At 46.9% G+C, this 110,647-nt stretch overlaps 2 protein-coding genes across 3 annotated transcripts; one reads left to right on the forward strand and one right to left on the reverse strand.

Moving 5' to 3' along the window:
• Positions 1–4,218: 4,218 nt before the first annotated feature.
• On the forward strand, positions 4,219–7,355 carry GLOD5 (glyoxalase domain containing 5). The gene is made up of 3 exons (XM_067549777.1): positions 4,219–4,362; positions 5,714–5,868; positions 7,229–7,355. The coding sequence occupies exons 1-3, from the start codon at positions 4,219–4,221 to the stop codon at positions 7,353–7,355; spliced, it is 426 nt and encodes a 141-aa protein (XP_067405878.1).
• Positions 7,356–44,653: 37,298 nt separating this feature from the next.
• Positions 44,654–105,928, reverse strand: ARHGAP36 (Rho GTPase activating protein 36). 2 transcript variants are annotated; one of them, XM_067549779.1, is made up of 11 exons: positions 105,781–105,928; positions 91,688–91,843; positions 87,645–87,707; positions 85,676–85,932; positions 81,446–81,641; positions 78,047–78,102; positions 73,839–73,989; positions 65,100–65,248; positions 63,504–63,680; positions 50,753–50,850; positions 44,654–45,641 (listed from the first exon to the last, which is right to left on the reverse strand). In XM_067549779.1, the coding sequence occupies exons 2-11, from the start codon at positions 91,800–91,802 to the stop codon at positions 45,389–45,391; spliced, it is 1,515 nt and encodes a 504-aa protein (XP_067405880.1). In that variant the 5' UTR covers positions 91,803–91,843; positions 105,781–105,928; the 3' UTR covers positions 44,654–45,388. The 2 variants fall into 2 exon arrangements, with proteins under 2 accessions (XP_067405880.1, XP_067405879.1); XM_067549778.1 differs by having other exon boundaries at positions 44,654–45,644.
• Between the last annotated feature and the right edge of the window lie 4,719 nt (positions 105,929–110,647).

Genomic DNA, 110,647 nt, shown 5'->3' on the forward strand with positions numbered 1-110,647 from the left:
GCCCTGGGAATTTGGTAATTATACGTGTTTATTTTATCATTGTGTGCTAGGCACACTACAGTCAAAAGAAAGAACAAGGTCTCGGCCGTTCACCATTCTTCCCCAATTTAAAAGTCCTCTCTTCTAGTCATAGGAGTATAGTCTAGGATGTATTAATGAGTAAGTCTGAAGTCTTCTGTGGTGATAGATCAATAAGAGTTCTGTGGCACCTTAAAGACTAACAAATTTATTTGGACATGAGTTTTTGTGGGCAAAGCCCACTTCGTCAGATGCATGAAGTGGAAACTACAGTTAGGTAGGTATATATACACATGCAAGGATGGGCGAGTTACATCACAGTGAGAAGGGCAAGTGTTAATGAGGTAATTCAATCAGGGTGGATAAGTCCCATTCACAACAGTTGATGAGAAGGTGTGTGAATGCCAAAAGAGGGAACATTATTTTTTTGTAGTGGGCTAGCCACTCCCAGTCTCTATTCAGACCTAGTCCGATAGTGTCAAGTTTGCATATGAATTCCAGTTCTTCAGTTTCACGCTGAAGTTTGTTTTTCAAGTTTTTTTGTTGAAGTATGGCAACTTTCAAGTCTGTTACTGAGTGTCCAGGGAGATTGAAGTGCTCTCCTACTGGTTTTTGCATGTTACCATTCTTGATGTCTGATTTGTGTCCATTTATTCTTTTGCATAGAGACAGTCAGATTTGGCCAATGTACATGGCAGAGGGGCATTACTGGCACATGATGGCATATATCACATTAGTAGATATGCAGGTGAACGAGCTCCTGATGGTGTGGCTGATGTGGTTAGGACTTATGATGGTTCACTTGAGTAGATATGCGGGCAGAGTTGGCAATGGGGTTTGTCATAAGGATACATTCCTGGGTTAGTGTTTCTGTCGTATGGTGTGCAGTTGCTGGTGAGTATTTGCTTCAGTTTGGGAGGCTGTCTGTCTGTCCTGCCTCCCAAGTGACCCGACAGGTTAATGATCCCCGAGAGACAATAATGAGTCGGTTGGAAATTAAGGGTTTATTAAAACAACAGGAATATAAAAACTAGATGGGGGGGTACGGCTATTACTTTTAGAGCAAGTTTTAAACGAAAGCTAAAAGGGAGAGAGGAGAGAAAGGGTTAACGTCTTACCAGCATCAGAAAGAGCTGCAACATGACACCCAGAAGCTTGCTGAACAGCAGAAACACAGAAAGACGGCTTGTACGATTCGATACGTGCTCGGAGTCAGTCGGGAGCAGGAGAGATAGGGACAGGCCAGATGATGAGTCTGGCGGATGGTGAGCTCTCTCAACCGGAGCCTGGGGCGTGCCCCGGTTTTATACTAGGGGCTTCAGGTAGCCAAGGTTGCTCCGGATTGGAAGGGAGATATTTGAACCAGGACAAACCTTTGGCTGGGTGATGAGGCAGCTGCTCTTGGTCACCTGGTCAGTTTCAGGAGGGGTGAGGAAATGGCCTAATAAGGTCAGTTTCAGGAGGGGCGAGGAAATGGCCTAATAAGGTCAGGTCGAGGTTTTGCTGATGCACCAGGTGGTTAGGTGGGGGCGAGAGGTGGACATATCAGGTACTGTGTTGCAACACCAAGGTTTGTGAGAGTGAGGGATCATCTTCCAGGATACATTGTAGATCCTTGATGATGTGTTGGAAAGGTTTTAGCTGGGGGCTGTAGGTGATGGCCAGTGGTGTTCTGTTGTTTTCTTTGTTGAGTCTGTCATGTAGTAAGTGACTTCTGGATACCCATCTGGCTCTGTGATAGAGTAGCTCATAATGTCATTCTCTCTTGGTTTTATAAAACATCTTTCTTATGTAGCAGGTGTTGAAGAACTGAACTATCAGAGAGGGTGACAAATGCAGGACGGGAGACCAGAAGTAACTGGGTGGAAGTGCAGTGTTTGAAGTCTGATATTTGAAAAGCTAATAGATTCAGTGGTGTGAATGTCAAGTAGGAGCGCATCCCACCAGCTTTGGGTGAGGAAGAAAAAGCCCAGAGAACTGATGGGATGAGAAGTTGAGATTGGATCTCAGCCATCACCCACAACTGTGTCGCTCCAGTTTTAGGCAGGGGTAGCCCCACAGACATTGCTGGCCTGGAACTGGAGTTATGTCATGATGAAGCAGGAGCTCAGAGTGTACACAGACCAGCGTGGATCAAACAACACAGATAAGGCAGAGCCATAGAGTGGAGAATCTTGAACAAAGTTGAGGAAAGTCTAAAAGTTCTCCTCAGGTTAATAGGCAGCATGTGTTGCTGCTTGGAGAAGGAACCTGAGGGCTGGCCTACACTACAGTGTCTTGTTGCCAAAAGTCAGCGTTTGGCGACAAACCAGCGGCGGTGTGCTGTGATGCTCCACCCGCCAGCAAAACTCCCTTGCTTTGATGACAAAATAAAACCACCTCGAGGAGAGGCGTAGAGCTTCTTGCGGCAAAGTTGGAGTGGCAAAGCATCAGTGTAGACACTATGTGCTGTGATTGGGGCCCTCTTTGTGAAGATCTACGTATGAATGTTTGGGAACATCCTGAAATCTAATTGTGATAATTTACAAGTGAAGGAAAGTGCCCAATGCGTATCAGGAATGTGGTTGATGTGTAAATCATGGGGCAATGAGAGGGTAAATAAGATTTCTTTTATTTCCTTTTAGTAAAATTGGTATTAATAGAATTGGTATAGGTATAAGGATTTTATTATGTTAGTAAGTAAGCATAAGATAATGCACCAATGTAATGGGATAAGAATGTAATGATTTTTAGTAAGTATGAATGAGGAGTGAATGCAGTCTGAGTCTGCTGAGATAAGACGGCAAGGAAGTAATTGCTGAGGTAATGGTTCTCAGCCACCAAGGGCAGGAGGCAGAGAAGATGCTTTTGTTTAAAGAACTTTTACAACCCAGATGGCCGAAGATCAAGATAACCCCAGAAAACAGGGGAGTTAACAGCCAGGGAACAAGACAAAGTGTGAAACAGAAATGAAAGAATGGAAAGCTGTCACACTTGCGATATCAAACGTCATTGACGATTACATCACACAAGGAGACTATTGGACATGACAAAATCCATAGATCCGAATGGGGATGGATAAGTATAAAAATGGGGAGAAGAAACCTGGACTTTGGGCTCATTCTGCAAACCCCAAGGAGCGTCGCGACCGATACAGCCTGGCTCCATCCTCGTGTCTGAGTCACCTAGCCAGTGATTGAGCTCAAGCAACAAAGAGGTTGGTAATTATATCCCTCCTGCAGAACTGTGTGTGTGTGTTTTAGGCAATTGCTTTCTTAAAATATTTTCTGTATTCATAATAAACGCGGCATACTGCCTTGTCCCCTGAATAAGATCCTGCTGTTTATTTCATAAGTGTAACAGCATTGTCACTTGATTTGGGAGCCCTCTCAAATGGGGGTCTGGGGCAAACTGCCCCTTTTGCCTCTTCTGCCCCCAGTGGATGGCCCTGCCTGACAAGGGTGGTCCCAGCAGAGAGGCTGTCGGGGTAGCTAGTAGGAAGAGCAGGGTTTCACTCCAGCTGGAAGGGCTGAAATGGCAGTCCTGGCAGAAGGACAGAAGAAGACTGACAGAGAGTCCGGTTGAAGGCAATAAGGGATGGTATGGTATGTGGGGCATCAAAGGATGAGACATCTTATGACTGTTTGCACTGGGGTGAGAAATGGTCTATATATTTGGGATGTTTGTTATGTACTGTATTGCACAAGGTTTTTATAACACAACTAACCCAAAGGAGGGTATTATTGTATCAAGAGAGCCTGAAGTGAAGTTATTAGATTACCTGAGAGGGGAAACTGAGGCAGGCACACTTGTGGTGCCACAGTCTGCTGCAGGAGGATGCTCCAGGCAGGATTTCTTTATGACACTTTCATAAGTAGACAGGGTAACTATCAGCCATCCACGTAGCCATCACTCACTGGCTTTTTCTTCTTGGGCCAGATTCAAAGTCCATTGAAGTCAATGGAAAGTCTCATTAATTCCAGTGGGCTTCAGATCGGGCATCACAAGAGAGGTGGATCTTGAAGAGGCATTTCAAGGAGAACATATTTTTCTACACATGTGCCAGCCACAGGCCAAAAGAAGACCAAACTTTGGCTTCTGCTTCCATTGAATTAGCTCCATGTCCCTAGCCAGCCCAACTAGGAAACGACCTAGGAATTGTCCCTGCATCTCACTAACCTTCTTTCCACTTAGCTTTAGTCTCCAGTTTCTGGCTTTCAGATGATGTCCTGGCAGGAGAAGTGTGAGGGACCCCTTCTATGTCTTATCCAGCAACTGGATCATCTGGTGCTGACTGTGAAGAGCATTGAGGACACCATCAGCTTTTATTCCAGAGTCCTGGGCATGGAAGTGGTCACTTTCAAGGTAATGTGAGTGGCAAGATGGAGCTGGGATCTCAGAAGTCTTAAGTTCTAGTCCTGCTTCTGCCACTGACTGATTCCATGGCCCTGAGCAACGTGTCTCTATTTTCCCTATCTGTAGAGTGAGGATTGTAGGAACAGTCAGCCCATGGCCCATCTGACTGTATCCTGACATTAGTCAGCACCAGCTTAGTCAGAGGCAGGTACAGAAGACCCTGCAGCAGGAAATAATGGAAGAACCTGCCTCTAGAGCTGAGGTTCCCAACCTTTTCTTATTGTGTATCCCATTCCAGATCTAGCAGCTACCTGCCTACCCCTACCCTTCTCGTCACTGATACTTTGTGTTCTTCTTAACACTACCAGGCGTTAGCCACTTGTCCATATTTCACTGTTATGTACAGATATAGTTAAAGTGCAATGTATACAACTGAAAAAAAAAACTCCTAAGCCCTGCATTCAGTCAGACTGGACAGTTGCTCGGCAATGGAACGCATGCTGTATGATGATTAGAGGTGAGGGCACTGCACGTCAGCGTTTCTGTGCATCCGTGTTCTTGCTGGTACATCCTTTATATAACTTTTCTATAACAAATTCCCACCAAGTTTTAAAGCTTCGTCTGAGTAGTCTATTTTGAAAATGCAATAAATAAAGTAAAATAAAGTCCACCATTACAAAATTTCTCCCACAAACCCCCCAGAGATGTTCCGCGTACTCCCAAGAGGACATGTACTTCAGCTTGGGAACAGGGCCCTAATGCCCTTTACTTCTTGAGTAGCTTGACATTTTTTGAATTTTGAAGTTTTGACAGACACAGGGAGGACAAAAATTTTGACTTTCACAACTCTCCTCCTCCCTACCCATTTCCCAGTTCCACAGCAGCTTGCAATGTTTTGAAATTAGACATTTGAACAAAGTTGCAAATTTGGATTAAAAAATTGAAATCCTCATTTATTTTTAAATGAGCTTGAGCCACAGCTCCTGTTAGCTCTTAGGCAAGATTTCCAAAGACACAAGTAGCAGGCACCAAACTGCCATTTGGGCCTTTGAAATTCTTCCCTTCTCCTGCTCCCATGTCTGTAAAGCTATAGTAGTGCTAAGAATTCACGCCTGTGTCCCTTGTTGTTATGGAACGGAAGTTCCACTTGCTTTCCACAAGGGGATGACATTGAGCACAGAAATGGAATACTCCTCCAACCCATCAAAGGATACTTCTCCTGACCTCTCAGAGCAGTATTCCTGGTGCTCTGAAGAGGTGGCTCAGTCTCCAGCCCAGGGTTTTCCTTGAAATTCTGGCATTCAGGAGAGGTGGGTTCCTGTTTGACAGTACATTGATTCCTTCCTTTCCTTGGTGACAGGGAAACCAGAAAGTGCTACATTTTGGGAACCATGAGGCTGGGAAGGAGTTTGAACCCAAGGCTCACAGACCGGTCCCTGGTTCCATAGATGGCTGTCTCATCACAGACACCCCGCTAAAACAGCTGGTGGGACACCTGAAGGTTGGGCAAACTGTGTTTCACCCAAGTAGCCACATGTCTCATGGGCCTGATGTGACTAAATAAACTCAGGGGCTTGGTAGGGTAATGGGGCTAGCGAAAATCCCTGTCATCTTGGAGACATGGTGCCCAATTCAGCTTGTGCTTACAACAGTATAAATCAGGAGTAAATCCACTAAGGCCAATGAGGTTGTAAGGAAGAGGAGAACCAGATGCCTGGAATTCAATGTGTGACTATGAATCTCTTGGATTTGTACTACTCTATATCACAAGAAGTTGTAAGAGGAAAGAAGCCACATCAGCAGTGCTGTACAGTATGGATCACTGTCAGGGGCAGTTGACGGCCTACCCAGTTGGGCAAGTCCGCAGAGCACTTGCCACTGAACTCAAGAGATTTTCTTCATTAAGGGTCCAAAGTCCCAGGAAGTCACTCAGTCAGAGCAGAGAACACAGGAGCTTTCAATGAGATGAATTTATACCAGGACGTCTCCAGGATGACATCCTATGGAGTTGGCATTAGAAGATTTCAGATTTTCTTGCTATCCAGCATGAGATCTGTCATCTCTCACATAGCCACCCACTTTGGAAATCCAAGACCCCCAAACTCTAAGCAGTATGTGGGCACATGAGGAGAGGCAGTTAGATCTGTGCTTTCTTGAAGGTCTATTTAGGGTGACCGAATGTCCCATTTTGGCATGAAAAGTCCCTTTTTTAAGCCCTGCCCTGACTGTCCCAACTTTTTTGGCAAAAGTGGTCATTTGTCAAAAAAGTGGGATGCAGAGGAATGTGCGGGGGGTGTGGGCAGGCAGGGCTTGAGTAAGCAATGACATCAGCCCTGCATGGAGGGGAACAGGGTTTGGGCAAGTGGCTCAAGCCAGCCCTGCACAGGGTGAGGGAGGCTCAGGCGTGGGCGAGGGGGTTCTTGGGAAATATGGTCACCCGAGGTCTATTTCATTACCTGCATGACTCCATGCTTCCTACACCCCACTCCCTTCCCATGGACAGATAAACCCAGGGGCTCAGCAGAATAAGGGGTTAATGCAATAATAACAGTGAGCTCTAGAGACCTGGATTCAAAGCCGGATGTAGCTCAGCAGTGAGCCTGAATCTACGGGTTGTGTTTCTAGTGCGGAATGCTGTACAACTTCTTTCAGCCAAGAGGTGCAGCCATCGAGTGTCATGGGACAGGATCACAGGGTTCAAGAGCAGCTCCCTGCTTGGTAACACCTAGTGCTTTTCTAGGCCCTCCTCACCTTGGGAAATGCTTGGGAAATGCGCTATTAAATCAGAACAACCAGGGCCAGATAGGTGCTTAGACAAGAGCTCCACCATCTGTGTGTGTGGGGGGGAGGGAGGAGCTGGGGCCAAAAACCTTAGAAAACCATTGTTAATGCTGAAAAACAAACATACGTTCCTCACTGGTCCAATCACATCTGTCTACTTCCAAGACCCCAATGAAAACCTGATTGAAGTTTCCAACTACAGCACAGACAGCAAAGAGTGAAGCATTAACCACAGTCCTCTTCCCTCCCAACCCCGCCCTCTCAAACACTGAAGGCAAGCAAAGGAGGCCATGATTTTGTTTGTTGTTTTGCAACGCTTTATAGGATGGGGTTTGGAGGTTGCAAACTGAGAACACATCAGCTTGTGTCCTTGTCCATTCTGCCCAAGCTCCTGATATAGTGGGATCGTTCACCCACTATATCTGACCGATCAGTTCTCATCCTCAAAGGAAACCTGCACAACACATTCAAAAGACGAGCCTGAGAGTTTAAATTCATTACTCTCTGTAGCCAGGAGGCGTGGTCTCCCTTGGAGATTGACGGCGAGGGAGAGCCAAATCCCCTCTGCGGGGAAGAACCTGGAAGTACACCCCCACCTGACTGGAAACAAAAAGGCGGGACAGGACATATAAAAGGCTGGCCTTCCAGCTCAATGAGAGAGAGGCATCAGAAGGAAAAGGACGTCTTTCCCTTGGTGTCAGGCCATGGGTCTGGACCAGGCCGTTACCCTGAGGAGAGGCTGCCGGAACTGCCAACTGCCTGGGGCCCTGAGGACCTGCCAGAGCTACCTGAGCCCAGCGAAACCCCTGGACACTGTGACCTAGAGGAGCTGTCCTCTATGGACAACTCCAGAGAGTTCCCAGACCTGCCGTTGAGTGACGAGGCCAAAGGATTCTGGGCAGAGTATCTGGAGGAAACAGGGAGTGACTCGGGGGACAAGGTACTCTAGGTAAGGGGGGAAGGAAGTAGACCAGGGGAGCCAGACACCAGTCCGGCTGTGTTATGGCCTGTAGCCAAGTCAACGCGTTTCAGCTGGAGCCCCACTGACCCAGTGACAGGACAACCCGTCACTGCCAGGACCCTGGGCTGGGACGCAGTGGAGTCGGGTGAGCCTGCGTCCCCTTCTCCGCTTCCTACCCCAACCTAGAGGACCACTGAGGACTAGAGGCTGTTTCCCGCTGCCTGCCCTGCCCTGCCTAAGGGCTGGGGCTCTGAACTGCTTACTCACCCTGCTGAGGGCTAGAGACTGTCCCCATTTGCTTGGCCCACCCTGCCTAAGGGCCAGGGCTGTGAACTGGTGGCTCACCCTACTGAGGGCTAGAAACTTCCCCCCTTTTTGTTAGAACTCCCCACAGGACGCAGGCGCCGGGAGGTGTGGCCTCCCTCAGAGACTGAGGGCAAGGGAGGGCCACTGGTCCTGCCCATGTCAAGGGACCTTTACACTCTTCTAGACACTAAAAATCATGGATTGAACAGAGACACTGGATTTATGGTTTATTACCACAATCTGTAACCCACTAACCCCATCTTTTTGTCCTATGACTGCAGAGGTGTTAAAGGGCCATTCTACCTTGAATGCTACCTGCTTATGCTAAACAATCTGTTCCGCCTTGCTTGTTGCTGTGACACTGGAATTACCTTTCCCAGACCTGAAGAAGAGCTCTGTGCGGCTCAAAAGCTTGTCTCTCTCACAAACAGAAGATGTCCTAGATTGTAAGTTCTCTGGGGCAGATAACTGTCTTTTTGTTCGGTATTTGCACAGCACCTAGTACAATGGGGTCCTGATCCATGAATGGTGTTTTGAGGCACTAATGCAATGCAAATTATAAAGCACTAATAATTAATATAGGCCTGTATGTAGGAAAATCAAGTCTGAATCAACCACAAGGTGGCAGCACTGCTTAATGTGGTCTCAAAGTGACAGTAGCTGCTGAGCTAGCTGGAGACCAGAATCAAACCATCAGACAAATTATTTAGGGCCAGTAGCTCCAAAGCAGACAGGTTATGTCGACCTAATTATGTAAGCGTACACATTAGTGTTCCTCCCTTCACTGTCACATGCCTGCTAGGCCGACCTAGTAAATACACCTCGACAAGAATCATAAATAGCTACAAATATACTTGGTAGCAATTGTTTTGACCACCCCTGAAATACATCCACCTCTGCCATGGGACACAACCACATTTAACAGCGAACAGCAACGACACAGACCAGACAGTGAGGAGGAAAGTGGTTTGCATCCAATCGAAATCTCAAGAGGGGATGTTTCCTGGGCCCAGCATAATTACCCATTGGCTGCAAGCCATTGGGACTAACACTCCTATGGCTGCCATGAGATTTTTAACGGCCACAAGTGAGCAAGACTTCCAAGGAGTGTCTCTTCCAGCGCACAGAACCCTACTAGGTTGTGTCATTCCTTTACTACTTAGCAAGAATAACAGCCGCTACTGAATTGTCAATATCACGTCCTGCCTGGCAGCATCCCCAGGTGCCAGCCTGCAGCTTACTTCATTGCTGACTCTCAAGGATTATTACTCCCACACCCACAATTTAAATCAGCAACACCACTACTTCCTGCAACACCTGGCTTTTTCTTGGAGGACTCCTAGCTGAATATTGACCTGCACCAACCCTGGTTTGTTGGCGAGCTCCCAGCCAGAGGTACTTTGGCTGTCGGGGTGGAGCTATCTTGTTTCCTAGCCCTTAGCAGACTGTGTTTAGACCACTGATGTTATCTGCATATTCTGGAAACTGCAGAAATGCCAAGAGAAGTTAGGTGCCTGCGGCCTGGTTTGAGCACCACTGAGATGCATAAACCCTCTGCCAAACACTGCAGGGGACTAAACTTACTCAGTGCCTATGTTTCTGCAGTAAAAGTTCCCTGGGATCCTATGTCTCTGCCTCTGGGCACATGCATGGCTTCCTCCCTCTAGGCTTCCAGACATCCGTCTCCTGCCTAACCCCCAGAGTGATTCTCAAAGAGTGGAAGACAGGTAGTAGGCTGCCTAAGTCACACGTGGGGCCAGGCTGAGAGGTGGGCTCGGATGCCACCTAATGCTACACAAAATGGCAGTAGAAGGACAAGGAGGTTCCCACTTTATAACTGTCAGCCCAGTGGCTAGATCCCTCACCTGAGATGTGGGGGGCTGGGGTGAAATTCCCTTGTCACTGCCAGAACAGGGATATTCCACCTCACAGATGTGTGCTCAAATCGCTGGGCTAGGGGATGAGGCAGTTGCTGTGGATTCATGGAGAGTGAATGACGTGGCTCGATGGGCCCTTTTCATCTCACTTCACTAGAGTCCTGAGAACCTCACATCAGCCCTTGATCCCAGGACTCCTATTAAAACACAGCTCATTTCTCGCCCCTCTGGGTGCCCCCCTGCTATCTAAGAGCATAAGAACAGCCACACTGGCTCAAACCAATGGTCCATCTAGCCCAGTATCCTGTCTTCCAACAGTGGCCAAATGCCAGGTGCTTCAGGGGGAATGAACAGAACAGGGAATCATCAAATGATCCATCCCATCAGCCATTCCCAGCCTGGGGCAAACAGCAATCCCTGCCTATCCTGGCTAATAGCCACTGATGGATCCCTTAGGGAAGGATCTATTAATGAAGATACTCTATATCCTAGTAAGGAGGAGAGGATGGAAGAGGATAAAAGATGGGTAGGATCTGATGAGAAACAGTCAAATGAAACAAAGGCCCATTCAATTACATTCTCCTAATGGCAGACAACTAAAAAATGACAATTTTAAGTGCTTATATACAAATGCTAGAAGTCTAAATACTAAGATGGGTGAACAAGCCTGTTTGAGACAGGCTAATTGTCTCAGGGTTTGCATTGTTTATGGGTCTGACACATCTGTTATAAACCCTTTATGGCATTCGATGCTCCCCACTATCACATGCAAATTCCTGGGCGCCAAGGAGCCGTTGGTCTGCCCCATGAAAAGGTGCACTGTGGAGCAGCACTGGGGCAGAGAGCAACGGAGAGCTTTAGTTTTTTTAACAGCTCCTGTTAAATACCTTTGAGGATCTGAGCCTAACTGCTTTTCCAGGGAGCTGAAGCATTGCCTAGTGGTCAGAGCAGAGGGCTGGGAATCAGGAGATCTTGGGTCTATTCCAGACTCTGGATGACCTTGGGTAAGTCACCTCCCCTCAATGATGTGCCTCAGTTTCCCTCTTCTGTAACATGGAGTAAGATCCCTGACCTAGCTCATGGGCAGTGGGGAGGGAGGGCTGGCAGGCTTATTGCATCCTTGTTTGCAAAGAATTTTGACATCCTTTGACAGAAGGCACTGATGGAGAATGGAGTGTTGCTATCATTTCCCCAGAGCTCAGGGTGGGCTGGGAGACTAGACCCATGGACTCTTAAGCTCCCCTTGACCTCAGTAGGGTGCAGTGCTGTCTCTCGTCTGGGTCTCTCTGCACACTTCCTGGGCACAGACTCTCTGTCTGTTACCCCTTCATGGAAATGGGGCCCCATGCCCAGCTGCCCTCGCTCTTCAGGACCAGTGCTGACCCCTCCCCAGCCGACTCTTCAGCACACCGTTTCCCAGAGCTCAACCCTTGTGGGCACTCAGTTTGTAGTTATCTCTTTGGGGACACACGAAAGGGAAAGCAAACGGATGCACCAGCTTTACAAAGGTCCTAAACACAATTACTTTTGTTACATAGCTCTAAACAAAAACACCTCTATGCTTGTCCCTGCCTCAGTTTCCTGACCACACTGGAGCATTCTCTGGCCTAAAGGCAGAGTCCTCTAGAGAATCCTTCTCTTCCAGCTTCCCCACCATATCACTGAATGAGTCTCTCTCCCCTCCAGGTCAGCTACTTATGAGCTTGGCTGGCCACAGTCAGAACAGTCCCCTGGGCTACAAAAGCTTGTCTTTTCTGTTCCTCTCTTGTGTACTGGGAGTCCCTCAAGTTTACAAGTCCTATCACTAACAGCTGGTTCTTTTGCTCTGCTCCTGTGGAAATTCCACTGCTCCAAACCCCTGGCCTTCGGCAAGGAAGCTAGAGAAAACTGGCTTCCCGCAGCATTCAGCCATCCCCTTCTTCTGTCCAGCCAGGTCTATTCACCAGCTGTTAGCCTTAAGGACTGTCTCTTTCAAAGACAGGTTGTAGGCACCCACTCTCCTGCTCCACAGCACAAAAAGCTTGCGGCCGTGCACAGGAGAGGACAGTCATAAGACCTAGAGATAAGGCCAGTTCATAAAATCCAGGAATTCATCCAGTTGTGCATAGCTCAGTGCCCCAAATTCTCACACAGTCAGCAAACGTGCTGCTTTCTGACTCATCGATTTCCCCCTCACTTTTGTTTGGCTCTAATGTGTTTTGTACCCACTAAAGCTGCATATGATTTTTACAAGCCAGTCTTTGGCAGCAGCTTTGGGCCAAATCCCACCACCAGAATCATGCGCAGCTTGATGTCAACAGAGCTGCTTATTTTGGCTCTTGCCTCCTCCCTCTAGCAGGGTGACGAGCCAAATGTCACATAGAGAGGGAGAGGGCAAGGTGGGATGGGTACCTGGCCCCAGGTTAGCATTCTGCCCCCATCTCCAGCTGAAGTAGGTAGAGGGCACCAGTTGTCCAGGGACAGCTGACGTGCAGAATGGGCAGCCCCTGTTGGAGGGGGCAGAGTAAAGGCTAGCAGGACGGCATCTTAGGGCAAGGAAGTACTTGCCAACCTTCCACGGAGACAATTGTATTGTCAGCTTCTTGAGGCACGGACTGACTTTTTTATTATAGGTCTGAACAGCACCTAGCACAATGGGGCCCTGATCCCTGCTTGTGGGCTCTAGGAGCCCCCATTCCCCCCTGTCTCTCCTCCTCCTCCTCCTCACCCTCCATCTCTATTCCCCACCTCCTTCCATGGATTCATGAAGGAAAAGGGTCCCAGACCCTGAGCCCAAATGTCTACACGGTGATCTTATAGCCCCGCAGCCCGAGCCTCGCGAGCCTGAGTCAGCCGACCCGGGCCAGCCACAGGTGTGTTACTATAATGTAGACGCAACCTATAGTGCTGCCCCCTTTCCAGGTACCTTAAAGTCCAAACTAAACCCCAAAGAAACATAAAACTTCCACGCTCCTGGACTCAGCTCTCTGTTCTTTCCTGCTCCCTGACACAACCCGCCTCTCCACGGAGGCCATCTCCTCCCTGAGCTATGGACTGCAGAGCTTCTCCACAGAGCCCTCCCCGCAGGCTGGCTCCTTTTCCCCATCTTCCTTCAGGCTGCCTGCCTGGGGGTTGGTCTTCTCCCGGCCTGCCAGAGGAGACTCACCTCCCTCCTGCAGCTCTTCTCTCTCAGTGCCCTTTGATTGCCCTGCCCTCCTTCCTCTACAGGAACCCTCCAGCTGGCTCTAATCCTCCTTACCTACCTCCCTGCCAGGGGCTGCAGAGAAAGCTAACTGGGCTGTCTGGTGCCCCTTATCCCTGTCACTGCCAGTGAGGGGGTTTAGACACCCCATTGCAGTACGTCTACACTACAAGTGAAGGGCTTCCGTGTGGGCTAGCTGCCTGCTAAGGTCCCTGCATATATTCTAGGGCTGCTACTCCATGCCACCACTGTGGTTATCCATGCTAGCTAGATTACAGCTAGCACAGGCATGACTACTATGATCATATTGTGATATGGTTTCCATACTGGAAGAGAAGGTTAAAGGACTAGAGACCCAAGTATCAACCCTGCATTGCATTAAAGAAAATAAAGTCTTTCTCGATCGGAGACATGATTTGTTACTGCAGGCAAAGCATGAGGAAAAATCAGAGAAGACAGTGCAGGGGAGACTGAAGAACGGGGAAGAAAATTGGAAGCATGTGTCCTCCCAAAGAAAGAGAACCTATATGCCCACCATGCAAATAGAGGTAAGAAATAGTTTTCCGGCTGTCTGCATAGGTACTATGGCAGAGAACGATTTGGAAGACTCATCTGAGGGAATGGATCAGAAGGAGACCCTGTTGATCAGAAGGCATGGGATGCATTGTCCTAGGGATGGGGGTTCCACGACCACCACTCCCAAGAGGAAGAGAAGGGTGGTGGTGGTCTGGGACTCCCTCCTAAGACAGGGAAACTAGAGAAGTGTGCTGTTTGCCTGGAGCTAGGATTCAGGATGTGGCAGAGAGGCTGCTGAGACTTATCAAGCCCTCAGACCACTACCCCTTCCTACTTCTCCACGTGGGCACCAATGACACTGCCAAGAATGACCTTGAGCGGATTACTGCAGACTATGTGGCTCTGGAAAGAAGGATAAAGACGTTTGAGGCACAAGTGGTGTTCTCGTCCATCCTCCCTGTTGAAGGAAAAGGCCCAGGTCACGTTGCAGAAGTAAATGAGTGGTTAAGCAGGTGGTGGCGGAGAGAGGGTTTTGGATTCTTCAACCACGGTATGTTGTTCCAGGAAGAAGGATTACTAGGAAGAGACGGGATTCACCTCACGAAGAGAGGGAAGAGTATCTTCACAGACAGGCTGGCTAACCTAGTGAGGAGGGCTTTAAAATAGATTTGATGGGAGACGGGGACCTAAGCTCGTAGGTAAGTGTGGAAGTGGGACACCAAGAGGAAGCAGGAGGAGGAGGGCTTCACAGGGGAGGACTCCTGAATTGAACTGAAAAAGTCGGGCAATCAGTCAGTTATCTCAAGTGCCTATACACAAATGCAAGAAGCCTGGGAAACAAGCAGGAGGAATTGGAAGTCCTGGCACAGTCAAGAAACTATGACATGATTGGAATAACCGAGACTTGGTGGGGTAACTCACACGACTGGAGCACCGTCATGGATGGGTATAAACTTTTCAGGAAGGACAGGCAGAGGCAAAAGGGTGGAGGAGTTGCACTGTATGTAAGAGAGCACTATGATTGCTCTGAGCTCCAGTATGAAACTGGAGATAAGCCAGTTGAGAGTCTCTGGGTTAAGCTTAGAAGCAAGAACAATGAAGGTGATGTCATGGTGGGTGTCTGTTATAGACCACCAGACCAGGAGGACGAGGTAGATGAGGCTTTCTTCAGTCAACTAGGGAAAGTTTCCAGTTCACAGGACTTGTTTCTCATGGGGAACTTCAATCACCCTGACATCTGCAGGAAGAGCAGTACAGCAGAACACAAACAGTCCAGAAAGTTTTTGGAGAGTGTCGCAGATAAGTTCCTGGTGCAAGTGCTGGAGCAACCAACTAGGGGCCATGCTCCTCTTGACCTGCTGCTCACAAGCAGGGAAGATTTGGTAGGGGAAGTAAAAGTGGGTGGTAACCTGGGCAGCAGTGACCATGAGATGGTCGAGTTCAGGATCCTGACAAAAGGAAGAAAGGAGAACAGCAGGATATGGACCATGGACTTCAGAAAAGCAGACTTTGACTCCCTCAGGGAGCTGATGGGCAGGATCCCCTGGGAGGCTAATATGAGGGGGAAAGAAATCCAGGAGAACAGGCTATATTTTAAAGAAACCTTATTGAGGGTGCAGGAACAAATCATCCCGATGTGCAAAAAGAATAGCAAATATGGTAGGCACCCAGCTTGGCTTAACAAAGAAGTCTTTGGTGAGCTTAAATGCAAAAATGAGGCTTACAAGAAGTGGAAGCTTGGTCAGATGACTAGGGAGGATTATAAAAATACTGCTCGAACATGCAGGAATTGGAGTTGCAGCTAGCAAGGGATGTGAAAGGGAAGAAGAAGGGTTTCTACAGGTATGTTACCAACAAGAGGAAGATTAGGGAAAGTGTGGGCCCCTTACAGAATATGGGAGGCAACCTAGTGACAGAGGATGTGGAAAAAGCCGAGGTACTCAATGCCTTTTTTGTCTCTATCTTCACAGACAAGGTCAGCTCCCAGACAGCTGCACTGGGCAGCACAGAATGGGGAGGAAGTGAAAATCCCTCAGTGCTGAAGGAACAGGTCCAGGACTATTTAAAAAGATTGGACATACACAAGTCCATGGGGCCAGGTGCAATGCATCCTAGGGTGCTGAGGGAGTTAGCTGATGTGATTTCAGAGCCATTGGCTGTTATCTTTGAAAGCTCATGGCAATTGGGGGAGGTCCCTGATGATTGGAAAAAGGCAAATATAGTGCCCATCTTCAAGAAAGGGAAGAAAGAGGATCCACGGAACTACAGACCAGTCAGCTTCACCTCAGTCCCTGGAAAAATCATGGAGCAGGTCCTCAAGGAATCCATTTTAAGGCACTTGGGAGACAGGAAGGTGATCAGGAACCGTCAACATGGATTCAAGGGCAAGTCATGCCTGACCAACCTGATTGCCTTTTATGAAGAAATGACTGGCTCTGTGGATGTGGGGAAAATGGTGGACATGATATATCTTGACTTTAGCAAAGCTTTTGATACAGTCTCCTTATCAGCAAGTTAAAGAAGTATGGGTTGGATAAATGGACTATAAAATGGATAGAGAACTGGCAAGATCAACAGGTTCAATGGGTAGTGATCAATGGCTCTATGTCTAGCTGGCAGCTGGTCACAAGAAAAGTGCCCCAGGGGTCAGTCCTGGGGCCGGTTTTGTTCAACATCTTCATTAATGAGCTGGTGGATGGGGTAGATTGCACCCCCAGCAAGTTTGCAGATGACAGTAAGATGAGGGAGTGGTAGATACCCTGGAAGGTAAGGATAGGATACAGAGTGACCTAGACAAATTGGAGGATTTGGCCAAAAGAAATCTGATGAGGTTCAACAAGGACAAGTGCAGAGTCCTCCACTTAGGATGGAAAAATCCCATGCATGGCTACAGATGGGGACCGATGAGCTAGGCAGCAGTTCTGCAGAAAAGGACCTGGGGGTTACAGTGGATAAGAAGCTGGATATGAGTCAGTAGTGTGCCCTGGTTGCCAAGAAGGCTAATGGCATATTGGGCTGCATTAATAGGAGCATTGCCAACAGATTGAGGGAAGTGATTATTCCCCTCTATTTGGCATTGGTGAGGCCGCATTTGGAATATTGTGTCCAGTTTTCAGCCTCCCGTTACAAAAAGGGATGTGGAAAAGTTGGAGAGAGTCCAGCGGAGGGCAACAAAAATTATTAGGGGGCTGGAGCACAAGACTTATGAGGAGAGACTGAGGGAGCTAGGCTTGTTTAGTCTGCAGAAGTGAAGAATGAGGAGGTATTTGAAAGCAACCTTTAACTACCTGAAAGGGGGTTCCAGGGAGGATGGAACTAGGCTGTTCCAATGGTAGCAGATGACAGAACAAGGAGCAATGGTCTCCAGTGGCAGTGGGGGAGGTCTAGGTTGGATATTAGGAAAAAGTTTTTCACTAGGCGGGTGGTGAAGCAATGGAATGGGTTACCTAGGGAGGTGGTGGAATCTCTATCTTTAGAAGTTTTTAAGCCACAGCTTGACAAAGCCCTGGCTGGGATGATTTAGCTGAGGTTAGTCCTGCTTTGAGCAGGGGGTGGGACTAGATGACCTCCTGAGGTCCCTTCCAACTTTAATATTCTGTGATTTTATGACCTTTGCCCCCTGACCTTTGATTTTGACTTTTACCCTCACCTTTGAATTTTGACCCATCCCTTGTCCTTCGACCCTGACATTTGATAATTGACCTTTGACCCCTGACCTTGTACCTGTGACCTTTTTCCTTTGACCCCCTGACCTTTGACCTTCAACCCCTGACTTTTGACCTTCAATCTTTGACCCCCTGACTTTTGACCTTTGACATTTGACCCCCAGCCCTTTGACCCTGAACTTTCACCCTGGATCTTTGCCCCTGACCTTTGATATGTAACCCTCGACCTTTGATCTTTGAACCCTGATCTTGGACCCCTGACCTCTCCTTTGACCCCTGACTGCTGGCCTTTTGCCTTTGACTTTTGACCCCTGAACAATGAGCTTCGATCTTTCACCTTTCTCCTGTGAACCTTAAATTGTGACCTTTTATTTTTGACCTTTGACCCCTGAATTTTGACCGACTTTTGAACTTTGAACCCCTGACCTTTGATCCCTTATCTTTGACCTTTCAACCCTGACCTTTGACCACTCACTTTTTTCTTTTGACCTTTGACCCCCTGATCTTTGTCATTTGACTTATGGGCCAACATTTGACCTTTGACCCCTGAGCTTTGACCTCTGAACTTTGACTCTTGATCTTTGACCTCTGACGTTTGACTCCTGACATTTGACCTGTGACAGTATAACCTTGACCCCTCATTTTTTTAACTTTGACCGTAAGCCCCTAACCTTTGACCTCTGATCTTTCACCTTTGACCATTGACCTCTAAACCCTGATCTTTGAAATTTGACCCCTAACCTTGGACATTTCAAGTTTGACCTTTGATCTTTGACCTTCGTCCTTTGACACCTGTCCTTTCACCTTTGACCTATTACCCGACTTTTGACCTCTGACCCCCAACCTTTGACTTTTGAAACCTTACATTTGACATTTGTCCTTTAACCTTCAGCCTTTGACCACTTATCTGTGACCTTTGACTTTTAACCTTTGACCCCTGATGCTTGAGCTTTGATCTTTGACTCCTGAACACTGAACCCCGACTTCTGACCTCTACCCCTGACTTTTGATTTTTGAACTTTGAACACTGACTTTTTACCTTTGACCTCCCCCTTACCTTTGATCCCTGATTATTGACCTTTGAATCCTTACCTTAGAAATTTGAAGTTTGACCTTTGACCCATGACATTTGACTTTTAATGTTTGACCCCGACCTCTAAACCCTGATATTTGACCTGTGACCACTGATATTTGACCCCTGACTTTTGAATTTTTACCTTTGGCTTTTGACCTGCTGACCTTTGACCTTTGAGTCAAGGGTGAAAGGACGAATCTCCAAGATGATTGGTGAAAGATCAAGGGTTAAAGGTAAATCGTCAAAGGTCAGAGATCAAAGTTCAGGAGTCAAAGGTCAAAGGTGAGTGCTCAAATTGACATTTGACTTTTGAGTTTTGACCTTTGACTCTTATAATTTGACCTTTGACTCCTGACTTTTGACCACTAACCTTTGACCGTTGATCTTTAAGCCCCGATCCTTGATCCCTCACTTTTGATGTTTGTCCCTTCAGCCTTAACTCTTGACCTTTGACCCCCTAACCTTTGACCTTAGCCCTTTGACTTTTGAGATTTGACCCCTGACATTTGACCTTTCATCCCTGATCTTTGATCCCTTTGAGCCTTGACTTTGGATCTTTGACCCCTGACTTTTGACCCCCTGACCTTTTACCATTAACCATTGACCTTTGACCCCCAACAGTTGACTTTTGAACTTTGACCTTCGACCCCTGACCTCTGACTATTATCATTTGACCTTTGACCCCTAACTTTTGACCTGTGAACTTTCACATTTGACCCGTGATTTTTGACTTTTGACTCCTGACCTGTGATCTTTTACCCTTGACGTTTGATCACTAACCTTTGAAAATGTACCTGTAACTCTTGACTTTTCTCCTTTAACTCTCATCATTTGACCTGACTTTTGACCTTCGACCTTTAACCTATGACCATTGACCACTCACCTTTGACATTTGTTCCTTTACCCTTGACTCTTGAAATTTCACTTTTGACTTTGAACCCTGACCTTTAAACTTTGACACCTAACATTACTTTCGACCTTTGATCCCTGACTTTGACCTGTGAATGTTGACCTTTGATGTTTGACCCTGAATTTGACCTTTGACATTTGACTTTTGACCTCTGACCTCTGAATCTTATCCTTTGATATTTGATCCCTCATCTTTTACCTTAGACCTTTGACTTTTGACCTATGACTCCTGATCTTTGACCTTTGATGTTTGACCCCTTACCTTTGACTTTTGACTTTTATCACTTGACATTTCATCTTTCACATTTCACCTCTAACCTATGAGTCCTCACCTTTGAAATTTGAACTTAGACTCTTATGATTTGACATCTGACCTTTTTCCCCAGACGTTTGACCTCTGAACTTTGACCAAAGGTAAAGGGTCAGAGATGAAAGAGCAAAGGTCAATTGTCAGGGGTAAAAGGTCAGGGGTCAACGGTCAAAGGTCAAATCTCATAGGTCAAACATCAAGGGTCAGGGGTAAAAGGTCAGGGGTCAAAAGTGAAAAGTCAAAGGTAAACGGTCAGGGGTCAAAGATCAGGAGTCAAAAGTCCAAGGTGAGAGATTAAATGATCAAGGGTCAAAGATTCATGGTCAAAAAATCAACTGTCAGAGGGGGTCAAGGGTCAAAGTTCAAGGGTGAGAAGTCAAAGATCAACTGTCAGAGGGAGTCAAATGTTAAGGATCAAAGGTCAAAGTTCAAAGGTCAGGGGTCAAATATTAAATGTCAGGGGTCAAAGTTCAAAGGTCATATGTCAGCAGTTAAAAGTCAAATGTCACATTGTCAAAGGTCAAACCTCAGAAGTCAAAGGTCAAGGGTCAGAGGTCAAAGTTCAAGGTTAAACGGTCAAATTTCAGGGGTCAAAGGTCAACAGTCAAAGAGCAAAGTTTAGGGGGTCAAAGGTAAAGGTCAGAGTTGGGACAAAGGTCAAGGATCAAAGCTCAAATGTCAGAGGATAAAAGGTCAAAGTTAAGGGGTCAAAGATCAAAGCTTAAACGTCAAAGTCCAGAGGTGATCAAGGATCAAGGGTCAAAGGGCAAAGGTTCAGAGATGGGATCAAAGACCAAAGGTCAAAGACTGAAGTTCAAAGGTCAAGGATCAAACATCAATGTTCAGGAGACAAAGGTCAAAGTTCAGAAGGGGTCAAAGGGGGTCAAACTTCAGCAGTCAAAGGACAAGGACCAAAAGTCAAAAGTCAGGGGGTCAAAGGTCACATGTCCAAACTCAAAGGTCAGAGATGAAAGTTCAGTGGTCAAAGGTCAGAGGGGGTCAAAGATGAGAAGTCAAAGGTCAAAGGCCACGAGTCAAAGGTCAAGGATCAAAGTTCATAGGGGGTCAAAGTTCAGTTAAGGGATCAAAGGTCAGAGAGGGTCAAAGGTCAAAGTTTAGGGGGTCAAGGGTCAAAGCTCAAAGTTCAGAGATCAAAGATCAGGGGTCAGGAGTAAAAGAAGAGTTTAGGAGGTGAAAGGTCAAATGTCAAAGTTCAGAGGGGATCAAAGGTCAGGGTTCAAAGGTCAAGGGCCAAAGTGTGTCAAAGGTCAGGAGGGTCAAACCTCCAAGGTCAAGGGTCAAAGTCAAACGTCAGAAGGAATCAAACGTGATAGTTCAGGTGTCCAAGGCAAAGGATAAAAGATTAAAGGTCAGGGGTCAAAGGTCAGACAGAGGTCAAAGGTCAAATGTCAGGAGGTCAAAGGTCAGATGCGGCCAAAGGTCATGAGGTCAAAGGTCAAGGGGAAGGGTCAGAGGCTGTCAAAGGTCAAAAGGCACCAGTCAAATTTCAGGGATCGAAGGTCAAAGGTCAGAGGAAGTGGTGAAAGATCAAAGGTCCAAGGTCCCAGTTCAAGAGTGAAAGGTCAAATGTCAAAGTTCAGAGGGGGGTCAAAGATCAAAGGTAAAGGTTCAAATGTCAAAGGCCAAGGGTAAAAGGTCAAAGATCAAATGTCAGAGAGGGTAAAAGGTCAAAGTTCAGGGGGTCAAGGGTCAAAGGTCATAAAGAGATCAAAGGCCATGGGGCAAAGGTCAGGGGGTCAAAAGGGTGGGCCAAATATCAAACCTCTGGGTTCAAAGGTCAAAAGAGAGGGGGGGTCAAATGTCAGAGGGTATAAAAGATCAAAGTTCAGGCTGTCTAAGTTTAAAGGTCAAAGTCCAGAGGGGGGGGGGGTTCCAAAGATCAAAGGCAGATCAAAGGTCAACGTTCAAGGGTCAAAGGTCAGATGGGGTCAAAGGTCAAGGAGTCAAAGGACAAATGTCAAAGGGTCAAAGCTCAAAGTTCAGGGGTCAAAAGGCAAAGGTCAGTGGGTCAAAGGTCAAGGCTCAAAGGGAGGTTCAAAGATCAAACCTCAGGGTTCAAAGGTCAAATGTCAGAGGGTGTAAAAGATCAAAGTTCAGAGGTCAAAGATCAAAGGCCAAGCATCAAAGGTCAAAGTCCAGAGTGGGGAGATGAAAGATAAAAGGTCAGAGGCAGGTAAAAAGGCAAAGGTTAATGGTCAGACAGGGGTCAAAGGTCAGAGGATCAAAGTTCAGGGGTCAGAGGGGGTCAAAGATCAGAGGTCAAGGCTAAAAGATCAATTGTCAAAGGACAAAGATCTAACGTCAAAGGTCAGAGGACAAAGGTCAGAGGACAAAGGTCAGAGGACAAAGGTCAATGGAAAAATTTCAGGTGTCAAAGCTAAAAGGTCAGCCTCCGACTGTCAAAGATCAAAGGTGAAGTGTCAAAGGTCAATTTTCAGGGGTCAAAGTTCAAAGTTCTGCAGGCAAAGGTCAAGATTCAAAGGTCAAAGATCATAGTTTAAGGGTCCAAGATCAGAGGTCATGTGTAAAAGATAAAAGTTCAGGCATCCAAGGTCAAATCAAGTTCAGGGGGGAGGGGGGGTCCAACATCAAAATCATCAAAACTTTGAAGGAAATCTTTATTTTAATTACAAAAAGGTAAGCGAAACAATTCATCGATAACATGGGCAGATATTACCACAACATTATCAACGTTTTTCTTTGTAAATGTAATTACATGTCCAACAATTGCCTCTTTCCTTGGGAGGGAGACTGGAACAGTCAGTTATATTTATATTTTTCTTTGAATGCCTACGACTTCATTTCGGTGAATATAAGGATGTTTTTCAGTGGAGGAGTGACATTTAAAACACATATGAGAAGCTACAGTTCACTTAAAAACCTTAGGATTAGAATAAAAAGAAAAACAAAATATTTTTTATCGATGATATATCAATAATTTATCAGAATATTATCGACTTTCTTATTCGAAGACATGTGGATCAAAACATTGACATTTCGAGGGAATTTTTTATTCTAATATTGGAAAGGACAGCGAATTTTTTCATCGATAATACGGAGAGATTTAACCACAATGTAGTGCACGTTTTTCTTTGTAAATATAATTATTTCATCCACATAACAGAAAATTTTCTGGAAAGGTGAGTGCCTCATAGGACTAAAAGTGGATTTATCAACGTTTTTGATATGAAGAATGATATTTGAAGGCCATATGAACTGCTGCAAATTGCTAAGAATTCGGGATTGGAATAGGAAAGAAAATGTATATTTTTATAGAGTTCTGGTTAATACCCCGTTTTATCGACTTTTTTCATTGAAACCTTAATAAGTATTTTGGCTAAATTGATTACCTTTACGCTCAAAAGCCACTCAAGAAATATCCTCAGCTAATATCAATCTTTCACGTGCCCACCTGACGAGTACAAGCGGAGAGAATATCGATATCTTCAACCTAACATTGACAAATTGAAGAGATGAAACCATCAAAATTTTGAAGGAAATCTTTATTATTCCTTTTCTTTTAATCAGTTATTTGTCTATCATTTTATGTTTTCTTAATAAAAGCTTATAAAATTATCCAATGTGGCTATCAGTGTGAGCATTCCTGTTGTGCACCCTAGGGGCCTACAAAACTCTTCTGGAGCCTGATTCCAGGACAACCACCTCGTTATCTTCTGATCAATTAGTGAGCCTATATCCCCATTCAAATGACTAAACACTGAAAATCAGGCTACATCTCTATGCCCCTAGAAGTTGAGAATTACACCAAGGCCTGACCTGGCCTGGCCTTTGAGGATGGATATACAATAATACTGTGACAACTCTTTGGCATGTATTCAAGCCAATCCTACTCCATCCATAATAAATGCGCCATTAAAATCTCAGGTATATGAAGCCCCATGGATGGCTTTGCAGACTGACTTCATAGGTCCTCTGCCAAGGACCCAGAGAGGCAACCAATATCTGGTAGTGGTTGTCGATCCTTTTTCAAAGGGGGTAGAGGCATTTCCATTAAAATCCAATACTGCAAAAGCCACAGCCAGGGTCCTGGTAGAACATGATTTCTCTCGATGGGGGATCGCTACAAAGATGGAATCAAACCAGGGATCACACCTCACCCGACAGTTCTTTAAGAACTGCCTTAAATTGATGGAAGTCTCGCAGAGACTACACATCCCATATAGACCCCGGTCATCTGGGATGGTGGAATGAACTGATCGGACCATAAAGATAATGTTGAGGAAACTAGTTGATGCTGATGGGCATGACTGGGACACCCTCATGACTTTAATTCTAATGGCATCAAGGGCGACACCTGCTGCGTCTACTAATAAAACACCCTTTGAGGTGATTGTGACACTGGCTGGATTAAGGGGCCCTTGAGGTGTATTGAGGAGCTCTGATTATTCCCTTGTACACCAGTCTCGCATTGGAGGTGTCACGCTGGCTGAATGGGCGGTGGCCTTTATTATATTTTTAACATCAATACGTCAGAATCATAATAATTCATATGAGATATGCCGTGTCAAGTACTGTTAGAAAGGCTATAATGTGCTAAGTAAAATTATATGTTTATGTGTTATATGTGTAATGGAAGTTATGGACATGGTTGATATATCTGTATTTCAAATTGTGCTGTGTCTGGGCAACACCCCAGATAGGATGGCTGCAGCACTAGCCTTCTTAATGGCACATTAAGGAAATTCACAGGTACAATGGGCCCAGGGAGAGAAGCCAGGAATATACCTGATAAGTCACCAGGTCTTACTCATGTGACTCTGGACTCCATCTTATTCCTGTAAAATTCCACAAGCAGCATGAGAAAGGCCAAAGGACATAAAAGGCAGCTGCACCAAATCCATTTTGTCTTTGTCTTCAGTCTCCATCCTACCTCTGGATCAACTCATCTACAACTGAACTGAAGCTGTGAAACAAAGGACAGACTCATCCAGGTACTGGATGTACACCAGAGGGACTATACAAGCCTGCAAACTCCACAATTCTATTAAAAACCTGATATATATGGACTTTCAAATCATTGTATGTATGTGATTGCTTTAATCCTTTAACATTTCTCTTATAGTTTCTTTCTTTTTATAATAAACCTTTAGTTTTATTTACTAAAGGATTGGCTGGCAGCATGGTATTCTGGGTAAGATCCAAACTTACATTGATCTGGTGCTGTGGCTGACCCTTTGGGGTCAGGAGAAACCTTTTTGGTGAAGAGCATAGAGTTTTAAATAACTGGGCTCTTTACTGGACCTACTAGGTGACTGGGAGCCAGAAACTAAAATGCAGTAAAGGGGGCTGTGTATATTTTTATTTTGGCTTCTTGATAACCAGTGTGAGGGAATCAGAAGCACTGTTTGTGGCTGGTTGGGAAGTCTGACTTCAGTGTCACCCACCAGTGCTGGGAGAATCTGCCCTCCTTTTACAACCTGCCCTGACCTTGGCATTTTCAGGCAGCTACTCTAGGCATGGACAGGTCACACCTACTTCAACAAAAACCATAGAGAGAATATTTGGGAGACTGGAGATCAAGTAATGCTGTTAACGTACAAGGCACCAGTGCATGGACTGTGTAACCGATGGATCGGACCCTTCCGAATCATTGATAAACTCAGTTCAGCAGTGTATAAAATTAGGATAACAGGAGGCAAGCATAAGACAGACAAAATTTACCATGTTAATCAGTTAAAGTTGTATCCATCGTCCAGGTCCCAGCAGCAGCTTCTTCCTCAGGAGCTAGGTGAGCAACAGTTGAAATGGTTGCCGCTGAAGCCCAGCAGTCAACCGCCATGAAATGGACACTGGTATTCCTGATTTAATACACCCTTGTTGTCATTTTAAGACTGAGTCAAAATGAAGAATTTGGGACTAAACTGTTGCAAAAGATACAACACATCACCCAAGACCAGGAAACACAGCGACATGCACATGCTCCATTATGCAAAATGAACCTTAGAAAGGGGTGGAAGAAACTCTTATGATCGATCCAGGCCATAAGATTACCTTAGAAATGCATACCAAACCAGTGGAAAATGCTTCTATGGACTCATTCCTTTACCTTGAATGAATGGACCTTTAATAAAACCCAACTTAAAATTAACCAACTGATCACTAGAAACAATGATCAGCAAAAGGACCAATATTTAGGCAAGGAAATGTTCTGCTCCACATATGGAGAATGTGTTATAAACACTATCACAGGTACATTGCAAGCTCTAAAACTGGGGAAGGATCCAGACCTAATCAAAGATGAACAGTTACTAAGTTGGCATTCCCCTAAGTGTTTCCAAAGGCCAGAAAGGGAGCGATCCACGTGCTCGGATCTATGCCAGCATTTGTCATTGGGAACAATGAGACAGATGAGATCTGGGACACCTCACCCCAACCAGGACAGTTCATTTTCAAAAAATTATACAGTGGCACTGTCCTTATACAGTGGCACATCTCATTCCCCATTTCTTTGCCAGTGTTTGACCCAGACAAGGATGTGCACAAGCAATTGGCAGCTGTCCAGTCCATAGGTCACCAGGAAGATGACATTTATGGAGAACGTGTCAATGTGCCTCCCTTGGTTATCTATCACACTCCAACTCAGACTTGGAAAGTTCCACAAATGGCCTGTTGCTTTGAAAAAGGGCCTCAGTACATCTGTAGGTGTGATGTGTTTGAGACAGATACTGTCATGTGTGGATCACAGGAAGAATTACAAAACGAATCATCCTCGTCATGCCTAGTGAGGCTGACAAAGTGGAGAACTCCAGTGGAGAGGGCGTCCTGTGCTGGAAATGGCCAATTTTGCATGGGGACCAATCAAAGAAGGTACCACTATGGTCCCTCAGAGTGTCAGGTCACAGACCAGGTCATCAGGGAAGGGTGTGAATATATGAATCCAAAGCATCCCATAGATAGATAGGATTACAGTCTTATCTTAGAGACTCATGTGATCTATCTATCTGTAGAGCAGGGCTGTCCATCCCTGTCAAGTGCAGAGGGATGCCACACCCACTTGCTCCGGCGGGTATTGGCCTATGCTGGGGCAGGGAGACAGTCGTTGGGCCTGGGAGGGGCAGCCCCCAGGCAATAGTGCAGGGCTCCCAGCGGGGCCGCCGACCACTTCAGGCACAATCCGGGGTGATCAGGGAAGGGGGATGAGGACGCAAGCCCACCCAACTCCACTGCGTCCCAGCCCAGGTCCCTAGCTGTGGCAGAGGGGTATGCCACAGAGTCAGCGAGGTCCCAACTGCAACACTGACTCACTGTCCGGTCCCACAGTCTCTGAACCGGGTTTCCCCGCCCCTGGGCTACTTCCTGCCCCTTTCCCTCGGGTACCTGGTGGACCACGGCCCAGTCGGCCTCGTCGGGGTAGTCACCCAGGGGCAGGTTGCACAGCCCCTCAATATTGTCTGGGGGTGGTAGGCCGGGCAGCTCGACGGGGAAGTTGATGAAAGGTAGCTCCTCCAGGTCTGGGCCACTCAGGGCCCTCGCCCCGTCGTCAGCCTCTGGCAACTCTTCAAAGGCAGCTCCTCCAAGTCCGGCCCCATTGGGGTACCTCCTCGTCATTCGTGTCCGGCTATTCCTCCAGATCCTGGCCCATCTGGATCACTGGGCCCTCCAGGTGCTTGGCTCCGGGGTTACCTCTAGGCCACCCGCCACTCACTCGCCGGAACCCAGTCCCAGGCCCTGGTTCGCTCGCCCCGTGTGACCAATAACCAGAGCCCCAGACCTGGCCGCACCTGAGTGCTGGGCATGAGTCTCCATATAACCAGCCGCCCCACTCCTGAGGTGCCCACATCTTGGTACGGGGTGAGGGGTCCCCATGTAACCAACCACTCCACCCCAGAGTTGGCCACATCTCGGCAGCAGTTGAGGTATCCCCATATAACCAGCAGTCCCACCCCAGAGATGGCCGCACCAGGCTAAGGGTCCCTGTATAATCAGCTGCCCAGCCCCAGAGCTGGCCGCATCTCACTGCCAGGGGTGGGGTCCCCATGTGACCAATAACTGGCCGCACCAGAGACGGCCAAATCATGATACCAAGCAAGGGGACCCGTATAACTAGCTGCCCCGCCCCAGAGGGGAGGGGTCCTCATATAACCAGCCACTCCGCCAAAGAGGTGGGCACCTCTTGGCGCCAGGCTAGCGGTCCCTGTATAACCAGCTGCCATGCCCCAGAGCTGCCCACATCTCACTGCCAGGAGACGGGTCCCCATATTACCATTAAGTAGCCACCCCACCCCAGAGGTGGCCACATATCAGCACCGGGCGAGAGGTCCCCTTATAACCAATAACCAGCCGTCCCACTCCAGAGGTGGTTGCGCCTCAGTGCTGGGCGACGGGTCCCTGTATTACCAATAAATAGCCAGCCCGCCCCAGAGTTGGCTGCATCTTGGCACCAGGTGAGGGGGCCCATGTAACTATCTGACCCGCTCCAAAGTTGGTTGCATACCAATGCCAAACAAGTGGTCCCCATATAACCAGCCGCCCCGCCCCAGAAGCGGTCACATCTCGGTGCCGGGAGTCACGTCCCAGTATAACCAACTGACCTACCCCAGAGCTGGCTGGATCTCGGCACCAGGCGAGTTGTCCCCATATAACCATCTGCTCCACCCCAAAGACGGCCGCCTCCCAGGGCCGAGCAAGGCGTCCCCGTAAAACCAGCAGCCCTGCCCCACAGCAGACCGCATCTTGGCATCAGGTCTTTGTATAGCCAGCCGCCCCGCCCCAGATCTGGCCACATCTCAGCACTGGGAGAGGGGTCCCCATATAACCAGCAATTGTGCCCCAGAGGTGGCCGCATCTTAGCACCAGGCAGTGGTCTCTATATAACCAATAACCAGCCACCCTGCCCCTCCGCTGGGAGGGACACACCACTCCCGGTCAGAGAGATGAGTAGCCCCAGAAAATAGGGATTTTGTCTCTCTCATAGCCACAGCTAGTCACGATCCGTTATTACAAACCCAGCCCTAGCCCATGGTGAGTCTCTGCCTGGAGCCAGGTAGGCTGGGACCAGAGCCTGACACTGATCTCACTGACTGTGACGGCTGCTCAGCTCCCAGCTAGATGGGGGTAGTGGGTTCGCACAGGGCCCTCCCCTTGCTCAGGTCCCCTCTACCCAGAAACCACTCAGAGATCTCAGCTGTGTGTTCCCACCAGTACAATGTATTTACACACAGTCCAGCTGGGCAACCCTGACTCGCAGCCTCAGCCGCCAACCAAGAGGAGCTCACCCTCCTCCCTACTCTGTGGCTTCTCCCTTCCTGGATATTCAGCCCTCCACACATCCTTCCTGCGAGCCTTTCATAGCCCCTGGCTAATGGGCCGGCAGCTGCACCCTATTGGCCCACTCAGTGCAGGCTCACTCAGCCAGCTCAAATTCTCCCTCCTCAATGGGGACTCATGTGACAGAGGGCTGGCCCAGATTTCCTTTGCTATAAACTCCTATTAGAAACAAACCCCAGCTATAGGGAGGCAGCGGTCTCTACTCAGCCCTTACAAGACAATTATCTTAGCGGCCACTAAGGGAAATGCAGAGTGCAGCTGTCCGGGAGCAGCAGTGACCCCAGGTGGCCATTCAAGGTAATTCACAGAGTGCAGCTGTCCAGGAGCAGCAGTGACCTGGGGTGGACAGTTGGCATAATGCACCGACCCTCATAATAGTCACTCTGTACAGGTGAATATTGTCCCTTCCACTGGTCTTAATCCCACAGAGCCCTGTTCCTAACAAGGATGCACACGGCTCTGAACCACTCTAGAGGGGGTACAGATGAAGCATTGACCGCTGACTGACACTCAGGGATGCGGAAGTCAGAAAGCTGAGGACTGTTCACCTCTGCTTAGATGGATGTCCAGGCTGCAGAAGTTCACTTCTCCCTCCTTCTCCTCAGGCAGGGCCTCCGGGATAATTCCCCTGCAAGCAGAGCAAATAAACTTTGATTAGAAACCAAGCCCCAGCTAAAGGGAGGCAGCAGTCTCCACTTAGCCCTTACCAGACAATTATCTTAGCAGCCACTCAGGTAATGCGCAGAGGGCAACTATCCTGGAGCAGCAGTGACCCCGGGTGGCCATTCGAGGTAAAGCACAAAGTGCAGCTGTCCCGGCGCAGCGATGACCCTGGGTGGCCAGTTGGCATAATGCACCAGCTCTCATAACAGTCACTCTGCACAAGGGACTATTATCCCTTCCGCTGGCCTTAATTCCACCGAGCCCCATTCCTAACAAGGATGCTCACGGCTCTGAAGAAATCTGGAGCACCTACAGATGAGATACAGAGTGCACTGATGATTGACTCACAGCCAGTGATACTAAAGACAGAAAGCTCAGGACTGCTCATCTCTGATAAGATGGATGCCCCCTCTGCGCAGGCCCCCTTCTTCCACCTTCTCCTCTGGCTGGGCCTCCTGGACAATTCCTCTGCAAGCACAGCAAATAAGCCAAGCATGAACCATCAGTGCCCAAAGCTCAACTGGTGCATGAGATCCTGCCCTGCCTGCCTCCGTCCCTCCATTCTACATCAGCCCCAATGGATGAAAACAGATGGAGAATGCGGACAGGTTCCTTGGCTGGTCACCTCACCACCAGCCCCATAGCACCAAGCACCCAACATGATTCTCGTTCCCTCCTACATGTCACAGGCTCTGGAGACCAAGCCTCTGGGGATGCAGGCCTAGCACACCTGCTCCTGTCCTATGAAGGCAAATGGTACAAGGAGAGGCATGGAGCCAGAGAGTGTGTGTTTGCCATCACATAAGAGGAGAGGGAGAGAGAGAGAGAGAGAGAGAGAATCATAGGAGGAAGGAAAGTGATACAGCAGCTGGAGTTACCGCCCTGGATCCAACCTTCTGCCTGGCAGGACATACCACCAACAGTCAGTGCGATGAGCAGCAACTGAAAATGACGACTCTCTCTCTCATGGCCACAGCTAATAAAGAACCTTTTTTTTTTTTTTTTATTAAAAACAAACCAAGCCCCAGCTAACAGGAAATCCATGTCTGAAACAAGGTGGGCTTTGACCAGAGGCCTCACCAAACCTGACACTTATCCCACAGACAGTGATGACCGCTCAACTCGAAGTTGGAAAGGTCTTGCCTGACATCTACAGTGCTCATTGTCTCGCTGCTCTTGCAGGCTTACCATCTCACGACAAGGCTGCACTATGACACTCAACTTCTTTCCCCTTGATATTAAATAAGGAAGAACTAGAAAGTTGTCATGGGAGCCTGCAGTGCCGTGTAGGCTCTTCTTCTCGCTTCTCCCACATGCTAGGACTGTACCCTGAACCTCCCTCCCTTTACAACGTCATAGCTAGTTAAAACGCCCTTTTGCATCAGCCCCCAAAATAGTGTCTCTGCACAAGAGACTATTGTCCCTTCCTGTGGTCTTAATCCCACAGAGCCCCGTTCCCAACTAGGATGCTCATGGCCTCTGAAGAAAGCTAAAAGAGGTACAGATGAAGAATACTGTGCAATGACCGCTGACTGACAGCCAACGAGGCAGAAAGTGGAGGACTGCTCATCGCTGCCTAGATGCATGTACCGGCCTTCTTTCAGCTTCCCCTCCGCGTGGGCCTCCTGCAATCCTCTGCAAGCACAGCAAATAAGGCAAGCACGAGTCATCACTGCACAACGCTCAACTAGTTCATGAGATCCTGCCTTGCCTTCCTCCCTTTGCTTTACATCAGCCCCAATAGATAAAAGATGGAGAACACCAACAGGTCTCTTGGATGGTCAGCCCACTCCCAATCCCATAGCACCAGGCACCCAACATGATTCTCAGTCCTCCCACATGTTATAGGCTCTGGAGACCAAGCCTCTGGGGATGCAGACCTGTCCTATGAAGGCAGACAGTACAACGAGAGGCAAGGAGACAGAGAGTGTGTTGGCCAACATATCAGAGAAGACAGAGGAAGGAAAGGAACCCAGCACCAGGAGTCACACTCCTGGATCCAGCCTTCTGGTGGGAGGACACACCACTCCTGGTCAGAGAGAGATGAGCAGCCCCTGAAAATCGGGACTGTCTCCCCCTCATGGCCACAGTTAGTAACGACCCTTTTCTTACAAGCAGCAGCCAATGGAAACTCTCAGGCTGGTGGACTGTGATGACCAGAAAGCCCTCACCAAACCGGACACTTATCTCACGGAGGATGAGGGCTGATCCATTCCCAGCTGGATGGGTCTTGCCTGGCATCAACTATGCTCGTGGTCTCACTGCTCTGGCTCGCTTTCCATCTCACCACAGGGCTGGACTCTGACCCTCCACTTCTTTCCCCTTGGTACTAAACAGGGAAAAACAAGAAAGTTGTCATCGGAGCCTTCAGTGCCGCGTAGGCCCTTCTTCTCGCATCTTCCACAGCACCGTGCTCTACCCTCAATCTCCTTCCTATTATGACATCATAGCTACACTTACAAATACTGTGTTACATCAGCCCACGAAATAGTCACTCTGTTCAGGAGGCTATTGCCTCTATTCATGGTTTTAACAATAAAGATCCCAGAACCTAATGAGGATGCTCATGGCCTCTGAAGAAATCTAGAGGGGGCACAGATGAAGCACTGACCACTTCTTCCATCACTATTTTGAGGGCTGGTGCATTATGCTGAGGGGCCATCTAGTGTCACTGCTGCTCCAGGACAGACGGTCTCTGTCCATTGCCCCAAGAGGCCACTGAGACATATCTCTGGCCAGGGCTGATGCGGACACAGGCTGCTGCTCCCCTGGAGCTGGGGCTGGGTTTCTGATACAAGGTTTGCTGCTCGTTCTCTGCGTAGAGTCGAGCAGTCTCTACTCTAGTGGTCAGAGACACAGGCCAGGGGCTACTCTCGGGGCCCCCCTGCTCACGTCCTCCAAAGCAGGCCAGAGTTGGTAGAGGGGAGGACTAGGGTGCCGTGACCAGGGATTCAGGTCCACCCATCTCCACTGCATCCCAGCCCAGGGCCCTGTCAGTGACGGGGTGTCCTGTCACTGGGTCAGCGGGCCTCCGGCTGAAACACACTAACTCGAAGCGAGTGTCAGCTCAGCCGGACCGCAGTCAGCTTCCCTGGGCTACTTCCTCCCACGCTCTCCCTGGAGTACCTGAGGCCAGTTGTCTCCCTCTGGGTCGCTGCAGTAGAAGGTGTGCAGGAGTCCCACGAGTCCCTCACCATCAATCGGCAGCAGGTCCGGAAACTGTGTGGGGTCCTCTGTGGAGGGCAGTTCCTCTAAGTCCTCAGGCCCCCTGGCAGTAGGCAGCTCCAGCAGGTCCTCAGGGTCCCCGGCAGCAGGCAGCTCGGGCAGGCCCTCCTCCGGATCATAGGACCCGGAGGTCTCCCTCCACTCATATGGTTCAGGCAGCTCCTCCGGATCCTCAGGGTCCCATGCCATGGTTACTAAAGATAGGCCTCAGTGGGCAAGGTTTAGGCCTGGGACTATTACAATTTCCTGAGCTGGGTTTAGAATTCCTAATTGTAGCAATTCCCTAATAAAATTATGGACTTTATATGAGCTTGTATTGTGAAGAAGGCACTGGGCAGCACAAGACGCACATTTCTGGGGAAACGTCTGGGACTAGGAGTGTGCTGGGGCCACCCTGTAATATAATTCAAGCAGGTAAAAGCCTGGGTGTGACTGGCAGGTTTCAAGCACGCACAGACATAGCTGGGAGCGATTGACTCACTGGAGGCTGCCTGCAAGCCATCCGGACTGGAGGCTACAGCAAAAAGGCAGTGTAAAGGGCGCCCCAGGTCAGAGGCTGGAGTAACCGCATCAGTCTAGATTGTATCCCAAGTATGTCACAAGGGTCACTAGGAGGCAGCAGAGGATGAGGGATGGGGTAGCTGTACTGTATTATGGATGGATAGTGTGGGTACAGGAGGCAAGGGACTGGCGTGGTTAGACTGTAGTAGAGGGCAGGGAATGGGGATCAGGGTGGCTATGCTATGGGGCAGAATAGGGGGAAGGAGCCAGGGATAAGGTGGCTATACTGTAAAATAGGTGGGGCAGCTATACTGTATAATGGGTGCTAGAGGGTGGGGGGCTTGGGGCAGCTATACTGCATAGCCATAATAGACACTGTGGGCAGCAGAGGGCAAGGAATGGGGTGCTATATTGCATAATGGACAGTAGGAGACAGCAGAGGGCAAGGCCCAGGGCTGCTATAGGGTATAATCATGTTGGGAGAAGCTGAGGGTGAGGGACCAATGCCAAAGTGGCTAGACTGAATAATGGATGCTAGGGGCAGCAGAAGACAAGGGCACAGAGTGGCTAGACTGTATAATGGGCATTAGGGGGCAGCAGAGGGCAAGGCCCAGGGCTGCTGTGGGTAGCAGAGGGTGAAGCAGCAGGATGGCTATGCTATGTAGTGCGTGCTAGGGGCCAGCAGAGGGTGAATGTAAAGGGTTTACTCTCCACTGGGGATGTCCCCTGGTAGCTGGGTCTCATGCAGTCCATCACTTGCTTGCCCCTGCTTGCTCTCCAGGATTCGGGTTGCTGTCTCCTTGCCATGAAGTGGGTATCAAATTTCCACTGGACAGACTGCCGATAACCCATCTCAGGCAGTCTTCTGAGCAACTTCCAGGTCTGTCACACTTTCTCAGCAGTCGGTACAGGGACCCAGTCCTCCCCACTTCCAGCCCAGGCACACTATGCCCCACAACTGCACCGAGCACACAGTGCTCAAGCACTGACCCTGTTGCTGTTTCCCTGGGATCTTTTGTACTTCTCTGTATTCGGAGGATCTGCAGACCCTTCTGCTTTCATTTCCTTGTTTGATACAAGTCTCTGCCCAGATGGGCTCCATCTTCCATCAGTGCCTGTCAGTCAAGCTCCAGCCTTCCTCCAGGTGTAGCCTACCAAGTTAATTAGGCCTGTCTGAGTCATCTTAACCCCTTCAGGGCTGATGTGGGTGAACGCCCTGTCACATGCCCTCCCCCTCAAGACTGCGGCACTCGGAGGCATCTCCTCCTACCCTGCCTTTACCAGAGCTGGGCCTGTAGGCCATCTCGCTCCTGCTCTAGTTCCCTCCCCAAGAGAAGCACTTAGCACTTCTCTTCCCTGGTGTTCCAGTACTTTTTCCAGCATGGCTGTGAGGCCTGGGTTTCCACTGCAGAGTGGACACTCAAGCATAGACTCGGAAATAGGAGTTCACAAGCTTGAGTCCCTCAAAGCTGGGCTGAGTGTGCAGTATGGACATACACAGAGAGGGCATCCCTCGGAACCGCCACAGGCACATCCACCACCTTACACAACAACAGCTGCTCCACAGACCCTGTGGAAACAAAAAAGCCAAGAGGAGAGGCCCTCCTGGCTAGTGGCAGCCTGACTTTCACATGGCAAGCAGAGCTCTCGCGTGTCCTGTATTTCAGCTAAATCAGGCTCCCATTTTAGAGGAGAGGGAGACACCCTCGTGAAAAAACTCTGTTTGAGCCCACACATTCACAGCTCAACCATTTCACTTCCTGCAGGTTATATCTACATGCACTTCACAGAGCAACCACCTCATACATCTCCCGTAGGCAGCAATCAAGTATTAGCGACCTCATTTTACAAATAAGGTAACTGAGAAATGGAACACGTTCAATGCTAGCAGAGCTAAGACTAGAACCCCACTAATTAACATGGGGGAGTCAGTTTCCTTCCATATTGCCTCTCAAACAGAAACTGCAACATCTATGTTTTAGAATATGCTGCCTGTAACTGCTGCTCTTACCCCTACATCACTCTCCCTTCCAAGAGCTGGGAATACAGGCCACAATGTCTGATGCCTACTCCTGCTACAACCCCAAGACCACAGCTATCTCTGACAGCTGAGAATTAAACTGAGTCCTGAGTTCAAGGACTTTATGGATGTCTATGTGAGAGAGACTTTCCCCTGTAGTGTGTGTGTGGCTGTGTCAGTGTGGGACTTTCCCTTCTAGTGGCTTGTGTGTGTGAGAGAGACTCTCTCCTCTAGTGGCTGCTCTACAAAGAAGGTCACTGTAGCTCAGGTAGCTGAGAAGATAGCAGTGCAGCATTCAAAGGGTGCTGATGAGCTGGGGTGGTGCGCCTGTTTTCAAAAGGAGTTCATTTAATTCACAGAGAGAGAGAATAACCTTAACCATTTTACAGTGAAAAACCCTTATAATCTGTAAGTTATGGAACGGTGAACAACACACACAAGCAGTCCCAATTTCAGACATTGTTCATATGTTCCAGCGCCTCCTGTCACACACTGGCATGTCTGAAGATTGAGAAGTAGGATAGCAAAGCCTTTGATGAAACGAGGCCCACCTTTCCGGAGCTCCATTCAGCTTCATTTCCATCATTAAAAATGGGACACAGTGGCCATCTTTACTAAGGGCACCACTCTTGCCCTACTCCACACTAGTGAAGCAGTAAAACAAGGTTACTTAACAGTAACTGTTGTTCTTCGAGATGTGTTGCTCATATCCATTCCATCATAGGTGAGTGCGCGCCCCGTGCACGAGCCTCCAGAAGCTTTTCTGCCCCTAGCAACCCCCTGCGGGTCGGCTCCTGCGCCCCCTGGAGTGCCGCGCTCATGTCGCGGTATATAGGGAGCCTGCCGACCCCGTGGCCACCAGTCCCTTCTTTCTGCCGACTCCGACAGTGGGGACGGAGGGTGGGTTTGGAATGGATATGAGCAACACATCTCGAAGAACAACAGTTACTGGTAAGTAACCTTGTTTTCTCTCTTCGAGTGTTTGCTCATATGCATTCCATCATAGGTGATTATGTAGCCATACCATGGAGGCGGGTAGGAGTCACTGTTGAGTAGCCCGTCTTAGGACGGCTCTGCCTACGGCCGCGTCTTCTCTTGCCTGTTGTACAATGGCGTAATGGGAAGAGAAGGTATGGACAGATGACCAGGTTGCTGCCCTGCAAATGTCCGTCAGGGGCACCCGTTCCAGGAAGGCCGCTGACGAGGCCTGGGCTCTGGTCGAGTGTGCCGTCACTGTACTGGGAAGCGGCACCTTCGCCTGCTCATAACAGGTGCGGATACATGCAGTGATCCATGTAGAGATGCGTTGAGAAGATACAGGTAAGCCCTTCATTCTCTCAGCAACCGCGACGAACAGTTGGGTTGTCTTTCTGAAAGGCCTTGTCCGATCAATGTAAAAGGCCAGGGCTCTCCTGACATCTAAGGAGTGCCATCTCTGCTCTGCCTCCGATCCGTGCGGTTTGGGAAAGAACACGGGGAGGAAAATGTCTTGGTTACAGTGGAACTGGGACACCACCTTGGGTAGGAAGGCTGGGTGGGGTCTCAGTCACACTTTGTCTTTGTAGAAGACAGTATAAGGGGGCTCCGAGGTCAAGGCTCTCAACTCGGAGACCCGTCTGGCCGAAGTAATGGCTACTAGGAAGGCCACCTTCCAGGACAGGACTAGCAAAGGACATGAAGCCATGGGTTCAAATGGGTGTCCTGTTAGCATGGAGAGAACCAAGTTCAAGTCCCAGAGAGGTGCCGGGTCGCGAACGTGCGGGTATAATCTCTCTATCCCCTTCAGGAACCTACAGGACATAGGATGAGAGAAGATAGATCTCCCTTCCATCGGCCGGTGGAAGGCCGAGATGGCCGCCAGGTGTACCCTCAGGGAAGCCAGTGCGAGGCCCTGCATCTTTAGGTGAAGGAGGTATTCTAGGATTGCCTGTATGGGCGATGAACTAGGTAAGATCCCCCGGGACTCTGCCCAAAAGGTAAAGCGCTTCCACTTAGCCTTATACAGCACCTGAGTGGAAGGTTTCCTGCTCCCTAAGAGGACCTGCTGTACTTGTGCTGAGCAGGCTCTCTCCCCGTCAGTTAACCACAGAGCCTCCATGCCGTCAAGTGGAGGGAATCCAGGTCCGGGTGAAGAAGGCGGCCCCGGTCCTGGGAGAGGAGGTCGTAGCGGCTCGGAAGCGGTATCGGTTCGGCAATGGACATGTCCAGCAGCATAGTGAACCAGTGCTGCCGGGGCCAGGCTGGTGCAATGAGAATAACGTTCGCCTTGTCCCTCTTGATTTTCAGGAGCACTCTGGGGAGTAATGGGACGGGGGGAAACGCGTACATCAGGGGCCCCGTCCAGTGGATTAGAAAGGCATCCGAGAGGGAGCCCTGCTCTCGTCCCCGGAGTGAGCAGAACCTCTGGCACTTCTTGTTCCACGCAGAGGCGAACAGGTCCAGATGGGGAGTGCCCCACTTGTGGAAGAGAAAAGACACCACCTCCTTGTGGAGTGACCAGTCGTGGCGGGGTAAGAATGACCTGCTGAGGCGGTCCGCCTCGTCGTTCCTGACCCCGGGGAGGTGAGAGGCAGAGAGGTGAAAATCGTGCCTCACCGCAAGGTCCCATAACTGAATGGCTTCCTGGCACAGAGTGGAGGAGCGTGCCCCCCCTTGCCTGTTTATGTAAAACATGGCCGCTGTATTGTCCGTGAGGACATGTACTGCTCTGCCCGTTAGAAACCTGAGAAAGGCCTTGCAGGCGAGACGAACTGCACGTAGCTCCCTGACATTGATGTGAAGCTGAAGTTCTTGTGGCGACCATAGACCTTGTGTGCTGAGGTTGCTGCTCATGTGGGCTCCCCAACCCACCTCGGAAGCATCCGTTATCAGCGTCACCGATGGGGTTAAGTCTGTAAAGGGAACCCCCCGAAGAACCTCGCTCGGGTCTGTCCACCAGTTGAGGGATGTTAGGACCTGGGGTGGGATGGTGACCACCCTGGAGAGCGAATGTCTGGATGGGGTGTACACCGAGGTTAGCCAACCTTGAAGAGGCCTGAGTTTGAGGCGAGCTAGTCTCACCACATAAGTGCATGCCGCCATGTGACCCAACAGCTGAAGGCAGCGCCTGGCTGTCGTCGTGGGAATTCTGAATAGTTCCTGAATGATGGCGGTCATGGTCTGGAATCTGGCCAGGGGGAGGAAAGCCCTGGCTTGGACTGCATCCAGGGTGGCCCCTATGAAGTCTATCCGCTGTACTGGGGTAAGTGTGGACTTCTGCTCGTTGATGAGCAGGCCCAGCCTGGTACAGGTTGTGCAGGTCAGGGCTAGACTGTTCCGTACGTGAACCCTGGATCTTCCCCGTATTAACCAATCGTCGAGATAGGGGAAGATCTGAACGCCTCTGCGGCGGAGGTGGGCAGCTACCACCGCCATGCACTTCGTGAAGACCCTGGGGGCTGAGGAGAGGCCAAACGGTAGGGCCGAAAATTGGTAGTGGACACCTGCTACCATAAAGCGAAGAAAGCGTCTGTGCCCAGGGAGGATAGAAATATGGAAGTAAGCGTCCTGTAAATCGAGGGCAGCATACCAATCCCCTGGATCTAGAGCGGGAATGATGGAGGCTAGGGAGAGCATCCGGAACTTGAGGCGTCTGATAAATCTGTTCAGACGACGAAGGTCCAGAATAGGTCTGAGGCCTCCCTTTGCCTTGGGGATAAGGAAATAACGGGAATAGAACCCCCTGCCCCTCTCCGAAGGAGGAACTTCCTCTACCGCCCCAAGGCGGAGAAGAGAGTGAACCTCCTGGACGAGGAGTAGCTCGTGAGATGGGTCCCTGAAGAGGGACGGGGTAGGGGGAGAGTCCGGTGGGAATGCCGAGAGTTGGAGAGCATAGCCTCGTGTCACTACGCTGAGCACCCAGCGGTCCGAGGTTATTCCCTGCCACTCTCGGAGGAAGGGATGCAGTCTGTTCATAAAGGGGAGAGTGGAAGCCGGTGGGATGGCGATGGTAAAGGAGCTGCCCTCGAGCGTCCCATCAAAAGGACCGCTTGTTGTTCTTCTGCTGCTGGCCTTGCTGGGAACCCCCTGCAGGGCCTTGGCGGTCGCGGCGGTTCGACTGCCTAAAGGGGGCACGGCCTCGCCTAGATGGTGTGGGTCGAGGAGGTAATCTAAAGGCAGGCTGTTGTCGCTGCTGCTGCCGTTGGGGTCGTGGTCTGCCCTGGCGCCTTGTGGCCTGTGGCACGTAGAGGCCTAAGGATTTAAGGGTGGCCCGAGAATCCTTGAGGGCGTGCAGTTTGCTGTCTGTCCTGTCTGAGAACAGGCCCACGCCGTCAAAGGGCAGGTCCTGGATGGCCTGTTGCACCTCCAAGGACAGGCCAGAGGACTGCAGCCACGCCGACCGGCGCATCACTATGCCCGATGCCATGGCCCTTCCCGCCGCGTCCGAGGCGTCGCTCGAGGACTGCAGGGCCGCTCCCGCGACCGTCGCTCCCTCCTGTAGGATTGTGTTGAAATCCTCCGCCATGTCTGATGGTAAGGCGGGGAGGAACCGTTGGAGGGAGGCCCACAGGTTAAGATTATACCTGCCTAGGAGGGCTTGGTGATTCGCGATGCGAAGCTGCAGTGCCGCGGTAGAATAAATTTTCCTGCCGAATAAGTCCAGTTTTTTGTTTTCTTTATCCTTCGGTGTACTGGACTGGGCCCCCTGTCTGTCCCGCTGGTTGACAGCGTCTACAACCAACGACCCGGGGGGGGGGGGGGTGGTTGTATAAGTATTCGAACCCCTGGGAGGGAACATAATATTTACGCTCCGCGGTCTTAGAGGTGGCAGCCACTGACGCTGGGGTCTCCCACAGGGGCTTAACCACCTTCAATACCCTGTCATGAACAGGGAGCGCAACGCGGGAGGGGCCTGCTGAGCTGGAGGTCCCGAAAAGGGGGTCCTCCTCCTCCGAAAGCTCCTTGAGGTCTAACTGCAAGTTGTCAGCTAGCCTCCTGAGCAGCTCCTGATGCATTTTGTAGTCAGGAAGAGGTGTTCTCTGATCCCTCGAGGTGGTGTCCGGGGGAGAGGAGGAGGAGGACTGGCGAATGGGACCCGTAGAAGGACCTTCCATCGGATCGGACCCCTCGTCCGAGGAGTCCGGTCTGTCCTGACTAGGAGGTGGGGGCGGGGGCTGGACGGCCACCGATGGAACTGACGCCGTGCCCTGGGTCGGTTGTTGTGGCCATGGCCCCCAATAGGGCCATTGCCAGGGCCCCTGCATCCATGCCGGCACCGGTCCCGGTGCCGTGGACGTTGCCGGCCCGGAAGGTGCTGGGGTGCGTGACTTCGGGCGCTTTCCCTTTCCCTTGTCACGATCCGGCAGCGATGTACTCCTGGAGGAGCGGGAGCTGCTGCGGCGGTGTCTGCGATGCCGGCGAGGAGGGGAACGGCTGGAGCTGTAAGACCGTCCCCTGGATCTCCTGGCTCTATGGTGATCAGGCGGTGGGGACCTGGAGCGATCTTTCCCCTGGCTATCTCTTCTCCGGTGCCCCGGAGAGACCCTGGGTGCCAGGCGGTGGTATGGCTCCGGGGCATGGCTGTCCTGGGAACGGTCGCGGGCCCGGACCGGAGATCGTGATCGGCGCCGAGAGCCAGAACGGTGCCGAGAGCCAGAGCGGTGCCGAGAGCCAGAGCGGTGCCGAGAGCCAGAGCGGTGCCGCGAGCCAGAGCGGCATTGTATAGCCCGGTGCCGCGAGCCAGAGCGGTGCCGCCGAGCCTGGAGCGGTGCCCGAGCGAGCGGTGTTGAGGGCGTTCGGTGCCGCGAGCCCGATCGGTGCCGAGAGCTGGGTCGGTGCCGATCGTCGGGTGAGGGCGTTCGGTGCCGGGAGCTGCGCACCGGGGAGCGAGATCGGCGCCGGCGCGGTTGTTCCGAACTCCTCGGCTCCGCCGGCGAGTCGGAGCGCTGCCGAGAGCCAGGTGACCGGTGCCGAGAGGTACGCACCGAGGTGCGGGGATGTTCAGTCTCTCTCGGTGCCGGTTGGCTGTCCCGATGGAGGTGGGACTCCGAGGCAGCCGATGGAGAGTGGCTGCCCTCGGAACCTCTAGACCGCTCCCGTTGCTGCGGTACCGAGGTGCTCAACGACCTAAGGTCGGAGCGAGGAGGGGGAGACTCCACTTCCCCCGTCCTCGACCGTCTGGGGGGAGACGATGTTTCCTGTCTCCGCTGCCCACCGGGGTAACCCAGCGCGGATCTACCCCGAGACGCCAACCCCGACTCCCTCGGCCGAGGGGGGGATGGAGGCGTCGGCATGGCCATGAGAGCCCGTGCCGCTACAAACGCCTCCGGCGTCGACGGCCCTTGCAGGAGAGGTCCCCCACCCCCCGGGGTCGGGGGAGGCTCCCTGCGTGGTGACGCCTGTGTCGGCTCTTGTTGTACCCCCTGCTGTCCCGGTAGCAGGGGGGAGTCCATAGACGCAGGCTCCAGCCGCTTCTTCTTCTTCGGCACCTTGTGCGCCGGTGCCGCTGCCGGTGCCGGAGGCGCACTATGCGCCGATGAGACGCTCGGTGCCGATGGAGATCCCGAGGGCTCGGAGACCGGACGAAGCGCCGACTCCATCAGGATCGTCCGAAGGCGGGCATCTCGCTCCTTCTGCGTCCTAGGTTTGAAGGACTTGCAGATACGACACTTGTCTTTCCTGTGGAGCTCGCCCAGGCAGCGAAGACAGCGGTCGTGCGGGTCGCTGATGGGGAAAGCCTTCGAGCATTCCACGCAGGCTTTAAACCCCGAAGTGCCCGGCATGGCGCCGGGAGCCCGTAAGGGCTAACTAAGTAACTTAAACTACTAAAACTACTACTTTTTTTTTTTTTTTTTTTAAACTATACAGGTTAAAACTATGAACTTTAACAACTAACTACAACTATAAAACTATAAACTAGAACAGGTTTAAGGAGATTGCTACTTGCGATAAAGCAAGGGGCAGCGTTCCAAAAGACCGTCACGGGCGGAAAGAAGGAACTGGTGGCCACGGGGTCGGCAGGCTCCCTATATACCGCGACATGAGCGCGGCACTCCAGGGGGCGCAGGAGCCGACCCGCAGGGGGTTGCTAGGGGCAGAAAAAGCAAACACTTCCGGAGGCTGGCTGCTTGCACAGCCATTCTGAGTAAAGGAAAATGTGACTATAATGGGGCGCACTCACCTATGATGGAATGCATATGAACACGATAACATGGCAGTTACAAAGCATCCACCCTCTAGAGCTGCATCACTTATTCTTCACCTTGTCTAACCCCCCACCGCGTGACCTGTATAGCTAAGAATTCCAGTACATTTTCCTCCTAGACAAACCTGGCTTTGGCTGCCTCTGCTTACCCCCTGCGCCCATCCCATCAGGTGATCTTTACAACATGCCTTGGGAGATCAACAGACTGGACTATTGGGGACCTTCTCAGAGTTCTCTCCTTTTATAAGGGGCCAACTCAAGGGCCTCTGCTAGTGGAAGCAGTGTCAGCACAGCATGGGCACAGATGTCTCTCAGGTAGAATCATAGAATATTAGAGTTGGAAGGGACCTCAGGAGGTATCTAGTCCAACCCCCTGCTCAAAGCAGGACTAACCTCAGCTAAAACATCCCAGCCAGGGCTTTGTCAAGCTGCGGCTTAAAAACCTCTAAAGATGGAGATTCCACCATCTCCCTAGGTAACCCATTCCAGCGCTTCACCACCCGCCTAGTGAAAAGCTTTTTCCTAATATCCAACCTAGACCTCCCCCACTACCACTGGAGACCATTGCTCCTTGTTCTGTCATCTGCTACCATTGAGAACAGCCTAGCTCCATCCTCCCTGGAACCCCCTTTCAGGTAGATAAAGGCTGCTATCAAACTCCCCCTCATTCTTCTCTTTTGCAGACTAAACAAGCCTAGTTCCCTCAGTTTCTCCTCATTAGTCTTGTGCTCCAGCCCCCTAATCATTTTTGTTGCCCTCCACTGGACTCTCTCCAACTTGTCCACATCCCTTTTTGTAGTGGGGGGCCCAAAACTGGACACAATACTCCAAATGCGGCCTCACTAATGCCGAATAGAGGGGAAAAATCACTTCCCTCGATCTGCTGGCAATGCTCCTACTAACGCAGCCCAATATGCTATTAGCCTTCTTGACAGCCAGGGCACACTGCTGACTCAAATCCACATTCTTATCCACTGTAACCCCCAGGTTCTTTTCTGCAGAACTGCTGCCTATCCCGTCAGTCCCCAGTCTGTAGCAGTGCATGGGATTCTTCTATCTTAAGAGCAGGACTCTGCACTTGTCCTTGATGAACCTCATCAGACTTCTTTTGGCCCAATCCTCCAACTGGTCTAGGTCACTCTGTATCCTATCTCTGCCCTCCAACATACCCTAGCTTAGTGTCATCTGCAAACTTGCTGAGGGTGCAATTCACCCCATCCACCAAATCATTAATGAAGATGTTGAACAAAACCAGCCCCAGGACCGACCCCGGGGCACTCTGCTTGTGACTGGCTGCCAGCTAGACATGGAGCCATTGATCACTACCCATTGAGCCCTATGATCTAACCAGCTCTCTATCCATTGTATAGTCCATTCATCCAACCTATACTTCTTTAACTTGCTGAAAAGAATACTGTGGGAGACTGTATCAAAAGCTTTGCTAAAGTCAAGGTATATCACGTCCACCGTTTTCCCCACATGCACAGAGCCAGTCACCTCTTCAGAGAAGGTAAGCAGCTACAAGCAGGTCAGGACTTTTTAGATAGGGTGACCGTATTTCCCAAAGTGAAAACGGGATCCTGCGTGGGGCTGACTCGAGGCACTCTCCTCCTTTTCCCCCCATGGGGCTAGCCCAAGGGGGCCCCACTGCAGCACTGCCACTCACCCAAACCCCCCCAAACATTCCTCCACACCCCCCCTAGAGGGCTGTGCCCCCAACTTTTTTTTGGCAAAACTGGGCATTGGTCCTGTTTGCTCTTGCTGATCAGTTGGTAAGAGCAAACTGGACAAATGCCCAGTTTTGCCAAAAAAGTCAGGATGCCTGGGACAGGGCTTAAAAAGGGGACTGGCCCGGCCGAAACGGGACATATGGTCATCCTATTTAGAGGGCAAAACTAAGACTTTAAACTCTACCCAGAAACCAACAGGCAGATCCTGGAGCACAGGAAACATAAGCTGCCACTAGAGGCACCACTCACTTTAACAAGCAGGCACCTGTTCTGCGCCAGCTTCCGTTTCTTGGTAGATGGAAATGCAGCCCAATGGCCACCACCAGCTGTGGGCACAGGAGTACACACTCAATGCCACCAGGCCTCGTGTACACACACACTGCGCTTTCCCTGCCATTGCGCACAATTTGCCCTCCTGCATGCGCACACACACACACACGCACGCACAAACACACGTATACAAACAGTTTTGTGATATGCTAACTCTCCAGCAGACTTTAACAAACAGGAATTTTATAAAAGCCCCTTTAAATCACGCTCTACATTCTGTAGGTTCTCTCTCATTATTGGCGAGGCCAGGCTGAAATTCAGCATAATGTATCCTTAGATCTTGTCTATGCTGGCGAAAATCAGTATGTAATTCACGGGGGCAGCCGCAGTGAGCGTAATCATGTAGACAGGCCTCCTACATTTTTAGCACTACATTGTCTAGCTCTGCTATATGGCAGTAAAACATCTGTGCGGTTTATAGTAGCACCTGAGGAGCTGCACTGATACGAATTAGAAAGCTGATTATTGCGAATGGAGAAATCACCTCAGAGATTTATGCTTCCCAAGATGTCCCCACTCTTTCCTGGGTGACAGAGGCTTTCTTCTTGTGGTGGAAACATTGCCCGGTTTTGTACATGTTAAAGGTGAGGGTGGAGGCTGGGCTGTGCTGCTGCTTCTTAATATGCAGGTTTAGGAATGAGACGTGACTGTACAGACGTGAGGAAACTTGAGCAGTTGCCAGCATGCAGCTTTGGCTGGACAGTAGGGAGGGAGGATGCGTCTCTTTCGATTTATCACTGCCTGTGCTGCTAGGAGACAAGAGAAACCACAGGTGACATTTCAAACCACTCTTACTTTCAAAGCAAGTTTCTAAAAGGCTGCAAGGAGTGGCTCCCAGCAGGGGGCTGTTTTGTATGGGGCACTGGCAAAGCTTGCTGCTACCCCTTCCTGGCTAGCCTGGTTGACTGCTTTTATCTTTCCAATTGTGGTGCTGGTCAACACTTTTTGAAGCTCTGAACTTTAACCAGCGCAGTAGACATGGCCACAGATAAACACACACAAAGACACATGCACACACAAACACATGCAGTGCAGACACACGCACACTGACAGGCAGACACAGGCCTAGGCACACACGCATGCATACTGCAAGCTCATATAGGTGTACAGACCTTATATAAAATATGAACCTATTTAAAATGCATTTCATCTTGATGAGCTCTACTGTAACTTTTCTGGCAAGATATAGCTAAACTGGCTGACCTAGAGACAAACTCCAAAAGAGACGCTTTCCTGTAACCACCTTGTTTGCAAGAGGAACCAGAGCATTGATTTGTTTTTAGCATAACAGAAGAAACTGGAGATGACTAAATTTATCTTAAGTATGAATTGATTTTAAATTTTGCTGATGAATGAATGTTCAGTGACTGGTTTTGTTTCTAGGGTTTTTCATATTAGCTATTTTTATGATGTTTTTCTATTGAACTTTCACTCAAACGATAAGACCAAAAGTCAACGTCTGAATTTTCAATATTTGGGGGGTGGGAGGGTGTCACAGACCAACAGTCTCTGTGATAAGCACCAATTATTTTTTAGATTGCTGGCTAACTTGGACTTTTCCCAACTGATGTTTGCTAACGCTCTCCTAATTCAAACCTGACTAGACCAACTCACATGGCTTCAAGTTGGACCTTACTTCTGATTTGTGTGATGAGCACAGAGGGAGGCACTGCAAGTGGAATTCATACACCATAAGAACTGAGGGAAGTCCAAGAAGCATTGCCTTTCTAGTCAACAAGCTCCCTGAAGGCAGGCTAATCTTCCCGAACATCCATGACTGGCCACCTTGGGGAAAGGAAGTCATGACATCAACAGCCAGGCCACTCCAGCCTTGGACCAGCCTCCCTACCCCAAAGGAGGCCTACTCGTGAAGGGCACTCGGCCAACAGAACATCACTCTCTGACTCCTTCACTGCAGCTCCAGCTCCTGCTCTTCAGGACTCCAGAAGACAGTGAGAACTGAAGGTTTTTAAACCCCAGTGATCATAAGTATCTTACTTTTCCTTTCCTTTTTTTTTATAGTCTTTTATTATTATTAACTGGGAGACATCACAACATTTTTATTTTCTTTATTTTTAGGGTGTGAAAGTGGAACTGTGGCTGTGTGCATGTGTTTAGTCATCCATCAAGCCCACCCAGGGAAGACCCCAGAAATAAAAGTTCCCCGGTTTCAACAGCCCTAAATATTGCCTCATAAAAACACTCATGAACATGTGTGTGTTCTGTGCCCAAAGGTCCAGAGAAACTTTAAATTGTCATCTGTAATTTCCAGTAAATAATCATCAAACTTCTGCTTTTCACAAGTATCCTGCTGAAGTCTATATTATAACATCTTGGGGGGTGGGGATAGAATTGGTGGGCAGGGAGACCTTAAGTCTAAGAAGGAATCTTTATAATTGGCCCTGAGGTTGTGGTTTGAACATCAGATAATAATTTGGTTTCGGTATTAAGTGTTTGAACCACCTTTAAATTATAGATTTGATTGAAATTCCTTAGTAGGAATTTATAACCAAGTGGACAGCCACATCTCAGATTCCTTTTTAGCATTTATAAGGATTGGTTGTTCTTGTTCTCAATGTGATGATTTAACTAATTTGATGCTTGCACACCAATCCAATATAGAGACTAACTTGTTTGGTTGTTGATCTGATCATGATTTGATGACTGCTTTATTTTTAACTTAATTTATTATTTAGTAATAGCTTAGGTTTGGGGTATGTTTTCTTCATTTGATTTTAGTTTAACCGTTTTAATAAAATGTATAAAATTGAAACAGTCAGATTTCTTTTGGTAAGTCACATGTGTTGAGTCCCTCTGAGGAATTGGATGAATAACAGCCTGTCAATCTGAAAATGCCAGAGTTAACTGGCCTATGAGTCTCACAACACATAGACACAAGTAGACACAGGCACAACCGCATGGGTAAATGAGATGACCTGGGTAATTGTAGGCCTGTCAGTATGACATTGATTCCAGTAAGATAATGGAGCAGCTGATATGGGACTCGATTAATAGAGAACTCAAGGAGGGTAATATAATTAATGCCAATCAACATGGGTTTATGGAAAATAGATCCTGCAAAACTAACTTGATATCTTTTTTGGGTGAAAATGACAAATTTGGTTGGTAAAGGCAATAGTTAATATACTTAGACGTCTGTAAGGCATATGACTTGGTACAACATGCCATTTTGATTAAATAACATGAACAATATAAAATTAACTTGACAGAAATTACATGGATTAAAAGATAGCTAACTGATAGGTCTCAACATGTAATTTTAAACAAGGAATCCTAACTGAGCAGGTGTTTTACATGTGGGGTCCTACTGAAATCAGCTCTTGGCCCTGTGCTATTTAACATTTTTATTAATGCTCTGTAAGATAACAAAAAGTAAACTGGGAGCATGCAAACAGTATGTGTTTCAACATGGCCACATATAAATGTACTAGTAGCCAAAAGCCTGTGCTCCTGCATGAGTGTAAGTTGTAAAGTCATGTGTGCAAAAAGCCAAAAATGATTGAACTTAAAAAGTGGACAGTCACATAGTGCGACTTCCAGTGATGACTGAACCTGGGGATATTCTTTAAAAAATAGATAAATAAATAAATAAAAGCTGTAGCTGTTTCTATTGTTTCACATAGACTCAGACGACATTCTAGGCTTCAGAGTGACAAGTGATGTTTGGGGTTGTTGTGTGTGATTGTTGTCTGAGTGTTTCTGTTGATCTGTGTGTAGGTTGTGTTGTACAGGGAGAGTTGTGTGGATTTGTGCATGTGGCAAATGAGCGATGTGTGTTGCGATGAGGAGCTGTGTGTTTGGGGTTTTGTGTGCGCTGATTGTGTTGTTGTGTGGGTGGCTTTAAAGAACTGTGGCAGCTGGGCCAAGTAATCCACCACCATCTGTGCAATCTCTCTCATATAACCAATGAAATTCTTGCATGCAAATTAGCCGTGGAGTAAGCGTGGTGATTGGCTGTTACTTCTGATATCACAGTGGTCTTGGTCTCAGCATGGTCCTGTAGCTGTACACAACACGTGTAATTCATAAAGTAAGAATGGCCGAGAACTTAAAAATGGGACAGTCACGGACTGTGAAACCCAGTGATGACTGAACCTGGTGATATTCCGAACAAAAAGTGCTCAACCAGGCTTGTAAGTATTTCCATCACTCCACACTGCCTCAACAGACATTCTAAGCTTCAGAGTGACATTAAGGGCTTGTCTCAGACACAGAGTGATCTGGATCACTTGGTAAAATGGGCAGAAGCAAACAATGTTTTCTAATATGGCTAAATGTAATTGTAGGCCATCTTTACACGATGGGGGACTCTACCCTGGTAAGCAATGACTCTGAAAAAGATGTGGGGGTCATGGCGCATAATCAGCTGAACATGAGTGGCCAGTTTGAATGTGTGGCCAGACCGGCTAATGTGATCCTGGGATGCATAAACAGGGGAATCTTGAGTAGGAGCAGAGAGGTTATTTTACCTTCTGTTTGGCAGTGTTGGAATACGGGGCCCAGTTCTGGGATCCATAGTACAAGATGGATGTTGATAACTTGGAGAGGGTTCAGAGAAAAGCCATGAGAATGATTAAAGGATTAAACGAGCATACCTTATGGTGATAGTCTCAAGGAGCTCAATCTATTCAGTATAAAAAGAGAAGGTTGAAGGGTGACTTGATTACAGTCTATAAGTATTTACATGGGGAACAAATATTTACTAATGTGCTGTTCAATCTAGTGTAGAGAGGTGTAACATGAACCAATGCCTGGAAGCTGAAGTTAGACACATTCAGACCAGAAAAAAGCATACATTTTTAAGGGTGAGAGAAATTAACCATTGGAACAATTTAACACTGGTCACGGTTGATTCTCTATTGCTGGCAATTTCTAAATCAAGTTAGGATGTTTTTGTAGGAATTATTCGGAAGACATTCTCTGGCCTGTGTCAGACGGGAAGTCAGACTAGATGATCACTGTGGTCCCTTCTGGCCTTGGAATCTAGGAATATATACACAGAGGCACAGATGCACCCACACCCACACACACACAGTCTACACCCGCATACACAGCCACACTCCCAGACACCAGCATGCTCCTACAGGTGCAAACACACACATAAGTGTAAGCAGACAGTCACCGGTGCATGCATGCAGGCACAGACAGCATCCAGGAAAGGAGTTTGGGATGGGTTTGTGGAAGGAGCTGGAGAGGGGACCAGAGCCCGAGCCAGAGCTCCATCTATACTGCCATGTTATAGCCCTGCAGCGTGACCTCCACAAGCCTGAGTCAGCCAACAAGGGCCAGCCACAGGTGTTTTGTTGCAGTGTGGACATACTGTGAGAGGTTGAGTAGAATAGAGTCAGGAAGTCAGTGAGGGGGTGTGCGCCTCGGAGAGACTTTGGGGGCAGAAGGATATTGGAGAGGGTCAGAAGAACTGGGGGGAGGGAGGGCGGGGTGGGACACTTTTAGGAGGAAACAGAAGATTGGAGGAATTTCTGTGGTCCTGGGTGGGATCAGAAGGGCAGCTTTTAGGGAAAGAAAGAAAGAATGGGCTGGGAGAGGAGGGGGAATGTGGTGTTTGAAGAGACAGGAAGAAGTAGGGGTAGGGAATGTTTTGGAGAGAGGGAGGGGCCTGCTGAGAAGAGACTGGGAAGGCAGAGGGAAGGGCGGTTGAGGGCAAGTCTGAGGGTTCGGAGGTGAGGAAGGCAGGAGAGAGAATGAAAGGAATAATTTGCAGAATTGTCATCGGTGTTGTGAATTTGCTGCCATTTTGCAAAAAATTCGGTTTCTGCAAAGTTAATAGCCAAGTCACCCCAGCAGCACTTCAACTTCTTTCTTGACAAGCACTTACAGAGTGGGGTTGAACTTCCTGCGTAAGAGATAGTCAATCACATCAGGGTCTGTCTGAAACAGCCTCCTTAGGATGTCATTCTGCACCTCTGGATTCACCTGCAAGAGTGACAGATGGGTAAATAAGCCAACTCCTCCTCTTAGACGAAAAACAAGCAGAAACAACTAAGTCACTACTCTCCAAACACACAAGGATTTCATGCAAGACCTAAAGACTTGTGCTGTTTACCAACAAACACAATGCACCGACTTTACAGGGATATTTTACTTCCCACTTTTCCTAGTGAGTCTGAACAGAGCCGGGCACCAGGCTGCACTGTCAGTCTGGAAGATTACTCTGCAGGGCACCTTAAGACAGTGGACGAAGTACAGATCCTTGAACTAGTAGGATTGACTAGTGTGGTCCCAGAGCACCATGGGCCCAAACTAACTCTTCTGTTGTGGTTGCACTTTCCAGCACATCTTTCTGAAGCCAAGGCTTGTGGGAGATTTCGAAAGGCCTTCTGGGAGCCCATGTGGAATTGTGGGAGAAGATGTTAAACTCCCATAAGTCCATAGGAAATTCCCATAAGTCCCTGGCAACAAGCATCATTTCCCAGTCTTTGCCTTAAAATAAAGACCAGGAAGATGGCTCAGTTTGTGTGCCTCATCACCTAGAAAGCTTTCTGCCGAGGCTTTGAAAATCGTCACAGGGTATCTGTGGTTCCACAGCATGGCGGTGGAGAGGGTTGCTCCAGAACTTGTGGTAAGCCACAGACTGAGACCAGCAGTTAAGGGAGTTATTGTTGCAACTCCAACCCTGAACCTCCTGTGGAGCAGTTTGGGATGAGAGTCACAGAGTGGAGCTCTGCTTAGGAATCTGCCCCTTGACCACAACTCAAGGGACTGAGCTGTGGAATCTGGCTTCCCCAGGCAGGTCATCCTGGGTGCTGCTGTCCTGGAAATTTGCATTTAGAGCTGGACAGAAAGTAGTAAACCCAGATCAAATTCAGTGAAGCGTTTCAGGCAGTTTAAAAAAAAAAAAAGAAAAAAAAAGAAACCATTGTCAAAAAAGTCAAAACATTGAATTTCAGCCATTTTGAAATGAAAAGTTTTGACTTACAGTGTCAAACCGGCATTTTGCTGAGAAATTTTGTTAATTTATTTGGGAAAAAAAACAAAAAAAACTGAAAAAAAAAAATTGTTTTGGATCAACCAAAACATTTTGTTCAACCTGAAATGCATTTTTTTTCCAGTTTCCCCATTTCAATGAGAGAAACCAACAACATGCAGATTTTGTTTGAACCAAACTGAAATATTTTCAGGATTATTTGGTTCAGTCTCCTGAACTTAAAAAAAAAAAAAAAAAAAAATCAATTTGCTCAGCTCTAGTTCCATGGCATTACACAGAAGTAGCCCAAAATCATGAGCTCAAGGGGGAGCCAATTCTTTGAGGAATTTAAATAACTGGTGAAAAGTTCCAGAGGGGTAGCTGTGTTAGTGTGTATACAGCAAAAACGAGAGTCCTGTAGCACCTTAAAGACTAACACATTTCTGCAGGCATAAGCTTTCGTGGGCTGCAACAGATGCATCTGACAAAGTGGGTTGCAGCCCACAAAAGCTTATGCTCGCAGAAATGTGTTAATCTTTAAGGTGCTACAGGACTCCTGTGTTTTGGGGTTTTCTTTCTTCCCAATCTGTACTGGCAGCAGAGACTGAACCTATGTGCCCTTTCAGCGCCTGCAAAGAGACAAGCCCAGGACCACTTCAACAAGAAGGTTACTATTTAGTGACACAGGCCTCAAGGAATTATCATGGCAGGCTCCTGAACTTGTACATAGAGTACCAGACAAAGTGCATGATGCCAGAATTATAAAAATAGATGGGCTGAGACTGGAGCTCTTTTCCCACAGCACAACATTAACAGGGTCTCATCCCTACTGCTGCCATGGTCCACGAAGCCAATTTCCAGACTGCACACCCTGTGGATATGCAGATTCACTTATATGCACAGCTGGTGTGGGATGTTGCAAGTCAAGTGGAGATGGTGAACGGGACAGCTCAGCACATATTATTGACCTGCATCACTGCACAAGTGATACAAGCACATGTGCAGGAGCTAGTTGCTATGGCAGTTGTGCTGAAATCTCTTTTTGAGCCTTTATGTAGTTAAGAAGTTTCCTCTGACACAGTCTGTCCTCATGGGTCACCTCTTTCTTACTCCTGAAACAGTCCATCGTAAGTCCTTTCTTCGTGCCTGCACCTGTCCTGTCTTCCAAAAGCAGTCCTGATTTTCTCATTGAGCTGGAACATTTGGTTAGAGCTTATTTCATGTCTCACTGCAGATCCGGGAAACGATCTTCACTGATTTTCATAATTTTCATGGAGTTTAAGGCTGTATGGGACCATTGGATCATCTAGTCTACCCTCTGTATATCATAGGCCATCGTATTTCACCCAAATACCCCTATATTGAGCCCAATTACTTTTGTTAGACAAAAGCATTTCATTCCTCAGGAGACTAAACTGTGTGCCATAGTCAGAGAACAGGAGAGACTAAGGCTCCAACAATGACAGGAGATTGATTAGGTGAGAGATACTCACATAATCCCAGTAGGCGATCCACACTCTATACCGCAGAGGAAGGTGGAAAAAAACCAAGGTCCCTGCCAATCCGACCTATAGGGGAATTTCTTCCCAAACTGAAATCTGGCCATCAATTTGACCCTGAACACGTGAGCAAGTCACACCAGCCAAGCACCTAGAAAGAGAATTCTCTGTACCAGCTCTGTCCACCCTGTCTGGTGTCCCATCTACAGCTGTGGCGAACATCTGATGCTTCAGAGGAAGGTGAAAAAAAAAACAACCCCCAGAACAGATCTGGCCAATTGTGCAGGGAGGAGGGGGGGTGGGAAGAAATTCCTGTCTGACACCTGCAGACCAGCTGGAGTCCTGAAACATGAGATGTGATAAAAGTTATTGTCTAATGCAGAGCTGCAAGTGTTATGCGCATGTAGAGGGCAATGCAGGCAATCCTGTTCTCTCCCTGGCCCATGAAAGAAGGCGATGAACAGGGAGGTTCAAAGATTCCAAGGGCAGATGGAACTCATCCAACTCGAACGCCTCCTTCCCCCTGCATAAAAAGCTGTAGAATTTTTCTCTTCCTTTTCCTCATTCTCATCAGCTCTGGCTGGTCCTTGGTGCAATACTGGTCACTGCAATGAAAAGTGGAGATGGTAGGGTAAATAAGCAGAGTAAGGGTACATCCAGCCATCCCTTGGATACCAAGGCAATGCATTCAAAGTTAAAATTTCTATTCTGTTTTGAATGTCAATGTCTCCTTGCATGGCACTTTCTCTAGGACTCGACATGATGAATTCCTGAAATTAGACTTCATTCACAACGGTAAAAGGAATAACGGGGTGGGGGAGGGTGGATGGATTACTGGAAGAATGGGCATAATGGACAAGGAGGTTGTGGCGATCCATGAAAAAATCTCTGTGCAGAAGGTCTTGGCAAGAGAAAGAAAGGTGGTACTGGAGAGAATGGAGACAGAGGCAGCTGATAAGTCTGCACTGAAGTTATTTGTCTGGATGCAGTCAGAGTTCCAGTGAGGCTGTGCAGGCTGCTGTGGGGAATGTGCACTGTCCCCAAACTCGATTGCAAGGTTAGAGCACCAGCTTTCGAAAAGGTTTGTTGTGAGGACTCCTGAGGAGTGGGGGGAAATTATAGCTAAGCTTAATAAATATCTCTGATAGATTTAATTGCTTGCATTCAGTGTCTAATAGCAGACAGGGCAGGTAATGTAATGATGTAGTGCTCTCACCCATGAGCTGTCAGTTTTACACCCTTTCACTGTCAGTTTATGCCAAATGACCATTAAACAGAAAGGTGAAATGAAACATGATTGCAGCTAGATAAAAGCAGCACATTCACTGACACTCTGGCCTATGGGCTGACTGATGCAACATGATGTATGTGCTTTGGCCACGGTGCCCAATGCATCGTTTGCTGCAGTCACATTCTCCTAGTTTTATATTATTTGCTCCATTACAGCTTCTGCTTGACCTTTCATATTATTTTAGTTGTCTGCCATTCCGATGTGACTTGTTGAGCCAGGCACTAACTGAGATCACTCTAGCTGAGATCAGCACCCATGGAGCCACCAGTGCAAAGTAGTGTGGTGTTGGGTTGTGAACATTCAGAGCCACTATTCAGGGTGCCCGATAAGAATCTGTTAAACAGGAAATAAGGACAGTCTTGCATCCACTCAGCCATAGTGTGCTGGGTCTCTAATCTTTCCAAGTAATTAAGCGGGACGCTGACCTTGATAAGATATGAGAGGACTGAAGTGGGTGGGCAGTGAAGGGGCTCAGCAAATGTCCCTTGTGACTACAGAGACTGAAGGAGATAGTGGAAGATAGGCACTTCTGCTCTCTTGGGAGACTAATTAACAGCAGTGATGGCAGCATTTCCTAGAAACAAGGAAATTCTTAGCCACTGAGGCTGCAAATTCAGGCCTCATCAGTACATTTTGTAGTCAAAACTGCTTACCGCCTGCAGAGAGTCCCTCATTCCTGATTCCTGCATCTGTTCAGAAATGGTTCCATGGTTGTCTCTGAATTTTGGGGCTCCCTGCACAGAACCTGAAACATCAGCAAGGTCTCCAGCTCCTCGTTCCTGCAGCCTGCCTGACTCACAGTGCTCTTCTACCCCTTCTCAGTCACACCAATGCCTGGCGCCTCTGTACTATTCAGGAGCACATCAGCCTGTGTGGTAGAGTGAGCTCTAGCCCACCAGGCCTGGGATTGTTGTCCCAGACCTTATTTCCCTGGACATTAAGTCCCTTGATCTTTTCCTGGAAGTGCTTGGACACTTAGGGAGTGACTACAGAGGGGGGTTAATCTGAAGCTTTTTTCATGCACTGCAGGTAACTCACAGTATGCCAGCCACACCAACAGCGTGCACGGGGACCGCCCATTCCATTTTCAATTCACATCATGCAAACACCCGGCAGCAGTTTGCTGTGCACTGAGGGGCAGCAGCATTCTCCATGGTCCTTTGCTCTTCTGCTGAGCAGCTAGCATCCTGGGATTGTTTTCACTGTGCATTGTGGGAAGACACAGATCACCGCTGACATCTGGAAGCTGGCCACCCCAGAATGCTATCGGTCTGTACCCAGCCAATTCAGCATGGGGAGATCTCCCGGTGGGGTCAGTCTGTTATGCCATTGGCAAGGTTCTATCTAACCAGGTACTGAAGCTGGGTAATGTTCAGGAGATTATGGAGGGCTTTGTCTGCATGGGGTTCCCAAGTAGTAGAGATGCAGTTGATGGAACCTATGTGCCTATCATTTTCCACCCTGCCTGGGCACAGTTTGGAAACAGAAAGGGGTATTTCTCCATGGTGCGCCAAGGACTGGTGGATCAGTGTGGCAAGTTTACAGACATGAATGCAGAGTGGTCTGGGAGAGTCCAGGGTGGTAGGATCTTTCAGAACTCAGGTCTGTTCATCAAATTGGAGAAAAGACTGTCGTCCCCAGGGGCACTTTGGACATTAATGATCCGGTTACTGTGATCATCCTGGCTTATCCCCTGACGCTCTGGCTAATGAAGCCATTCATGACCCACTTGACAGAAGGAAGGAACATTTTGATGGTCACCTGAGAAGTTGCAGAATGGTAGTCAAATTGCATTTGGCCATTTGAAAGGCAGACGGTGCTGTTCATGGATTAGGTTGGAAGCAGCAGAAAACAAAATGTTCCAACCACTATAACTGTACATTGTGTGTTGTAAATGATTTTTATTCTGAAACAACAATAAAAACAATAATAAACCTTTAATGAAACCAATGGAAAAATAATCTCTTTGTATTTGGAAATACATTTAACTAATCAATCTACTAAATAACCAACTATACATACATCTTTAATTAACAACACAGTGCCAACAAAATTCCAAGTGCAATAGGAAGAACGTTTCCAACACAACCATTTGGGGGAGAGCGGCATAAAGTTCAAGGCGAGTGCACACCTTGCCGCTGGCTCTATTTATCTGCAGAGGTGCTAGTATTGAAAGCTGTGGCTTGGAACCGTAAGGGGCATTGTAGAGTTCAAAAGATCAGGACTCCCAGGTACAAGTGTTCTCGATGCTCAGAGATTGGATCTGAGAGGTGAATGGGAGCCATTGAGAGCACTGAGGCAGGGCTGAAGTGGTTAGGTTTGCTGCTGGTCCCAGCATTATCTAGGAGCTGAAGGACGTGACTGAGACACAAATTACAGGACCGCAGGGCCTGCTGGCCTAGCAGTAGCAAGTTTTGAAAAAGGCGATATTTTCCACAGCCACGCTTTCCCTGGCTGCTACGACACTGTCCTCAGCCACTGCCATGATCTCCTGGGACAGCTGCATTTCTTTCTCCCTCTGGGTCCTCGTGTACCGCCTCTAGTGCGCAGCCAATTTGGTTTCCTTCTGAGATCCTGCTATGAGTTCTGCACATATCTCATTGCAAGGCTTCTTTTTCCTCCCGCTCAGGTTGGCCAACCTATCAGCAGTATATAGAGGCTCTGTCCTTGATGGTATGGCTGTTGCAAGTGCTGTGGCTGCAAGAGTAGAGACAAAAACCCAGTCCTTTATTGCTCATATCCCAGACAAGCCATGATAGGGTTTTTTTTTTTTATGATGTATATGTTATTTTTTCTCCTGTGACTGTTCCCATTCAGGGGGAACGAAGAGATGGTAAGTGGTCTGTGTGTATGGAGGATGATGGGCGCATTTGGATTTCAATCTACTGTATCTATTTTCATGCTGTTAGGGATGGCTGGGGTAGGTGGTTGAAGTTATGGAGTCCTGGCTTGTCTTTGCAGTGCACTGGAGGTGTTCTGAGGGTGCTGGAGGTATAAAGGCAGGGTTATGGGGGCATCAGGGGCAAGCTGGACAGTAATCACCTCTACATCCCCTTTAGGTTGTCCGGACTCTCAATTACATTTACACTGAGGTGGGTGACTAGGAGGCTGAGAATGGTCTTATTCAGAAAGGCAAAGGGAAGAACAGTGAAAGACCTGGTGAAGTTTGGATGATCCCCCCAGAAGTGCTGGAGGAGTGGAAGGGGACTGCAGATTAGACTAGAGGACATGAGCGTGTGGTTATTCCCTATAATCTACAAAACAAAACAAGCAATTGCTTGAATCTTAAGTTCTGGTCTATCTCCTCTGCAGAAGTAGAGAAAGGACACAGAAAAACTGATAGGGTCCTGCAATGCTTGCCAGCTTGAATGTGTTACACCCGGCCTTTGCACCTCAACGGGGAGCAGTAGGGCTATGCTGGGCATGCAATGTGCACTCAGGCCTCATTTAAATTATGACAACTATCCACATTTCTCTTCCTGTAAGTGCTGCCTCAATGCACTTTTGCATTTTGCACAAATCAACGCTTTCATTATTTGAATCTGCCACAGGAGGGGGAGTGGAAGCGGACAGGGGACAGACTGACAGCCCCTTGGTGGCAGGCACCATTTTGAAGCAGCTAAGAGGGTGGGGGGCAGGCAGGGGATACTAGCTAAGAAGCAACAATAATAAATTGTAAAGAGAGATGCTTACATGCCAAAGTTCCCGACGGGATCTGACTCTTCAGTCCCAACCTGGGTTTCTGGCTGGGACTCGGACACAGTCAATGCAGGGCAGGAATCAGGGCAGGACTGCCTTTCCAGCTGGCCATCGGCAGGCTCCTGAGTCCCAAAAAAATCCTGGCTCTCAAGGGACAGCTCCTCTCTGGCACTCTTCTGCTCATTTTCTGATGGGTCTAGCCGGTTGCCCTCAGTGGTGGGGGAGAGTGTGAGCATTAGGCTCCGAGCAGCACCTGGGATGGGTCATACTATAATTGTGTAGGATCCTGTCCAGTTCATCAGAAAATGGAAAGGTCACATGTCCCCTACCTGACTGTCTCCTTTTATTCCTCATTTTAGTGTACTTTCTCCTGAGCTGCTTGCTCTTTATCTGGTATTGGCCAGCACCCAGCTGTGACCCCTTGTCACCATCTGCTTTGCAATGTCCACAAAAGGTTCCTTGTTCCTGTGGCTGGTCACAAGAGAATCCTGAATCCATGCTTCTTCCCAGATGGCAAAGAGATCCAGGGTCTCAGCATGGCTCCACGCAGCTGCATGGGGCTTCTGGAGTGCTACCATAATTGCATCGCCACATTAAGGGTACACTGGGATCCAGGACCAAACCAGCAAAATCTGGTTGTGTGCCAGCTTTTAAAAGGCAGAAGGGCCATCCTGGAAATATGACACCAGGACAGGAAGGGCACACAAGTAAATGGACGGTCAGTAACCATCGACCTGCAAAGCCGTTGGAAGCATGCAAAAAAGTGGTGTACAGCAATTGCATGCCCATGAACAAAAGCCACACTGATTCAATTTGAAGCAAACCTTGTCCACTTTGCAAGAGGACTTCAGAGTTCCCCATAAATGCAGAGTTAGTGCACCGTGATGAGTTGTGCTGTGTGTATGCAAGCATTTTCAAACTGGATTAACTTGATTTGATGCAGTTTGAAATCCCTGGGTAGACAAGCTCTTTGTCACAAACCAGTGTTCAGAGGGCCTCTGGCCAGCTGGCAGTGCCCTCAAAGGAAAGGCTTCCTTTGAGATAGATACTTGCTAAGAATGGTGTTGATTCACTTTAGAGAAATTTGTTGCAAAAACAACACATTTGTACATTTGTACATGTAAGGGGCTCTGGCCAACTTGAGCTCTGTGCAATGGAGAGCAGGAGAGAGACCAGACAGGCCACATGAGCAGTGACATGTTCTGTGGGTTGTAGTAGAAGCCGCAGTACAGATGGCCGGGAAATTTCTGACAAAACATTTTTTCACTGAAACAAACCTTTTGTGGAAAAAGGTCAGTTTCGACAAATTTTTCAACCAAAATTATTTGGTTTTTTTTTTAAACTGACATTTTCAAAATAAAAATTTTCTCGCCCCATTTTTAAAGGACTTTTCATTTTGAAGTTTAAGCTCATTATGGGAAAATTGTAAATTAAAATCAAGATTGGATGTTTTTCTAAGAGATCTGCTCTAGAAATAATTTTGAGAAAGTTCTCTGGCCCATGTCATACCAGAGGCCAAACTAGATGATCACAATGATCTCTTCTGGCCTTGAAATCTATGAATATATATATATGAATCCTTTTGGTCTTAAAATCTATGTAGAAAGCAGCAGCATCACCAACTCCTGCTCTATTTTCCCCATTTATATATCCAAATGTGTTAACTCTTGTGCTCACAGCATGGCACTGGGAGATCAGGTGCAACTGGTTTCTGCCAGGACCCCTAAATCCTTTTTCCGGGTCACTGCTTTCCAGGACACAGTCCCCCAGCCTGTGTGACCTCATATTCTTTGTATGACCTTGCATGTGGTTGTATCAAAAAACACCGCACACTTTTACCAACCAAGCCAGATCGCTCTGTAGCACTGATCTGCCCCCATCATTATTTACGTTTCCACATTCTTTGTATTATCTATAAACTTTATCTGAAATTATTTTACATTTCTTACAGATCATTGATTAAAACATTGAATAGTGTCAGGCTCAGAACTGATCCTTCCATAACCACCCACATTCAGTGATAATTCCCCACTAACAGTGACATTTCAGATCTACTAGTTAGCCAGTTTTTAATGTGGTTGAGGGGTTTAGTTTTGTGGAACATTGGGGAGAGGGGACTTTATAGTTCGGATGACTTCCATCTCAGTAAAAGGTAGACCAATCTTCTCAGGGACACATTGGCTAGAGTAAATCAGGAAGATGTTAAACTAATAGCAAAAGGGGAGGGTAAAAAGAGGGAAGACATGAGCACAAATTCGAGATGTTGAGAACAAAAATCAAGGAACCAAAGGACACGAAGAGAAGAAATTCTTGAATTGCCTATATACCGGTGCTAGGGGCCTAGCTAACAAACAAGAACAATTGGAATGGCTCATTTATGAGCATAAATTTGATGTAGTTGGTATCACTGAAACCTGGTGGGATGATTCCCATGACTGGAATGTTAAAATCAATGGTTATCACCTATTTAGGGAGGATCAAATGGACAAAAGGGGAGGGGGAATTGTACTCTGTCAAAAATGGCATTGCCTGTTTCCGAGACACTGACAACTTGGAAGAAAACTATCTTGAATGCTTATGGTTAATCATGCTTACTATTAAAAATGATATCATATTTCTAGTATGAATCTAATCTAGCCATTGAATCTTGTTTGGCCTTTGGGATAAATTAAATTAAAGAACCCTCTCATATCAGACATCTTCTCCCCATGTAATACTTATAGACCATGATCAAGTCACCTGCTAACCTTTCCTTTGATAAGCTAAATAGATTGAGCTTCTTTAGAACTGTTCTACACTGAAAATTTACATCAGCACAGCTACGTCTCTCAGGGGTGTGAAAAATCCATGCCTCTGTGAGACATAGCTATGCCCCAGAGTAGACAGTGCTAGGATGACAGAAAAATTCTTCCATCAACCTAGCTTCTGCCTCTCTGGGAGGTGGATTAATTACAGCGATGGCAGACACCTCCCATTGCTGTAAGGAGTGTCCCAACTGAAACACTACAGCACTGAAACTGTACCACTGAAGCAGTTTAAGTGTAGACATATCCTTAGTCAGGTGGGCTTTCTAAACCTTCAGATATTCTTTTAACTCTTTTCTGAAACCTTTCTAAATTTGTCAACATCCCTTTTGAAGTGTGGACATCAGAACTGTATGCAATATCTGGTAATGGCATCACTAAAGCTGTATACAGAGGTACTACCACCTTCCTACTGCTACCTGATGTCCCCCACTTATAAGTTCAAGGACTGCATTGGCTTTCTTAGCCACCTATTGCACTGAGAGCTCATGTTCACTTGGTTTCCGCCATGACCTATAAGTCCTTTTCAGAATCCCTGCTTTCCGGGGCTCCCCCATCCTGGAATCTTTGTTCCTATGTAGATGACCTTGCATTTGGCCATATTAAAACATACACTGTTTGAATGAGCCCAGTTTACAATGCAATCCAAATCACTCTATAGAATGAACCCATTCTCACCATTATTTACTACTCCCCCAATTTTTGTTTTATCTGCAAGCTTTCCAGGCAATGATTTTATATTTCTCCCAAATCATCCATAAAGATATTGAATAGCATAGGGCCAAGAATAGATCTTTGCTAGACATCACTAGAAACACCCACTTGGAATGATGAGTCCACATTTATAATTACTTTTTTTGAGACCTATTAATTTTTAATCCACTTAATACGTCCTACATAGATTTTGTACAATTTTAATGTCATATAGTACTAAGTTAAATGCGAGACTGGTGAGACCATTACTGGAATATCGAGTCCAGTTCTAGTGTCCACACTTCAGAAAGGAGGTTGAATACTTGGAAAAGGTTCAGAAAGAGCTATAACAATGCCTTGAGGCCTGGTCAACTTGCCTTACAGCACCAAAATGAAAAGAGCTGAATCTATTTGGTTTATCCAAGAGAAGATAAAGAGGTGATTTGGTCACAATTTATAAGTACCTAAACAAGGAGAAGATTTCTAATGCTAGAGGTCTCTAATGTAGCAAAGGCAGAAGATCCACTGGCTGGAAGCTGAAGTCAGCAAGGTTCAAACTGAGCATAAGATGCTGACATTTTTAACAGTGAGGGCAGTTTCCCATGGGGACAACTGCCTGGGGGTAGGTGGACTCTCAGTCACTTAGAGTCTATCAATCAAAATTACATATCTTTCTAAAAGATATGCTTTAGCTCCAGGATGTAAAACTCCTTTTGTGTAGAGGGTCAAATTGCCATTGTGCTTGGAGTCCATGGGCCCAGAGTAAAAAGGTCACTGGCAAGAAGCAAATTTTGTTGATTTTTCCAACTGCAGCATATGCCTCCTCAGCTAGCAAAGTGAAATGCTGTATTCTGGTAAACTCTTGCCCTCTGGCCATTAGCTAATCCCCCACTCCACCCATCTGCTGCCCACCAACACTTTATCATGGCTGCCTCTTTTCTCCCACATTTTCCTCCCCCCATCTACCAGCGCACACGGGCATTTCACCCACCTCCCCCCTGTAAGATTTCTGCCCCCTTTGCATTATTCCCTCTGCCCTCTCAGGCAGGGAGAGGAGGGGCCAAACAAAAGCACCTGCAAGCAGGAAACTTGATACCCCTGCCAGAAGTTCAACCAGAAGTCACTGGGCTGGATGCAGGATGATTGGGAGGATTCTTTGGCCTGGGCTATTCAGGAGGTCAGGCTAGATGGTTAAGAATCCCCTCTGGCTTATCTATGAATGAGGACAGTGCAGATCCCTCTCCCAGGGAAGTTGGCACTGCTTGGCAGGGCAGTGAAGAGGGACCAAATCCTTGGCCCTGCCATTCCTCCCCCCATCCAGGTGACTTCCTCTCAGAAGGTGGCAAGAGCTGAGTGGTTCCCTGGTCACAGGGCCTGCTCTGTGATTGGCCTTTGCATGGGCTGGAGAAGCCAGGAAGGGAGATGAAGGCAGGAGAGAGTTCCTTGTACGACCTTCTGCCCCTCACTCACTTGACAGGGCCAATCACGATGTGACCCAGAATGAATCTCACCACCCAACTCACATCAAAACAAAGAACAAATCAAGATTTTGCAGGCCAGTGACAAAGCTCCCTACTAAGAAGCCAAGCTGTGGACACTATCTGTCTCCACTGCCATTACTGCACAGAGGAGGGGAGATTCAGAAAGGTATTCATTGCAAAAGCCTTCTTTCCTACCATGAACAAGGCTTCATAGTTCTCAATTAAACTATGGAGTACTAGGATGACAGAAGCGCTGTCTTCGAATTCCATGGAATGGGCACTGGGGTCTCTCTCCAGAAGTTTCTCTCTTTGTAGGATGTTGGGACCAAAAATTGTAGCCAAATTTGAGGCAGTCATTTTGTTTCCGGGAACCTAACAACCAAACACAGAAATTAGTGTCAAATACCAACCCAGTGACACATCCCGCTCCATATGCACTCCCTTACCCCATGACTGAGGTGAAAGGAAGGCTAATGAAGGCCACTTCCCAGGAGAAGAACAGGGCTGCTTCACGGCACTATGAGACTCTCCTTCTCCATCCTAGTCTTCGCTACCCTGTGAGCAAAGACTCTCTCTCACATTTTGAACTCTGAGTCCAGCACAGCACTTCCGCTAAATCAGCAACCAGTCCACAGATGATTTTTTTGAGCTGGCTTGCAGTGTCTTAAAGCTCCCTCCCTTCCCTCATGAATCAGTCCGACCTTTCCACCTATTTCATGTGCTGGGATCTCAGTTTCGCAGCTCAAATCATAAAGTAACAAATAACATTTCCATAGCCCTTTCCACCCCAAGACACTCTACAGACTATATACAAGAACAACTTCACCTACCATCTCTGGTGTGGGACATGACAGTTGTTTAACAATACACAGAAACAGTATAGAACAGTTCAGGGCAGGAAGCAGGAAATAGCATCATAGAATATGCATTATATCCAGTTGTCGCTGCACAGGCAAATTAGGGGTGTTGTATGTAAATCATCTTGCCTTCGTTCTCTAAATGGAAATTTAGCCAGGACACCAGGGACACTTTCCCAATTCAGACATGGAATCTTTAAATGACCACAGATGGTCAGGACTTCAGTTGTATCTGGTAGCAAGCACCTCAGCAGCTCCCTCACTGCTGTGCTGACAAGTGAGAAGGTAGGGCAAGGCTCTCAAGTTCATACCACCAAATGCTCCTTTATGTAGATTTTTCTGGGCATTCCTAACCATGTTCTGATAGGCCCAACCTCATTCAGCTTGCTAGATCTGACAGGCTCACGGCACAAGGTGGGATGGCGGTAGGTACATAGAGGAGCTGGGATGGATCAGATTGTTTTCAACATGAGGGGGAAGTCCAGATTTCCATGTTTAGCTTAACCACTTAGAACTATACCTGAAACTGACTGTTTTCAAACCCACTAGTCCTTGAGCAATGGTCTCTTGACTCATGCAGAAGGAGGACTACACAGTGCTGGGTGCAAAATAATTAACCAGAGGCCTTCGATTTTGATCCTGTATGTATTACCACCCATCATATAGTGCTGGAAACCACAGGCATAGTAGTACAAGAGTAATATCTTAGGAGCTCATGGCATAATGTGGTAAAGGTGTAATTTATCCAATTACAGTACAAAACCACTATTTAGAAAACAAGGGAAATCATTTTAGAACACTGTACTCTGATGCTGCAAAAACTGGAAAAGTAATGAAGCACGGGTCACTGGTGAGCCACTGCAATGGTCCATCTCTACAGAAGATATGTATCAGTGCACAGCCTTATGGGTGCACAAGCAACTGAATCCATTACCTCTTGTCCATCTGGACCTGTGAAATTCTGGGCATGCTCTGCCACCTTGTTCAGGAACTGCAAGAGCCGATAGAGGGTATCGCTGTTACAGGTAGGCAGGAGGTAAACCAGCAGCTGCAGCATGGAGAGCTGTGGCAGGCGCTCCATTGCTATTCAGATAAAAATGAACAACTCAGTTAGAGCAGAGACTGACAAGACAGCCAGACTATTCCAGACATTCACTCTCACATGAGCAGATTTCCTAAGCAGCCAAACGAACAGCATAGCTATTGTTTACCAGTTTGGTAACAGGAACCCAGGCTTTCCCATGATCCCGTAACCACCCACTGCAGGGCTTCATGAACCTTCCCATTAGAGACAGGAGACTGGGCTGGATCCAGTCTGTCAATTCCTCTCTTCTTCAGTTCCCAAGAAAGCAGCCTGGGGATGAGAATCCTGCAATCCATCATTCGCAGCCAGACGATTCCTCTAACATTGATTGTTAGAAGCTCACAGAAGGGGCCAGTCGTAAGGTAACTGAAAACTCAGATTGACAGTGTAGTCCTGTATGAACTCCGCTAAGATTTATATGAACTTCCCCATATTGTGAGCTCTCTTTTCCACACAGCCTCAGAAGTTGTATTTGTATCTGTGCCCATAACAAGCATTTGTAACATCAGAAATAACCTGTCTGTCCATCCCTTCTACATGCCCACTTCAGCTGTACTCCAGGCACCTCTGCCAGAGCTCCTAATGTCCTGATGGGTAAAGAGGGCTCCTTTAAACACCCTGCTTTTAAAAAACAGTCATATTTAAGGTCATACGGCTAGGAACAAGGAATGTAGGCCATGCTTTCAGGCTGAGAGACTGTGCCCTGGGAAGTGGTGACTCTGAAAATGCCTTCAGAGTCATGGGGGAGAACCAGTGCAATGCAGTAGCTAAGAGGGCTAATGTAAGGGGACTATTAGCCCCTCACTGAAACTGAGGGGTCTTTTTGGTTGGCATCCCTCAGTCCCAAAGGGCAGGGGAGGGTCGATGAGGAAGCAGGACCCTGTGACAGACAGCCACTAGGGCCAGTGGGGAGAAGCCAACACCTCAGGTCAGCCTGATTGATAAGGCAGATAGGCCAATGAGGGAGCCAAGAGGCCAGGGGGGTCCCATCCTCCTGTGAGCTGACCCTGCCTGGGCAGAGAGTGGGCCAAGCTAAGGACAGAGCAGCCGGTGTGGGAAGCCATAGGAGCAGCCCAGAGAGCCGAGCTGAGCCGCACCGAGGGACGCAGCCAGCCTGCAGAGAAGCTGCCCCAGGAGCCAAGCTGTGCTGAGGCAGGCCAAAGCCGGGGCTGAGCCTGGGGCTGGGGCCGGGTGCAGCGAGTGAGCGGCCGGGGGCAGCAATGTGAGGGGGACCTGGGCAGGGCCTGCCCCCAGAGGCCGTGCAGGCCGGACTGGGAGGAGGTTGTGATCCCAATGGGGCGACACTGGGAGAAGGGCCTTGTCCCCTAATGCCTGGGGGAGGCATGTGGCCAGCCCAGAACCCATGTCTGACCCGCAGCGTCCCTGCAGTGCAGCCAGAGGGCCTGCAACATGTGAGGAGCAGGCTGTGAGTGTCCCTCACACCCCAGAGATGCTGGGTGGGGTCCCTGGGCCGGGGGCAGCATTGGGTGTTTTCCTTTAACCTTTCACATCTTTTCTTTATATTTGTTAATTGGTGGCTGTTTAATCAACTGTATTTGCTGTGAACTCTATGCATCGCTCAGTGGGTCAGGGAAGTGTCCAGGGCAGAGAGGGCACCCTGGGGTGGGGACACCCTCACCCCTGCCCTAAGACGGTGACCACAACAGGATTGGAAGTCGAGCCCCCAGGGATCCTGGGCCCAGCCTTGTCGGGGTTACGAGGACCCTGCCACACAGAAGAGTGGAAGAGGAGCCCTTGAGGTCAGGCAGGCCTGTGGGTAAAGGGAGGGGGAGTGAGGACTCGGATCCTTTTGCTAGCCAACTCCACTGGGGTGTATGAGCCAGGAAAGTTCCCCATAATAGCAGGCCTATTCTCCTGCTTACCCTAGTGTGAATCTCAGATGTATAAACATGTGCACGTCAACAGGAGTAGCTCTATCTCCAGCACTGGTGAGACCATTACTGGATATGGTATTCAGTTCTGGTGCCTGCACTTCAAAAAGGGTGTTGAAAAGTTGGAAAGGGTTCAGAAAAGAAACCCAAGAAAGATTTGAGATCTGGACAAGCCTCACAGTGAGTGACTAAAGAACCTCAATCTATTTCGCTTATCATAGCAAAAGTCAAGAGGCGACTTGATCATTGTCTGTAAGTAGTTACAACGGAAGAAGATATCTGACAGCAGAGAGTTCTTTAATCTAGCAGACAAAGGCAGAACAAGGTTCAATAGCTAGAAACTGAATCTAGAAAAATTCAGGCTGGAGATAATTTTTTAACAGTTAAGATAATTAACCATTAGAATAACCTTCCCTAGGGATGTGGTGTATTCTCCATCCCTTGGAGTCTTTATTTAAAGATTCATTGTCTCCTTCTAAAAATATATATATTCTAGCTCAATTACCAGATATGGGCTTAATGTAGGAATGACTGGGTGAAATGATGTTATGCAGGAGGTCAGACTATATGATTGTGATGGTCCCTTTTTGCCTTAAAATGTATGTATCGATGACATCAGTGACACTACTCAGATGCTTAAAGTTATGCATATGCTTATGTACTTTGCTAGATCAGGCTTCAAACAGTCTGATCCAGATCCAATAAAAGTCAACGGTAAAATTCTCATTGATTTCAATAGGAGTTGAATCAGGCTCTTGGCCTGCAGGGAAGGCTGTTGGTGCAGAGCTGGAGGAGCCAGCACGATGGACTCCATAACTCTGCACAATTTTCTGCTCTGTCTCAGACTGCAGGGTTCCTTTCTCTTTCATTCTCTCAGCGATGCATTGTTCTGTCTTTTGCAGCTTTTCTGGTCAATTTTTTTCTTTTCTATCTTTTCCAACCTTTCATCCATGCCTGCAATGGTGCCTGCTGGCTCATTCCACCCAGCTGCTAGCATGGTGACTCAGTCTGCTAATTCTTCTAAAATGCTTGAAAGCTTTTTAATGACTGCTCGAATTTCACCTTTTATAGACCTCAGCTCCAATAAGTGTCTTTTGCTTCTTCTTCTGTGTACAGACTGGTTACTCAGAGCTAAACTCAATATTGGAGATGGATACATTTTCTTGCTGCTTGTTTTATCCAACATTTAAGAAAAACCTGTTGCCTTCTTTTGCCTTTTTTCCCCCTCCTCTTTTTAAAGAGGAAACATGTCTTCTGCTGTTATGCAGTACTTCTGATCTGGGCATAAATACTACTTTGTTCCACTTATTCTTGAATGTAACATATTTGTAAATGATACCGCAAGAAACTGTTCTCTCTCTTTATGGTGCTCTCTAGTGTCACAGGGTGCTCATTCCTCTCACAGGTCTGTCATTTACCACAGAACTTGTAAAATATCATGCATTTTTGAGAGGCAATATCTTTTCTTCTTCCTCCTCCCCCTTCCTGGGAGTTTACAGGAAGGTGTACTAAGCTGCAAACCCAGAGACCGTGAGTTTTAGTCTCAACTCTTCCACTGACGTTTAGGATTTCTGTGTGTTTCACAATCCTCATTAACCATGGCTTCGTGTCCCCACATTAGCTAGATAGTTATGCATCTTACAGCTAACATAATTGAGGCAGAGCTATGAACAGAACCCCAGTCTCTAATAGGTGTCTGCTATGGTCTCTTGGTAATAGATCCAGACCTTTAACTCAAGAGGTAGAGACTCGTGCTTTTAGAAACAGAACATTTCTGTTGTGTGTAGGACACCAGTATGAATACAACCCAGTTCAGTAAGGATTAAAAATTGTTCTCTCATGGATGTTCAGTGGCCCCTAGGTGAGATTAATATGGTGGGTTTCATTTCCAACTATCCTGTCTCAAACTCATCTCAGGCTTTGCACTAACCAGCAGATTCCATAGATAGACCAAGAACTGCCTGGACCAAGGAGATGTGATATCCCTAGAGAAAATCCCTCCAGAGCAGGGCTGATTCATATCCCTGCATCCCCTCAGTCTTCCTTCTGCTGCCCCCTAAATGCTCTTGCAGCCATTCAGTGTGATCCCTACCCCCCATATCTCCAACTCCTCCTAGGTTCCTGTTCAGTTTCTAAAGACACTTCCACTTCGCTGCTACATCCCAAATACGGGAGAAAGAGGCACTTTTTTGGCCACATGTATGGAACTGTGCTAAGCATGGCCATCTAGGGTCATGATGTCACCAGGAACCCCCTTATATTATTGTTGTGCCGTTGTGCTAATATGCTCCCATTATAGATCCTGGTTGAATCTGCACCAAAGAAACACCTGACCAGTCAAATGGGTGTATGGGGGGGCAGTTCTAAGAAACCTTTGGAAACCAGAAAGGAGTCCTGGAGTTGGAAGCATCACTGCTACTGTCTGAGCCAGGCCCTCACCAGCATAGAAGCAGGTCCAGAGCAGAGGCTCCTGACATCTGTTACCCTCTCCCCTAGACACATGTAGAGGATCTCTCCCCATGTGAAAGCCCTTGTGTACTCCCAGGGGGTCAGGGCAGCCCAGAAGTCCCCCAGAGTGAGGCAGCCCAGCCTGGAGAGTCCCATCCCATGGAGCAAGGAATCTAGAAGCCCTGAGAGCCCTGGCTGGAGTTCCCAGGGCTTGAAGGTTCTCCACCCCATGGCAGGGAGCCTGGAAGCACTAGGAGACTCGGCACAAGATGGGGCTTTAAGGGCACACTGGGCTCCCTGCCCTGCAGCCAGGAAGCCTTGGCAGCACTGGGAGCTCAAGATGAGACTCTCAGGACTTCTAGGGTCCCCGCTGCATGGCAGGGGACTCTTCAGACTGTCTCCTCCCTCCCCCCCCTCCAAGGGCTCCTAGGCAGCCTCTGACTCCCTAGGGGCAGCCCGGGGAGTCTCTCCGAGTTGGGGCAGCTAGCTGCTCCATTTTGTTTTGGAATAACCAAAATGAAATGTTTTGGTTTGTTCAGAACAAATCTTTCAGGAATTTCCATTCCACGGGAAATTTAAACAATTCTAATTTTGGTTCTAATTTGGACCAAGCACCTTTTTGAAATGTAGCATTTCCCGCAGAATGAAAATCCTGAGTTTTGATCGGCTCTAACCAATGCTTCCTTTCCCTCAGCCCTCTCTGTGGTACACCCCACAGGGCTCCCTGCCACATTGAACAGGGAACCACAAGCCGTTATTCCCCTAATTCAACCTCAAACACATATACCCGTTCCAGGCACGTTCCCTATCGCTCCCTTCCTGCAGTGCTGCACGGGACAGAAGTGCCCTGCTGGCAGGGCCGAGCAACTTGGGTCTGGTGATAAAAACACACATGATTCTCAGCTCTTCCTGTCACCCAGCCCTGCATATAAAGGGTGCCCTGGCACCGCCCAGAGCCTTGCCTCACCGTTAGTGCAACACATGGCCTATGGCTGTGGCAATGGGAGCAAAATGATTTTGTTTATTGTTCTGTTGACGTTTCGCTCCAAGTTCAGTCATTCCATCTTCCAAGGGAGGTTATAACCCACAGGTGCTGTCAGTCGGGTGTCTCTTATTGTTGTGGCCATTGCTCCCATTCTGCTGCTGCACATGCAGTATTTTCACTTTGACCCCGTCACATTAAAGCCTCTCCATTCAATTTTGGCAGCACAAGGCCCCTGAAGTGGGGGGAAACAGCTTCCTTCGCACTAAGACTGCCCCCCAGCCCTTCTCCCAGCGCCCAGCACAGGATGGAGACCAGGCCAATATCAGGGCATGACCAGAGTGCCCTGAGCTACCAGTATTCTCTGCTTCCCAAGGCCGACAAGCAGACCACAGGAAACAGGGTGGCAGCTACCACAGATCTGAGGCTGCTCTAAATTACACTGGGAATCAGGCAGGGACCTGCACATCTCCAGAATATGGTGGCTAAAAGTCTCCCTCTGATCCTAAGAGCATCCCTCTGCCAGAAAGCAAGGGGCTCCTGGGTGTCTAGCAGTGAGTTTCAGCAGGCCTGCCCAGCTCAGTGTACCCCAACTCACTCCTGTTATAACCTGCATCTAAACGGCATCCTGTAATGTGTCACTGGAAAACTAATCACTCACTGATCATTAATATTCTTGTGGGAAGTATGTACGGTCAACCCACAAAGGATGACACAGATGTGCTGCAATTATGACTAAAATGAGTTTAAACCAGGCAGGTCAGAGGGAGTTGATAAACTGTTTTTTTCCAGACAAAGGAATGTGGTTCCTCTGCCTTGCGTGCATCTCCTATGTAAATTGAGCAAGCTGGCACCAAAGAAAAAGAAAAGCACGTAGCTTCGTGCCAGGCAAACAAAGCAATGAGGAAAGCAAGTGAAAGAAACACGATCACTTAACACACTCAGTGGGGGGTGGAGACTGCACTCCCCAAGGAGCCTTTCTGCCTCTGTAAGCAGGGTCAATGAACTTTGAGAGAGATACTTTTCAAAGGTTTATTGGACTATAAAGAGAAGAGCAGAGAACCCCAAGTTATCCTGAGGAGAAAACGAACACTTGGATTCTGGGGATCCACACTAAGAGCTCCCAATAATAGAGCAGAGCTGAGCAGGGGAACAGAGCTCCCAATAATAGAGCAGAGCTGAGCAGGCTCCATTCCTCTCAGGCAATGGCATGCACACAGTAGAGACTGAAGGGTTTGAAAAAAATGGCGTGAAAAGGAGATCGTCTGTTTGTTTTGGACTGGGGCAAGAAGCAGGGAGAGAGGAAGTATGTTGCATCATGGAAGGACGACAACTTTCCCAAAAGCCTCTACAGCTAGTTGCGCTGCTTTGATTGTCGGCCCAAGCACAGCTAGTGTGGATGCAATTCCCTGACGCAATGAGCATGGTGTGATCATGCTCCTCTGACTTCTAAAATTCAGCAGGTGAAAGTTGATTTAAAATAAATCAACTTCACTCCGCAGTGTAGACATAGCCTAAAACAACCCAGTGCTTTGACTGAACTGAAGTGACAGTCAAAAAACCAAGCTGCTGTTTCTGTCTCATTGAAGAAACAGCAAACTTAATTGCTTCCAGGAGAGGGCTGGACACTGCAGGGAGGCTGTTTGAGAGAAATCTGGGAGTGGAGGATGGAATCACTCTACAAACAATAACTGGGCAGCAGAAGCGTGAGCTGCGTGCATGTATGCTGGCTGTTGGTGTTCTGGCTGTAAGCCACTGAAACATAGCATGTAAGGCACCCAGAGTAGTAGGGCAGGGTGACAACTTCTTTGGTTTGGATTGGACCCCAAAACATGACACCCCCTTTCGCTTCACTTGCTCCCTGCCTTCATTGAAGGGACAAATAATTGAGAATCAAGCCCTGCGTCTCCTTAAATGCTTCTCTATTTGTATCTCCAGCTTCACAGCTTCTAGCCAAACTGTGTTTCTGCACTCCTGAATTCACCCATCCACTATTTTCTCAGGCAACTGATCTGAGATCAGATTATCCTGGGATAAAGCCAGCTCCAGATTGCTTCACAGCCCTACAGTGCTGGAGTAAAGTTCACAAAGGTTTCTCCAGATAATCGTATCTGCTGCTGAAACTGGATGTGCTTTTGGAGTATAATGAAATGTCCCGGAAACACCATTACTGTCTCCTTGACACAACTAAACGAGAGTTCTGAAAGCCCTGCAGCTCTTCTCCAGGTACTCTGCACTTTCTGCAATGCAACAGTTGTCAGATATACTCACAGGCTGCCAGCCAACGGGACAATGTTATTGGTAACTCTTTTCCTGGCAGCATTGCTACAGTATGACGTAGCAGGTTTGAAAACCCCTTCCTCCCCAAATTCATCAATGTCAGGCAGGCAACATCCACACAACGCTTACTGCACAGAAATGCTTGGTTCCTTCAGCCATTGAAAGAGTCAGCTCCTATTGGCTGCTCATTTACCTTGCAGCCAAAACATTGCAGTTGAGATTTACAAAACCAGAGAGGGGATGTGGCTGCCAAAACCCCATTACTTCTAATGGGACTTATCACCCAAGTACCTTACATAGCTACTGACACCTCTATCTTATTGCTCAGAACATTAGAAGATGTCAAGAACCCAACGTAAAATTCCAGATTTGGTTGTGTAAAAGCTGCATAAAGAGGGACTATTCCCTCCCTGCTTCTTGATGTAGTGTCTCTGCATGTTCGCCCCCAAATTAAAATGGCCTTTAGAAATGCCATATCACATGGCAAAGTCATGTCTAATTTGCCATGCATTGGTTTCATCCAGCACCACTGAATAATATGGGGTGCTGCTGGTCATGGCTGAGGTGCGTTAGCAAAGCAATATGGAGGTTGGAGGGCTGGAATAGCAGGGGTGATAAACGTCAGGATTGGAAAGGCTATGGGGGTTCCAGGACTAAAATAATATAGTATGGGGGGAGCTGTGGGTGGCAAATGAGTTGCCAATGGCAGAGCCATGTGGAGAAACTAGCACAAGTGCTGTTTGAATTACAGTTGGACATGGTATTATTTGTAAAGTTATGGAGTTTAGGGCCAGAAGGGACCATGAGATCGTCTACATCTGACCTGCTCCAGATACTCCTGTATTGAGTCCAGTAACCAGCCCATCACTCTCATAAGAGCTATATTTCTTTACAGATTTGTTCTTTAAAAAAGAAAAACTAAAGCACAGCCCTTAGTCTACAACCCAGAAAAGTGGGTCCTGGGGCTCCGGGGTACTGGCTACTTACAAGCTGTACTGACAAAGGCTGGGTAGAGTTCCCTGGGAATCAGGGAATCAGGCATGTTCCGGAAAAACTCTTTGAGCAGAGCGGCCACATCATGGACACATTGACTATCATCCAAGAACACATCAAATCCCTTGTCAAATTCTTCCCGCAGCTGAAATAAGGGAGAGAAAAAGAGACAAAAAAGGAAAGCAGCAGTCACTCACTCCTTCATCTAGCAGTCTGGGGCCATCCCTAGGGGAGCTGAGAGCATGCATTTCCCACTGAAGCGAAGGGGACTGGAGTGTGTTCAGCTCACAGAATGATTAACAGATTGTAAGGGAATAAGGACTTCCTGCGTAATGCATGCCACAACTGCTCGCTGACCTAGAGAATACCTTTTGGAACGACACCTATTGTGATTTGAAGACTACAAGTGTACAGAACCAACTACATCTCTATGGAAATTGCTCCAGTGGCTAATTACCCCCACTTAAAAATGGGCCCATGTTTTCTAATCTGAATCTAATTGGCTCTTGGTCTACTTTTGTCTGCTATTATTAAAGAGCCCTTTGCTGTTAGAATCTTCTCCCCATGTAGATGCTTCTAGACAATGATCAAGTCAACTGTCAATCTTCTCTTTGATACACTAAATACACTTTTTAAGTCGCTTGCTCAGAGGCAGCTTGTCCAGCCAGCAAATTATATCCGATTCTTTTCAGAACCCTTTCCAATTTTTTCAACATCTTTTTTTAAACTGTGGATACAAGAACCAGACAGTATTTCGGTGACCTTATAAATGTCTCCTACAGAGGTAAAACCACCTCCCTGCTTCTATTTAATATTCACTTGCTTATGTATCCAGGGATCACGTTCAGCCTCTAAACCACAATATTACACTGCGAGCTCATGTTCAGTTGATTATCCACCAAGACCCCCAAGTCCTTTTCTGAGTACTGCTTTCTGGGATACAGCCCCCATTCTGCAAGTATGATGTCCGTTCTTTGGCACTAAATGTGTGATCTTGCACGTTGCTGCATTAAAACACATATTGTTCAAATGAGCCCAGTTTACCAAGCAATCCAGATCAGGTAACTGACCTGTACCAGGAGCGCCGGAACTTCCATAGAAATGGAGAGCCACCGGCACTGGAACCATGGTCCTGCTCCTCCTCTTCCTCCCAAAGCCCCGCCTCTGGCCAGGACGGAAGCTGGAGCCAGGCTGTGGTAAGATCTTCCCATGGAGCCCTGGACCCTCCACCTGCCCTGTGTGGGGGTCTGGTGTGCCTGAGAACAGCTCCTGGCCCAAGTGCCTGCCCTCCAGGGCACACCAGTCAGGACAGATGGAGAGTCCAGAGCTCCCCACAGTGGCCAGTGCTCCCTGGGTGGCTCTTACCATGGCCTGGCTCCAGCTTGTGGTCTGGCCAGGGCCTCAAGCAGAAGAGGAGGAACACGGGCGGGGCCTCATGACAAGTGGGAGCTAAGGCCCAATTCAGCTTCCCCTCCCCACATCGGGAAGAGGCTGGCGCAGTCTCTGAGACTCGGACAGGTGCAGAGTGATGCCGCAGGGGTTGCGCTTCGTGGCGGGGGAGCTGATTGCCTTTATCAGTTCCCCTTCCAGCACTGCTCCATGCCTGACCAAGGCTTACAGTTTGGGGGGCAACACAGCCCCCTGCTCCTCAAACTACACCCATGGTAAAAAGTGGGTGGGCCATGGCCTCCCCACCCCCGGTTCCTGTGCCCCAACCTGTACCCATTTTACCGCTCCACCAATTTGTGTGTCACCTGCTAAATTTATCAGCAATGATTTTCTGTTTTTTTCCAGTTCACTTTAAAGATATTGAATAGTGTCAGGCCAAGAACAGATCCTTGCAGGACCTGACTAGTAACACCCCTACTGAATGCTGATTCCTCCATTCACAATTACTTTTTGAGATCAGTTAACCAGTTTTTAATTCACTTAACATGGGCTGCAATGATTCTGTAGAGTGCTAGTTTTTTTAAAACATTATTTCTGTGTGGCAATAAGTCAAATGCCTTATTGAAGTCTAAGTATATACTTATCAGCCAAACTTGCCATCTCATCAAAGCACGTCAAGGTCATTTGACAAGACCTATTTTCATAGAATCATGTTGATTGTGAAGAGCAATGCTGCCATTCTTTAAGTCTTTACTGATGGCATCCGGTATCAGCCATTCCACTGTTTTGCTCAGGCTAACTAGCCTATAGTTACCTGGGTTCCCAATATCCCAAGAGTTGTTATAAATACAAACACTGATGGCTCAGAGTGCTCCCCAGCTAATTCTTTTAAAGCTCTTGGGTAAGTTATCTGATCCTGCAAATTTAAAAATGTTTATGTTCAGCAGTAGCTGTTTAACATCCTGTCTAGTTAAGGTTGGAATAAAAAGTATTTGTATGTACGTGAATATAAATACAGAACAGAAATATGTATTGAATATTTCTTCCTTTTCTGCATCGTTATGGACAATTTTACCTTCCCTATGCATAACATTGTTAGGATTTCTTTTTTTTCTGCAGTATTTAAAGAATTCCTTTTTAATTGTCATTAATTCTACTGTCCAGACATTTTTCATTTGTGATAGTAGAGAAGATCTATAATGTAGCAAAGGCAGAACAAGTTCCAACAGCTTGAAGTTGAAGCTAGACAAATTCATGCTGATAAGGAATGTACTTTTAACAATGCAGATAATTAATCACTGAAACATCTTATGTGGATGCTCTATCACTTGAAATCTGTAAGGACTGGGTGTCTTTCTAAAAGATAGGCTCTAGCTCAACCGAAAGCTATTGGCTTGATGCAGGAATCACTGGGTAAATTCTATGGCCTGTGTTATGCAGAAAGTCAGACTAGATGATCGTAGTGATCCCTTCTAGCCTTAATATCTATGAATCCATTCCAAGAAATATTACAATAAAGAGAAAGATGGAAGAAAATAGTTGGGGGATGTCTTTGGCTCCAGTACGTCACCTTTGGACCACATACCAGCAGAAAGGGCAGCTGGGGTTCACCTTGCATCAGGGAATTGCCAGCTGACATGGAGCCCGCTATGCCAACCCTTCACAGGCCCACCTAGAGTAGAGGGCATGATGGAGGCACGGCCACAGCACATAGCAATCCAGTTGTCACCAGCCCAAATAAGTTAGAGTAGCCCTAAGGAAGCTCTAAATTATGGCAGAGGCCAAATCCACCCCCAGTTGCCTCCAGAAGAGCTCAGCTGTACCCAGGATCTAGGCCTTTATCTCCTTCTGAGTCCCTGTCACTTGCGTCCTAGGCGCAGCCTCTACTCTGCATTTTCTGTTCCTGCAGGACTATGTCAATGTAATTTTAGATTCTGGTATTCCAAGCCCTATTTTATTTTTCTCCACACCTCCCACATACTCTGGCTTCCTTCTCCTCAGCTTTCTGACCTTTTCAAGTTTTAGTCTTGTCTCCTCCCTTCATTGTCTTGTGCTCATCTCTCCTTCTCTGGGCCACATGCTCCTTTCTTCCTCTCTCCTTCCCATGCCCTCACCCTCTTCTCTCCCCCCAATCCCATTCTCTCTCTCCCCACAGCCACAGCTCCATTCTCTTTTCCTTCTTGACATCCTGCACAGAGATCGCTACGCTGAACACACAGGAGACACAGACTCATTCCAACCTCTTGCGCTGTTTCCTATGTTGTGTCTTCTTTCCTCTCATTGCCTCTCTCTTCCCAGCTGCCTCCCCCAATGATCTCTGCACAACACCATCCATACTATCCTATATCCTGATTTTGAGAAGGGTGCTCAAACCCCATTTCAGCCTACCCCATCTCCAGTATTGTTCACTTAGCCATTTCAGGCCCAATCGTGTTTTAACCAGATCTATAAATGTGTTTGAAACACTGCTGGGAAATGTGGGTGTGACTCAACCACATGATAAGCCAGTTTTTAACTTGACTGTGTGACAGAAGAGAGATACATTATAACTGCTTCAGGGAAGCGTGTTCTAGCCCTGGCAGATTAGGGGAAGTCCTAATCCTTCCACATGGAAAGACCATTTTTTTGCTGTGCATACCAGCTAGAATAAATTGTGTTACAGCACACGTAGCTCACAGCCCTGGAAAACAGCAACATTTAAATCTGGTTCTTATTGTAGAGTAGCCTAAGTCTTTTTTCTGTGTTCCCATCTCCCATTACCCCTCTAGATCCCTGTCGCCTATACAAATGGTTTGGTAAGTTTGGCACTCTACCTGCTGAACTCTTTTCTTAGAGCTTCCAACGCGGAAAATGCCCACTGTCTGGAGACCTGAAAGAAAAATAGATTTGTAAAAAGCTCTGTATTCAAATGAATTTCTTTACTTGTCCACAGCCCTGAGGGCCACTGGTCTCTATCTTCAGCTATAAGGGAAGACATTGCTTAACTCTTAACTCAAGAAGAGTTGGTAAATGAGAGGCTTCTCCCTGTGCTGGCCTACAATCTGCCACCTCCATGCAACCCCGGCCTTTGTCACCAGGGTATCATCTGCAATTAATTAACCATCACCTGAATCTCCTGGGTACCTGCCTCCAGTCTGTGCGACTTCCTCTATTATCTGGATGCCACTAGGGGCACTGCCCAGACTCAGATTGAGTTTGGAGGCAAAGACTGGTTTTCAGAATAGCTCTAGAGTTGTCTAGTGGTGGAAGTGAAGTCAGGTCTACACTATGGGTGCTAAAGCAGCAGTCACAGAGCTGCAGCTGTGCTACTGTAGCGCAATACTGTAGACACTTCCTGCAGAGTCAGAAGGGGGTTTTCCATCAACATCAGGAGCAGTGGTAGCTAGGTTGACCTGGCTGCAACTACACCAGAGGCTAGGTTTGCTTAACTAAGGTGCTCAGGGGGTGTGACTTTTTCTTATCTCATTGACCTCATCAACGTAGCTAGGTTGATCTAACTTAAGTGTAGACCATACCTGAGCAGTGTTCCAAAGGTGATTTGACAGAACTTTGAAAAGAGAGGGTTAGTGATTTAGTTTCCCTTGGCTATGCAAGTGTGAGACAGAATGTACCCCTGTATTCACACCCTACACACTACTGTAATAATCTTTGTACAAAATATTCCTTGTGGGGGAGTCATTTGAAAACTCATGGTTTGCTGGTCTCTATTGTGCTGCTAAAATACATGTGGCAACATTGTATGTGAAGTTATAAAATTCCCCTGTATGGTGTTTTGACGCAAGTTCCAAACTCCACAGCCCTGCCCAAATAGAAGTTGGCAAACAGGTCTGTCCTAAACAAAGGAATGTGTGCTCTGCTTAAGTTGCATTTAAGCCATAAGCGGAACCATCAAGCAGGAAGGAAAGACAAAAACTTCAAACAGCTGATGAAAAAACCAGCAGGGAACATCATTCCACATCGACTCTTTGATGTCTAATGCCTAGCTGGAAATGTTTTTCAAGAGAGAAACAAACTATAAACAGGAAGGACAAATATCCCATGGCACCCCTCTCTCCCTGCCCATCACATTCACTGCACCTGAAGAGATAAAGGAAGCAGCTGTTGGACTCGGTGGCAGGGGCAGGTCCTGACCACAGAGTTTGTCAGTAAGACTGCTAAAAGCATGTGGTGAGAAACCTGCTTGAATCTGCTATAGTTTGTGAAGTTAGGCACTAGTAAGCGTCTTATCTTTCTTTTTCTTGTAACCATTTCTATGCTTCATTACTCGTACTCACTTAAAATATCTCTCTTTGTAGTTAATAAACTTGTGTTATTATTTTATCTAATCCAGCGTGTTTAAACTGAAGTGTCTGGGTAACTCCATTTAGGGTGATAAGTTATGTGCATATTATTCTCTTAAAGGAATAACAGATTTAATATAATTTGTACTGTCCAGTAGAGGACTAGGCAGTACAAGATCTACATTTCCATGGGAAAAATCTAAGATGGGGGGTGTGTTGGGGTTACCCAGCAGTATATCCAAAGGCTGGTGAGAGCCAGAGTGTAACCAAGTGTGACTAGCAGGCCGCAGCTACAAACAGACACTCAGTGTGGCTTGCACGCTGGAGACTGTTTGTGAGTAGCCCAAGTGGAAGCTACTTCAGCAAGGCATTGTAAGGCACCCAAGGGTGCAGGGCAGGAATGACATAGCTGCTCATTAGTCCGGAGTGTACCCTGGTATGTTACAAAGTGACCTGTGTTGATCAATTAATGCAGAAACATTTGGGGATGGAGAAGCCTCAAACAGCATTAGAGACTCAGGGAAGATCTCGGTTCAACAAAGGTGTGAAGATTTGTAGAGTGTAGAGTAACCAGATGTCCTGATTTTACAGGGACAGTCCTGATATTTGGGGCTTTTTCTTATATAGCACTGTGACAGGGCCAACCCTGACGGCTATAGGAGGGTGCTCTTTTTATTTGCAAAGAAGCTGTAACTGCAGAAGTAGTTTCCAACCCAAGTTCTTGAAGTACCTTAGTAGATGTAAGGAAATATACGATATGGTACATGTTGACAGTACCTTTCCCATGCCAAGCCATATTTTTTCTTACACTGATGTTCATCACAAGCTTCTCGATGAATAAGCAAGCAGGTGAAATAAATTACGTAGAAATATGGCAAAATATGCTTAACACCACATGGCAGGGACCAAGCCAGAGCCATGATAATATCACCTAGATAGTTAGGGTGACGAACCAAGCCCCACCAGCCTGTGACTTGAAGACTTTTTCCAGCGGCAGTGGGAATACATTTCAAAGGCATATATATCAGCCCCAGGCTTACCAAATCCCTGTTCCCTGGGTAACACAGCCAGGGTAACTCCAGGTTAATTGGGTCACCTGAAGCCAATTAAGGAGCTTGCCACAGCAGGTAAAGCCTTTGTTTCAGGCAGGCAGGGGCAGCTAAGAGGGAGTTGAGTGGAGGAGCGGAGCAGAGCTGCTACAAGGCTTGGAGCTAGTGTGGGTGTTGTGACAGCACCCAGCCACTGGAATTAAGGAGAAGCCCATCCAGGCAAGGCCGGGAGACGCTGGCCCCAAAAGCCTGAAGGAGGACCACAAGCAGGGAGGCCGTGGACAAGCGACCCAGGAAAGGTAGTAGTAGCCCATGGACTAAGCTGTTTGAGGCTACTCCTCGCAGGGTCCCTGGGTCGGGACCCCGCCCTCCCACACCAAGGGAGCGCAGACCCATGGAGCCAAACAGGCCTAACTCGCCACAGCACCTATTTCCCCAACCCCAGTCCCAAGTTTTCATACATGCCATCTGGTCACCCTAGTGGGGTGCTCCTGAACCAGTTTGTCCATCCCTAAGGGAGATTATTGTGGGCCTCGAAGGAGGAGAGTCTCTGTCTATTCCCCAATTCTAGCAGGGAGCTGGAGAGAGGGATTTTAATGGAAGGAAAATGAGATTCCTAAAAATAAAAAGGTGGGATCCTCACCAAGACTTGCCCAGGATTCTCTGCAGGCCTGAGCTGCACCACCACAAGAGGTCACGGGGAAGGCTAGCTCACAGGATAAAGTTTCTGGGCTATAAGCAAGTGAACCAAAACTCAGATAGTAGGACTGAGCCTGCTTCCCTGAGCTCGCTGGGGTTTGTCACTGATTTCAGGGGGGCCTGATGTGACACTATTTCATTATGTTTGAGGAATCCCTTGGGTTAGAGGGAAAAGCTTCTTTACCATATGCCTCAATGTGCTGGCAACATCTGTCCACAATGCGTGGGACCTGCCTGTAGATGGGATTGAGGCTCAACATCTTGTTCCTCTCCAAAGTTCTCCCCAGGTCCAGCTCATTGGGATGTGACAGCTGTAGAGCTTCCAGCAGCCTGCAGGTGTTGTCGCCCAGATCCGTAATGGAGTCCACTGACACTGCCCCCTGAAATCAGATCCAGAGATGATTTTGGAGAGCAAGGTGCCTGTAGCCCCCAGTTCATACACACCCTGTGCTCCCTGGAGTGACCTGCTCCCCACACAGGAGGCACACCAATCCCACAGGGAGCTGACAGCACCTCAACGCTAAAATGAACCACCACAAGACTCCATATCCCGAGCCAACAAAATACAGAGGCCAGGTATGGGTCAGCCCAGGAGGAGCAAGGGATTTGAAATGCTACCAGAGAGTTTTCCATCCCTTGCACTCTGAGCATAAGCCCACGCAACCCCTGGGTACATAGTGGCGTGGCTAGCCCGTGTTGCTGCTATTTTTAGTGTGCGAGCTCAAACAGAGCTAGCCTGTGTCTGCCAGTCCACACTGGGAAACTCGCTGCCAGCTGTTGTGTAGGCAAACCCGTGTTTATAAACGCTGCCACTGAGGTGATTCCCCCTTTTACACACGCCACCACGGACACTAGTGCCACAATCTAAATTCCAAGCACACTCCAGCAAAACTCCCGTTTCAGAGTGAAATTTCCCCTGGAGCCAAAAAGTGTCACTTCCTTCTTGCCTGACACCTGCTCTGCCTTTCCCACTCAAGTGAAGTGTCTGTTGGAGAGACTCAGTGACCTTCAGCTTACCCTATACTCCTGGAGTCTTTGTGTGGGTTTCTGGCTGATGCTGGCTCCTCTATCCCCCATCAGTTTTAATTTTCCAGTGGGCCAGTCGGGTAAGAGTTGCTCACCCTGCCCCACACCCATAGAAGTTGCAACAGGAAAGTGGGCTCTCAGCCTGCTCTGGCCCACCCCCACTCAGCAGCAGCAGGATCAGAAAATGGCTTCTGGGCTGGATGCTGCCACTTGGAGAAGCTCATCTCCATCACCTTGAGTGTGAGGCACAAAGCCAGCCAACACTGTGACACAAGCTCTGTTGGGAGCAGGGACAGCAGGAAAGTGGCTAGTTACCAGAATTGTCCAATGGGTTAAATGACTAGAGAGCCCATCCAAGATCAGGTCAGGCTCCAGGATCTGCAGCTCTGGAGCAGCCATATGTGCGGATGGTCCCAGGGCTCTATTTACTTTTGCAGAGAATTTCAAAATGTTTGGATTTTTGCTCCCAATTGGAACAAATAAAAAAACATCAGAAAGCTGCATGGAACAGAACGAGCTTCCTCTGCCCAGCTCTACTCCCCAGCCTCAGCCTAGCAGAGAGGGCAGAAAAACTTGCACCCCCACAACAGACTGCATGAATCCTCCTCCTCCCTGACCTGCTGACCACCACTGACACCATTCACCAGGCCCTTCTTATTGAAATCTTGTCTTCTGTCAGCTCACAGGACTCCCTCCCCTCCAACCTCTCCAAGCATTCCTTCAACATGTTGTTCAAGGAATGCTCCTTCCATCCCTCCAACCTTCTGTGGAGGTTCCACAGTGCTTGGGCCCAGGTCCCCTCCTCTTCTCTCTCTACACCTTATCTCGGGGGTAAACTCATCTGCAAAACACTAATTCAGCTACAATCTCTATGCTGATGGTGCACAGATCTCTCTCTCTTCGTCTGTCCAAACTACGATCTCATCCTGTTTCTCTGACATCTCCTCGTGGACATCTAGCTGTCAGTTCAAGCTCAGCTGGTCAGAACAGATCCTGTAATCTTGCTCTCTAAGTCTTTCCCTGTTGCTCCTCTCCCGTCACCACCAGCCTTCTTGTCACTCAGGCCCATAACCTGCATGTCATTTTTGACTTGGCCCACTCTCAAGATCCTTGCATGCATTCAAGCCATATACAAAACTTGCTAGTGCTTTCTGCAGTTCTCAGATCTGCCTTTCCTCTCCACCCACAGCTAAAACCTTCATCCAGATTCTCATTATCTCATGTCTTGACTACTGAAACATCCTCTTCTCTGGCTTCCATAAATCCAATCTTGCCCTACTTGTCCAGTCAGAATGCTGCTGCAAAGACTTGGCTCATCACTTTCCCACGTCACCCTATTTGTATGGCCTATCTTCACCCACCTATCCTCTCTCACACCTGATCAAGAATCATAAGGCTGGAAGGGACCTCGAGAGGCCATCTAATCCAGTTCCCTGCACTCATGGCAGGACTAAGTAATATCTAGACCATCCCTGACAGGTGTGTCTAACCTGGTCTTAAAAATCTCCAATGATGGAGATTCCACAATCTCCGTAGGCAATTTATTCCAGTGATTAACCACCCTGACAGTTAGGAAGTTTTTCCTAATGTCAAACCTAAACCTCCCTTGCTGCAGTTCAAGTCCATTGCTTCTTGTCCTGTCCTCCGAGGTTAAGAACAATTTTTCTCCCTCCTCTTTGTAACAACATTTTATGTACTTGAAAGCAGTTATGTCCCCTCTCAGTCTTCTCTTCTCCAGGCTAACCAAAGCCAGTTCTTTCAATCTTGCCTCATAGATCATGTTTTCTAGACTTTTAATCATTTTTGTTGCTCTTCTCTGGACTTTCTCCAGTTTGTCCACATCTTTCCTGAAATGTGGCGCCCAGAACTGGACACAACATTCCAGTTGTGGCCTAATCAGCACAAAGTAGATCGGAAGAATTACTACTCATGTCTTACTTACAACACTCCTGCTAATACATCTCAGAATCATGTTCACTTTTTTTGCAAGAGCATTACACTGTTGACTCATGGTTAGCTTGTGGTCCACTATGACCCCCAGATCCCTTTCCGCAGTACTCCTTCCTAGTCAGTCATTTCCCATTTTGTACGTGTGCAACTGATTGTTCCTTCCTAAGTGGAGTACTTTGCATTTGTTCTCATTGAATTTCATCCTATTTATCTCAGACCAATTCTCTAGTTTGTTCAGATCATTCTGAATTATAATCCTATCCTGCAAAATACTTGCAACCCCTCCCAGTTTGGTATTGTCCACAAACTTTAAGTGTACTCTCTAGGCCATTATCTAAATCACTGATGAAAATACTGAACAGAAGCCGACCCAGAACTGCTCCCTGCGGAACCCCACTCTTTATGTCCTTCCAGTATGACTGTGAACCATTGATAACTACTCTCTGGGAATGGTTTTGCAACCAGTTTTGCACCCACCTTATAGTAGCTCCATTTAGGTTGTATTTGCCTAGTTCGTTTAAGAGAAGGTCATGTGGGACAGTAGCAAAAGCCTTACTAAAGTCAGGATATACTACATCTACCGCCTCCCCCTTATCCACAAGGCTTGTTACCCTGTCAAAGAAAGCTATCAGGTTGGTTTGACATGATTTGTTCTTGACAAATCCATGCTGACTTACTTATTCCCTTATTATCTTTTAGATGTTTGCAAATTGATTGCTTAATTATTTGCTCCATTATCTTTCCGGGTACAGAAGTTAAGCTGACCGGTCTAATTCCCCAGGCTGTCCTTACTCCCCTTTTTATAGACTGGCACTATATTTGCCCTTTTCCAGTCTTCTGGAATCTCTCCTGTCTTCCAAGACTTTTCAAAGATAATCGCTAATGGCTCAGATATCTCCTTAGTCAGCTCCTTGAGTATTCTAGGATGCATTTCATCAGGCCCTGGTGACTTGAAGACATCTAACTTGTCCAAGTAATTTTTAACTTGTTTTTTCCCACCTACAACCGGCCCATGATGCCAGCTTCCACTGCCCTCTTGTTACATTTTCAAACAAGCACCTTCATGCTTTAGTTTCTCCCATGCTGAACAGATCTGTGCCAGTTTCCTTATCCTCTCTCATCTGTATCCAGCGCCATGTCTTGTCTTATATTTAAAGTGTAAACTGCTTAGGGCAGGGACTGGTTTATATTCTGTGTTTGCGCAGCAGACCACAGGACTCAGTGTTGCTGGAAGCCCTACCCCTTTGATTCCCCAACAGAAGCCAGCAGAACTCAAGTCTAAAGCAGCCAGAGAGCCAAACTTGTAACAAGGGCCCCTGGGAAGCAGCATCAGTGGTTGGAGTGCTACGGCCTCCCACCTGCCTGGCCTGCTAGCAGGATGGCAGCTTGCTCACAGCACACAGTTTAGTTCTCACTCAACCCTGTTTGGCAGCCATACCCTTCGCTGGCTCCGGGACACATTGTCCAGGAAAGTCGGAGAGAGCGGCTCCTCGGTAAACTCTCCGCAAGGCCCCAGCACGAAGCCTCTGCCGAAAGAAGATTTCTTCTGAATCTGAGCACGAAATTTAGTCACGGTCGCTTCCACCTCCAGGCAGTCCCTACGGCTGCCTTTCACAGCTTCCTGCATTTGCTTATGTGTCCAGTCATTGGCAATGACCTGGGAGAGCGGGATCCCAAAGGCCTGAGGACAGCAGTCTGTAAAAACACAGGACACTTTTGGCACACCGCCACGTGGGGTTCCCATTGTCCCACCCTCATTCAGGGGGCAGTGGCAGAAGCCAGACACAGAAAAACCATCTGCTGAGCTGTGGGCTGCCCACCACCACTCCTCTTTAGACTGTCAGAGGTCGCCCCCACCTCCAGTCTACAGCCCCCTGCCTGCAGGCAGGGGATCAGGCTCTTTCCTGAAGGAGCAAGGGGTCAGCTCCTACCCACAAGCAGAGGGCTCTGTGTGAGGGAATCCTATCAACACCAGAAGAGCCATGATAGGGTGAGTGCACATACAGAGCACACTGCTGGGATGGTGTTGGTGGGAGCATCCTCTGATCAGATGGGCTCAGAGTCAGCTCCCCACTCAGAGCACCTGACTCAGGCAGACATCACTGTGTTGGTAGCATCAGGGTCATGGCTTTCAAGATTTTTCTTGCCCTTATAAGGCCCAGAAACGTTTTCTTTAGATAAACTTTGAGAGTCTAATGCCATGAGTGGCCAGATTTCCGAGAGGTCAGTATGCCAGTTGCACATGAGGTGCTGGGAACATTTGAAACTCTGACTTCAGGTATGGGTGCTGAGCACCTGATCTCTTGATGTTTTCAAATCCCAACTGGATGTGTTTCTGGAGCATATGCTTCAATTAGACACTAATTACCTGGGCTCAGTACAGGGTTAACTGAGTGAAATTTAATGGCATCTCCTATATAGAAGGTCAGGCCCCTTGCCTTAAAGCCAATTAAATAGCAAGATTTGTTAACGCAGAGTTAAGGTTGCCAGATGATAACTCATGCTCTTGCTGAATGTCGAGTTCAGCAAAACTTGAATTTCTGAAAACCAGGAAACACAGACTTAAGGTAAATGTCCAGAGAGCCTTACCTCTGCCCTTCTGGGATGGACAATAGCCACTATAAATTATCTGCATGCACTGCAGCTGCAGTCACTGTTTTGCTAGTTGTATTGAATGATGGAGGAATAAACTGGAGCACCTTGGGAGAACTGTCTGTGATATGAGGACATCTGGGTCTGAGACTGCCCCAAGTGTGTGATCAAAGGAAAGAGGTGCACATGGACCTTCAGGTTTCAGTCTGCACTATTTCAATGTAGGTTGTGTCAGGAGCAGGCCACTGGGGCCTTCTTGCCCAGGGGATTGTCAGTGGTGAGGTGGGACATGAAAGCAGTCTGGATTTAATGATGGTTAGGGAAAGTATAGATTTAGTGGTAACCTGTGCACAAGTGTGAAGTGGCTATAGAAGGGTATGAAGCGACTGCTACATTTTACAAGTGTGGTGTTCTCTTGGGGGCGCAGACTCAGTATTTGAGTGCAGGTAGTGCCTGTCCATTATGGTAACAAGGCAGAGTGGGAGTGTGTATGCTACAGGCATACTAGGGCATCACTCCAAGAGTTACAGTTGTGTGGGCATTTCCCTCAGCTCTGTATTTTCTGGGTTTTAGACATTAGAGTTTTACTGAACTCAATGTGTGGGAAGGGCGCAAGCTATTGCCCTGCAACCTTAACTCTAGGTTAACAAAGTTTTTGCCATTTACTTTCCCAGTTTTTTAAACAGACACAGAAATGTTTGTCAGTAGGAGTTAGTGGAATCCAGGCAGATCGGGTGCCTTGACTCAGCTTATTTTTAAAGACAATAATGGCTTTGAGGAGCACAGTGCCAGACTGAACTATGGAATTTGCTCACCCTTCTTCTCCTTGGAGGAGTTCTCCAATTTCCTTCGGATGGATTTGCTGCGCTTAGGTCCAGCTGATGGGGGGACAGGGTGAGAAAAAATGCATGTCAGTAGGCCATCTTCAATATACTGCCTGTCCAAGGCGATGCACAGCCCTTCTACCCCTACGCTATCTGCTCTAGCAACATAAAGCCACCTCACTCAGCAAAAGGCCTGTTCCAGGTTTCTGTTCAAGTGTCCAGATGTAACAGGAGGAGGGGTTGCTTCTACCAAGAGGACCTACCAGCATATCCTCTGTAATCATTCACATTCCCTCATTCCAGCCTTCCCTGCAGCCCGTGGTCACCCTTTGTTATTGTCTCTCCTTGTTATAAAGCGCAAGTTTCCAAACTATAAGCCCTGTGGTAGAAAGCTGTCTGCCACGTCTGTTAGTGAACAGGGGAAAAGGCAGCTGCAGACAGGTTAGTTCCATTAGCCTCCTACCCAGGAATCCTCCAAGTGACACTCTGAGGACTTACTACAACTGAAAAACTCTGAGCTTGGTGGTGTGACCAATGGGAATTTTTGTAATATTTTTATAAATCCTATGTACGCCTCAGTTTCCCCCTGTACTTTGCATCGCTGCCTAGGGGGTGGGGTGGAGTAGAGGATTAGGTCCGCTCTTGGGGCAGCACAGGACACATGAGCAGGAGTGGTGCCTTGCTGTTTGGGGCACAATGAATGGGTTGTTAAGGAACTGGCTGGAACCTGTTGAAAACAACCCGTATCAATGTGGGATCCGAAAGAGACAATGGGAAGCCCCAACGACCAGATCATTCAGACCTAGCACTCAGTGAGCAAAAGGAAAGATTTCCCCCTCCATCTCCCAGCAGGGCAGCTCAGCAAAGGCCAGCTTGAGAACAAAGGACTAAGCGCTGACAGCAATGGGTAAGAATGGGCTTCTGAAAGAAGCTGGCTGCTCTTGGCTGGAACTGGTGAAGGGTCAGAGCGAGAAGACAGAGCCTGAAACTGAATGGATTGCTCTGGCATGGTCAGATGGACCGGCTTAACCTTCATTTCTCTGAGCTAACCTAAGGACTTCAGATACTCTGTTTCCGATGCCTGGTGTCACTGCAAATACTTGCAGAGGTGCATTAGTCCCTGAAGAGCATATGTGGCCAGGAGATAGCCCGGGAGTCTATCTCAGTTGGACTCGCTCAGTCTTGGAGGTAGTGAGGCTGCATGGCTTACGCTGCAGGAAGAGCAAAAGCGAGTGAGCAAGAGTAAAGAAAAGAAAGAGCAGGCTCTTTACTGATGCTGCAGATGGCAGCAACAGATCTGAATGAACTCCAGTGGGGTGGCTGCCTACTATGCACCACTAAAGCTGAAATCACTCTAGCTGGGTTAGGTGATGGAGGCCCAGGAGCTGCAGAAAGACACTCCTGCACTGTAGTGCCACACCACACTGCCCACTGACATTCACACCAGTGGGTGGGAATCTGAGTGAAAAGACAATGGCCAAAGACATGAGTGTTTTACACACACACACATCTAATTTTGCTGTGTTTCCCAGGTTGATGTTGGGTCTTTTTGTCCCTCATAAAGCCTTTCCTTGTTTTGAACCAGAATCAGTGCTTGCACATGAAGAATTGCTGCCTGTTAAGAGTTCCTGGGAGGTGTTTAGATTTTCCCAGATTTCTGTGTGGGTGCTCGAGTCTGTGATGTGTGTTAGATTTAAGAGAAATTCCTAGGCATTTGAACTCAGCTCAAAGTTGGGGAAAAGCAGGTAGAATGCTATTCATATTCCATTCATCACATCCCCTCCAACCCACACTGCTCCTCAAATGCTCCTCTGGAGCCAGCCTCTTGGCTCTCCAAACTTCTCAGGCTTCCCTCTATCCTGTACCTCCTTGTGTCACTAAAGGGGGAGTGATTGGGACCCAATTAGAGACAAAACCCTGGTTTCCTGTTACAACATGAACAACTGGGTTTGGAGCTTTGCCTCCAGTTACTGTTGGTGTCTCCCATTGAGAGAGCCACCATTTTAACCATTTATTACGCATACAGCAAAAGGAGCATCTGGAACTTCCCAAGTCAAGTAAGGCTCCCATTTTACTCTCTTGTAGCTGATACAACAGATGGTTTTATCTTTTTTATTTTGGAGAGAGAGAAGGCAGTCGTTAGGATGGTTCGAAGCTGTGGTGCAGTCTGAGCAGCCTCTCAGACCCAGCCAACACTTACAGCATCAGGCTGTTTACAAAGTGCTGCTTTAATGGCCTTTCTGCTTCCCAGCTCACATCAGTGTCACAACAGGTGGAGGTGGGGAGCAGAAAGACCGTTAAAGCTCCCTGCCAGGGGTCCAGTGCTCCTGAGAATCATTTCAGGAACCATGGCTACTGTAGCTCAACTAACTGCGTTTGCAGAGACCAGCTAGCAGAAACTGGTCACACTGTGTTTGGATAATTCCTAAATTCCTGCTTACCAGAGCTGTCGTTTATCAGCATTGCCCAGAGTGGTCTCTGAGGGCTTGTCTACACAGTGATGTCATGTGCTCATTGGGCGTGTGATTTCTAAAAGGTACTAACATATTGCACAGTAATTGGTCTTGGTAGACCCTGCTGTGGTGCTGTTTAAAACAGTGCTAGGTTAAAGCACACTAAGCAGGGAATCTTTAGTGTGCACCAGCAAGGCCTGCACAGGCCATTTAATTTACAACACATTAGGGCACTTTAGAAATGCCCCCATAAAGAGTATTAAGCCACCATGTAGACAAGCCCTGAGCTGCCACAACGTTTTCCTGTACTTAGCATGGGGAATAATAAGAGGGATCAGATCCTCTTCTGTGCTGAGTTTCAACAGGGTGCAACAAGATGGAGGGAAGGCTGTTCTAACCTGACTACAGCTATAATTCATTGTGGCTGTAGCAGAGATAGAAATAAAAGAAATTCAGAGGTGGGCAGAGAGAATGACTAAAGGCCTGGACAAATTTCCATATTAAAAGAGATTGAAAAGATTTGGATTGTTTCCTTTACAGGAGATTACCATGAAGGTTCATGATAAGCACAGACAAAATAATGAATGGGAAATACGGTAGAGTGGGAACTTCTACTCCCTGTTCTCATACCACAAGAACATGAGGATGCCATGAATGAAAGGCAGCAAATTCCAAACGGATACCAAGAAATATTTTTTCCACACAATGCAGAAATACTGTATGGGACTCTCTGCCACAAGGTACCATTGAAGCCAGGATCTTAGGAGGATTCTGAAAAGGAGTGGCTATTTAATGGCTAAGAATGGCAGGATTTGTAATAGAAAGGATGAAATAAAGAACCAAAAGCTTGGGAAGGGTTTTCAGCCCTCCCGCTTCAGAATGTAAACCAAATCCTAACTGATTAGGTGAAGAAGAAACTTTCCCAGAGACTATGCTATTCCACAGCTTCCACCACAGAGTGTGTTGAACCTTGCTCTGCAGCAGCTTGTATTAGCCACTGTCAAAGGCAGGATATTTGATTAGCTGGAGCCTGGGTTTGGTCTCATCTAGCCTGGCAGTTCCTATTTAAGCCAAGACATAGAGAAATGGTCTCTGTGGATCTGCTATATTTATGTCAATTAATATTAGTGACATTTCCTCGTCGTATATTTTAAAGAGTCTAACTAAGCACCAATCTCCTAGAACCAAGACTCTGTGCCGAACTCCAGGATTCTCCAAAGCAGAGCAGGGAAAGTGTCCCATCCAAAATGGATTAATTTGTTCCTATTTGAAGAATTTGTCAGATGTTTTTACATCTGCTTGAGATTAAAGGGATCATGTCCCATGTAGAGAACAGGCAGGGTCATGTTCCCATGCTCCAAAGGAAGTTCAAGTCTTATTAGCAGGGCTGATGCAGTGAGCATGGCTCTGACCAAAAACAGTAACAACTGGGTTCAAAACCAAGAAATAATTGTGCAGAGATGTCCAAAAATGTCAATGCATTATTAATTATTATTAAAAACAGCAACAGTAATAAATAATAAGAATGACTAGAGCTATGTTACCCATTGCCCTCAGATAAGGTATTTCTTCTCTTCTTACCTTTAGGAAGGCTGATACCACTGATCATATTCTTTTTTTGCAGCTGGCCAAAGGCGATTTCTTGGAGACAGGCTCTCTCTAGCTCTGAAAGGCTATGCAGGGGCACAGGCTGCATTCTGACTCTCTGTCCCAACACAGAAGCTTTGGTAAAATTCCCTTGAAATATAAATTAAAAACATGAAAGGTGGGAAATCAAAACTGTTTTGCTTGGGAGAGGAGAGGTAAAAAATTGACAACTATATAGAAACTTTCAATCTCCAACTGCCCCCAAGTACACCAAAAATACATTAATGATGTTCAGATTGCAAAGTAAAGCACTCAGAAGCGTGGAAGGCCAGCAGAGATTCTTTATTCTGGCCTCTGGGGTACAAGCATCACTACAGTAAAAACCCAGATCTCTGGATCCAGCCAAGCTATGCATTCCTAATCCTGAGAGTGGCAGAGGGCCAGTTTAGTTCTCTTCTATTTTATGTAGGTTTTTATACCATGCTTATAACCATAGATTGCACACCCTCCGGCAGTGCATTAAGCCACGTGACTGTGCATCTCTCATATGTTGGTTGGTCTCGCAGCCTCTCCCCAAAGGAAGCAGCATGTGCAGTGGAGTATCTTCTTTTTGGTAGTGTGTCCTTTTATTATTAATACCATTAATTATTATTATTATACCAAAGAAACAGGTCTGCTACAGTTAAGGTCAAAACTAGCTTTCTGTTCTAAGTGCTCTAAAATCTGTATGGTAAATTAGATTGCCTTGCAATTTGGGAGGCCTCGCAGAGGTGCAGAATAAAGTCAGTGAACCAAATTTAGGGCCATTTGACCAAGGGGTTCCTGAGATACAACACCCAAGAAAAAACGGGTTTTTTTAAATTGACAGATTCTGGCCACTTTTTTTGCTCACAGATAGCGATCAAACCAGGGCTCAGATCACCAGGGTCTCCATTGCTCAAGGGTTACCCCACAAGAGTGCAGGGCACCCACTTGCCCTTTCGGGGACATCAAATTAAAACATTCTTTCAAAAAGAGTTTGCTTCTCCAGTTAGGTACTTGGGAAGGCTCATGTGCCTATTCTCATGCCTAATGGATTACACTGAGCATGTGCAGAGAGAGAGTCTAACCATCTGGAAAACTATTTCTACATAGCAGGAGCTATGTTTAGCTCACTGAATCTTGGCACCAGCACCATGAGGTCAAATCCAGTTTGGGGCAGAAATCTGAAGTAAAAAAGCAAGGAAGCATATTGCTTCAATCTGCCTTCATCAAAGTTTTAAGGATTATTATTTTGGGGAAGTGTAATCTGAGTGCAGCAGAATATTCAGAAGATGCTGAAACTGTGTTTTGAAAACAAAATAAAATATATAAGCAAATGCTCACTGGATGGGGAAGGTGCTTAGGGATGCAAAAATAGGTGGGAATAGAGGAAGAAGAGTTTTGGTCTCTCTCTCTCATTCTGAGATACAATCCTGACTAATGAGGGGTTGTGTCATCACCTGCTCTGAAACCTTAGGTGCCTTACAATGCTTTGCTGTTGTAGCTTCCCACTTGGGTCACTCACAAACCAGCCTGCAAGTTACACCCTGCGTGACTGTGTAATGCCACAGCGCTGGTCCAGCAGCTCTGACCCCAGCAGCGTGGGTTACTACTTGCAGGGTGACCCCAACACTCTCCTAATCCCAAATTTTCCTCTGCATTCTCCAGCGTCTCCTGGACAGTTCAGATGTTTTATGTCCATTGCCCCTGTAAGGGAATAAAATACAATAGTTTGCTACTTTAAATGGAGTTATCCAAACAACTCACATTGGGTTAGTTTTGATTAAAGAATAAAGCAAGTTTATTGAACTACAAAGATATGGCTTTTAAGTGAGTACGAGTATAAGGCATTAAAGTCAGAAATGGTTACGAGAGAAATAAAGATAAATGCTTTCTAGTAACTAAACTTAAACTAGACTTAGTTTGAGGTAAAATTCTTACCACATATTCCCAGCAACACAACTGACCAATCCAGAGGACTGTTTCCTTTGTCTTCTCAGGTGAAAGAGCAAGCAAGAGAATATCCCTGGGATATTTTTGCCCCTCATTTTTATAGTACAGTCCCCCTTGAAATACAGTTTCCTGAGGGTTACCCCTAGATAAAGTTCTTTCCCATGGAGTCTTGTGGTAAAAGAGGTTCCATGCTAAAGAGGTTGTTTGCTAAAATGCACATCAATCCATTCCTGCTCCCCTTCCTTGCCAAAGAATGGACACTAGACAGGTGATGCAAATCAACACTGATAACACCTGGCCAGAGACATCAGCTTGTCCTTTGTCTTTGAGAAACAGGTATTTGTCTAGTAAACACATTTCAGTCAATATTTCAGCTTCTGCTCATAATTTACATGTAATGTTGCTACACACATTTCACCATGATATTATTGACCAGGAAGTTACTAGTTTTCATATGATACTTCACAAGGCATATTTTGTACAAAGATTATTACAGTGGTGTGCAGGGTTTGAATACAGGGGTGCAGTCAGCCTGCAGTAAAGAAGGGAGTACTATGCTTCCTTTCCTATGCCTTTCCAGCCGGCATCATTTCAATACAGAATTGTGTAGGTTGTGTCAGTAGCATGGCACGGGGGTCTTCTTGCCATGGAGATTGTCAGTGGGAGCAGCTGGTAGACAGAACAGTGGGTAGGGGATGTACCGGTTTAGGTGGTATCCTGTGTGCAAGTGAGAAGAGGCTGTAAAAGGGGTAAGAAGTGGTTGTTAAATTTTACAAGTGTGGTGTTGTCAGGTATTAGGCTCAATGTTTGATCACTGGGCAAGTGAGCTTTACTGCACAGGTGACCTGTACTCTTATCATAGAAAGCTCTGTTGTGTCATGAAGAAAGTTCATTCCCTGAAGCAACCTCAAGGTTGCTCTAACTTAAATCAATTTGCAATGGCCTCCTAACAGGCTGAGAAACAGCCTGCAGCTGCCTGAGTGACTTGCACTCCAGTTATTCTCTTTCCTTCCTTCCTTCAACATGCCTCCTACATAGTGGGATAGGGAAGAAAATGGCCCATCGTAGAGAAGTGTAATCTTAACGCTTTCCCATCAGGGTGCAGCAAAAGCATGGTTTTTCTTCTAATAAAAACAATATGATTTTAAATTTAAAATCAAGATTTTTTTCATTTAAATAGATATTTGTATTTTAATATGTGGTTTATTTACATGTCATTCCTTTGCTTTCTTCCTGTTTTATCATCTTAAATCAATTTGTTTCTTAATTGTTAGTAGAAATTTTTATTTTACACCGAGGTTTTCTCCACTAAGTTTCACATTTAAAGCTTACAGGGCCGTAAACAACAAGTCCAGAATGTAGGCCTTGTTGGAGCCTTGGTCATAACTAATAGTATGAACTAAAGATTGCACACCCAAGTAGGTCTGGCTGTGACAGAATAGAAGCACACCGGGTATTGGCTAGCCAAGTAAGCACATTCCAGACCAAAGAGGATGGTACAAAAAGCACACAGATCTCTCAAGTAACTCCATAAACAAATGCCCAGGAGATTGGGACAGAAACACACCAACCTCTCATAAGATATGGATACAATAAGAGGATAATAGAGGAGGATGTTTTGTTTGAACTAGCCCGTACAAGGATAAGGGTGATAACTAACAACAACGTGAGCATAATACGTAACTTGTTTGAATCAATGTACAAAGGGAGAAGCCATAAGAGGGGCATCTTTGGATTGGCCAAGGGGATAACATTATATGTTGACTGAGCCTTTACCTTGTTATGAGTGTACATGTGTTAGTATCCCTGTGACCCATTGGATAGGGTGTTAGCACCATGCTTTGCTGACAAAAAACCCAACCGAGCGCCTTCACCAAACCAAGCCTGTGTGCCTCCTTCATGGCTAACATCAAGGTCTGCTGAATCAGCGCATTGCACTGTCTGCTCGTGCAGCTAACAGTGGAGCTCCAAGACCAGCAGCACTATCCACATTAACAGCTCTGCAGCACTAACGCCACTGGCATCATTAACTTCCTTACTGTGACTAATTCAGAAACTACATATATAAGCAAATAGCTCATGCAATATTTGAAACCAATATAGCTTCCAGAACACTGAACTTCCACATGTCAAGAAAGCTGCAATGGCTGACGTGATCTAAAAGCATGTATTCGATGCTGTCTGCTGAGTATGTGGATTTGAGTAAAGAAGGGTGGAATCATGTCCACAGCAAGCTGACTGGGCGTGCAAAAATAACTACTGAGGGAGAGGCTATTTACAAGTGTGACATGGAGGATAGGTCCATCAATGGCTATTTATGCAAAACCATGCTCTGAAGTGTCCCTTGCCTCTGTTTGCCAGAAGCTGGGAATGGGCGACAGTGGATGGATCACTTGATGACTACCTGTTCTGTTCATTCCCTCTGAAGCACCTGACACTGGCCACTGGTGGGAGACAAGACATTGGGCTAGATGGACCATTGGTCTGACACAGTGTGGCTGTTCTTATGACAAACTGATCATCCCTATTCACTGGAATATTTGGATATAGTCACAAGTGCTACAATCTAACGGTGCAAGAAAGACTGTAAATGCCATGTGACCAGATTTGTGACAGGTGAGGCAGCCAACATGGCTAAGATGAGGCTTTTTCTTTTCAAAATATTCATGTAGTAACATAGGGCCATTCTGGGCATACTCTAAAATTGCACTGAAAAGACTTGGATGGCAAGAATATGAGAGATGATACTAGATTTGGTCCTGAGTATGTAGTGGGATGTGTATGGCCAAATTCCTGAGCCTGTAGAAAGCCCAACTTTCATAGAATTATGGATTTTAAGATCAGAAGAAACATTGTAATCAGCTAATCTAACTTCCTGAACAGCACCAGCCAGAGGCATCCAGCCTGTATGTATCCCGTGGTTAAGTTAGAGCAATGTTTCTCAGACTTTCCACGTTGCCGACCCCTTACTGGAAGTCAAAAATGTTTGCAAGCCCGTCTCCCTTGCTTATATTTACTATAAAAGTAAGAGTAAAATATATCAATGAGAACAGTGCTAAGCATGTGTGTGTGGAGAGGTTGACTTGGTCTTGAAGGGGAAGGACATGCAGATAATGGGGGAGCAAGATTGGTTTTAAGGTTTGGCTGCTCCAGAGTTATTCTGGAAATTTTATTTTCTTTGCTTTATAATTATAATAATTTTCAGCGCCTCATAAACCCCGATTGCCTTTCCTAATCACTTGTGAGTTGTGCCCCAGAAACTGAGAAATACTGAGTTAGAGCATATCTTTTAGAAAGATACAACCAATCTTGAGTGAAAGACTCCATGTGACAGTGAATCCACCTCATCTCCAGGTCAGGTCAATTGTTCCAATGCTTATTTTTTTTACCCTTACAGTTAAAATTTGCACCTTGAGTTCAGCGAGGTCCCTCACATGGGCACTGGTCACCCCCGGAGCTCCTGCTGCAGCATCAGGGGCTGTATGTGCAAATTCTTCCACAATAAGTGCTTTGCAGCTGCCAGATACAAACTGCTTTATTTGCAACTGCATCACATTGTTGGCTCATACCTAATTTGTGATCCAAATATAGATAGGATGCTACAATATTGCCAACCCCAAGTATTGAAAAATAAAGAGTCAGGCTCCCAAAATAGAGATTGGCTTAAAATTGTCAGATTTTAAAAATAATAAGTTTGGGGTTCTTTTTATTTGCCTTTTGATTTTTCAGCCTTTAGGTGTCACATTTTCAGGCTCACTCTGCAACGATAAAGGCTAGAAATGTAAATTAAAAAAAAAAGTTGAGATCCCATGTTGGCTCCAAGAGCTCTGGTTTTAAGAAAAACACCAAATATCTCGTAACTCAGATGAAATTGCAAGATTGGCTACACTGAACAATTTACCAAATGTCATGGTGGATTTTCTGTCACTGGCAATTTTTAAATTAAGATTAGCTGTTTTTCTAGGGATTTTTTCGGGGAAGTTCTCTGGCCTGTGTTCCACAGGAGGTCAGATTAGATGATTACAGTGGCCCCTTCTTGCCTTGGAATCTTTGAATTGGTTGCTAGCCAGAAGATCGGCAAATATTGAGCTGAAGAGGTTTATTGGGGAATTACTCCAAACATTGAAATCAATAGCAGTGCCGCTTGTTTCTGTACAGAGGAATTCACTTCAATTTCTGAAGCCATGGAAGTGTGCAAGAAGGTTGAAAAAATGTTTACTGAACCACAATTAGATTACGGCAAAATGTGTATGTGCAGAGAGCATTATGATCAGGCTTTAAGACCATTTCATTTTAAGACTGTGATCATGTTAAAAAAAAATTGTTTTTAAAGTTGTATCCTAAGGCAAACTCACAAGGAGATAGAATTAAGATTTCACAGGCAATTGCAACTTCGTCATTTCCTGACTTTTCAGGCCTTATTTTGCATTCCTTTTCACATAGCTACTTTGTAAGGGATTTCCTACATTTAAAAAAAAAAAAAGAAATGGAAGCAACAAAGACATTTCGCTGTGTTCCATGTTTTGTTCCCCTCATCTTGCCCCCAAATTTGTCTCCTTCTCCCATTTCTTACTTTGTTTTCTGTCTTTTAGCCTATTCCAGATGCATGACAGTACTTTGCCTCTCTCCCCCTGACTGCTCTATCTCCTTAGTCTCTTGTGAGGCACTTTGTCAAGGGTTTTTTGAAAGTCCAAATAAATAATGTCACCCAGTTCTCCTTTATCTACAATTTGAGTCCATGTCTGAAGAACTCGGACGGACTGATACAGTGCCATTCCCTGTGCAGGAACCGTGCTGGTTTCTCAGAGCACCTCACAGCATGTTCCCTGGGACTGGGATAAGGCTGAATCGTGAAATACTCAGTTCTGAAGAGCCCAGTATATAACCTAAACACCCAGATTCTCCTCCATGGCTTCAGCTCAGCATACCTGCAGAGCTCCTGGACTCTGCAGCCTTTTCTTGGCTAGGCCAGATCTACATCCTGCAGTTCTCCTGTTTCCATGGCTCACCACCATCTTCCTCAAGTCATCTAGCCACTGCCTACAAGCTCCCCCAGTTCCATATCTTTATGCCTATTCCCAGTGCCATATTTTAAGGAGCAGGAGCTGCTGTGGATCGATGTAGTGTCTACCTTGGGCCTAAGCTCCTACTGGCCTACTAAAGTCTGCAGCAAGTCCTGTGGACTTCAGAAAGTTCACAGGGATGCAATGCCGTGAGGAGAAGCAGGGGCCAAGGTGTGGGATGTGGAAGGCTGGGGAGTAGTGGGAAAATGACTCAGGACACCTTCTAACTCTCCTGCCTCCTCATGGATCCCTCTGCTTTGCAGAATCTCCTGGCTCACCTGGTTCCATTTCTGTATGGAAGTCAGAGGCTCCCTAGGATGCTTTGATTCCTCCCTATCTTCATCCCAATACACGTCACTAATGCGGAAGGAAATCCCCACCCCAAAAACTTGATGCAGATGGAGTTAAAGTTGAGAAAACAAACAGAATGGAAGCAGTGTCATCAGCTATACAGAAAAACACCCCAGCTAGAATGGAGGCCATGGCCTATAATAATGCTTCCTCAAAAGGGGTTAAAAACATTAAACTAAAAGAAAAAGAAATCAAACAGCTTGTGTTAAAACCTGTGATGGCGAAAAATACAGTGAAATAGCTTATTAAAAATAAATTGCTGAAAATGTATTGCCCCAAAGAGTCTGTCCTATACAGATTCAATACTGCCCTCATCACCATAGTGTCTGAGGGCTAAATCCACAACAGCACGTAGATATTGCTTCACCTGACCTCCAGGCTCTTTGCCACTAAGTGAAATCCTTACTCCCCTGAGACATAGAAGACCTGCTTTCACATCCTGCTTTGCAGGTAAGACTTGAATGCAGGTTTTCTCCTTCCATGCAGATGCCCTTACCACCAGGCTACAGAGTGTACTGTGGAAGTTCTCTCTCACTCTCTCCTCTTGGAGCAGCTCCATTTTGCTCCAACGAATGTTTAATTATTTTTACCGGTACTAGAACTTCAGTCACCCACAGCCCAATAAGTGGCCTAACCTTTAAGCTAGGATGCACATCTCACCTGCTCTACCTCGGCTGTCTTTTATGACAGGTATCAGTCTTAGGCAAGCTCTTATTATGCCTACAGGATTGGGCCATGCTGGCAAGTTAGGCAAGGCACACACTTAGTTTGAAAATCCTGCCAGGGCTTAGGCTTGTGTTCAGGCTCCAAGCAGCTTATTAACTGTGGGGCAGCATCAGTGCTTAGGTGGCTTGGCTCATGCCTGCCGGTGAAAATGTAGGGGTTAGGCAGCAGCTGAGCAGTGGTTTTAAGAATGTCAGTGGTGCCTAACTAGGGGGCTTAGAGCAGTTTGTGATCTAGCCCAGAGCACCTTCCAGTCAGTCATTCATTAAGCAAAATGATCAGCATCTTTCATGCGAGGTTCATTCATGTCTTCCTCAGAGAAAAATGGTGTGTGTTACAATGTTTTGTTTTGATGGGATTTTTTTAAGTTCGTTATTTAAAGAAAGTTAGAAAGTAAAATTATATAAATTGGGAAAAGACTATTATGAGAATCCTGGCAGGGACAAGCTAAAAGGACTGGATGTCTTAAGAAAGTCTCAACTCCCCAGTCTTTCAAAAGCCTCAGCAGAGTTATATGATCCAAAAGCAGAGATTTTTTGAGCACATCAGCAAATCACGGCATTTGCTAGCTAATCTTATTAAAATAAAGCAAGCCAGCAATTTCATATTCTATCCTTAAACAGAATCAAGGGAATTCATAACTATAACTAAAGGCATTCTTCAAATACTTCAAGTTTATTACAAAAGCTATACTCCTCCTCCTCTTTGAATAGAGACAAAAAAAGGATAATTGGAAACTTTGGACTTGATTTTCAAAGGCATGTTGGCACCTAATGATGCAGATGTGCCTAGTGAGATTTGAAAAAGCACCTTGACAGGTTAGGCCCCTCACTCCTATAGGAATCAAGGGAAGTTAGGCACCTCACCTGCTTAAGCACTTTTAAAAGTCCCACTAGGTACCATCTGCATTTTTAGGTGCCTACACACCATTGAAAATCTGGCTCTTAGAAACTTAACCCCTAAGACACAAATAGAACTATTCGATGAGCAAATCACACAAGAGGCTCTTTGAAATGCAATTAAATTCTGACTGGAGGTAAATTCCCAAGGTTGGATGGATTCAGCAGTGACTAACACAAAAAGCTTGAATATATCCAGTAAAAGCCATGCTGAACATGTTTAAAAATAGCTTTGGGAACAACAAACAACCTATTTACTAGCTTCCCTGGGAGAAACACATACAACATTAATCCCAAAGCCAGGCAAAGGTCCTATGTGATGTGTGTCCACCTATGTCATTATCAAATGGGGATGCAGAGACACTAACAAAGGAAATGGCAGATACCCTGGGACAGCTTTTACCATTTCTGGGGCAGGATTTGTCACCAAGAAAAGCAGCCAGCGATCTGAGTAAGCTATGTAACCTAACTCCCCAATCAAAACATTACAACCATCAACAGTGATAACATGAATATCATAAAGGCCTTTAAATTTGATGTAAATTGCCTTTTATGATAATCACACTGCAACAATGGATGTAGGAGACTAATCTATGAAGCAGTACGACAATTCCCTGCAAGCTTCTATATTCATTAGTGAAAAACACATCTTTTTCAGCTATACCCAGCTACAAGACAGGGCTGCCTACAACCCCCTCCTATTCAACTGAACAGGAGTATTAGCACAGCCAGAAGATTCTCTGAACAAGTTAGAGAGGCACACAAAGTGGCATTGCATGCTAATGACGTTGGTTGTGTTATGGAAACAAGAGAGTCATCAGTCCCAGGGTTAATGGAAATCATGGATAACTCTGAATCACACAGAGTATAAAATAAACAACTACAAATCTGAATATCCCGACAGCCTTCCTAGGAACTTGCCTTCCAAAGAGCAAAGGAGAAAATCCTATACTTTGGAATTAAAGGATATGTATAAGGATAAAATGGCCAGTTAACTGTGAATGTTAGGGAAGATGTTAGTAGATGGGAAATCCTCCCTCTGTCACTATTGGACAGAGCTGCAAAACAAATGTGCTTATCCTGCCCAGGCTACTATCCCGCCCACCTGCATCACTTTAATTTAAATAAAGTTTGTCTTAGCCTAATCAGAATTATCATTTCTCTTTTATAGAGGGGAAAGAATCATAGAAATATAGTACTGGAAGGGACCTCAATAAGTTACCTAGTCCAGTCCCCTGCACTCAAGGCAGGACTAAACAATAATTAGACCATTCCTGAGAGGTGTTTGTCTAACCCATTCTTTAAAATCTCCTAATATAGAGATACCACAACCTTCCGCGGCCATTTATTCCGGTGCTTAACTACACTGGCAGTGAAGAAGTTTATCCTAATGTCCAATCTAAACCTCCCTTTTTCCATTTTAGCCCATTGCTTCTTGTCCTGTCCTCAGAAGTTAAGGAGAATATTCAATCTCCTCCTTGTAACAACCTTTTATATACTTGAAAACTGTTACGTCCCCCCTCAGTCTTCTCTTCTCCAGACTAAACAAACCCAGTTTTTTCAATCTTTCCTCATAAGTCATGTTTTCTAGACCTTTAAACATTACTGTTGCTCTCCTGTGTACTTTCTTCAATTTGTACACATCTTTCCTGAAATGTAGCACCCAGAACTGGACATAACAGTCCAGTTTAGGCCTTATCAGCATGGAGTAGAGTGGAAGAATTACTTCTTGTGTCTTGCTTATAACACTCCTGCTGATTTATCCCATAATAATGTTTGCTTTTTATTCCCCAACGGTGCTACACCATTGAATCATATTTAGCTTGTATTCCACTATGACCCCCCAGATCTCTTTCCACAGTACTCCTTCCTAGGCAATCATTTCCCATTTTGTATGTGTGCAATTGATTGTTCCTTCCTAAGTGGAGTACTTTGCATTTGTACTTGCTGAATTTCATCTAATTTACTTCAAACCATTTCTCCAGTTTGTCCAAATCATTTTGAATTTTAAGCATATCCTCCAAAGCACTTTCAAGCCCTCCCAGTTTGGTATCATCTGCAAACTTTATAAGTATACTCTCTATGCCATTATCTAAATCAGTGGTTGTCAACCAGGGGTACGAGTACCCCTGGGGGTATGCAGAGGTCTTCCAGGGGATACGTCAACTCACCTAGATATTTTCCTAGTTTTACAACAGGCTACATAAAAAGAACTAGCAAAGTCATTATAAACTAAAATTACATACTGACTGATTTATTTTTACTGCTCTATATACTATTACATGGTAAGTATCACACTGAAATAAGTACAATATTTATATTCCAATCAATTTATTTTATAATTACATGTAAAAATGAGAAAGTAAGCAATTTTTCAGTAATAGTGTGCTGTGACACACTTGTATTTTTATGTCTGATTTTGTAAGCAAGTATTTTTTAAGTGAGGTGGAACTTGGGGTATGCAAGAAAAATCAGCCTCTTGAAAGGGGTACAGTAGTCTGCAATGGTTGAAAACCACTGATCTAAATCATAAATAAAGATATTGAACAGAACAGAACCCAAAACTGATCTCTACAGGACCCCACTCGCTACGCCCTTCCAGCTTGACTGTGAACCACTAATAACTAGCCTCTGGGAACCGTTTTTACCTTATAGTAACTCCATGTAGGCTATATTTCCCTAGTTTGTTTATGAGAAGGTCATGCGAGACGGTATCAAAAGCCTTACTAAAGTCAAGATATCCCACACCTATCGCTTCCACCCTATCCCTGTTACCCTGTCAAAAAAAACCTATTAGGTTGGTTTGACATGATTTATTCTTGATAAATCCATGCTGACTGTTACTTATCACCTTATTATCGTCTAGTGTTTGCAAATTGATTGCTTGATTATTTGCTCCATTCTCTTTCTGGGTACTGAAGTGAAGCTGACTGGTCTAACTCCTCGAGTGGTTCTTATTACCCATTTTATAGATTGCCACTATGTTTGCCCTCTTCCGGTCCTCTGGAATCTCTCCCATCTTCCATGTGTTTTCAAAGATAATCACTGATGGCTCAGATCTCTCCTCACTCTGCACCTTGAGAAATCACACATTACTTTCAAGGAACTTGGTTGCCCAAATCAGAAGGGAGATATTGGGCTACCCAGAGAGGATACATTGTGCGCACTGGGCCCAGAAGCCAGTGGAGCACACTGGGCCAGGAAGGACATGAGGCCTCAGGAGCCTGTGGAGAGCACCAGGCTAGGCCCCGCAGACGCAGAGCTCCCAGCCCCAGACCCCCAGCTCTGAGCCACCATGGGCAGCAGGGGCCCTGGACCTGACAGCCACAGTGATGGCAGGTGCTGGAACACCCCCTCCCCATTGCCCCCAGCAGGTCTTGGGCTCAGCCCCATTTTGTTATGGTTATTTTTAGTAAAAGTCAGACAAAGAGGTCACGGGCTTCCGTGAATTTTTGTTTATTGCCCATGGTCTGTCTCTGACTTTTACTAAAAATAACCATGACACAATCTTAACCTTACCTATCACATCCACCTCTGCTGCCGGTCTCTCCACTGACCCACTACTCAGATTTGGCCTGTTAAGGTCCATCTTGCTATCCTCTTGACTCCATCATGCTACCCCAGATGTACTTCCCAGTGAAGATTCCCCTAGTTATAACTTTTAGAGTCTCATTTTGCTTCATGCCAGAGAGAAACTTGCACCCTCTGGAAGCCACATTCCTTCTCCTCCAGGCCCTCAAGGGCCTCTGCAAGGGCAAAGCTCACCTGTACATGAGACAGAGGTTTTTTGGGGGATGCTCTGAGACTGGGGATATGAATTCCTCCAGAAGCTAAGGACCATCACTAACCTCCTTAGCTTCTGTGCCAATGCAGGACGCACTGCTCCAACCTGCCTTTGCTAATATAAACACAGAGCAGCATGTGCATGTAAGAATAAAAGCACCCTACCAAAACAAATCACTCCACTTCACGCACACTTCTCCCCTGGGAAGAGGCTGACAGAAAGCATAAACTACACGTGACAGATGTTAGTCACGCACAACTGGAGGGTGATCAGACTATGGAGATGGGTGGGGAGGGAGAACTAGTATAGACTAAACTAGATTTGGAGGCAGCTCCAGCAGTCTCTTTATGCAGTACCAATTATCTGCATGTGGAAACAGGGGGTTATAATGGAAACTCTTGAGCAATCTGAACTAGAGAGGACAGGGTCAGGCACTCATTGTAACAAGGAATGCAAATGCTAGATTTCCTGCTAGGGCCTGCCCCGTTTGCTGTTAACCCTATAACAGACTGCACTGTGGTGCCTGCCTGCACAAATCCCAGCAGCTCTGTAAAGGTGCATCTGGGAAGGATGGACCATTGACCTAACCTTCTGCCCTTCATTAACCTGCTTCATGGAGCACAACACTTCAATCCTGTTATAGTTTATGATCCAACAGCACCTTGTTGCCTTAATATCTATGACTCAGTTAACCCCATAATAGTCAGTATTGCTCTCTAACCCCCATCAGCCCTGCTGCATAGAAAGATACAAAAGAAGAAATTCCCATTTGCCCTCCCGTTCACTGAAATCTGTGACTCTCATTTTTGTCCAGCAGACAAACTAGGGTGAGAATAAATTTCAAGCAGCTAACTGATAGCATGACTCCCACATCTCGTCTAGTACAGTGCCTCGCTGTCTGGAAAGCTCTCCTCTCCCCATCTCCAAAGCAGACTTGGCAAGAAGCAGTAAGGCACTAAGTTAGTCTGTAACGGAATAGTCTCTGGAAGCTTTAAAAGCAGAAGTGCTAAGTAACCACTGCTAACGTCAGTTCAATGAATGGATGAATGTAAGCAAATCCTTCCCTCCAAGCGAAACTTAGAATGTCTCCTTTTTACAATGAAATCCTCCCCATCTGTTTTTAGGGCTGGATCTTTGTGAGATTCATTAAATCAAACAGCCAACTCTCAGACTCATCAGTTCCTCTATTTCCAAAGCTGTTTGTAAACCCAGTTTAGACAGAATTGTGTTTGCCACTGTTCTTCAGCAGATAAATGTCCCTTATACAAATAGGAGCAAAAGAATTGTGTTTACCTTACATATTCATTTCCGCCTTGCAACTTACAGCTGGGCTCATTTCTCAAGGTGAAGTGCTGGAGATCGTTAAGAGGCTTCCTTTAAATGGTTGTCCCCACCCTGTTCCCCAAGACACCATGCAGAGTGCATTAGATGAGCTTACCCCGACTTTAGCAGGATGAGAAATGAGGCAGGGAAGAACAGCATCTGGCAACAGAGAAAGGAGGGGGGTGGGAGAGGGAAGAGAAGAGATGAATTTCCTGCCAAGACAAATGAAAGCCAGAAACATCATGTGTAGAAGAAGGGAGGGCTAGATTAAAAGAGGAATACAGTTCCCAGGGCTGCCAGTGTTTATTCCTCAGGCAAAGGGATCATTATTCATTTCTGATTTCAGTCTTAACTGTTCTCTTTTTTTTCTTACCATTATCCATAAAAAAAATTAGGGAACAGGCAGAGATCCTATTAATACAGAGGCTTAAAGGGAAACCCAAGAACTTACCAAATCCTTCTGAAATGGCCAGTATTGTTCATTATAGGCTGATTTCCAGCAGTTGCTGTCAATTGCGATCAGTCAACTTGAGGGTGACGAGCTATATTTAGAGAGATGGGTGTTTGAGGATCACATTTATTAGGGCTGTTCCCACGTGTGTGCATCTCTGCTCCCTAAGGCGGAATTGGCACTGGGCACAGAGCACTCAGCAGCAAAGGACATGCAAGAAGCCTTCTAAGGCCACTTCTACTCTAGAAAGTTTTGCCAGCAGGACTCTTGCTGCCATACACCCGCTGACATTGCTATGTCGACAGAGCACGTGCACTTGGCCGCTTTTGCTGACACAGTGCATCCTCATTGCAAGAGATTGTGTTGCCAAAAGACATGGCATGCAATGGCTAGGCATCTTATTGCTCCCTGTGCCATCATCTGCCATGCTACCTTGTGGAACATTATGGCTGTGCATTGTGGGATACCAGCACTACACTCAGGGAATTATGGGAGCTCGGGGTGGAGTTCAATTTTCTTTCCTCCATCCTATAAATTTCCCACTGCTTTTCAATTCATAGCAACATATTTGATGGAATTGAATCAGTGTATTTCATAGGCAAAGCCTTGATGGGAATCTCATAATTTGTTGTCCCAACAGATCAGACCCTCTGACCAATATGCTAGCCGTGTACTTGGCAGGTTCCTTAGCACCAAGGAGGTGACAGGTGAGGCTTCGTGTGAGATGGTGAGTTGGATGAAGCTGGGGGACATATTGCTTTTCAGTATGCATGGGGGATGGCAGGGAAAGGCTCAGCAGGATATTAGTGACAGTGTTTCAGGAGACTTCTGATTGCCATGCTTTTAAGGCAATGACCATGGGGATGGCTGGGTCTGGATGCACCCTCAGCTGTCCCTAAAGCCAGGATATTCCAAAGTGCTGAGCTGGAGCAGTGGGCTGGTTGAGTCAGAGACAGATGCAGACGCACTAGCGGCTGCCGCTACAGTGCATAAAGCCTGTAGCTCAACACCCAGCTATGTGCGCCATGCTTGTGTGCAAGTGGCTGAGGAATAAGGGAAGGTCTAGGGTTGGGGTTCCGTGCCATGCCAGAACTGCTCAGCAACTTGAGAAACAAGGCATTCCACGTGGAGGAGGGAGGTACCAACTCCCCGTGACACCAGTGTGACAGAAGACATGCGCCCAGGTGTGCAGCAATTGTCCAGCCACACTGACCAATGCACCATAAGCTGCTCTCAATGGATTGTGTTACCTCAGTTGTCTTTGGGGAACAAAACAGCCATACCATCATCAGAATGGCTCCTAAACTACAGAATACAATTTCATGATCCAGAAAGCACAAACACCCAGAGTAAAAGTCATTGTGGCTCTGCCCCGCTAGCTTTCCATTGCATTGGGCTCCTACCAGTCACACATGGAAAGCACCCCCTCATGCAGCAGGTGGTTGCAATTGGTGGTTTATGTTGCCCTGATGTTCACAAATGGAGCCTTGTTTGTGAAAGGAGCACTTTTCAGTCCCAGCTTGCCCTCGTTCAATATCTTTCACACCCATCCTTTTTCTTGGTTCCAAAACAAAACACACAACCAGTTTTATTAAGGTCCATTCATCTTGAGGGAAAAGGCATCAGACTGTAAACAGTGAATTCAGTGGCCTTGTTTAAAAAGTGATGAGGAGCTAGCTGGTATGTGGGGAATGCCTCAGAGCTGCTGGGTCCACCTCACAGGCTGGCTGGATGTTTGAGAACACTTATGGAATTTGCTTGCTTGGATCATTTCATGCAAAAAAAAAAAAAAAAAAAAAAAAAATTACAAACAGAGAGTCTTTTCCTGGGCATGGTTTGTTTGCTGCTTTGTCGCCTTCCCTTTCCCCAGAGCACTGGCTGTAGTTTATCATTTAGAAATTATGTGCAATAACGATCTAAGTTACTTAGCTGGCCTCCCATCAACATAGCATCAGTCAGTTAAATTAAAATCAGTCGCTAACTTGCTTTGAGATGCCATGAATGCACCTACTCTCCCACACCTGTGAGGCAGGGCAGGATTGCTCTCCTCATTGTACATTGTCACGGAATCCACCCCCAAGGTGCAGCCTGGAAACTGTGGAACTGCTGGGTTCCCTTAACTTCCACCTTGAGGCTGGCTCTCACAATACTCTGCTAGTGACCCCCAGCCCTTCTGGACCTCGTTATCACACAACATGACAGCAGGTGGAGCCACACACCCAACTGAATTTCCAGGAATGCTTTCCCTAACCAAACATGGATACAGGCACTAGCCAATTCCCTCTCTCCCCCAGCTTTCCAAGCCTTACCCTACAGGAGTGCACCGTCTTGCCCTGAACAGAGGTCTGTACAGTGCAAGGTCATTAATTAGTCTCCCGCCCAATGTGAAGAGGACATACATCAGCTTTTGTAACTGAGCTGAGATATTCTAAACACTTCAGTTCAAGACACTATTTTAGGTCAAATTATAAAACAGGATTATTAACTACAGAAAAATAGATTAAGTGATTATAAGTCATTGGCTTCAAGGATCAGAGGTAGTTACCAAAGAAATAAAAATAGGCTCACAGTCTAAATCAGTATAGATTTAGTTTAGATAAAGCAGATCCCTGTTTTATGTCTGTATAGCTCCTAGCACAGTGAAACTGGGCCTCTAGACACTTTTGCAATAAAATTATTCATGTATGCCCAGAGTGCTCAATGAGTCTACTCATTTTTTAGATGGTCAGTCTAAAAAAAAAAAAAAAAAAAAAGCCACATTAGGTACTCCCCACAAAATGAGACTCAAAAGAGTGAATTCTTAGACATATCTTTGGGGCATTCAGCTTTAGATAAGCTGGTTCTGATTCTCAGAGAGCCTGAGCTTCCATTCAAATGGACTGTACAGGGATATAGTGTAGATGAGAAAGGAGTATTTTAGGGTGTTGAGGACTGAGTAATTTTATCCCCTAAATTACTAAAATGTTATAGTCTAGAGAAAAGAGAAGAGGTTGGGCCAAACCTCAACAATCAATTGTATCTATGCTCTCCAACTACTTCAGAGACATGGGGTTCTTACCAGGCCTCAGGTGACACCATGATTAAAGACAAACATATACTCAAAGTGATCATTTATGACTAACTTCTTAGGAAAGAAAAGGGGAAAAAAACAGAACAAGCACGCAAAGAACAATGGCCCCTTCAGTCACAGTCTCTTGTGCATGACTATCTGTGGAGAGCAGAGGTTACACCTTGGACAGTAGGTCCACTCTGTTGGAGATGCTCTTCTCCAACTAGGTTAAGAACAACGCATGTTATTCCCCCATATCAGCAGTAAGTCCTGTCTTGGCATATTAAAGATAACTAAACAGTGTATGAATGGCCAGAGGAGATTCGTTTACTGGTCAGTTTATTCTGTTTGGTTTATCATGGATAACCTAAACAGTTTGTAAATAGGAAAAGATAAATAATCTTAACTAAGCCCTGTGAAAATGAAGAAGTTTTTAAGTCAGTTCCTTCAAAGAAGCCATTCAATAAGTTATTTTTTTAAAACAGCAATGTTGCATATAATCCCAACAACTCACTTTAAGGAGGGGTCTTCAGGCAGGCAAATTAATGAAAGTCAAAAACACTCTCTCTCTTCGTTAACCAAGGTTAGCTCATCTCACCCTTCCAGGAGTTCACAGTCTAAAAATTCTAGTGTTTAACAGGAAAATGTTACTAAACATAACATTATAATGTCTCAATGGATTCTTACATTAGTACCCATTTACAGCAAGGTCATTTGCTTCCATATGTATACATAAAACATCTCACTATTCATAGAATAATCATCTCTGGGAGTTACCATATGAAGGGCATGCATTTACATGCAAGACACTTAGAAATAAACATCCCAAAAGACGCTCATGTCATCTTAAACATGCAAGGAATAAACAAAGGTTTTTGCCATAAAGAGAAGTAACCAAGAACTTCTGTAAAACATTTCCCAATTCTAAATGGTCTCCTTAAAGTTAAGATGGACGAAGACTCTAGACGGTTTACACAAGAAATCCATTTCAGTCACTATACTTCTTTGTGTGGGTTCAAACCTCAGTGAAGAGAGGCAAAAGCAGAGAAGAGAGAGTGAGAGGGGGCACTAACAGACCTTTGGCTAAGGTTTTTATGGCTTTGGTAATACCAATTTATAAACATCACTCCTACTTGGATTTTCCTAAATAAGAACCTTTTAATATTCTTTTACAGAGCCAGACTTCTCCACTAGGACATAGATATCTCAGGCTGTTTATTTTTATAGGTTGTGTCTGTATCAGACTGATATCTTGCACAGATGGACGGTTTCCTGCTCTCAAAAAGACCCTTGTTGGCTGTTTACCTTTCTTTCATTTACAGCCCACCATTTGTGGT

This window comes from Emydura macquarii, unplaced genomic scaffold (assembly GCF_026122565.2).
Source record: "Emydura macquarii macquarii isolate MOO-44397 ecotype Brisbane River unplaced genomic scaffold, CSIRO-AGI_Emac_v2 contig_1253, whole genome shotgun sequence".
NCBI lineage: Eukaryota > Metazoa > Chordata > Testudines > Chelidae > Emydura > Emydura macquarii.

Bases quoted from the DNA above. Each gene is read 5' to 3' on its own strand.
- GLOD5 (XM_067549777.1), top strand. From the start codon at position 4,219: ATGATGTCCTGGCAGGAGAAGTGTGAGGGACCCCTTCTATGTCTTATC. The intron at 4,363-5,713 runs GTAATGTGAGTG...CCTTGGTGACAG, and splicing joins TGGAAGTGGTCACTTTCAAG to GGAAACCAGAAAGTGCTACA. The intron at 5,869-7,228 runs GTTTCACCCAAG...CAAAAACCTTAG, and splicing joins CTGAAGGTTGGGCAAACTGT to AAAACCATTGTTAATGCTGA.
- ARHGAP36 (XM_067549778.1), bottom strand. From the start codon at position 91,802: ATGCAGCCTGTGCCCCTGCATAGCCTTTCAGAGCTAGAGAGAGCCTGT. The intron at 81,642-85,675 runs GTATGGCTGCCA...ATCTGATTTCAG, and splicing joins TGTCCCGGAGCCAGCGAAGG to GGGGCAGTGTCAGTGGACTC. The intron at 78,103-81,445 runs GTAAAGAAGCTT...TTTTTCTTTCAG, and splicing joins CCAGCACATTGAGGCATATG to GTCTCCAGACAGTGGGCATT.